The 115,540-nt window shown below is 31.5% G+C and overlaps 3 protein-coding genes across 3 annotated transcripts; all 3 read right to left on the bottom strand.

Moving 5' to 3' along the window:
• Window positions 1-23,106: 23,106 nt before the first annotated feature.
• Window positions 23,107-31,020, bottom strand: LOC107453066 (uncharacterized). Its single transcript, XM_043051340.3, has one exon. It carries the CDS (start codon window positions 31,018-31,020, stop codon window positions 24,376-24,378), a length of 6,645 nt encoding a protein of 2,214 aa, XP_042907274.2. The 3' UTR covers window positions 23,107-24,375.
• A 12,865-nt stretch (window positions 31,021-43,885) lies between these two features.
• On the bottom strand, window positions 43,886-85,797 carry LOC107453067 (cysteine-rich venom protein AnHyalC). Its single transcript, XM_071185729.2, has 9 exons — window positions 85,519-85,797; window positions 83,040-83,127; window positions 81,628-81,803; window positions 81,526-81,585; window positions 78,037-78,137; window positions 72,077-72,192; window positions 70,182-70,316; window positions 68,149-68,429; window positions 43,886-44,322 (listed from the first exon to the last, which is right to left on the bottom strand). The coding sequence occupies exons 1-9, from the start codon at window positions 85,795-85,797 to the stop codon at window positions 44,227-44,229; spliced, it is 1,332 nt and encodes a 443-aa protein (XP_071041830.2). The 3' UTR covers window positions 43,886-44,226.
• An 8,185-nt stretch (window positions 85,798-93,982) lies between these two features.
• Window positions 93,983-113,220, bottom strand: LOC107453068 (cysteine-rich venom protein AnHyalC). The gene is made up of 8 exons (XM_043053227.3): window positions 112,902-113,220; window positions 108,704-108,791; window positions 105,654-105,826; window positions 102,741-102,847; window positions 99,826-99,923; window positions 98,982-99,116; window positions 97,270-97,538; window positions 93,983-94,188 (listed from the first exon to the last, which is right to left on the bottom strand). Exons 1-8 carry the CDS (start codon window positions 113,172-113,174, stop codon window positions 94,087-94,089), a joined length of 1,245 nt encoding a protein of 414 aa, XP_042909161.2. The 5' UTR covers window positions 113,175-113,220; the 3' UTR covers window positions 93,983-94,086.
• Between the last annotated feature and the right edge of the window lie 2,320 nt (window positions 113,221-115,540).

The following is a 115,540-nucleotide window of genomic DNA, read 5'->3' on the forward strand; positions in this document are numbered from 1 at the left end:
GTGCCAGGTACACACACCCCAACCTTTGTAGAAGACTGAGTACACTAGTTAGAGAACAGCAACCACACGTTCTCGTTCAGTTCAAAGCATAATGATGATCCAAACATACGATCTTGAGCAGTATAACATGATTTTGTAGAAATGATAATGTATGCAGAGATGCCAACTTGCTCCTCTTTGTAAAATAGTATTTTCTAGTGGTAGTGAAATTTAAGTTATTTTTAGTTTAGTATATTTCATTATAAGTAATTTTTTCGCCACTAAATATCAAAAATTATAAGTATGATATTAAATGCAACGTTAAAGCATCAAACTACTGGTTACTCTATTAAAAAGTAAGCGTAACTATCTTTCTTTAGCGAATTTTACTGTATAATTTGATACCACTTTATTAAAACTGTTCCAGAAAGTGGAGCAATTGGCATCCCTGTGTATGAAACAAAAAGAATTCGACTAATGAAAAAGCATTCTGACAGAGATCCATGAACAAGACGTGCCATCCTGTATAATTGGGTACTAAATATTAATTGAAAATTGTATGAAAACAGTTTTCTTTTTTAAATTAGTGGTAGGAAGAAGTTGAGTAAATTAAATTTATAAAGTTTGGAAGATGGTTTAAATTTTGGATGTATGGATTGTATATGGCTATCATGTAAAAGCTTAAATTTTAGGGTTTAAAAATTTGTTTCTACCGTTTTTAAACATTGAACTACTGTTTTTAAACAAGTGCCTATTTTCTATGAAGAAATCAATCGTGATGATTTATGAATGAGGAAGTTCATTCTGAATGAAAAATGTTAACCAGTATAAGGTTAGATTTTTCGTGTAAGCAAACCATCTAGTAGAAAGTAGGCGTTAATTTTTCTAGCATATAAAGTTTTAAAAATGAGTTCATAAAAAGTGGAAAAAAAATCGTAATTTAAAAACATTTTAGTCATTCAACAACAGATAACAGGCATTGAAAGTACAAAAAAAGAAAAAAATTAAATGTAAAATAATATTATTTTCCCGCTATCGGGTATTTTTATTGTGCTCCAATTTCCAAATTTTATATTAAAATAGCTACCAATATATTTTTAAAGAATTAAAGTATATATAAATATAAAAACAATGAACATCATAAAATACCTTTCATGAGATACTAGCACTCGGGGAGTTCTACTTCAGTGTAGTTTTATTCCCTGGGTAAGAATTTAATATTCAGCAGTGTCAAATTCTAATGTTAGGAGATTTCTCATACACGCATTTCTATATAAAACGTCGGTCCGTTGTTAACGCGACCGAAGAGTAAAATAAGTATTAAACAAATGAACAATTTAAGGTAGAGCAATCCCGAGGTTTTTAAGAACTATTATTTTGAATTTCAGACAATGTGTAATAGTTGCATTTTTTGATAAACTTGATTTTTTTTCCTTTTTTTTAATACAAAAGTAGGTGTTAAAAATTGAATATTGGGAAAGTTTGAGCTCCTAAAAGAATTCTTTGACTGCAAAAAAGTTCGAGGACAATTTCTTTAAAAATGAAATTTAAGATGTTTAAAGGGGTTTATTTAACACTAGATTTACGAACGTTTCTTATATACCCATCTCTACGAACACGCATCAATTTGACGTATGAACGAATACATATAACAGCACTTACAGAGAAGTCAACTTGCTCCGGGCAGCAACTACAGTGGTGGCCAAAAGTGTGGACATTTTTTGAAAGTTTCATGTTTTTCAACTTTGTGTGCTTGTAGAATGTATTAATTTTCACTTAAATACATATCTCATATTTTCATAATTATTATAACCACATGGACCATGAATCATATTTTTTGAGACAATATCGTGCAAGTCTTTATCAATTTCAATGTCTGGTATTTATGCAAAGATGATTTCATCAATTCTGTTTGGTGCTATCTTTTCCATCATCCGTATTAAAATATGCGCATGTGGTAAACCTCTTTTTTGCCATTCAATGGAATACATCCAACAGCGCGTCTCTCCAAATACATGGTGTTTGACAATAAAATCTATTAAAGATTTTATCTTTTGTTTAAATACACGTGCAGAAATATCGTGACGATCTGATGGCGATTGTCCAGTTAATAGAAGCTCCTTTATTTCATCCCATGCTGGGTTGCATGTAAATGTGATGAAAAAATCTGGACTACCATATGCACGAACATACGTCATTGCATCTTGTGAATATTCAGGCATGTGTCTTGGGCTGCCTGCATATGTGGATGGTAAAATGACAATTTTTCCAAATTCACTGAGATTGCAATAATTTACAACTGCATTACGCAAATGGATGTACTCTTCAGAACGCAATTTGACTTGATTTAGTCGTATGTAGAGGAGTCTTTCACTTTCTATTTTTGCATACATGTCAACAATGTATTGATGAAATAATTGTCTGCATTTCAATATATGATTATCAGCATTCTCACGAATCATCATTCGATATGCATAATAATGCATAGCACTGACCTTTTTGTTAATGTCCACATTAGTTGTAGGATTTCTCATGTTAATATTAAAATGATATCCATCCTCTCCTTGCCAAAATAGAATGGGATATTGTAATGCATCATACGAACGATGCGTTTCTGATACTTTCTGGACGTCACCAATTCTACAGTGAAGAATTATGTCGCGAGAATTAAATTCTTCACCAACTATGACAATTGCTACTTCATCGATCGTTGATGCGTTGAATTGTCTTCGATGTTAACCAAAACCAACAGGTGTTTTATCTGCCTTTATTATTACTTTGTAATCGTCAGATGGCATTTGTTCAATGGCGGTGGTTTTAAATAATTTAATTAATTCATTATGTTGTTCAAACAAATTCTGTGATTCAGCGACAATCTCTCGTTTAGTACTCATATTCAGTTGACACCGTCTGTTGATTTGTTCGTCAGTATTTCCCATAAAATATATCTGAAGATATTTGTGATCAGCATTTGTCAAGTGTAGTAGTGATCCAGCATGGTGATAAATTTGCGCTTGTACTTTAAATGTTGGCATATAATTTGCGCTAACGATATTTGTTGCTCCGAACGATGTCATTTGGAAGCATGAATTGTACTTGCGTATATTTTTCAACAAAATTTTTTTGATTGACTTGTTTCACCTGATACTAAAGTTAATAATGGTGAACGCAAGTCTGGTAACTTTACTTTTCCACCTGCACCGCACATTCCTGGTGTTTCATTTTCAAATTTTAGAGCACCACAATACATACCTTTTTCATCCATTTTTCCAATAATTACACTTAGATGAAGACTGTAATTGTAAAGGGGATTGTAATTGAAACCACATAAATTCAAATCAGTATGTATCGTTCGTATTGTCCGTGTCCCGCGAATTCGATTCCTTTGCTGTCTTGTTTGTCTCTGTTCATTCGTTTCTAATGATCGAGCTAGATCAGTGCGATCTCGATCTCTTTCTTGCCTAGTTTTTCTCTGCTCACTTGTATCTGAAGCTCGTTCTTCTCTTCTCCTTTTTGCTTGATTTGTAGATAGACCAATGGCCCTTCGCTTTGGTGGCATAATTGAGGAGTTAAATAAAACGTATTTCCAAAAAATATTAATAATTTTCACGTATTAATTATTTATTCTCGTATTAATAATTGCAAAAGTTTTTGACATCCTAAAAACAACCTACAAACGTATTACATCCTATAAAAAATAATAGGAGCTGCCATCATCAGTAATTATAAAGTAGGAATAATACAGAATATGATATCACTCGAATAATACAAATTATAACAATAATACAAACAATCTCAGGTGCAGGAATCTAGCAAATATTACATTATGTCATACTGCTAAGTTGAATTTCAAACGTCATTACTAATTAAATGTTATTTTGATATTTTTTGAACGAAATTTGCTTTTGCCTTGATATTTATTAAACAGCTTTCACAATTCGCGATCGCAACGCTCGAGTACGCCCTCTAGCGGGAGACTGAAAATAACGGACATTAGTTCCCACATAACCATTGGCAATGACGGACGCCATTTTCTTAGCAGCAAATAAGAAGCAAAATTTCCCTAAGGAAAAGGTAGAACTTCTTGAAAAAAATAACCAGAACATGCCAAACATTGAAGCAGAACACGCCAATCAGTTGAAGAGCAATTTCTGAATAAATTTTACCTTTCTATTACCAACATCATAACTTCCAATTTCATGATCACTTGCTGTTACAGATGGATGTATTACGGTAAAATAATTTTTTCTGTCTTCAATTCATTACAAATTAAATTGAAGTCAACATTGCTTTCGTCATACCAATGAATAAAGTGAATTCAGAACTTACAGAATTGTAATAGTTATAGAATATTCTTCTTCTTTATAGAATAGTATATATTTCTGCATCTATATAATTCGGAAAACAACATTAAAGAATCATCCGAACTACTTGAAATGGTTTCATATGTGCTGAATATTAATAATTTTTTATCGTTTTCTTGGTAAGTATTTTTTAGTTTTGAAAGAATAATTTCAACCAGAATTCAGCTATTCTGTTTTAAAGCTACATATACAAATTCATATCGAGATCCTACAATTATAAAATTGTGTGTGGTATTATATCTAAAAGTAATTAAGGGATAATCTATGCATATATTATTTGAAAATAAAATTTTCAAACGAAGAACATTTCATTTGGAATTCTGCGGATTTCTAAAACAGGTGAGTGTTATGAATTTTATAATAAAAAATTTTCTTGCAAATATTTTTTTTCGTATTTGATGATAGTTCTCTACAGAATGGATTTTTACGTCTGATTAAGAACTATAAGAATTAAAAAAAAAAGAAGCAACATGAAAGTTTTTATTTCAATATAAAGAATTTTTAAAATCGTTTTTTATCCTAAGAATTCTTTATTTAACGTCTTTTAGTTTATAATTTTTTGATAAAAATTGTTGTCAAAATACTTTTATTGAAAAATTAAATGGTATAACATTATGTGTTTATGTATACTTCTTGTATATTCTAATGTTTGAAGTAATATGTTTCAGAAAAGTATGGAATAAAAATTCGGTACTTACGTATTAACGCCACCGCCACTACAGATTTGGCGGTTTTTAAGTGCCGCCAATCTACACTTAAAATTTTTGCGACAAATCATAAAATAAAACACTTTATTTCAAATCAAAGTAGTCAATCGGATTTCGGTGGAAAACGGACCGATATAGAGTTTAGTATAGATTCAAAACAATAATATCGCCGTATGAACTCTGAAAAATAAGATTCCAAATGAAATAACATTTTCAAACGTGCGTTTACCAAGATAAAGTTTCATGTCGTGGGAATTGGTACATTTTCAATTTTTGAAAATTGAAAAAGTAAAATTGCGTCTTGTTTTGTTTTCGGCAAATCCCAAAGATGAATTTTCGTAGCACTAAAAAATGGCGACAAAAAAGAATTGTTTTTTTTTGTTGTTTTTTTTTGTTTCGTCAGCATTCTTTCTTTTACATTTTTTAGTTTCTAAATAATGATTTTTATTGAAACTTGAAATTTTTTGATAAAAATTGTTGTCAAAAAACTTTTTTTACGAAATTAAATTTCATAAAATTATGAGGCTTATGTATACTTTTTGTTCATTTAAATTTTTGAAGTAATACGATTCTTAAAACTATGTAATGTAAAGTTTAAATAGGCTTTTCACGTTATATCATTAAATTTAGTAAAACTATTTCTCGGGCATTAGGTTTTAACTCTAATAAGAAGAAACATATATTTTTTCTGTTTATTTACAAATATTTTTCCGATGTGGTTTAGATGTTCTTTCTCTAAAAAAAAAAAGATACCATTTTGTTTTCGTTTGCATAAGAAAGAATATCAAACATTTTTCTTTTTTAAATTTAATTAGCCACACTAAAGAAGGAACGTTGCAATGCTGCAAGCTACATTAAAGACGTCTTTAGAGTAACTGAATGACTGTTCATATGGAAATCGCAGGTATTCGTCTCATACAACAACGCCCCCTATAGTTCGTTGCGATCGCGAATACTAAATCCGTCATACGACCAATAATTAAGAAATCTATTCTCGTTGATTTTACTTGCCTGTGCTCACCTGACATATGCTCGAATTATAATTAAATATTAAAGTACTATAAGTAATTTACTTTTCTAAATGAATTGAGCTATAAGATAGAAAATATCACTGTTGTTATTTTCAATATATTTGAAAACTGAATAGTTTATAGCAAAATTTAAAACAATGGCTAACTTTTGACCAATCAGAAAATTCCATTTCGATTTTCGCTCATGCCGCTGGAACGGCTTTTCGCAGAATGTTCTAATATCGACAGTGACCTTCCTCGTGCTTTGAACTATCTCTATGCCAAGTTTCATAGCATTTGGACGGTTGGTTTAGGAGTCTATAAAAGACAGACAGACACACATTCATTTTTATATATATAGATTTAAACAAACAGTTTAAACCTTTAAACGATACATAACTTAAAAAAAAAATTTAATGAACCCAGGATGAAAAAGCTAACTTTCTGCTATATTAGTAAAACAAAGTGAAATACAATTAGAAGTAGGTAAATATTTATTTTTATCAAAAGAAAAGGAAATACTTAAAAGTGAATACAAAACTTGACGATTTTGAGTTAAGTTTGGCGAATATTTATTTAGCCAACCTCATACCTTTATTTATTGGGTTTTATACCGCACAAACACTCAAAATTGTTAAATAAATTATTAAATGCTATTTAAAGGTCATGTTTTAAATAAATAAATACAGTTTGCATTGAAAATTCTTATATTTGATACATAGTTAGAACTGAACAATTCAAGTAACCCAGAAAAATCATTCACTCATTCATTTTTAAAGAAACAGAAAAAAAAACTTTCAGGAACAAATTATAACAGCTCAAGGTCATATATCCATTGCGTATATAAGTACATAAATTCAATAAGGTATAAATTAAAGAGTATTTTCCTCATGTAATCGAGCTCCACGTCCAGGTTCACATTTACGTTTTCTGCAGTTTATTACCCGTTTCTTCTTTCTTTTGAGATCTGATTGAAATCTTAACAATAGAAAGCCCTTTTTTTAAACTGTTTGTTCAATATATCGCTAGACAATTACCCATACCACCAATTTAAGTATCTATATGGGCTTCAAACACAAACCCCAATGTTAACACTATGTAAACATGTTTGTTCCATAATGGCGGACAGTTTCGTTCCCACTATAGAGGAGCCTTAGATCTAGGTACCTGTCTTTCGACACCTACCTCTTTATTCACGTTTGTTACCATAAAGAAATGGAAAAATGATATTGAATGAGTTGATATCAGGACAGTGGCGTAGGTTTAAGGATGAAACCCTCTCCGAAATGAAACATTACTTGATTAATGTACGCAAAAAATCTGCAGAAATAAATTAAATAATTATTTTTTTTCTAAATAATATCAAATGATTTATTAGAAAATTTGCTAGCATTTAAACACAGCCATTTAAAACATCGAAATTCTAAATTCAGATTTTTAATCAATGTCTTCAAAAACCTTTTAATGAGAATTTAAGAAAATCTATATGAAGTATGAAATTTTAGCCAGTTTTCTTTCCTGAAATACGACCACCGCACAGAGGTTCTGTGTCTTTTAACTAGCAGGATTGACATCAGTATAGCCCAGCCATCTGGAGTGGACCTTAAAAAATATTCAATCAGAATGGCTTTTCATCAATTAGAAGATTATAGAGATCTAATCTTCTGATAGAGAAATGTATAAAGAATAGATTCTGAAGAAATGACCCCTCTTTTAATTTGCAAAATTGAGTTAATTTGTGTAAAATTGAGATTATAGATTGATTTTGTTTGTTGAAATTTATAGGTGATTTGTCAAAACTTAGGCAATAAATATAATTGATAACCAGAGAATGGCACACAAAAAAGTTTTGACCTGAAATTTGCTTATAGTCACGGGAAAATGTTAAATATAATGTTTCCTAAAAGATAGTTACAAATCAAGCCTTTTAAGCAAGGCAAAGTCAGTAGCATTTCAATGCAGCTATAAACAGGGGCTATAAACAGAAGGGGAGGAGCAACTGATGAAGTTGCAGTTATAGATCTCTTAGCCGTCTAAACGTTTCCGGGGTACACCACGAGGAGGTGGATCTATAATCGTACCCCTTGTTTTTTTTTTGTTTTTTTTTTATTTATAAGTTTATATCATAATATTTAAGTATAATATTTTTATTGTTTTTTAGTTAATTGTTAAATTTTTTTTTTTACGTAATGAAACTATTTTTTTATTGTATTACCAGTAATGCAGTTTTTTATAATTTAAGTTCTCTCAATCTTATTTTTTTTATTATTTTTTTTTTTTGCAAAAATATCTATTTGATTCATACAGTTTTTCTTTCTACATTTTTGTTGTTCTTAATCTTTAATATCCATTCAGCAGAATCATATCTATCTAACCATTTCGTTGACATAATTTTTTTTAAGCACAGGACTGTTCTTTTTTCTGGAATAAAGTTTTCTTCTCTGTCATTCAAGCATCTCACAATCTTTATCATCCTTACAGAAAAATGACTTAATATAATTTTCTTTCATGACAGGAACAAAATAGCTTTTTCAAAGAAGAGTAAAACCTTTTCTCTTTTTCTTTTCTTATTTTAGTCAATTGCCTTTCATTGAGTTAATTTTTTTAAGTACAATTTTTTTAAAAAATTCATTTAGTTGATTTTTTTTTTTTTGCAATATAGTTTTTTTCTTTTTCATTTAAGTATCTCACAAATCTTTATCCTCTCTCAGCAACAACTGTACATACATTTCGTTTCAATCAAATCTATTTTCTCCCGCAACAGGAACAAAATAGATTATTTAAAGAAGACCAAAACCCTTTCTTTTTTCTTTTCTTTTCTGTAATGCCGCCTCCTCCTTTACCATTCAAATTGGTCTCCTTTCTGTAAAAATAATTTCTTATAATTAATGTTATATCTAGTCATTTTGATAAATCACCAAGTCATATCAGAATAGAAATAATGTTTTTTTGAAATCAAAAAATTTTTATCAATTAATTATTGCAAAATTAAGCTTCCGAAAATGAACAACATAAAGTTTCTTTGATATCAAAATAAGTTTTTATAATTTATATTACAAAAATATTTATGAATTTAAAAATATTAGATATATTGCTATTTTGATGTAATAGTTGAGTATACTAGCATGATAGTGAGATATTTCATCGATGAATTCTATTAACTCCTTGGAGACGGGTGATTCATAAAAGCATTTGTACAAAATCAGAATCAGGATGTAAATAAATAAAAAACGGCAGCTTAAATGTAGTCGTTGCTAATTTGATAGACTTACTTTGCTTTTACTTTAATTATTGTTAGTTCAATCATATATATAATCAATGTTAGTTCAATGTATAACTAAATTATTTTATTTTGAACTAAAGTAATGGTGAATTAAACAAATCAAACAGTTATAACCCCACCCACAAATAAACTGCTAAAGAACTACTGTAGTTACCAGTTTTATCTTTTTACCCTGATTGATACTGTTTTGAGCTGGCACGTATTTGTGACAGTCGGCGCGAAAGGGTTAAAGGGAAAACAAATACATATATATATATGCGTGTTTTAAACGCATGCAGGGAATAGTTATACCAATTTTTTTTTTTAAATAATAGATTTCTTCGTAGGACGTGTAAGATGCATACATGTCCTGATTTTAAACTTTCATTTAGCAAAGAGCGTTTATCAATTCATAAAACTTTTTAAATTTAATTGAAGTACTCTTAAATTAAATTTAAAAAAATGAATTTCAGTTCAAAATATTTGCAATTAACTTATTGAAGTTAAATGTTCTAGGAGAAAAGTTTTTCATACACTACTGTTTAGGCAGTTGTCTGAAAAAATTGTCTTAACTAAAAAGATGAAGAATTTTTTGCGTGCGTCTGTGTGTCTCTCTTCTAACTCAAGAATTTTAAAGTTCTGAAATTTGAGCAGTTGATGCAAAGGGCAACTTTAGCCCCAAATCCCCAAAATTTTTCAAAAAGTGTATCTAGTTCTATTTTGCAGAGACGTTGAAAAATGATTTCTAATAGATTTAGCATTGGGTACTGTTACAATTACAGACACTTTGTCGTTCAAACTATTTAAAAAGTTATATCAGTGATGTTTGCTTGATTACAGCTCTGTATAATATGTGAAGATGTGCTTTTTTATATTGCTTTAACGTTATCTTATAAAAAGTTTCATGAATTTATAAATCGAATATATTTTACATTCTCATCGTAACAGAATTAACAAATTAAAATTATAATATTCCTAACATATGCTGCATACAGTTTTCATAATCTCACTTTTATATAGCTGTATGTAGTTCAGTTGCTAAGGTTATCAATTAGCATTAAATATTTTATACTTAAGTTCAAGTTTTATTCAGTTTAAGTTTATTTTTAGATAAAAAGGGTTTAATTTCAGTGAATGGAATTATTTAATTCTTTAATTAATACATAAACATTTAAACTCATGTTTCAATAATATTTTTCGAACAATTTACATGATTTTGACAAGACAGCAACTCCTCTTTTTTTAGTTATTAAAAAGATGAACTAAAAAAGTATTGGTTACAGTGGTATGTAATTACAAAATCATAACTTGGATCATTAAATAAAAAATAATTTTTTTTATTTAAGGAATATTTTCTAATTTATTTTTATCTTACAAATTCGTTTTCTAATTATGTCTAAGAATGTTATGAGTATTACCAGGGAAATAATTTGAAACTGTAAGCAATGAGATATGATTATTTTAAATTTTTAAAAGTACTTTTCATATTAGAAACATAAGTTATTATTTTTTTTGGCACATTTAAAGTAAAAATAAAACACTATTCTTTATCAGTGGCTATGAAATCAAAATAGTACTAATTTTTTAATTAAAAGAATATTTTATGATCTATTTTAAACATAAAAATTCGTTTTCTAATTATGTACAAGAACGTTATGAGTATTATGAGGGAAATAATTTGAAAGTACAAGCAATAAGGTTTGATTATATTAAATTTTGTAAAGTATATCTTATATTCATAAGCTATTATTTTTTGGCACATTTAAAGTAAAAATAAAACTCTATTTTTTAATAGTGGCTGTGAAATCAGGAAAGTACTATGTTGCAGGTGGAGTTTTGAAATCATAATTCTTTTTATTCCGCTATTTTTTTCCATATGTTTTTAATATATTTGTTTTTCGAAATTTATATTTTAAAGCTACAGAAAACGGCTGAATATGGTCCTTTTTTATTCAAGATTTATTCACGGGCCGTGCATAAATGCTTCGTTGTTTACTTTTTGCCTCCAGGACATATGTTATTCATTTTTTTAAGAAATGATGTTGTTATAAAAGTCAAAAAAGAGGAAATATTGTAAGCGCTCTGCTTAAACAAAAGCGCTTAAAATAGCAAAACAAAAAAAAGATAACAAATTAAGATTACTAAGATAACTCAAATTAAGTACTGATTAACATACCTTTTGTTTTGAAAATCCTGAATACTATGTTTCTCATCAGAAACATTTTCAACACTTTCAGGTTCTCCAGAACCTCCGAATTCATTTGTCACTCTAAAATTATAAGCGAACATAATGGATTTAAATATAATTTTCAATGCATAAATTTTAGAAATATAATAAATTTTCTTTATTTTATGTAATTTAAAAGTGCTTAGTTATTTAGAGTTAATTTAAAACGCATTCAGAAATTAAATATAGATTTTTCTTCTGGGAATAATATTTTGGTTTTAATTAATACTAGGAGGCTCCGCCCCTGCTCGCTAACGCTCGCCAACCCCCGAGAATTGCTACGCAATCCTATGTGGTTCACGCCGTGAACCATGGCTCGCTGCGCTCGCTCGCCAATGAACACAATGTTCTAGCACAAAGACATAATATATTATCATCAAAGACATAGTATTGTACTTATGTAGAAGAATTCTATCAATGCTCTTATTGGCTTTTAAAAAAAGTATATTAGCTATTTAGATTGTACATGGTGAAAAAATCAAAACATTAGCTAAATAAGAAACATATTAGCAAAATAAATGATCAAATATTGCTTCACTAATATTCTGCATTTTAAAGCGTGAAAATTCAATGCATAAATAAACGCGAAATATAAAAAAAATTCAATGCATTCAATACAAACACTTAAACGTTTTTTAGACGTTTAGGTAGCTCCCAGTGGAAAAATATCAATTCAACAGCGGCCTTTTAAAGCATTCTCACTTCAGTTAATTAATTAATTCCTAATTGAATTTAAATTAAATATTGTCATGTTTTTAGTGCATGAATCTGAATTGAACAACCTGATAATGCTCACTCTGGTTATTGTTATCTGGTTGCTCACTACGTGCTCTTGCGCGCCGAATCCAATCAATTAAAAATGAAAAGTGTTGCCAGCGCGAGAAAAGAAATATCATCGGTTTTATTGATACATACATACGTACGTATTAGCGTTTTATATAATATAGAAGATACCTGTGGGTAAAGTTTTAACGTGTGTGTGAGTAACTATAGCGCAAGTTTATAAATTTTTTTTTAACAAAACGTGAAAATCGAATCTGTTAAAGTATTTCAGCCTGGCATTCTAAATGAAACTAGTTAATGCTCTAAAAATACACATTATTTTACAATGTTAGTGTTATTTTAAATTCGAGAAAAAATTTTAATAAATTTTTTAACTTTTGTTTTAATGAATTTTACTTTTCTTAGCATTCAGTGTATGAACTTCTAAACCATCATTATCGCAAATAACTGCTTAAGCAAGCAAACAGGCAAGGTCACAAAATATTTTTACTTAAATACTAAAAATATTTAAATTGAAAACAAGTTAGCATACCTAATATTTTCACAACTCTCAAGAGTCAGATTTTGACCAACAAAATCCCCAATACATTCAGATTCTACAAAGAATCCGTAATCATCACATTTCACAATTTGGTCACCACTAAAATTATAAAAGGTCATTTTTGAAGTATTAGCAGGATTTACAATACACGTAGTTAATGATTTATAAAGTAAAAAAATCCCAGTGAAAATGGAATTTTCTTACATAAAATAATATTTATGCAGGACCTTATAAAATTAGAACAATAAAATAATGAAGTTTTATTTAATTACTAACGTAAATTTTTTTAAATCTTTTTTAATTAAAAATAAAGTTAGTGTTAACTTATCATCGTTGAGTATAATCGTTGATATTTTAAGAACTATTTAAGAGTAGAGTTATTTAAAACATTTGAAATTGTATTAATGTTTAAAAACATGTGCTGTTGCGATTATTATGATGTTTTTAAAGAATTCAAACTGCTAAACATTTATTTTGAAAAATAAGTTATTTTTTGAAGACCTTTATGTAATTCTACTACAGACATATATTAGTATGATAAAAATACTAATTAAATTCAATTTAAAAATAAATTTGCGTACCCAATATTTTCATCATTCTCATAAGATGGACTTTTCTCAACTAAACCTTCTTTAACATTAGACTCAACATAAAATCCGTATTCATTTTCTTTCTCAATTAGAACAACACTGAAATTATAATAGGCCATGATTCACTATTTTAGCACGATTTATAATAATCATATGTATTTAGTTTAAATTTTCTTACTTTTCAAAAACAATAATTTGTTTTTTATTTAAAATGTATAGAAGTTAATTAACATTTATTTAAAAATGTATATAAGATTGTTCTATTATGAATATTTCCTCCCTGTGTGCTTAAAATAAAGAGCTATCTTTCAAGAATAAAATCTTGTAGCCTATTAAAAATGAGATATTTTGCCCAGAACAATCTTCATATATTTTAGTTACATTTGCCGAAATCAACTAGTTAAAATAAGAAAGGGAAAACTTGAAAAGATCTTCATGTATTGTGTATGTAACATAATATGTAATGTTACATTGACAAATAATATTCAGAAAAAAATTAATGAAATGCTAATGAAACCAAACTTTAATACAATTAAAGATGCCTTCTATTTTCCTCATTCTCACTCGTTTGAGCCTGAGTAATAAAACCATCCTTACAATCGGCCTCAAAATAATATCCATATTCATCACATTTCACATCAAGTTCAACACTAAAATAATATGTCATTGTTTACTATTTCGGCAAGACTTACTATATTACATAGATGTATACATTTTGATGTATAATACTTATAAGAAGTGGTGAATTTATTTCTTGCAAAATATTTAAGTGCAAATAATAAAAAAAACTAACTAAACTAATAAAAAACTAAAATATTACTTAAGGTGTAATATTTTGCATGCAATGCTTTAAATTTGAGTCAAATAACCGAAATAAAATTCACTAACATTCCCAGAATTCTGCTTAATATTAAATAAATTAAAACTTTATCGGTAAATTAAAACTTTATCATGTTATTTTTTAAAAAAAAGTTAATTTTTTGCTATTTAAAAATTTTTTAATTTTATCTGTTTATTTCTTTTTTTATATTTTATCCTGTTTAACGTTATAATGTTAAAATGAGAATAAATTAATTTATCGGATGAATTTTATATTTACATCGTAACTGAATACACTTAAGATAAAATATTTATTACTGTTGGATTTATTACTAGTATTTAGTTGCTCACATAGAGGTCTTGAAGTTCGTTCAAGGATTTAATTAGTTTTTTTTTAATAAATGTATAAACAGTTAATAATTTACATGGGCCAATCTCCCGCAATACTGTATTTCCTGTGGTAGAGCCTCTTCTATATCTTTAGTTATCAAAAATATGTAGCATAAGTGAAATTTTTAGTGCTGTATATTTGTGAAATCGCAACCTGCATACTTAAAAAATATCTTAAAATAAGAAGAAAATTAAAAGTTTCATCATAAAAGTTTAAATTTCGTTGATGAATATTTATAAAATCATAATTTGGATGTAATCTTTATAATCATTAACATTTTAATTTTAAAGACTGAGATTTTGTATAATTGCAACTATGAGTTTCAGTAGTTTTCTATGTAATTGTAAGCATTTGGAATAGCAGAAAGCAAACAATATACCAAAAATACTAACTAAAATTTGAAGAAAATTCAATTTGAAGAAAAATTAGCGTACCTGATGTTTTCAAGAACCTCATCACCTAAAGTTTGGGCCGATATGTTTTCAACAATTCTTGGTTCCTCAGAACCTTCACAATCAATCGCCACAATTCTAAAAAACAGCATAAAATGAACCTCGATAAATTTCAGTGTTTGTATATTTTTACATAAATTAAACTATGCTTGTTTTTTTACTTTAAGAAAAAAATGGATTATCAATTTTAAAAAATCATCATTTTACAAAATATATATATCAATATTTTTCTCAGGGAATAGCATTTTAGTTAAAATACGCATTTTATTCCTAAATGCAAGTTTAGAACATCTTAAAATTCTTTGAACTTCATCACTATTCAACTTCTTTCTGAATTTTCCTGCAATCAAGCAGGTTTTACAATTTTTTTGATCGGCTTTTCTCAACAGTGATTCAATTGATGTAAGTAATGTTTTGTTTTGTTCTAATTTAAAAATTTATTTTAAACCCTCAATGTTATTCATATTATTATACATTTTTGTTTAGGGTTGTGAAAATATAAATTGTGTTACAATGACCCCGCTGATCATTACAACACAAAATGAGCATGAATAGAAATATATGTTCAACCCATAAGTTTGCTAAAACACCGAGAAAAATATTCTTGTTAAGTTACCGTTCTGTGCGGTATTGACATTTCTGGTAAAAAAAAAAAAAGAACAGCACAATTCTGATAACAAAAATCAAAATATACGATATTGAAACCATTCGTTTGGTACATTTTCTGTTCATATGGTAATGTGTTAAAGGAATTTGTAGTTTATAAAAAAAATTGTTCTTATATAATCACATTTAGTAAAAACAAAAGAAAATGCGAAGTTAATTTAACCGGATAAATGATTTTTCAATCATGGTGTCATGATAAAATTACTGAATGTTATCTCATCTGTCAAATTTAATCACATATTGTTAATTTTACCAAAATCTTTAACAAAGAGTGTGTTTCATTTAAACTACCAAGATTTTTTGCGTCCCCATAGGGTCAGAAATACGGTAAATTTCTCCATATTCTGGTAGATTTGACAATAATTTTTTTCTCTCTGCCAGTTTATTTTCTTCTTTTTTCTTTTCGTGTCTATGTTTTTATACTCTTAGCTTGTGTTCATTCCTAGGCAATTCAGAGTATTTATGATTATTTCCTGTTTAGCGACTCAAAATTATTTACTTACTCATTGATTGTTTCATCTTCACTTTCGAAATCATCGTAATCATCCTCATCAGCTACATAAAATTTCACAGTTAGTAAAAATCAAGTTTTCAAATTTTAAAAAATTATAATATAATCTACAGTTATAGATTTTGTATTATTTTAACTTTATAGCACTTTAAAAATTGCAACTGTTACTTATTACAAATATGAAAATTATAAAAATGTCTTCAACATGCATGTTTGTCATAATTTTATTTCAAATTTGATGATTATTTACTTATAGTTATAGGTTTTACTATGGAGGCAAGTTTCAATGAAACAAATATTTTTTATTACCTATTGTATATTTTTATACAACAAAGATGAGATTTTTTTATTGTTTAACTGTGTAAATTTTTTTTTAAATTTTTTAAAAAATCTGTAGAATCCTTTATAATATATAAGTCTTATTTTATATGTCAATAACATATAAAATAAAGCTCTATAAATAAAATAAAATGAAATAAGTTGCCTGAAATTTCAAGAAAGAATTAATCAAAAAGATTTAAAAGAATAAATTATAGTGTTTTTCCCAAAATTTTGATTTTGGAACTTTGTATGTATCTGAAGGATTTATTTTCTCCATAATATTGACTTACAGCTCAAACATTTTTATGTGGCTTATTCACAAAATTAAAATGAAGAAGTAATAATTAAATACTGTCTTAAACAGTTTTATTTATCTTAGAAATATTTTTTTTGTATAATTACTGTCACATTTTTGGATCGTCTCCTAACTTGTTATCGGGACCATGGACTTTAACAACCTGATATCTAAGATTAAAATTCTAAATCCGTATAACATGTAAGTTTATTTAAAATACTAGTGCTCTTGCTCGATAAAGCTTATTAAGTTATCATCTACATACATAAAATTATAATTTTTACCACATAAGTGTACCTATGATTTCTCAAAATAAAATTAATTTGTTGCAATTTTCAGTTTAAAAACCTTGTTCTGTGTTCATTTTTAAAAATTCATGAGTGAGTCTAAACTTTTGACCGGTATTGAATACATATATATATATATATATATATATATATATATATATATATATATATATATATATATATATATATATATATATATATATATATATATATATATATATATATATATATATATATATATATATATATATATATATATATATACTGACGAAGTTAGGTACGTTGGAGTTGTATGGCATAATTGACTGATTGAAGACTGTGATGAAGATAAGATAATGAAAATGACGATTGAAAACGAAAACTGAAACATAATTATAATAAAGCTTTTATTTAGTATTTTTAGAGCTCGGAGCTACAAAATTATATTTTATCCATAATTAGACTTTCTAAGTTCAGTAAATTTTGCATAATAATATTAATAAGGACAGACCTTGGGAGATAAATACTCTATGACCAGCCTAAACAAAAGCAAAATTGAAAAGTGAGTGAATTGTTCCCGACAGAGAGATAGGAGCATGGGAAGAGATCCAAGGTTGGTGATTAATCGAAAAATAACATAGCCAAAAATAAAGCCATACCCCATAATCAATATAAATTTGAAAATAATTTGGCGAAAGCGAATTGCCAAAAAGACTGTGAGAATCTGTACTACCATGTAACTGAAAAACATATTTGTGGTGAGAAATAAAGAATTATAAATAGATTTTTATTTTTGGTTTAGTGAATTAATGCGTCCTACATAAGTGTTAAATAAAAAGTTAGCCATTAGATTGATAGTTATGAAAAGAATAAAATATTTCTTTATATTCTCTCTTTATAAATTTTAATAATAATTGAATGAATGATTTTATTTCATTAAAATTCGGCCAAGAAAGAATAAAAATAATAAGTTTAAGATATTAATGAAATACTAACAGCAAGGAAATATGCAATGCATATTGTGGCACCACAATACACATTTAGTGCCAGTAACATTAGTTGCAAATTTTTATTGTCATGCTACAAACGTTTGAAATTTCTTTTCTTTGAAAGAGTGTAATTCTCTTCTTCTAGTATTATCAACAAAACATTCCATGAATTGCATGACTGCTAATATTCGAATAAAATAAAAAGTATGGTCTTACGCAAAGGCCGAGGATACTTCATCATCTGGTCTAACCAGTGATTAATTATCGCCTGTTTATACAAAGGAAATTTCTTCCTATGCATTCGCCAGAAATGCGTAAAAGTTGGTGATACGAATCACTCATAATCGCACTTTTTTAAAGCTTCTCAAAATCGCCGTCAAATTTGAGAACATACACTGAGTATAGCTCAAAAAAGAATGACAAACAAATTGTTTTTAATTGTTCCTGTTCTCAACAATTAAATTTTTTCGAAACAATGTTTAAACAATAAAAGTTTATATACATTTCTCAGCTATTTCAATCTAAGTATTGTTATAAATATACTTCAGTAATACTATTTTTGTATTTGATTATTTAAATGAAATGTGAAAAAATTACATTGTTAAAAAAAAGAAACTAAACTATTACATTAATCTTTCCAATATTGGTTTCTCAGTGAACTGAAATTTATTTAAAAAAATAATTACAAACTTTGAAAGATCGCATAGATGAATTTATAACATAAAAAATAGGTAAAATATTCAGAAGCTAGACACGCACCTTTTTTCTAAAATAATTTTTTATAATTTACTCTTGAGCAAAAGATACAAATATCTGGAAGGAATAAGACTACTGGCGCTAATTCTGTACACCATACATTTTTATCGATAGCTTAATTTTCTTTTGCATTGAAAGTACATTTCGTACCACGAAATTCAATTTTTTTAAAAACACATTCAAAAAATGGTTATATTTAATTTAGTTACCTAAGTAATTATAGAAAATACAGAACTTTATTTCCAATCCAATCAAAACTAGTTTACTCGGCAGGGTAGAGAACAAAATTTTTTTGGCTATTTAAATGATATGGTTTACTAATACATCCGAATACCAAACGTTTTTTGAGATTAAAAAGCGAAGTCTATCAGCATAAGTTTGATGAGTTTCCGTCCATTATATTGCAGAAAAAATGTCTACGCTTTAAATGTACTATGTATTTTTTTTACATTGCATTATTAGTTAGCACAAATGCAAAAATGGATTTTTTTTGACAGCAAAATCTAACTTTTTGATGAAAATATTAAAATTTTAAACTTTATAAATGTAAGCAGATGTTAGAAATTTTCCTTTTGTGAAAAATATTTTTACAATTTGAAATTAAGGTTAAATTTTTCTCGTTTTTGAAAATTTGCCTCATTAAGACTCTTTAAATTTTACGTAACTACATCTAGATTTATGGATCATAGTTTCAAAGGTCATTTCGTGAAAATGACACATGCTTTGTGGTAGTGTTACTTTAAATTAATTTAACTGCTCTTGATTGCCAAAAAATATTTTAAATTTAAGCTAAATTTAATACACAGGAATGTTCGAAATTCATATTTTCAAAATATGTGACAGAAAAGATTTCGCTAATATGAAACGGTGCAGGAAATAACTTAATACAAAATGTGGCTGCACAAAAATAATTTAATTCAGTTTCATGAAAGAGTGCAAAATTATAATTCTTATTTAATTTCATGAAAAATCTCCGAGCAACAGTTTTTCAAGTATTTAAGTGGAAAGTGTTTCCGATGCAAGTTTTTTAAAATGATTTATTTTTAACACGAGACAGAAAACAGGAATCACTTCTTAAAAATTTCGAAATTTTAACATAACATGGAAATACTATTTATAAATACAGTTCCTTCATGTTCACGCTAAACTCTAAAGCAAGAGCAAACGTACAAGTTAAACTCTTTGAATTTAAGAAGAAAAAAAAAAGGATAGGAACGAGAAATTGTATTGTTAAATCTATCTCAGAGAAACAGATTTTTAGTATTTTTCCTAATTGCTTCCTAGTAAACACATCCGGGCATAAACTCGCTGGGCTCTAAAGCTTTTCAGTGGATGCATAATCAAATGAATCACTATTTGTTATATTCTAATAAAAAATTAAATAATGATAATGAATAAGAAAGATATAAAAAAATGTAGATTAGTGGAATCAGCTTTATTATTAAGATTATATAAACACCGAAGAGCCATTACATTATGACCACCCTGCTAATAACATGTAGGACCACCGTTAGCCCTCAAAACTGCACCCGCCGTGGCATTGATTCCACAAGGTACTGATAGGTAGTCTGAGGTATCTGGTACCAAGCGCTCAACAACTGGTCATGCAATTCCCTCACATAGCGAGTAGGTAGTGTGGCAGCACGAATTTGGTTTTTCAAGTAGGACCACAAAAGCTCTATTGGATTAAGGTCAGGTGAATTTGGGGGCCAAGACATGACTTAAAAGTCACTGGAATGATCCTCGAACCAATCCATGACGATACGACCCTTATGACATGGTGCATTATCCTGTTGGTAAACACCATCCTCCGCAGGAAAAACTGTTGCCATGAATGGGTGAACCTGGTCGGAAACTATGTTCAAGTAGCTTACAGACGTCAGGGATTGTTCTATGAGGATTTATAGGGTTCTAATGTGCCCCATGAAAACATTGTTCCTGGGCCGAACCATGAAAACCTGGAAGAGCCCATTGTTATAGATGGAGGGTATATATATATATATATATATATATATATATATATATATATAGAGAGAGAGAGAGAGAGAGAGAGAGAGAGAGAGATACGAGGGCCGTTCGAAAATTAAAACCAAATGAAAGAAAATTTTTATGAAGAAAATTTATTCTTTGATTCTACATACGTTTCTATTCTTTTCAAAATCGTTGTCAAATTTGCTTAAGCACTTATCATACCTTACAAATAGATTTGAAATAACCTTTTCATAGTAACTTGCCGCCTGCTCCAATATCCAAGAGGTTACGGCTATTTTCACGTCTTCGTAATCGTTGCACTGGTTGCCGGCAAAACGATGTTTAGAACATCAGAAAAAATTAAAATCACTTAGCGCAAGATCTGGGCTGATGAGGGGTGATCCAAAATTTCCCCGTTGAAAGAGCCAATAAAGCTCGGAACTGAGCTATGGAGAGAGTCATTGTCATGGAGTAGAGAAATTTCATATAATTATAATATAATATTATATTATAATTATATGAAATTAATAATATAATTTTAATAATATATAAGTGCACAAATATTTAGCGAATAATTGCAATCTTAAAAGGGGCTGTGTCCCTTCATTTTTAAAATGTGAGGTTCCGCGGTCCTTACAATAAGTCAGGTTTTCTTAGGGGGGGGGGTGTCTATGTAAAATGTGTAGGTTTCATGGGTGAAGTAATCATGAGTACGAGAGTCTTTATCAGTTCGTGCAATTCTTTTCAGTTTTGAGGCATACTTTAAATCATCAAATAATGTTTTTGCATTGAAATCTCCACCGGTGAAGGTTTAAATATTTTTTATCAGTAGTATTTTTAGAAGGCCCGTTGTAATAATATGTTTTGGTTTCTTTATATAGAACAGACAGTACGAAAAAGTCCTAATCATTCTTGTGAACAGTAATCGAGGTCTCCTCGAAATCTTTGCTGTATAGAATGATACAGAGATTTTTTTTTTGACGAAGATCACTGTGCAGCCAGAACTGTTTTCTAAGTTTTTTTTAAAATTTCTTATCTCATTTATTTATGTTATTGTTCGCAAGATTAATCTTGTTCGGTCGGAGATGTATAAGTTTTCGTGAAGAATGCCACATCTATGTCATGTTCAAATATGAATCTTCACTGCACAATTTAGAGGGGATGCCTTCCCAAACAAATCGGGGTTTGTTTACACATTGATGCTCTGGAGAATTATCCCCGATAAGCACAGGATCTTTCACGTACACTAGTTAGGGAACAGCAACCACACGTTCCTCTTCTTCAAAGCATAATGATGATCCAAACGTATGATCTTGTGGCTACCAATGAGCTGTTGACTCAATGACCATGAGAATATCCTGGGTCGAAAATGAACACTGATATCACATAAGCCCCGTGATTCAAATTGACGGTCCTGACTAACTAACTAATACAGTTGCATCGGAGTACCTATCCGAGGGGAATATCTACTCCGTCATCGAAAATAAAATTTAGATGGAGGATGGTAGTTTAACGAAAGTTAAATCTCAAATTGAAGCACATAATTAAAAAATTTAAAGTTTGTGTTATGTATGTATAAACATGTTAAATCGCAAATTGATACATAAAATTAATACGAATTCAAAATAAGAGATAAAACGATGAAAAAGAAAAATATTTACAAATATATACAAGAGGGGAAGACTCCCTATACACTCCTTCGCCTCCCCCCGGTGCAGAGTGCATAGTTCGTCTAAGGTGTTGGCGATAATATTAAATTATCGGTAATGTTTTGATAGCACGCAATCGCTAAGAAAGAAAGCGGTTATCGGGCTAAATTCAACATTTATTAATAATATCTAAGTCCAGTAATTTATTAAAATCACAAGTATAACTCCTCCAAATTTAGCTTCTTTAAAAAAAGGAAGCATTTAGTTTAAAAAGATATTCCTCGATTTTTCTATTTTTAAATCGTTATAAAGGGTGTTATTATGAACAAACCAGGGTGCCCCGGTGATTCTCCTGAGAACTTTATGCTCAAAGACCCTTAGTCTTTTCCTTTGAATGTTTGTTAGAGTCCCCCAGGCCGGCGATGCATAGCATAGAGTATACACATTAAATATATGTCTTTTTCTATGTAAAGCCATTTTGCTCTCACTTTTTAGCAGTGGTTTTAAAGCTTGGAAAGCAGCTTCAGCTTTTTTAAGAATATCAGATCTATGTAATTTTCTGTTAAGGAAACAACTAATGGTGATTCCTAAGTATTTAGCTTTTAAGACCTAATATATTTCTACACTATCCATCTTAAACCATGATGACTTGGCGAGATGAAACTCCTCTTGAAGAAAAAGAGACAACAGAAGAAGTAAGTTGAAATGTTCTAAAGAATTTCATTGTTATTTTTATTTTATTCATAAAAAACTAGATATTTATAACCCGAGATCAATTTGTGAAAATAAATTATATATATACTAGCTGAATGCCCGTTCTTAGCACGGGGTGACAGAATTAAAGAACTAAGTGGAAGAACCGGGTTAGTAACACTTTTAGGAAAATTAATGAATTAAAGAAAATAAGATAAAAAGGTTACATCAATATGGAATGCAACAGAACTGTTTTTGCCTTCACTTTAATCGAAACATAACTAATACGCATTACGTTTTAGTATGATTTTTATTTCAAATTATGCAGTCGTAAATAGAATAAGGCAAAGAATTATAAACTCTTATAAAATGGTTATATAATAGTTTGTAATACAAGTTTTTTTCGTTCTGAAAATGTCACTTACCCTTGTTTTTTTCCACTAAGTTCAACGAAGGTTAATAAAATATGAACTCAGATAATGCAACATTAGAGTAAGTTTTTAAATATTAAAAAAATTGGATCATAAACACCTTTCATTCTCTAAAAACTGTCGACATTTTGCGCCATTTTGTAATGAAATAGAGTAAACTGGCTAAAGCTAGACTAAACTTGACTTATTAGTCATGAACAGCTGTTGATAGCATTAATGGTCATGAGCCATCATGTTACAACCCTCAGCAGTTATGAAAATAGAATATTATTCGTATTTCATGCGACATCAGTGTCTTTTGAAAAACAGATTTTTAACACTTTGGATTTCCATGTTCTCATTATCTGCTTTTTTCTGACCTTTTATAGATCAGGAACATCAGGATTTTTCTCCTAGTATTATAGACTGTATTGTCACAGTGTCTAAGCATGCCTTTAACTCAAAACACATTTGAGTAAAATTTGAATAATTCAACAGTTTTCTTTATTGTTCGAACTTAAAACAACCCATTTATAATGAAGCAGAGAAGCTAAAACGTTAAAATTCAAAAATTAAATGTATTACGATAGTTTTAAACTGGATTTAGAACTGGATTTATAAATTAAATTCAGCACCACTTATTTAATGTTTTTTAATGAACCTACTTAAACGCATGCAAGAATATTTCAAATATTTCATAGATTTTTTTAAAAATAATTAACGTTAAAAAGTTTCTAAAAACTCAACTCCATATTTAATTTTGTCTATAAATTCTTCCGTTTCTAATACTGTTGAATTTTTATTTCCCAAGACTGTCTTTAACTTCTTAACATTTTCTTTTAAAATTTTAACACTTGCCATGAATTTGCCTCTCTTCATTAAAAACTTTCCTAAATTATTCTCCGTCCTTAAAGTACCTACATGCATCGGACCTAAGACGTTCTCCTGAATATATAAAATCTTCTGATAATCTTCGATAGTTTTATCAGACAAATCTTGAAGGCATGATACATGTTTGATATTATGAAGCACAGTTACAGTTTTCTTATGATTTACCCCTAATTCTTTAATGAAATAATCATAAGCAGAATTATAAGACGAAAGAGCTTCGTCATATCTGCCCAAGAGAGTAAAAGAGTTTCCCATATTATTCTTAGCTATCACAGTAAGATAATTGTTTGAACCATAGATTTCAAGATGCTTTTCATAAACAGTGTTATTTATATTCAGTGCTTCTTCATGCCAGCCAAGGTCGTCCAGTACGATCGCCAAATCACTGAATGTTTTTAAAGTATCAGAATTACCCAATCCAAAAAGTTTCTTTTGTAATGTGGAAACTTCACGCAAAATCTCTACTGCTTCTAAACTTTTCCCTAATCTGTGCAGAATGGAAGCTATTAATGATTGCGTGATTAGAGTGCGACTGTTTCGTTCTCTAAATATCTCTCTCCATTTTTCGGACAAACTTTGAGCTTTGGAAAGTGCCTCGTTGTATTTCTGTTGCTGGTAAAGTATCGATACAGAATCTAATTCAATATCCAACGTAATGGGATTATCTGAACCAAACATTTGTGATGCTTTTTTCTGAAAATTGTTCAGCATGCTTAGAGCTTCATCAAAATGTCCTGCGGCAGCTAACTGCTTGAACATATGACTGGTGGCTTTATGAGGGTCGAAAAAGAATGACTTCAGGTGTTTGAATTTGGGAAAATTATTGAGAATGGCGCAAACCATTAGAGTTTTCCCTTCTTTATTTTTTGAACACGCTAAAGATTTTAAAAATTCAGAATATTCACATTTTTCTAGAATGCTCAAAATCTGAATATTTGAATTCTGCACACTCTTGTAAGAATTATCTATTAAGTTTAATAAATCAAAAACTCGTTTATCTGAAGCTAGATCAAGAGGAGTTTTCCTACCGTCTGTCATTACGTTATACATTGCACCATTTTCTAGCAGAATTTTTACTACTTCCACTTTGCTATATGCAGAAGCATAATGTAGTGGTGTAGCGTTATTTTTGCCAAATACGTTAGGATTTGCATTGTTTTCCAACAGAATTTGAACGATTTCACTGTAACCTTTCCAAGCAGCATAATGCAGAAGTGTAGCATTTTTCGATTCCTTTGCATGGATGCATGCTCCTTTATCAACAAGAGATTTTACGTTTAAAATGTTGTTATTTTTAACAAAGCTAAAAAGTTTTTCAATCATCAGTAATGTTTTTTTAACAGTTATCTTGTCAGTAAGAAGCAATGGGGTTTTGTGAGAGGTACCATCAACGCAGTCATAAAAAGCACCATTGTTCAGCAGTACTTTGAGCACTTCTTCATGACCTAATATTGAAGCTAAATGAATTGGCCTCACTCCCTCATCGCCAGGTTCATTGACATCCATTCCTTTTTCAATTAAATATTTAACAATGTCTGTCTGGCCTGCTTCAACTGCATGGTGCAGAAGAGTCTCATTTGCACATCCACGTTCTGTTAATAGTTTAACGTCGCATTGAATAAAGTATTTTACAATCTGTAAATGTCCTTCTCGAACTGCTATGTGTATTGCTTTATAACCGAGATCGTCAACCATATTAATTGCAGCACCTTCATTTATAATGAATTTTACCATGTCTAGATACCCACATTGTGCAGCGATATGTAAAAAAGCAAAACCATTTTTTCCTTTGGAATTTACATCTGTGGTTTTATTCTGGAAAAATGTTTTTATTGAATCCACATGACCATGCAGTATTGCCAGTTCAATGGGTCTTAGACCTCTTGAATTTAGTTTAGTAAAATCGGCTCCTTTATCTAACAGTTCTTTAATGATTTTCGAATGGCCTAAAGAAGATGCTAGATGTAAAGGGGTTTCATTATTTTCATTAATCTTATTCACATCAGCTCCACGATTTAACAAGATAGTTGCTATGTCTTCAAAATCACTCTGAATGGCCAAAAAGAAAGAATGATTTATGTCAACTGACCCTGAAAATTTCCTTTTACCTAAAAAATAAGAAACTACTCGCTTCAAACCTTTGAGTATTGCAATATTTAGAAAAGTTTCACCTTTATCATTAAATTGTTTCTCGATATCTATTGATTTACTTTGGAGAAGAATAATGCATACGTCCTGATGTCCCCGCGAGAGAGCTTTATAGAGAGGATCACCGTCATTTACATCAGCTCCACTTACGATTAACGCCTGAATTATTTCTGAATGATCTTCTTTTGAGGCCAAACACAATGGAGTATCACCTCCAAGTGTCATAGAGTTTAAAGAACCCTTTCCACTCAATAACAGCACATTAACAATCTCAAGATGATTGCACTCAACGGCGTGATGTAAGGGCGTGTATCCTTGTTTGTCATAGACGTTAATGTCAGTTAATTTTGTGATGAAATATTGTACGATTTCAGTATTACCTGAGATGCAAGCTACGTGCAAAGGCGTCTGGCCATCATCACTTTTTATTTTAAAATCAAGCCCTTCTTTAACAAGTGTTTTAAATATGTTAAGTACTTTCGTGTTAGACATGACTTCATCATAATTTTCATTCGCCATAGTCACTGCTCGATTTCCTTCCCAATGTATCAGATTTTTCGAAACTGAGGAACAGATATGCAATAAAGTTTGCCCTCTTTCATTAACTGAATAAATATCAACCTTCTTCTCCGATAAAATCTTTTCAGCTATATCATAGTAACCTAGCACGATGGAAAGGCACAAAGGTGTCAAACCTTTTTTATCTTTAGCATTAATGTCGGCTCCGCATTCAATTAATCGCAGCGCAATATCTATTGAACCCCTTTGTATGCATAGATTAAGAGGAGTGTTGCCATTAACGTTTCTATAGTTAATAGATATTTTATTATCAATTAAGCAATTAATGAGGTCCAAATTTTTATGAGAAATTGCATACTCGAGTATGGATTTACCCTTCAGTGTAACATCTTTAATACTTTCTCCTGGTTTCATGAGAGTTTTTATTAAGCTAATACTTCCATGCATAATAGCGTAATGCAAAGGTAAATATCCTACGCTATTCGAAGCCATTAAATTCGCCCCATGTTTTAACAAAACCTCAGCAGTCGATGCGTGTCCATTCACTGCAGCGTAATGAAGGGGAGTGTCTTTATCTGAATTTATCGCATTAACGTTTGCTCCTTTTGAAATCAACAATGCGACAATCTCTGTATGACCAGCGTAAGCAGATTGGTGCAATGCTGTGACCATTGTATTGGAAACACAATTAATTTCAGCTCCTTTAAGCAGTAAGCAATTGACCATTTCCAAGAGACCCCGCTCAGCTGCAAAATGTAATAAAGTAAACTCATCTAAAAGTGTCCGAGATCGAGTACCACAACTTGTTGTAAGGATCGAGTTAATATTTACAACATTTTGAAGGAATAAGTTAACGATTTCAACTTTATTGTCCTTTACAGCAATATGTATAGGCGTCCAATCGTAGCTGTTTTTAATATATATTGAAGCTTTATGATTAAGTAAAATCATTACGATGTCTACATGACCATTTTCTGCCGCAATGTGCAGTGCTGTCTGCCTTCCTTCGCACTCTTCATCCACAGCTATTTTTAGATCTTCTATAATATAACAAACTATATCTTTACATCCTGACGCAGCTGCTATATGGAGGAGATTTCGATTATAAATATCCTTGAGTTTGGGGTTCAAGCCACGTTTAATTAAGAGCTTCATAATGTTAATGTTAGAAGATTTTGCAGCAAAATGCAAAGCTGTCAGCAAATTACTGTCTCTTCCATAGACATCAGCCCCTTCTTTTATCCAGTGTATCACCTTATCTAAGGAATTACTAGACAGAGCGTAGAACAGTCTTTCTTGGTTTTCAACTTTATATTCAGTATTAGACCTATTGTTTATGCGACTGATCGTGAAATATCCTTTTCGATTAATATCGTGTCTGATAATCTTCAGGGCAAATAGAAATATTGACAGACGGGAATCCATTACAATGTCCACTAGAGGATTTCCATGAGCTAGATAATTTCTAAGACTTCTGCCAAACAATAAAAAATTATCCTCCTCCATAAATTGCAGCCTCGTTATCAAATAAAGATCAGAATGCTCTAAGCTGGCTAAAATGGACAGGATGAGCATTTCAATTTCAATTTGCATTTCCAAATTATTCTTAAACGTAAGAAATGATTTAATGTCATTTTCAGATAAATTATGTTCACATATAATTTTCCTTAAAGATGTAATGTCTTCCGATATGATATCTTGATAACACCCAGATGGTGACATTTTAATGATGTCAACTTTCTTTTTAGTTACTTTGGCAGCTTTTTCGTAAGTTTTCCTGAGTTTCTGAAGGTATTTAACTTCGTGTTCTTGGCATTCAGTTATGTAAAAAATCTTGAAAAGTACCGTAAAAAATTTCGAATAATCCTGCCCATCTACTTTAGAAATAACTTTCTTGTAAATTGCTTGTATTGATGAGCCGATATTCGCTACGCCTCGAGATTTCAGTTGAGAATTTATGCATTTCAGTCCGTCACCGATACATTTTTTTCTCTCAGCAAAATATGAACTATCCATTTTGCACCCAGGACCGCGTGCTGCAGATAAAAATACGGCCAGGCCTATTTCAAATTTGTCTTTGGAAATTTTTAAAAAAGTCTTTTCAAAATTAATAATATCTGCTATTTTTGAAAAAGTATCCTCGACAAAATTCGTTTTTACTTTTATTATATCCCTTAAGTCAGATATGAGTTTGTCTAATTCAATTATATCAGTGTTTACTGGCAAAAGCTTAACACCATCATTTAACTTTAGCATTGGAAACATACGAAACATGTCTTTGAATGCATCATCGTCATCACACTTATAACATTTTTCCATCAAAATCGCCAGAGTTTTAGATTTTATTTTCTGAAGAACTGAAGTGATTCCGTGATTTAAACTTTTGATGTCTTTCTGAACAAGTGTGTAAAAATCATAGCCAAAGATTTTTTCTATTTCTTGACACACTGATAAAGGAAAACCATGCGAAAAGGAATTTCGCAAAGTTTTTAAAATGCTGTTTGTTTGAGGAGGTAAAGCCGACATCAAATAATCGTTCGTTGCGGTAGAAAGTTTAGGCGATTCTAATGTATTTTTTATGTTCTCGCCTATCACTTGTAATGCCCTGACGATGATAGTTTTTCCACTTTTTTCAAGCGGGTTTACTCTAGTCGCTATGTCAACGTATTTTTTTATAATAATAAGAGACTCATAGTCTCGAATAAATTCATAATTTCGATAAAATTCTTTAAAAATTGGATATTTATCAATTATGCACTTTACCATATCGTCACGATTGATATCAGGAAATGTACCTAATTGATCCAAGTCCGTATTTTTGATATCGCATAATTCCGCCACTAAATGAGAGAAGTTACACAGATATTTCACAAAATCAGTCTCTGTTACAAAGCAGTTGATGTAGCTCCCTTGGTTATTCAGATGCCGGATAAAAGAGATTAAGTGAAATTCCATTTCTTCCCAAGGGATTCTGTCATACGTTGATTTCAGCCATTTTTTCAGAGTGAAAATATTTTGAGCGATTTGTTTCGCTAAGAAAATAATGAGGTCGTTAGATTCCCTGTTTCTGTATTTTGTTTTAATTGAATCACTGTAGTCCAATAGAAGCGATATTCTCTCTTGGATATCATCTTGTGTATAATCATCTGCATCAGACGGAGGATTTTCTTCGAAACAGTAGTCAAATAGAAAACTTTGTACAAATATCTTCATTTCGACTGATACATCTACATTTTTCAACGATAGCTCATCCAAGCTCTTTGATAGGAGAGAACACAATTCTTCAGTGTGTGCAGAAAAATAATCCAATGGCCACTTCTTCATTAAAACTTCAAGAAGCTGCGTATTCCCTGAGCGCACAGCGTAATAAAAAGCATTGTGGGCTTCGTCGTCCTCATCGGTGGGCAAAGGAAATGTCCTGCCAACTTTAATGGAAAGATCACTAATAATCGATGACGTATCACTAAATGCATGGTTCAAGATTTCTAATCGATTGTGTTCGCAAGCCAGTATAACCACATTAGACATTCTAAAAGGATTCTCATGGCAATTAAAGCAAGAAATTAAGTTCGGAAAAATGTCCACGTCACTCACTATCGCCAAGGCACACGATAATTCTTTAAATTTCTGCGCATCGTCGGTTTTTATTGCATTTTTTATTGCTACTAATGCATTTATGTAAATGTGGCTTTGGTATATGTCATCGTACTGCAGAAATTGGGCGATTGCTGCACACTGAGATTTCGCTAACAACAATTTCAGTAAACTTTTCCCTTCAGCATCAACCGTCACGTTCATTTTATCCATCATAAATATCCACACTGTCAAAAAGAAAGAAAAAAATCATTTTAAGATTGTTGTAAAGCTCACAAATTTAAATTTAAACTGAGAATGGGTTTAGAAAATAAAAGTAGTGGTTGACGTTTTTAATGAAGCAATTTAATAATTGCTTTTATCGAAAATTTACTTTAGCAGTTGGAATATAAGTCAGATTTTAGTACCAGTAGAATATAAACCAGAAGAAGAATATAACCCGTAGAAGAATCATGCCTATGATTATATTTCGGTTTGAACTCCCCCCTCCCCAAAAAAACAATGCCTGCTTATTTTTTTTTACAAAAATAAGCACCCATTGATTTGAAGTTCATGTCGCCTGCCAAGGTTTCAAATGCAAAAATTTTATTAAATACTGCTTTAAGGATCTTTCAAAAACTTTGCAATTTGATGTTCTAAATCAGAGGTCGCCAAAGTGGTCTATATAGACCCCCAGGGGTCTATTTAACAAAAGCGGGGGTCGATCTGATACAGAGGGGCGAATGGGGGTCGATCCGAATCGGAAGGGTCGATTGTGGGTCGAAAAAAAAACAGTTCTCAATACGCAAATCACACATACCTAATCAAGTATGTAAAATTTGTGAATTTTTTTTATAATTGACTCAATATCAGTTTCTTTATAAAACATAAATTAATAAACGTATATTTAATGGGGTGAAACAAGTATTTACGTACCACTGCGCAGTGGCACGAACTCAGCGTAGTTTATAAGTCATATGAATATGTGCGCTTGTCCAAATGTCACGTGTGACGAGCATTGACGTTACAAATGCAAATATCATACGCAGTTTCAGCTATCTTTGCAAACTGTGTTGAATATTTGCAGTGTCATTATTAAAACTTTTATAGTTTTGGATAATTAGCTATTGTTTCGATAAAACCATTCGTTTAGTTTAGATATCAATTTCAATTATCAATGCACAAAAAAGAAGGTAAGCATTAATAATATGGATTAGTACAGCCCGCAACAAAACTATAGCACACTTTGTATTTTTTTACGAAAATTACAAAATTGACCAATTTTGAACCCAATATAGCGAACCTTGTAAAAAAGCACCAGGCACACCCATCTCATTGATCAAGAAGCAGTAAATCTTTAGTTACTTTACTTATTATATCTACTTATGCATAGTTACTTATTATTTAATAATAAGGTATTTAAATTTCAATATTAATATATTTTTCATAAAACTATTGTTACACAATGTACTATTACTTTAATAAATGTTTAAAATCATAAAATAAATGTACAAACACACTATCTAATAGAGTTTTATTTTACTTAACAGAAATTTGCTTTTGTGGGGGTCGATGGAGATTTTGAAAAATTATAATATAGGGGTCGATGATCAAAAAAGTTTGGCGATCCTTGTTCTAAATAATCAATGTAGAGATCGCGATGGCAGGAACCTTTACAAGCAATTAAAAATATAAAAAAAGTGGTGTTTAAAAAAAAAAGCAAAAATCTATTAAAAGACATTAAACCTAGCAACTTTCCACCCGTATATTTCTTTCAACTTACTAATCAAGGTAAACTTTACTTTACTTTATTTAAAAACAGCTGGGCACCTGGGCCGCGCAGCGGCCCCTATCCCATTCATCATGAAAGTACAAAAATGAGTTAAAAACATTTTGAATATAAGCAGTCGTTGTGGTAGCTTTACAATAATATTACCATGATTAGAGAAAATACAAACTTGAACAGAGATATTTACAGTAATTGCCATGAAAAAATGTACAGAAAATATAACCTTGACTAGAAAACATTACAACTTGAACAGAGATATTTACATTAATTGCCATAAATATGTACAGAAAATTGAATATGAGCATGAATAAATGATGATTATATATATACAAAAGTCGTGATTCATAGGCATGAAGGTTTTACATAAATTTTGTCAAGCCTTAGTGGCGCCATCTAGTATGATCAACTTCAATTTGAAAGGGCAGTATGCAGTATTTATTTTAATAATCTGTATGGAAAATTAGAGTTCTGAATAATAATAAGAGTTCAAATAGAAGTTCAAATCAAGTAAAAAAAGACGTTACTGTGCAAGAGTGGCTTCCCCCATAATCTTCTGAAGCAGTTGAAGCACTTCTTGATTTTTTAAAAGTTCTTGCAATTCTTTAATTATTGTAACCAACCTTTGAGCAAGTCCTGTTGTTGGTGGTGGTATGGCACGTGTTCCCCTCCTGCGGGGACGGGCTCTGCACCCCGTGTAGTTGGCTGTATGAGAGTCTCCGCAGTTACTGCACTTAGGTGGTGTATTTTCATCTTTTTGGCACTCGTATGATCGGTGTTTGGCGGCGCACTTAACACATCTTGATGGTGAATTACATGATCTTTGACTGTGTCCAAATTCTTGGCAGTTGTAACACTGGATTGGATTTTGCCCGCCTCGGAACCTTTCACTACTGACCGAGATACTTTGTATATTGGTGATAGAAAAAATTTGTCGATTAACATCTGTTTCTGTGAGAATTGTGAGAAAAAGTGGGAGGAGCCTGTAGGTCCCGCCCACTTTTCTCTTAAACTGAATTATCTTTTGCGTTATGATGTCTGACTTTGCCAGTTCCTGGGAGATATGATCAGTATAGAATCCAACTGGAAGACCACGAATAAGAACTTTTATATGCTTAATTGGTTGAACTTTTGCTGGAGTTGTGGGTGGATCTACAGTTGAACTGGAATCCTCCTTGGGTGGAGCTAAGTCAGTATCAGATATAGATTCAGATGGTTGTAAGGAGGTGGCGGTATCTATCGGTGAAAAATGTTTACTATTTGTGGTCATGATTAGATTTGCTTCAGCTTTTTTGACATTATTTTTCTTTTTCTTCTTCTTCAAAGGGGGTTCTGCAATATTTTTGGTTGAGCTTTCTGAATCTCTGTTTGACTCCAGGACTAAAGAGAATAGAAGGGCTGGTTCACTCCTTTGAAGTATCTCTCGCACCGCCGATCCTCTGACGTCACTCTAGAGACGTCACTTTGGCGCAAAGCTCGCACTTTTACTTCAAGAACGGAGCGTTTGGCCTTACTAGCTCTAACTAATATTGGATTATTTCTTTTTGCGAGATATTCTAAGACATTTGTTATTTTCTATAATGACCTTCCTCAGTTTTTGCAGTGAATTTACAAGAATTTAAAACTATTATCGAAATGCCAGTTTGCGCGATTGCAACTTGCAAAAATTTTGATACAAAAACAAAAGGAAAAAGTATAATTTTTCGCGTGTTCCCTAAAGTAAATGAACAACTATGTAAAGAATGGATTCCGAAATGACACAGTTTATATAAAACAGCAATACGTTTATTCTGTCGTAAAGAACTTTTATAAAAATTCATTATCTAAATAGAAACCGCCTCGTTACTTCATAAAGAAAGGCAGGTGAAAAGAATTAAAAAATGGATAAAGTCAAAGAAAATTAAAATGTAAGTAAAAAGTATAAATAAAATATATAGTATATAGTTGAAATTCTCCTAATTTCATAACATATTTTTTAATGTAGTTATTCTAAATATTTATGATTTTTTTTAAAAATTATATTCTCTCCAATTTAAATATCTATAAATTATATAATCGTAAATTTAAATGTCTATAAACAATTGTAAAATTTCTAATGTCATTATGAATCTAAATTATTATTTTGTTTTAGTAATTAGCGTTTAAGGTTGATGTTTCCTAATGATTAAGTATGAACAAATTGCTATTAACGACATATTTTAAAATCAGGGATTCTAAATTTAACTTAACTTATCGTTATAAAAGAATATGTAGATAAAAAAAGTGTCAATATATGCCTTCATTTTTTTTAATAGTTAAAGTTGAAACTGAACTTTTTAAAATTAAGTATTTATCGTGTCATTTTCACCTACTAGCAAAACATTTTTATAAGTTTAAAATGTATTTTTTTTAATATAATAACCAAGAAAGTTTTTTTTGAATTATGTTTATGAACGGAAATAATGTGTTAATTACGTAAAGTTTGAAGGCTAATAACCAGAAAAAGTCTAACTTATTTTTACAAAGAGAAAGATGCAAAGTTATCATATCTTTGCTCGCGATCTCCGAGATCTGTGGACACAGTGACGTCACGAGGAGGGAAATCGTAGCTTCAGCTCTAAGAGCGGAGTGAACTAGCCCTTGTATTCTCTTTAGCCCTGGGTTGACTCATTCCCCGTCTGCTCCAAAAGTTGGCCGCCTTCATAAGTTTCCATATCAATGACATCAATTGGTGTTGTCGGTATTTCGGGCCTATTTGGCACAGGCATGAGAGATGATTTAGTTTCTCAAGTAGTTCTTTATTTTTCCTTTCATCTTCTTTAATTCTCCTTCCCATGTCTGCTAACTTTTCAGCCATTTTGGTTTCAAAATCCGAGCATTCCTCATCCGTCGTTGAACCATGTGCACGTCTTTCGGTCAGCCGCTTTCCGCCACGTCCGTGTTGGTGATACGTAGCCATTGTTGCGTGATTGCGAATATTAACTTCAGCAGTGATGTTAACGTAAATTGAAAGCTACTATATCGGGCAGAATCATTTAACTTAACTTGCATCTACTCATACTCTTAAGTCAATTCGGAATTAGAAAAACATACATGATTGCAAGTGTATGAAATAGGTATTACTCACTCAAAAGACACCAATGATAATCCGAAAGTCGCAGTTTTTCAAACCAACATCTGGATCAAGAAAACGCCGGTCGGGATCGCATCCAATGATCTAAGGACTGAAATTTTTCAGAAAGTCATGTCAACTTCATGACATCGCATGACCCCACTACCTAAATAGCGGATTGGCATCGGTAGCTCACGGTAAACGCAAAGAATTATTTTGATTTAAATATGAATAATTTGCAATTACATCCTGGTAGTAGTTACGAATAAATAATTAAATAAATAAAAAATTGAGTTTTTACCACTTCTTACATTTTTGCCGTCTGTTGTATCTCTGCTATAACTTTCTGTACATAGCTTTCATTTTTCTTTGTTTATAGTCTTCGTTAGAGTTTTTTTTTACCATTTTTTTATTTCGATTTATCTCTAACTTTTTATTCCATTGTACCGTACACCGATTTATCCATACTGACGCATACTCGCACGACACCTGAGGTGTAGTCTTACTGACCTTTGGGATTGTGCTTGAGTACGTCCTCCCCCTCTCTTTCCTTCTCATTTCCATCTCAATTAATCATTTAATATTGCAATCTTCGTAAATCGTGAAAGTAGAGTAAAAGTAAGCGTTTGAGTCTGAGTTACATTTCTGGCATTGCGTTTGATGACATATAGCCTTGGATATAATCAAGAAAATATATGATCATTAACAGTGGTTATTTTTACTTTTTTATTACAATTTTTAGCGATCATTTTTCTAATTAGGAAATAGATTGATATGATTATTTGTCAACAGTGGTTGCAAAATAAGAAAATCAGCTTTACTGAATAAATAAAGGATTTTAATAATTTCTTTTGTTTAGGTTCGTTACATAATTCCTAAATTTGCTGAAAGATTACAAATAAAAGAATTATAATCCATTAATTAATTGATGAGTAATTCGTTATATATTTTTAACTAGCATTGTTTTTGTTTGTTATAATTCATGAGCAGAAAAGCATTAATTATCAACTACTAACTAATTATCAAATTCTTTTAGAAAAAGTACATACAAGTATAAAAGAATTTAATAATTAGTTAGCATACTTTTTTCTGTTCACATTACTTTAACGTAAAAGGTGCGTTGTAAAGAAAGATACATATTCAAAAATTTGATTCCTATCATAAGAGACTGAAAAAATATTTATTCATAATAATAACAATAAATAAATAAAACATTTTTATAAGCATAAGCAATTTTGCTATCCAATAAGCTTTCACAATAACAATTTATTATAGTATAATACGCTGAGCAAAAAAAAAAGTGAAAAAAAAAAAGATTCCTGCAAATAGTTTCGTGTTAACTCTCAACGAATTAAAATATTGTGAGTGAAGGAACATAAAAGTTGACGACAACAAATATTCAGCTTAGGAAAATTCAAATAATTTTTAATAAAAATAATGTCAAATTTTTTTTCTTACTTTACATAATTTTAACTAGTGTCAAAATCTATCCTTGCATTAATAACCACGTTAAATGGAGAAGAAAATCTAAGCTTTAAATGATAAATATTTCAATGTCTGATTAAAAAAGGGTACAGGTAATAAAATCGCCATATGTATCTTATCTTGCAGGTGATTATGACATCATAATAAACCTTTTAACACTTTCATATTATGTTTTTTCCTCAGTGCACTTACTTCTCCGATTTGTTTACAGTTATTTATTTATTCTATTTATTTACATTTTTGGAAGAGAAGGTAAGGGTCAGAAACATATTAAATAAGTTCTTAATTTATAATTTAAGTATATTTTTAATAGAGATATGAAATAAGAGTTTATAAGTGGAATTTTTACTAAAAGCTATGCCTCAGTTTATAAAAAAATAAAATAAAATGAGACAAAACATGTTTGTTTTCATAAGTTTTAACTTTTATTTTTGAGTTTTTGAATCTGGACACATTTCCGAAATCCATGTTTACCAAACTAGATACCGCTCAAAATGCATGTTTACGAAAGTAGACACAACTCAAAATGCATGTTTACGAGAGTAGACACAGCTCAAGATGCATGTTTACGAAAGTAGACACAGCTCAAAATGCATGTTTACGAGAGTATACACAGCTCAAAATGCATGTTTACGAAAGTAGACACAGCTCAAAATGCATGTTCACGAGAGTAGACGCAGCTCAAAATGCATGTTCACGAAACTTGACACAGCTCGAAACGCATGCTTACGAGAATGGACAGAGCTCGAAATGCTCGTTACGAAAATATGCAGAGCTCGAAATGCAGGTTTGTGAAAATAGATCAGCTCGAAATGCATGTATACAAAAATGAACACACCTCGAAATGCTTATTAAACTATTGATTTTAAATAAATTTGTAATGTGATATCGTTGTTGTTGTTTTCGTATGCCTGTTAAGGCAGAGGGATGCGATTGCCCTTGTTTTCCAGTGGCGCCATCTATGGCCAAGAATTCGACTTCTGCCACACCCATACGTCTCACCCGTTTATAGGGCGGACCCATTCATACATCCATTCATTCATCCACAGATCGTAATTTTGACCTGAATCAGAGAACGATCAATCTCCAATTCAGTACCTCCAGAGGTATTGATTTTTTATGGGAACATGGAGGACTTTGCGACTAGACAGATTTAACGTGCATCAGTCACCATTTTACTACACGGGGTGTCTCCGGCCGGCGGGGTTCGAACCCACGAACTCTCGGACATGGGCCCAGCGCCCTACCGACCTGCAGGCTATCCCGGCCCATGTGATATCGTTCATTTGCATGAATAACTTGGTAAATGTATTAAATTAATTTGATAAATTTATTAATTTTTTTATGCGACTTCAAAGTAAACAGTAGTTCTTAAATTTGTCATAATTGCTATAAATTCATGATAGAGGTAGCAAATTCTCGTTGCAAGAACTATTTTTCAACTTTAATTAATAGCTTAGAGTTCTGAAAACAAAGACATCGCCTGAAAAGTTATATGTGTAATATACTTAGCCTCCTCGATCCCTAAGTACCGCACCTTTCTGACTTCATTCGCAAAAGGCCAATGATAGGCGAGTTTGGTTTGTATAAGTGCCAATAGAAACAACAACAATTTTTACTTGTATTTTTAATTCTCAACTTTTCAAAATTAGAACTATTTTACTTTTAACTCCTTAATTTTGATTTGAGTGCTTAAAATTTTTCTCGGTCTCTTTAAATATCGTTCCCGTGTATGTAAAGTATCTATAACAACAGATTATTTTCTAGAAATAAAAAACCGTGTGATGTCAAAAACCCTCCTTCGCGCTATACCTAATAAGTTAATTGGTATGGTATGACATTAAAACTACGCCTAATAAAGAGAAGTAAAGACTTAAGAAAATATCAATTTATGCTGTTGATTCATGTTGCAGAAAGTGTTATAAGTTATTCAAAGTGAAAGAATCTTTGTGAGAGTGTATTTTTAAACTTTTTGTGGCTTAAACAATGACTAATGTAATGTATTGTGTTTGTAAATCACTTGAACTTTATAAATGCAGATAAGACATTAGATAAGCAAAATACAAATCTCTTTTTTTTTTACTTTCACTTTAGAAAATTCTTTTATTTATATATGAATGTCATACTCTCCAATATTTTTCTGACAGTAAAAAAATTTCTCTTCCTTAAAAAAAATTTAACTTAAAATTTGCTCTTAAAAATGTATTAATTATAATTACGAATTCATACTTTATTAAAGAATAATTTTCATTAAATTTAAGCTCAAATTATTATTTAGAAAATAAATTTCACAGTGCTCACTAAATTGAGACTATTTTTGTTACGATCACTTCCAGGGAAACTCAGGCCAATTAGGGCTCTTCCAAGGAAAAGTCAAAAAGTGGTGACAAATAATTCGAATGTTAGAAATTCCAAAGTAATTTCACTTTAAGAAACTTGAGAGAGCCGCGGTGGCTCAGGGGATAGAGCTCTTGCCCTCCAATGAGATGACCCAGCTCTGAATCCCAGCGATGGCTGGCTGATATGAATTCCGAACCCAGTTCGCTCCGATCACAGTGATGACGTAAAATATCCTTAGTGGTAGACGGATCATGGGTTAGAATCCCATTGCCGTCAGTCTAATCGTGGGGTATTTTCGTGGTTTTTCTTTCCATGGCGGTTAATTCCAATAAAATGACCCCACTAAACGGAATTTCTCCCAATGCTTGATCCGGGAGCTCCCTTGTTTTCTGGATTGGGTTCCAAAATTACAAGGCTACGGAGTTGAACGTTGGTAGTCATAAAAATCAATATTAGGTTTGCTGTTCAAAGTTACATCTAGCATCCTGTTCTCTTATTATTAAAAAGAAGATCTTCTAGAATATCTCCTATTTACTAAAAAGAAGGAAGTAGTCTCGCAAGTGTTAGGCTTGATTTTGTAGAAACAGTAAAGTGTTGTTTACCATAAGTTGTTAACTTAATAAACACTTATTTTTTTTACTTGAAGACAAATCACAGCACTTATTTAAGTAGTACTACGGCCCTTAAAAATGTTAAAAAGTGGCATTAGTAGTGGTATAAGGAAATTAAAACATTCTTCTTACTAGCTTTTACTTTAAAATTAAAAATGAGAATTCTCAAATTTTATCACTAGATGAATTCATTTGGAAATATTAAACGTTGTAGTGAGACAGAATTTATGAAATTTCATCTTTTTTTCTCCTTATCTTTTCAGCCAAAACCTTTTTTAGACCTGGTAAAAACCAGGCATTTTTAGACTTTTGTCTTGCTCTCTCGATGGAAAAGGTTTTGCTTTTATGACTTCCGGAGCTGGTGCCCCCTGATGACGTCAGCTTTGACTGTCATATTTATCCAATTTTTTTCATTGTCTCATTTGTTTCAATTCCTTTTGGATTCACTGCTGCTAAGCGCGTTTTTCCATTGGAAGTATTATTATTTTTAATTGCTATAAAATTTTGATTTCTTTACTTAATATTTGCTCTTCAACGTTTCATCTTTCCTAAAAAAATGGAACCCCTCCTTCAAAAGGATTATTGACACACATTAGTTTAACGTGCAACCATGTGATCTTCGTGCATTTATATGTTTATTTTATTTATATGTTTATTTTATTTGTATGTAATCATTCTCAAAACCATCTCTATAAAAAAGTATTATCCAATTGCTTAATTAAAAAGAATACATTTTGATCTGACTTTCAAATTTAAAATGTAACGAAATATTTATAAAAGTTGTCAATTAAAATGCCCAAAAGTATTTTGGAACTTTTTATTTAAATGCTTTACGTATAGTTGTTGTCAAACAATTTAACATTTACTTAATTTTTGCGAATATGAAGAATTAAAACAGTGATATAATTAAATTGTAATAAATTTAATATAATAAAAAAAAATCATCTTACCTCATATAATAGTAGTTATTATAGTCATGAACAAACCGTATCGGTTTCTGTGCGGAATTAAATTAAATAATTCCTTTTGAAGAGTTTTCGTGGAAGTGATATCTTAAACTGATAAATAACCTTTCCGTTGCAGATAATAAACGAATAAAAATTTAACGCATTGATAAAAAAATATCAATATGCATATCATACATTTTGGCTAGTGTATATGACAGTTATAAATCCGACTGAAATAATGATTTTATTCCCTTCTAAATGAATTGCTCAGTACAACAAACTTATATGGCTGTTTGTACTCTGGAAAGGAGAAAAAAACTGGTAATAAAGTCAGTTAATGTGTAATTAGAATTTTCATTCTAAAATCATGGTAAAATAACCAGCAGCAGTTTGTCCACCCGGTTAACCGTAAAATTTACAGTAAAAAGCATTTTTTACTTTTACGGTTTTGAAACCGTTTACAACTAGTGTGGTTACAAAACCATGAACACAAAATCATACATGTTTTTTTAACCATTTACATCTAGCATGGTTTCAAAACGGTAAAAAAGACATTTAAGTGAGCCTTGTAGAAGCTTTGCACTTCGTTAGGTAATGCAGTTTACAGCTTGAGGGTAATTTTAAGATGAACACTGCATCAAAACATTTAGATCCAACAATGTAGACTTGGTGGTACAATTTATGGAAAATTAATTTTTAAAATGGTCCTTGTAAAGTTAAAACTCTTTTTTTTTAAAGTTATATAGTTTTTGAGTAACTTTCTTGGACAATTTTCAATTTGAATGAAAAACGGTATGAAATCAATTTCAAGATGGTCAGTAAATGAATACGTTTATGTCCAACTAATCTGGCCAAGGTATGGTGAAGCGATTTAAAGGAAAATAATTTTTAAAATGTTCACCGTGAAGTTCATAATTAAAAATAACTTTATTTCTGTTTTTTTTTCTTAATTTATGTAATATGTTTCGCTCAGTAAAGTGCCAAAATTATTTTCTACTTACTCTTTGGCAAGGTTAATAAGTTCGATGTATTTTTTTTTTTTATCCAATCGAACAGCTTACGAAATTTAAGGAATTAATTAACTGAATTAAGAAATTAATTAACTAAAACATTCGCATTGACTGAAACTATACACTGAATGAAACATTCTGACTGAGGCAATTTTGAAAGTCATTACAAAAACTACACATTGACTAAAACATTCCGACAGAGGCAATTTTGGAAGTCATCACAAAAACTACACATTGACTAAAACATTCCGACTGAGGCAATTTTGGAAGTCATCACAAAAACTACACATTGACTAAAACATTCTGACTGAGACAATTTTGAAAGTCATCACAAAAACTACATATTAAGCGAAATATCTCAGAATCCTCCATGCCTTAAATTATTAATTTTTTTAATTTAAACTTAGATAAAAGAGAAGATAACTCGCCGCTGTAAGTACTCTGTTAGCGCTGCATTAGTCAGTCAGTAATTCCCTTTGCAAACTATAAACTGAAAAAAAAAGCTTCCTTTGTCCGTCTTATGGGGATTGTTTACACCGCCATCATGAATCTCGCACATCACTTGAATTCAAAGATATTTATCGTTTAATATCTATATATATATTTCCCTTACATGGCGACAAAAAAAGCCCCATTACAACTCCCAGAATAGCAACGCTAGAAAATCGACCAATGATTGCCGCTAAAAATGTCACATGCCAAATCAAGATGAGGTGGCTCAGCATATAGCGCTTTTAAAAACGGAAACTGAAAGAACCAGAGAGAGCATTCTCACCAAATGTGATCTCCTCCGAAATTCACCCTATCAGCTGCGGCAATGTCATACTATTAAGCTAGGCAGAAGTGAGTAGTCTTTGTCGATAGATCTCTATTTTAGTACTTTGTCAAAAGCGCTTTTTTTCACGAATTTACATATTACGAATTTATTTGACGATTTTTGATTTATATCACGAATTTATTTGTTTTAATATTGTTATTAGTTATTCATTGAAAAATGATTCTCAGTCGTGCTGTTACGCTTTAAGATTTTATACTATAACACATACGTCAACAACAACAAAAAGCATATTAATTTCTAAGAAAATAAAAACAGTCCAAAATGGAATATTTGAACTAGGGATGAATGAAAATCGTCCGAAATGGAATAGACTAACAATGAATGAAAACAGTCCATAATAGCAATTAAAAAGCAGATTAAATATTACTTCTTCACATAAAAACTTTATTTTTTAATTTGCTTCTTAATAAAGGTTTATCCTCCAAATAGTGAAATTACAAATCTTCGTAATTAACTCAGAAACTTGTAGGAAATTTCGATTGATGAATGGCATAAATATTTCATTTGTCAGCACAAATGTGATTTTCACGTAATTCTATTCATTTATTTTAAAATTAGTTTTAATAAGAATTTAAAATTAGTCTTAATAATTTTGTTGTAAAATTAACTGTATTTTAAATTTTAAAAAAAGTCATTTTTTGATTAAAAGAATTTTTTTTAAACGATATCTTTGGAAAGAGCATTGTAGCTTTCCGGCACAAGCAATAGCATTGGAAATAATATCCATGGTATACCCTTACTTGTTGAGATTCTTAAGTTCATTTTTGATCCAGAGAGAAAAAATAATTCAAAAGAGAAGATGAAAGGCCATTTTTTTACTAATTAAATTTTTATTTAAAATCTTTCAAGACATCATTGTAGTTTTCGACGCAAGTGTTAGCATAATTATGCATTCCAACTTGAGAAATCATAATACATAAATATTTTAAACATGCGCATTAAATATGACTTCAATTATTTTTGAAAAACATTTGCTCAATAAATACTTACAATATCACCTAATACAATTTTTTACAAAAGGAAATGTTTAATTACATTCAATTAGAAAATGAAATTTAGAGCAGTTTTTCAATATCACAGCAGCAGCATTTTTTTAGCAAATATTAGATCGATAATTCATACATCTTCTTCGAATTCCATCAGACAAACATTTTTGAATAACATTTCACAAATTATTTACATCCGTTTACAAAGAGAAAACAAAGAAGCAAATTTTTAGCAAAAATCACAGCAGTGTTCTTGAAAAATATTTGCAAATTCAAATTTTGCAAGCATAATTTATTTTATATTTCAGTTGAAGATATGAGTTAGTATCACGTATATAGAACAGAATCTTTAGCCGTACTGGCAAGGGATATCATTCACCATCATTTCTTTTATTTCAATAAATAGAGGAAGGCCGTCTGATCGAGGAGTCATCAACAGTTCAATCTGAAATCAATCAATCAATCAATGAAAATCAATTTAATGCGGATTCGCATCAAAGAGCGGCACCACTGCACTTTGAAAACCGTACATAAAATTTAAATGAGCTCGCTTTCTTCTATGATGCTGCAATCTAGTGACAAAGATGAAAATTAAAGTTTTTTATTATTCCTTTAAAGAATGAAATGTACAAAACTCGCTGTTTTGGTATTCACGAGTCATTAAAATTGTGTTTACCTTTTTTAATGGCAAAAGAGAGAAAAGGGAGCCCACTTTATAAAAAAGAAAACTTATAGTATAATAAATCGATATCTTTGATTTAAATGCGCTAAAAACTTTATAGAAATATTAACTATAGAAACTGGTGCCGCCATCTAGTGACGCTTATAAAAAGTAAATGTTTATGATTTACTTTCATAACAAAAAATACTTTTTATGTTTAGAAAATGCTTACGTTTGAAAATATACATATAAGAGTATTCAGCTCAAATATTACTTACTTATATTTCAAATGAAGAAATTAAGCAGTACGAGTATTCAATTGCTGTGATAAAAATGGGAGAAATCGCAAAAACTGGCGTGACATGGCGCTAGTAGTAGAAGAAGGCGTAATAGAAAAGGCCCAGATGTATAGCAATGCCTCATCGGTTTCTTTTAAAAGGTATTTTGGTTGGAGTTGTTTATCTTCTATATTATGATTTACTATATATTATGATTATGGTTCTGATTCTCATAAATTCAACAACCTGTCCCAGGAACTTTCCCAAAGAAGAATCTTCCATTAAGTGACGCTCGCCAAAGTGCGCCAGAGAAAAAGGGTGGAAAATTAAAGTTTATAATTAACAAAAAGATTTCTTTTTTTGAATGTTTTTGTTAATATCTTTTCATTTTTCAAAAGATACAATAAATTCATCTACTAATTTTCTTCATTCTTTCTGTGAAATGGAAGCCCTTTGACGTGGTGTATGTCATGTGAAACAATATATATATATATATATATATATATATATATATATATATATATATATATATATATATATATATATATATATATATATATATATATATATATATATATATATATATATATATATATATATATATATATATATATATATATATATATAGTCGTTATGGCCAAACATCAATCATCTGTCATCCTCGAAACCACCTACTTTCTCATTGAAAGGCGCCTGATTGTCCAGAAGGGAAAAGTACCAGATTACATGGAGGCACAGAGTCCAGACGGGAGAAGTCCCGAATATTAATTACTAACTGACTCTTTTATATAGAACAATATAATTTAGCAGTCAGTATTTATCCTACAGCGCTGCGTGTAGGTAGTTCTCACCGTTCATGATACCGCTGTCAAACTTATTTCCTTTTTTCTATTGAAACTGTTAAGTTTCATTACTGATTGTAAAGAAAGTTGATTGTCTGTTAAGTTTCATTATTGTCTTTTTTCCCTCCCTTGCTCCACAAATCACTTTAGATAATGGGGTTCGTGTCCGTGATGCGAAAATAGTGAGTTATAAATTTTGAACTTTTAAAAATCTGTGATGGGGATATGGACCAAATTTGTGAGGCTGAATAACTTTTGAAATCCCGTGAATGGGATACTGACCATATTTGTGGAGCTAAAAAGATTGAAATTCTCCTCTCGTGTAGGAGTAGTAGATTAATAGATTATTCAAGCGAATGTTGTTTCAAAGATAACTGTATTAAATTCCATCTTGAATTTGCCGAGAAGGGCAGCAGTGATTCTTGAATTTGCCAAAGAGGACAGCAGTGATCCCTGAATTTGCCGAAGAGGTTAGCAGTGATCCCTGAATTTGCCGAGAAGGGCAGCAGTGATCCTTGAATTTGCCGAGAAGGGCAGCAGTGATCCTTGAATTTGCCAAAGAGGACAGCAGTGATCCCTGAATTTGCCGAAGAGGACAGCAGTGATCCCTGAATTTGCCGAGAAGGGCAGCAGTGATCCCTGAATTAGCCGAGAAGGGCAGCAGTAAACCTTGAATTTGCTGAGAAGGGCTGCGTGATCAGCATCATCTGGCTTGAGTCAACGAGGATTTCATCAAAACATTGCATTACCGATATTGGAACTCACCGCAATCAAGGAACTTTTCATTTTTGAAATGTATAAAAACTCAAAGAAAGAAGACCTAGTATTAGAGGAAATAGAAGGGATTGCAGACAGCAGCGACAATATTGTTAAATTAAAGGAGAAAATCGAATCTACCGAGGTATTTAAAAATGATTCAGAATTTGTCTAAAACTTAATAACTAGCCGTAGAAGAAAGGGTACCGGCAGCGGGCTGGGAATTTAAACAAAACGAAATTTAAGTACAATTTGAGAAACTAAAAGTAGAAAGACTCGAAAAAGAAATGCTTTTACTGGAGGCGAAAAACGAAGCATTTGAAATTAACCCTCCCAAAACAATAAATGATACACATGAAACAAGGATCGAAAATCTAATTCATAGTATTAAAACTCTTATCTCTTCCAGTTCCATCCAAACTTGAAAATTTGAATTAATTTTTTTTCATCGTTGGAACGAGCTTTTGCTACGAAAAGCATAAAAGAGGGGCTTAAAGCCGAAATCTTAATTAATATGCTAGGTAATAAAGCAAATTGTGTCTTGCTATACATTGAAGAGGATGATCTAAAAAAACTATCAAAAATTAAAAGCTTTCATATTCAACAAACTCCCCAAGAATGTTTAAACAACTTTTAAAATGCATCAAAATTTAAGGAAGAAACATATATTCAATTTGCTACTCTCCTAAATTCGCATTTCGAGTATTATTGCAAATTTCGTGAAGTTGAAATATTTAAATCTTTACGTAACTTAATCATATCTGATAAGATAATCGAGACATTAAATAAAGAGAATCATATTCTAATCCGTCAGGGAGAAAATTGGCTTAACCCTGTCGAGTTAGACATTTACATTGCGTCTAAAAATATGCCACACAGAGAAGTTTTCCCTCCCCATTAATATGAATATCGATGGAAATTGAAAAGGAACCTTTTAAACTAAGTTTAAATAAACTTAGCTTAAAAAGTTCCTTTTCAATATCCATCTTCCTTTCATTTCATTTATATTGATTTTTATATTGAACTAGGTGGCGAAGCCCCCTGTTCGCTGCCGCTCATCAACCCCGATGATTGCTTCACAATAATTGTTTTTTCTTGGTAGAGAACAGTTTTTGTACTCAAGATAAAATTATTCATATATGTACTAAATGGACTTCTGTTTGCTTACGCTTGCGCCTATACTGCCCACCATACATGGCAGTACTTTTACTTTCGTTACTTGTACCACCGGTACAAGTAAAAAGTACGTACTTTTACTTGTACTTCGTTACTTTTTAAATTTAGTACTTTTACTTGTACTTTCGTTACTTTTTTAGGGAAAAAGTAAAAGTATTCGTAACGGAAATATCGAATGCAATCGTTACTTTTTTCTAAAACTCGGTAAGCTTTCTTTAAAGAAAAAAAAAAAAGATGTGATTGCAATATATATGCATTCACAGCTAACTTCGTGTTTAAATACCTTCTGTTTCAACTTATACTGCACATTCAATTATTTTTTATTAGCTCAAAGATCACAAAGCTATCTGAAATCCCACCCCGTGTTTGCTTTGTTTATGTTTGTGTTTTTAAAACGCGTTTCTAAAGAGTAAAACTATTTTGAATCAATGGTAATTTAAATAAATAAAAATAATAAACTAAAAATTAAAATCAATAGATAAAATTTCTTTTTCGTGCAAATCCATAAAAAGTTCAATATTAAAATTATATTTTATTTTAAAATTATATTATACGATTATATTATAAAATTATACTATAATACTCTTCCGAATTTAAAAATAAATTAATGTCCATAACTTTCAAAATTAAAAATAATTAAATAAATAACAACAATTTTGCAAAAACATTAAAGAACATAAAAATATTATTTAATAAAATTTTAGGTTACTTTGAGTTTTCGATTTCCTAGAAATGTACTTTAAAATCGTTACTTTTTTTTGTTTAGTACTTGTACTTTTACTTGTACTTTTTACTCGTTACTTTTTAAAATAAGAACTTTTTACTTTTTACTCGTTACTTTTTTTAAAAATACTTGTACTTTTACTCGTTACTTTTTAAAAGTAACGTTGCCATATATGCTGCCCACGTTCAAATATTACTATCTATTAGTATTATAAACATTTAGATATCTTGGTGAACAGAAGTGATTTTTCGAAGTAATAATTTTTTTTAAATAACGTTTATATTCTTATAACATTATAATGCTCAAACAAATTTGATGAATTCGCATCCATAATTTAAAATTTTCGCTAATAATAGCAGTTCTGGAAAATAACTTTAAATGAGGGATACAAAAATATTTAAAGGAAAACAATTCGCGATCGCAACGCTCGAGTACGCCGTCTAGCGGGAGCCTGTAAATATCGGACATTAATTTATCACGTTTTCATTTAGTTCCATCAAAGTCATTGACTGAATCAGACGCCATTTTTAGCAGCAAATAAGAAACAAAATTTCCCTAAGGAAAAGGCCGAAGAACTTGAAAAAAATCTCCAGAATATTAGTAAATCTTTCAGGAACAGAACACGCCAAACATTTGAAGAAAAATTCCTCAATAATTTTTAATTTCTATTATCAACAAACTTGCAACTGATGACTTCCGATTTCGGATACTGTTACAGATGTGTGTATTAAGGTAAAATGCATTTCTTCTGTCTTCAATTCATTACGAATTAAAGTGAAGTCAACATTGCTTTCGTCATTCCAGTGAATAAATATGAATTCAGAACATACAGAATTGTAATAGTTATAGCATATTCTTCTTCGTTATAGAATAGTATATATTTCTGTATCCATATAATTCGGAAAACAACAATAAAAAATTATCCAAGTTACTTGAAATAGTGCCATTTGTGCTGATTCTTAATTAATTTAAATCGTTTTCTTGGTAAGTTTTTTTTTAATTTTGAAAGAATAAGTTCAACTAGAATTCAGCTATTCTGTTTTTAGCTACATATTCAAATTCATATCAATTATAAAATTTTGCTGTGTAGTATGTTATCTAAAAGAAATGAAGGTATAAACTATGTATCTATTATTTGAGAATAAAGTTTTCAAACAAGGAAATTATCATTTTGGAATTCTCCGGGAATCATAAATCAGGTAAGTGCAATGATTTTTACAATAAATAATTTGCTTGTAAATATTTTTTTTTCATTTGATGATGGTTCTCTACAGAATGGTTTTTTGCGTCTGATTAAGAACTATAAGAATAATAAAAAAAGAAACAATATGAAAGTTTTTATTTCAATGTTAAGAATTCTTAAAATCGTTTTTTTTATCCTAAGAATTCTTTATTTTCCGTTTTTTAGTTTATAATTTTTTGATAAAAATTGTTCTCAAAATACTTTTTTTGAAAAATTAAATGGTATAACATTATGTGTTTATGTATACTTCTTGTATATTCCAATGTTTGAAATAATATGATTCAGAAAAGTATGGAATAAAAATTCGGTACTTACGTATTAACGCCACCGCCGCTACAGATTTGGCGGTTTTTAAGTGACGCCAATCTACATTAAAAAATTTTGCGACAGTTCATAAAATAAAACACTTTATTTAAAATCAAAATAGTTAATCGGATTTCGGTGGTAAATGAGCCGATATAGAGTTTAGCATAGATTCAAAACAATCATATCGCCATATGAACTCTGCTGAATAAGATTCCAAATGAAATAACATTTCCAAAACGTACGTTTACCAAGATAAAGTTTTATGTTGTGGGAATTGGTACATTTTCGTTTTTTCGGTAAAATATTTCCCTCCTGAAAAAATAAAATTGCATCTTGTTTTGTTTTTGGCAAATCCCAAAGACGAATATTCGTAGCACTAAAAATGGCGACAAAAAAGAATTGTTTTTTTTTTTGTTTTTGTTTCGTCAGCATTCTGTATTTTACGTTTCTTAGTTTCTAAATAATGATTTTTATTGAAACTTGAAATTTTTTGATAAAAATTGTTGTCAAAAAACGTTGTTTACAAAATTAAATTTCATAAAATTATGAGGCTTATGTATACTTTTTGTTCATTTTAATGTTTGAAGTAATATGATTTTTAAAACTATAGAATGTAAAGTTTAAATGGGCCTTTCATGTTATGTCATTAAATTTAGTAATACTATTTCTCGGGCATTAGGTTTTAACTCTTATAAGAATATACATATTTTTTTCTGTTAATGTACAAATATTTTTCCGATGTGTTTTGGATGTTCCTTCTCTAATAAAAAGAGATACCATTTTGTTTTCGGTTGTACAAGAGAGAAGATAAAGCATTTTTCTTTTTTAAATTTAATAAGCCACATTAAAGAAGGAACGTTGCAATGCTACACGCTACATTAACGACGTCTCCAGAGTAACTGAATGACGGTTCATATAGAAATCGCAGGTATGCGTCTCATACAACAACGCCCCCTATAGTTCGTTGCGATTGCGAATACCTTTACGACTTTTGTTAATTTTATGCTGATGACAACCAAAAAAAATTAGAAATGAATGAGGAAGAACCATGTGATTTTCCGACCAATAAAAATGCATTGACAACAATGAAAAACTGTGTTAGACCATTATGTTTTTATGTTATATAGAGATATTGTATTTAATAGAATCACTTCTTTTATACAACGAAAGCACATAGTTACCAATTTTCGTACTCACACAAAAGATATTCCTCTGCAGTAGTAGCGTATATGAATTTTGTCTATGAGGGAAAAACGTTATATTTTTTTACCATAATGTATAAACATTATTACATATCCATCAGATTATGTGTGAGCTTTATAATTTGAATATCCTGAGGTTTAAGTCCTTTTAAAACATATTTATAATCACAGAATAAAAAAATAAAAATTTCCCTCTGAGGGAAACATCCTTTTTGTGAAATTTTTTTTCAACGGAAATTAACGACATTGAAGAGTTCCCATTGAAATCTGAATCCCTGTCACAAATGATTCTTAGAAGACAGATAATGCTTGTCATTCAACGCCTATAGCAAAAGTCATTGAGTTTTCAAAAAAGCCGTTTTCTCCCCTTCATGAAATAACGATCAGGATCAGAACGTAATTAAATAAAAAAAACGGTAGCTTAAATGTAGGCGTTGCTAATTTGGCAGACTTACTTTGCTTTTACTTTAATTATTGTTAGTTTAATCATATATATAATCAATGTTAGTTCAAGGTATAACTAAATAGTTTTATTTTGAACAAAGTAATGGTGAATTAAATAAATCAAACAATTATAACTCCGCCCACAAATAAAGTGCTAAAGAAATATTTTGATTACCAGTTTTATCTTTTTACCCTGGTCGATACGGTTTTACGCAGGCACGTAATTGTGATAGTCGACGCGAAAGGGTTAAAGATATTTGGAGGAAGTAGCTAGCTGTTAAAGAATATTTTTTTTTTATTTTTAATGGCGGGCACTTGGAGCTATTGTCCATTGGCCACAGAAAGTGCCAGAACTGCTAATTCTCTTTTCGTTACCCAGTGGGCACCTGTGGCGAAGCCACGGCGGTGGAACAGCGTCGCCCACGTCACACTACTACAACCCGCTGTTAAAGAATATATAATACATTAAATTTTAAAAAAAATTTAAATTTTCGAAAAAATGACGATTTCCTCCGACATTCTCGTTACAAACACTTGTAGTATTTCCCGAAAAATCAATCAAAAGTACAAAATTTAGAAAGTAGCACAGTTCAAGTACGTATTTTTTATTTTTTCTTTCCCTACAGCTAACGAAAGTGAAAGCATTTCTACGCATGCCTTTTCTAGCTTCAATTCGAAAAATTTAAGAAGTAACTAATGTTTCATCAGACTTTAATTATATTTGAATTATTATTATAATTTACTCGCTGTGGGAAAGCTCCGAGCAAAAAGTAGGCGTTACTTTCCCAAGCAGATTTTATTCAGATTCTACTCGACTAATATTATTCGATGATTCGGTAGCAGCCGAAAAGTGGAATCGAATGCAATCATCCACCGCTATTAAAAGTTTTTAACTCCAAAACGACGCTGCGCTTCAGAATCTTTTTTAAAAACATTATTCACAGATTTTCGTTTTTCGACTCCTGCTCTGCTCAACTCTACAATTTAGAAAAATAAAATGAAATTAATATACATATAAATATTTAGCTATTCATGGTAGTTTGAATTGAAATATATTTTCTTTAAGTTACTTATATCATAAAATCAAACACAATTTTTGAATAAGACATGATGTTTGTATTTATTAAGTTGCCAGAAACAAACAGCATACATTTGTTTATCTTGGAGGCTTTGATATAAACTAAATTTTTTTAGGACTTACAAAGTGATTGTTGCCAATCTGAATGGTAAATCACAAGTTTTATATCGTTTAATAATATAATAAAAAATATATTTAGTGACATAATTAGTATTATAATTAATAAAATTATAATAAATAACTAGTGAACTATCTATTACTAGGAATTTATGTATCAATTATTATTAAGTATAAACGTAAACGTTTCCGTGTATGGAAATGAAAGTTCCGAGTAAAGAAGTGGGAGTTACTTTTCAATTCGTACCTGGGTACTTAGAGCTTGTCTACCTTAACTTGTGCTCTCGAATTAATTCGAGCGCGTTAAACAAGGCAAACTGTGCACACTCGAGATAATTCGAGCGGCGTTGTATTTTATGCTGCCTAATTTCTCACACTCGAATATAATCGAGAATTGAAAATAACAATGTGAAAGCTAGGAAAGAGATTTAAATTTTACAGAGTTGCCAACTTGCTCCGCACAACAAATATATATTTTAAAGTGGTAGTTTATCAATTGTGATTCTCGGTTTAATAAATTTAATTTAGTAGATTTTTATCCACCAATATTTCTAAATAATTATTAGGTTTATAACATTTACCACTTTATAGAACTTAAGATACAAAAGGAGCAAGGTCAACTTGACAGCTTCATTGATTCGGTCAGTGAGCTGAAACTGACGGCTGTTCGAAGGTAACGGTGTGATGTTGATGACATGATCCTGTTGGACGATTCCGGTCAGCCCATTTGATGTTCCTGACGAGGAAAAAATTTTGATGTTTTGAGTTATTGATGTTTAATTCTTTTGGTGAGTAGTTCTTAATTCTCTCGAAATTATGTCTGGACGTGGCAAAGTTTGAAGCTCGTAGTTTAAAGTAAAGTACAAAAATTAAGTTTATTCAATTCAATTTTTAAAGTACTGCAAAATGAGTCTTCGACGTTGCGGACGTGGTGGAAAGACAAGCACGCCTACCGGGCGTCAAAACCTCAGTGACTCTACGACGGATGAGGAATCCACAGAATTCGACAACAAAATCAAATCACGCAATATGGCTACATATCAAAATCATCCACGTGGCGGAAAATGGCAAACCGAAAAGACTTCACGAGAACCAACGGTAAATGTGGAAAGCATGAGCCCAGGTGAACGAAAGTTATATGAAGAATGGATGGAAATGATAAGGATGACCAACAAAGAAATTGAAACAACAGCGAAAGAGCTCCAGGATTGCTCGCAACTCAAAACTCAACTTATGGAAACTCAAGATGCAGGCCAAAATTTAGAACAGAAAAGCGAAACGACAACCGATACAGAAAATACAGCTAAAAATAATGCAGAGCCTCCTACAAAAAAGCGAAAAAGGAAGAAGAAAAAGCCAAACAAAGCCAAAAATATTGAGGATACACAAATCATGATTACAGAAAGCACCTCTTCTTCACCAATAGATGCCGCCACCTCCTTGCTACTATCTGAAACAATCGTCAACTCCGACATAGCTCCACCCATGGAAGTTCCCAATGAAGAAACAGGCACACCCATAACCTCTGCACAAGCACATCCAACCATACATATTAAAGTATTACTCCGTGGACTATCAACAGAATACAAAACAGATGAGATCTCCCATCAACTGGCAAAAACAGGCATTACAACTCATAAAGTCATACAGTTTAAGAGAAAAGTGGGCGAGGCCTATAGGCTCCTCCCACTTTTTCTCATAATTCTTAAAAATACAGTGCAAAATCATCAAATTAACTCCATCACCACTATTCAAAGTATTCCAGTCAGAATAGAGAGATTTAGGGGGGGTCGTGGACCAATTCAATGTTTTAATTGTCAAGCATTCCACCACACTCAAAGATCATGCAACGCTGCCTCAAGATGTGTGAAATGCGCTGGCAATCATCGCTCCCATGAATGCAGAAAGGACAGACACACTCCACCAAAATGTTGCAACTGTAGTGAATCCCACACCGCAAACTACACTGAGTGCATAGCCCGTCCCACTAGGAAGGGCTCTCGCCCGATTCCCACAACAACAGCCGGTATGGCTCGCAGACTTGTCATAATAATAAAAGAACTGCAAGAACTCATAAAGAATGAAGAGGTACTCCAATTACTGCAAAAAATCATTAGAGATAATGCTCCATAATGTCATAGTCATGCCCAATTCCGGACTATTCATTCTGAACTCTTGCATTAGTGTAATATGTAGATTACTTCTGTAAATTTATCATATATCATGTTATATTTGTTTTACTACTTAAAATTACACAATTCTAACTTTATTCAATGCTAAATTGTCAATCGCATTTGCATATATTCTAATTTTACACATAATTTATCACAACTTATGAATGAATCAAATTTAAATTCCATTCAATGCTAAAATATCAATTGTAATTGTTTATATATTAATTTAATTCATATTTTAATCACAACCTATGATTGCATCAAATTTAATACCAATCAATGCTTAAATATCAATTGTGCTTTTTATATTCACGAAAATTTCTGATTATTGCATAAATCATGACTTATATTAAATATCAAATCATGTTTAATTTATCAAGCAAACATGCTTGATCTTCTGTAATGCTACCTAAATGCTGCATAATTCAAAATGTTTTTTAATTCAACTTGTAAATACTTCATGATGAATGGGTTAGGGGCCGCTGCGCGGCCCAGGCACCCAATTTTAGTTAAATAAAGAGAAGAGAAAGAGAACTTAAGATACCTTAGATACAACTTAGATAGAACTTCTGCCCGTTTAAAAAAAGAGCAGAAATAAATTTACTTGTAGTTATTTGCCGGCAATTTTAATTATTTTGGTGTGTCGGGTAGTGCAGTATATCAAAATTGTCCTCCAAAAAAAAGGACAATGTTTTAAAGTACGCTTTTTTACATAAAAAATTGATTCTTTTGGTCGGGTGTTTTTCAAAAAATCTGTGAGTCTAGGAGTTAAAGCAACTGCAACTGGTTTTGTTAACTTAAACCTATTCTGACGATTTTAATCACGCTCTCAACTTAGTAGCTTCTCTTTAAAGTCTCAATTCTAATGCTATTTTTTTTCTCTTCTTTAATAGCCGCCATTGAACAGCCTACCCAATTTTTGGTTTGCGGGTACTAATGTTCAACTCCGTATCCTTGTAATTTTGAACCCAATCTAGAAGGCAAGGAAACTCCTGGATCAGTACCCAAAGACGTATTGATTTGTAATGGGAACTTGGAGGACTTTGCGACTCGACAGATTTATCGTGTACCAGTCACACGGGGAGTCTTCAGCAGGCGGAGATTGAACCCACGAACTCTTAGACATGGGTCCAGTGCCCTACCAACCAGGCTATCCCGGCCCTTAATTCTAATACTACTGTAAAATTTCGTCCCAGAGTTTTTATTTACGGACGATTAACTGGAAAGAGTCTTATGCTTACGTATTATAGAAATCTGTGTATCAGCCCTTTGCTGGATTATTCACATTCAACAGATCGGAGTTTGAATAAATTTTCCAAAGCAACAAAAAAATATAAGGGGGGAGTCCCTATGTTCTGGGGACCTGCTTCGCTCGCGGCTTCCACAGGTTGCTCCCCATTAACAATCCTGATTAATTTAAGAATAATAAATAAAAAAAAAATGAGGGATTAAAGATATATACAGAATACGAATTAAAATGAAGATAAATTTAAAATATTTACATGAACTTTTTTGAGAGGACCCCGTCTGACAGGAAGAACGCAGTAATAACTTCAGCTTTCTTGAAGGAAGTGAGATTTGAATAAAATTGGTAACCATTTGTTAGTTTAAAAAAAACGCATAAAAATTATAAAATACGTAATTCTTTTTGAAGTTTGTAGCATTTAGGGAATTTATTTTATAAATAAAGAAAAATAAAAGTCAATAAGTTCCTAATAGGTCGTGTTAAATATATTTACCACCAAAAAATAAAAAAAATGCCTTTTTATAAACTAAAGGGGTTTCATCTTTCTTTTATCAATTACTATTCTTAAAACAATTTCAATTAAAACATTACTTTAATTTTCCTTTATTAGAAATAAATGGCCCATAAAAGGATTAAACCGTATTGAGCCTTTAAAAATGCCAACAACATTAATAAAAAATCAACAAATTTTAGTTTTAAGTTCTCTGCTGTTTTCTGAAATATTCTGTCTTCCAAGAAGCAGTTGACATCTCCGGTTTTAGCGTGATCAAGATGCCCATTAGACATCGAGAAATAGTCTAATACGTTGTAATTTTTTTAAGAAAAAAAATTAATCTTAACTTTTTCTAAATCTAATTCTAAGTCATAATAAGCAAAGAAGAGAAGTGTTGGTTATATTCAAGTTCTTTTAGCGGAATTTACTCAATTATATAGAAACATAAAAGAAATATCTACCAGTAACTGAATATAGTGCTTAAAATATTTATCAAAAGTAAGGGGGGATAAATATTTTTCTTAATTAATAGCAGAAACGTGAATTTTAAATTGTTTTATTAAAATAAACAATACAAAATAATTTGTTAGACATGAAAAGAATAAAATGAAGAAGAATAAATTTTAGATGGTTTAATTTTCTTTTAATCGGAACTTAAATGTAAGCAATGAAATATCATAATATTTACTATGACTTAAAATATAAAAGAAACACACAATTCTTCTTATTCCCCTTATAATAAGCGTTTTATTACTAACTTCTTAAAAAATAGAGAGGTGAAAATAGTGTAATAGTATTAAATAGGACAAGATTTCTTTTAATTAACCAATCACACACAATCAATTAGTAAGAGGGGAATATGAGTTAGAATTCGGCGTATGACAGATTAGGTTATTACAATTTCCCCTTTTTTTTCTAAAGGTATTTTAAAATTTTCTTAATTTTAAAGATTTTTGAATAATCACTAAACATTAATTAAAATTATTTCTATTCTTTAAGAACTAATTTAAAATTAATACATTATAAATTTTATACGAAACTATATATTTATTTCTAATTTTGAACTCTGATTAATATACTAAATATTTTGTTTTTAAATTGTCCTTTTATTAAAGAATTCCCCTAAGCTCAAAATTTCTAATTTAGAAATATCATTTTAAATTTCAGCTTACATTTATGTTTTAAACAATTCAAATTTATAAAATTTTAACTTAAATTCAGTAGTAGCCTTTTGAAATAATTAAATAAACAAAACATTATTCAGTGAAAATTATATGTTGGGTACAATTTTAGGTATAACAGAAGAAAGTAGCATGTCTAATGTTATTAGCCGTCTAATAAAAAAAAGAATATCTCAATTAACTTTCTCACGTATTTTACTTTTTATCTAATAACTTCTTTTAGTGACCCTAAGTATCCTCATCAAATATTTTTTTTTGGTATAACGTAGTTAATTAGTTGCAGCAAGAAACTAGTGGTATTGCTAAAAATTGCGTGAAATTTTTTCCGCAAAGTGCATTTTCACTCATCTTTGAAGTAGGCGTTACTTTAATCTGCTCCCGGAAAATCATAGTTCGTTTTGTAACCTTTCCATCACTGATATTTAAGCCTTGACTCCAGATCTTCAGTGACACTGAGTTCCAGAGTCTTTATTTATAGTAAACGAGTTAACTGTAACTGTAATTCAAAGCATTGCGTTGAAAAAATATGATGTTTCAAATATTTAACTTATTGTGGTAGATACAAAGCAAATTTTTTTTAGATTGTTTTATTGTCAAACTCACATTTTTCTTAATGATACATTAAATAAATAGCGATTGCATTAAGTGAATTCTTTAAAGAAAGGCATATTACATTAATTTAATAATGTTTTTAACATCAATCACACACTTTCATGTCTTTGGAAGTGTTTGTCGCCGATGTGAATTGTAAATCACAACCAAACAAATATTATCACTGAAGTAACAATAATTGGAGATTAATTTTATCAACAAACAATTTGTGTCTTAAAATTTTGAATTCGTTTTATTTTGGTAGCATTTTGAATTCTAAAGAGTCAGAAATTGAAAAGAAACAGCAGCTAGCAGAAAACTACTTGAATTTGTTTTAAAAAAAGTAAAATTATTGTGGTTGCATTATGCGTGGTTAAAGCTCTCCAGCTAAACATTTTACGAAGAAATTTCGATCCAGTATTTCTTTTTCATTTTATTTTATCTAAGTTTTAAATGCACAAAAATTGGTGAGAAACAGTTTTTCAACAAGTTTATTTATTTCAAATTATAATATTAACTTAACATTTATTTATAGTAATCAAGTCGAAAATCAATAAATTATGTATTTTAAACTCTTATTGCTAAAATAAGACTGGTTATATTCTTTCTTACATATCCGTATGGCATCATGGTGAATTTGTTATTAAAATAATTCGTACAATATATGCAAATTAAAAAAAAAACTAATTATCTCAATAGAGCAGTAAATTTTGTAAATGAAAGAATAATTTTTTTTTAATCAATGCACTATTTCCTTTTTATGACATTATAGTGCAACAATAAGAACAAATTCCCTGATCTCTACAACCTAAGATAGCTTTTGCTAAATTTTTAAAAAGGAACATATGATTTATCATAACGGCTTTGCTATTATCAAACGTCTATATATGATTATTATTATTATATACTAGTGGGCTGTGCCCCCTGCTCGCTAACGCTCGCCAACCCCCGAAAATTGTTACGCAATCTTATATGGTTCGCTTCGCTCGCCACTAACTTAGGTACATTGCAAATGCACAAAATTTTAAGAATTCAAAACAATCATTCAAATCCATATAACAACTTTTTTTTTTAAAAAATTTACATCTTTTTAGTAAATACTAAGTCATTAAAATAAATTTGAATTCAAATAAATGACATGTAATTCGTTAAACCTATTAGAAATATGCTATAGTATAAAATCTTAAGATATAAATTTCTAAAACTGATATCTCTTTAAAAAGGTTAAAATTTTGGCTATAATTAAGTCTGTTAAAAATTTAAATAAGAGAAATTGCAATGGAAAAACCCTGCATAAACAAAACATTGAATTTCGGAAGAAATCTCGTTTGGTGAGAAAGTCAAAAAATACAAAATAAACTGACCTCAAATAAAACTCCAAGGACTTCGAATCAAATAATTAAGGAAACTACTATCACGTTTAATATAAAGGGAAGATTTATTAACTAAACAATAAAATTACAGCATTGCAGTTCCAAAAAATAAATCTCACACTCACTCAAAAAAACAATTTACCTTCTAATTAGTCACCATAGCAACCACAAAACTCTTCTCGTTACCATCTATAAACTGATATATAATAAATAAATTATTTAACAAAAAATACGATGCGCATAAGCACATAATATTTTACACTCTGGTTATTTCAGTTTCCGTTTTTAGAAGCGCTATATGTTGAGCCACCCAACCTAGATTTGGCATGTGACATTTTTATTGGCAATTATTGGTTGATTTTCTAGCGTTGCCATTCGGAGAATCGTAATGAGGCTTTTTTTTTTATCGCCGTGTAAGAGTAATATATATATAGATTACATGCCGGAAGAAACTAGTCCGAATAAAAAAAGGGCTGCCTTTTTAAACATACCCCAAGTAATAATAATCGATGCGAAAATTTGATTTTGCTGTTAATATTCTAACTCCAGAACTGTAATAATAAAAATGCGTCCCAGTGCCTTTTTTTTTCCCCAGTGCAGAATAACTTTCGCAGTGCGGCGTTAACAAATTGGATTTTCTTTTGAACATTTTCTTTTTAATCAGACATTAGAAAAAATGATATTTTGTAAATTGTCTGAGATAAACAGAATACGTTCGTTAATATCTGTATCTTTATCATCAACGACACGTCTTAGGAAGTAATTGTCGCTGATATTGAGCCTCGACTCAAAGTAATAATTAGCAATTTATTATCTTTCAATAAATAATAGAATAGCATAAGATGCCACGTATCATAAAGAAAGTGTTGAGTAAAAAAGTGGGCGTTACCTTTAAACTTGTACCTGGGGAAATACAATTTGTCTTGGTTACAGTATGATAGAAAATCTATTTCGAGTTTCGGGATGCGATATTCCACTATGACTAACTCTGGGGCACTTCTTCGCCAAACTCCGCGATAACTGCTTAATTGTTATGCGCGCATATCTACGAAAGAGTCTGTGGCAACCCTTCACTGTAAACAAGGAACATCGTCTTTTTAAACTTGATTATCGTTTTTATTTTTACTATCGTATTTATTTTTATTTAATTTTCCCCTTCTATTTGAGCTTAGTGTTGATAAAAGATGCAAAGAATAATTGTTTGGTTGAATACCTGATACATGCAAAAAAGATGCAGGCAAATATTTGGTAACCAATTGCGACTCGTAAATTCTATTTCGGCCAAAATACTATACATTGATTATAGTTTAAACAGCTTTTTAAATTAAAGCATTCTATTTGCAAGTTTCCAAAAGATATTAAGTATAATTACCACTTTATTATAAATGTTAAATTTTAATAACGTAAGAGAATATACCTCTTAGAAACAATTTTTTACCATGCTATTTCTTTTTCCATTTTTGCACATTTTTTCCCACAATATATAAATATTTATTATAACATTCGGAAAAGGGAATCAGATGGTTATCAAATTTATAACTATATTTAAAATTTAATTAATTTAATATGCTTTTATATTCAAAAATTAATAAACACTAAAAATTTATTATGCATAAATACAACTGTAAGATTACCCACCACTAGATGGCGCTACGAGATATGAACAAAACTTAAGAATTAATTAAAAAAGAATCTCTCTCGTTTTAGCGTGGTGTAGAAAGGATTAGAATGTTTTGGGAAGGAGAGAAGCGTTTTTGACGATGTCATTTACAATTATTTTTATATACTTAATTTTATGTTTGTGATGTAGCATAATTAGGTGTTTAAATAAATTTGTTTTATGCCAAGAAAGGTTTAGCGTGAAAATTATTTCACACTATGAAAATTGGAAAAGAATCTGCAAGTTTTACTACAACCCATGGATTTTGTTGCTTAAAATACATCAATTGATATCGAAATGTATTTATGTTCGACCAAATCGAATATATTTGGTTTTTGAGGCAAATAAGCAAAATAATTTTTGCATTATTACTATTAATTCTAATTTACCTTATCTTTTTCACTTCATAAATTTTAAAAAAATTGTAGTTTCTCAGAACATAATCAAAGACAAATGATTTCTATTGTGTTTTATAATTAAAAATTCAAGGTAATCTAAATAAATGAAAAAAATTAAAAAAGCACTTTTAAAAGAAATGCATGTGCATGAAAGAAAAGAATTCTCATTTCATTTAAATTTTAGTACATAATCATTAAAATAAAATGTACTCATTGAATTGCAGCATATTTAGTATTTCTCTCAACATTTTGTGGTTGTCTAAATGCTACACCATATAATTAAGCAATATATTTTATTTGTGAATCAAGTTCTGCTTAAAAATTTTTACTCTTTAAACAAAATTAAACGTGATCGCACCCTAATTAGTGTATAATTACAATATTTTATGTTTCACCTAAAGATTTAAAAAATGTGACTGACCCAGTTTGAACATTGTAGGCTGTAGTGCCGCGTTGCGGGGTCCAAAATGTCGGACTCTACACTGCCCTACAAGACCCTACCAAAGACTTAAGTTCTCAGTTGCGCTTCCGCTCTAATCAGTGGCCAAAGTGGCCAAAGAACCATACTGCCCAAAACAGAAAATATTAGTTATTAAGCAAATTCACTTAGGAAAAAATGCTTAGTGACTGTTTACAGGATATTAACTTTCTACTGGAATGAAATGTTGATAATTTCATATTAAAACGGTGAGACTATACTAAGAATCGTTGGGTTTTCTTTTCGAGGAGAACCATTGTTTCTTGCTGGTAAAAAAAGTTTGTCGAAATTAAAATAAAAACTAGGCAAAATTTAAGACACTGAAAGCAACCATAGCGAAATAATTCGTTATTTTTCTGCATTGAGTTTTAAATTAAATTAAAATAAAAATTATTACTAAATGTATTAGTTTATCCTTATTCACCATTACAGTAAATTGGATTGCATTTAACTCATTTTGAAGACATTTTTTATTCAGATTTTAATTACTTTTTATTATTAATATGACTAGTAACTAATAAGTAAATATTTAAATACTTGGCATAGATAAAATTGTTCGTATTAATTCAGGTCTTATTTTTGATATTGATGAGTTATTTTTTAAATTGCAAAGAAGAAATCAAGAATAATTTTCAACAACTGATTGAAATAAGAATATATTAGCCGTAATTTTTTATAAAAGGTATAGTAATTGTTGTTTAGGTTTAGTGCTAAACTTCTTGATATTAATTATTTTTGTAGCAAATTTATAAAAAAAAAAATCAGCATTTAGTTCTAAACGGAAATATGATTCTATAGATGAAATCATAAATGGTAGAAATGTTTATTTATAAATATAATGAAATTGCGTCGCTCCACGTAAATACAAACATATAGTTGTATAATTAATTACTGCTCCATTTTTACGTTACTTGAATTAAAAAAGAAGTTGCGTTATATGAAACAATTAACGTGAAACTAAAACATACGAAAAATACAATTTATATATCTTAAGTAATTTTATTGTTCATTTAAATTAACAAATTTTTGTACAAACGAGTTCCACCGATCATTACATAAACAAACTCTACTTGCACTCATATAAAAAAAATAAATTAATAGCGGTTGAAGTTTAATCTCGTACGATTCGAGAAAGCGTGAGATTCATTGATTTGGCGGGTTAAGAATTCGCACGCCAAACAGTGCCAATTGGAGTGCCCCAGAGTTAGTCAAAGTGGAATATCGCTTTCGGGATATGCGTATATCTCTACCATTTGATGCCCTGGTCAGTAAGAAAACAATCAATATGTGCTTTTATATTTATTAACAAACGTAACAATGAAAAATTAATAATTAGACTGAAAACAAAACAACAAAATATGAGAAATAGGAGCTTTCAAGAAGTGCTCATTCGGGCATGAGTGTATCGAGAACAACTAACATAAAATATAATTTGATTGGCGACGAATTGACGCCGCCAAAAAGAATTAATTCGTAGCACAGTAACCACCAACTGATGTTCTTAACTTCATCTTACGTTTGCATTTTCGATCGCAACTCGCCTATTTTAAAGTCTTAGTCTTAAGTGGCTCAATAATATAGATCTACAGCAAAACTGTTACCCAGACCCTTTACGATTCGGAAAGGATTAACTGGAAAAAGCCTATGCTATTTCGCTTTTTATGATAGATTGATTTTAAATAAATTTTCCTTAAATTATTTCAATTTTTAATCATACGCAATTTTTAATAAAACATTTAAAATAATTGCATTTGTATAAAGTAAATCGTCTAAAAAAACCGATTTCATTAATTTATCGTAGTTTTTTAAATTTCTAAATTTTTAATTTTTAAACTTTTTGTTGAAAGTTAATTTTTTTTAAGATAATATTTTTTATTTAAATTACTAAGCTTTAAATTTTTACCATTGATAATTTCTTATTTAAAAATTCAATTTCGGATTTTTGCAGAAGAAGAATTGTATAATTATTGCTATCTTTGTCTATGGAAATAATAACAAAGTTCTCTTGAAGTTGTTTATTTGCTAAGTCAGAAAAATATGTTGAGTTGCTATCGTTATTTAAAATTATAAAAAATGAAGTAAAGTAAATAACTTTTTAAATAATAGAGTTTTTAAAGCAATAAGAAACAGCCAATTTCCATTATGTTAATATACTTAAAAGTAAAGAAAATTTATTTGAGATCTTTAGACAAAAATTTTTGAGATTATTAATAAAGTTCTCTAGAAATTTATAAAATCGTTTCAAAATCGGTAATAAATAATCTAACATTCTAAATAATCAAACATTAGAATAGTTGTTTACGTAAAATTTAATTTCTCGAGAACTATTTGATCGACCTCGTCAAAAGTTTGGATTTTGCCATTTAAAATTACTTTCTTTAAAATTATGTGATAATTTGTAAGCCCCATGATACAAAAACTGTTTCGACTGTTATTAAACAAAATGATAAAATAAAGCTAATTAAAGAAGATTTTTTACAAAGAATAATCTTTGGACTAATAATTTGGAGCTTTATAACTGTGTGGTAAAATATTCCGATTTGCTTATAATGTTCTGGTGATATTGTAAAATACGAAAAAATTAAAAACAATATAAAGGGATTTTAAATTTCATCTGCTCAAATTTTGACCACTCCTTATGTTTTGAAGGTCAAGAATTCAAATCCGTTTATAAGAGTGATATCGTAGAGTGAAAAGTCTGTTCAACTGACTTCACATATCAGGTGACGGGTGAGTTGCCGAGACTTGTTTAGCTTCTAATGGGTCTTTGAAATATTTACAGATGTGGAAAGTTCTCTCTTCAAAATCTTTGAAGTCCCAAAATTCAAATCCGTTGAGTAAAAGGCACGCTCATTCAGAGAAGGTACGTTTTTGTGTTCGTTTCTGTAACTTAATTAATGATAAGCAATAATAAATTTTCATGTTTGAAGTCCCTATAAGACTATAATCATTAAAATTGGTACTTCGTTTGTGAAAATCTGATCATTGTAACGGAAGTTATTTAAGGTGATATCTTTTTTTAATTTGCGCATTGGAACTCAAACCTTTTAAACTGACCTCTTGGAGAATTTTTTTTCCGCATTAATATCATATAAAAAATGCATATAAAATGTTTGAATCTTTAAGGTTGAATATATTTTTATTTTATTTTTTATAACTGTCGTTGAACAGCCGACTCAAATTTGAGTTTACGACTACCAATGTTCAACACCTTAGCCTTGTAATTTTGAACCCAGGCCTAACTCACGGAATCCAGTTACAACGCGTCTAAGAGTATTCGATTGAAATAATTCGGAAAGGAGAAACATCCCGAAAGCAGTTTCCGTGAAGGAAGCCTTTTTGAAAGGCACATAATAATGTTTAGTGGTAACTATGTGATACTGACGTCACGCGTCACGTGATGAGCTAGTTGCTTTTATTTCGAGGACCACCTAATTAATTCCATGTGCTGGCTACATGTTACACCAGTAAAAAAGCAGGTGATAATTATGTCGAATTTTCAAAAACATCTCTCCCGCACCGTTTCTAGACGTCTCCCGAGAATTAATAAGCAGAAATGGGATTAAATGGTGGCAAGAAATGAAAACAAATACATTTTGGATTTCATTTAAATGAAAAGTATAGTTAATTCGGTGACGAATCTCTGGATTACGAAATAATACGAACATCCAAGGGATTTTATTAAAAGAGGATTTTATCTTAATTATTTAAAAAATTTTTAATTTAATTCTTATATGAACTATTCAATATTTTTGTTTTTAAATATAAGTTTTACTATGTCTTATAATCAAATCGAACAGATAAAAAAATTAATTAATAAGTAACTTAAGAATCGAAAAAGAGTAAAATTCTCCAGAACTCTATGGAAAACCAGAATATCACAACATATAGTATCACGCATTAACAATATCAAATGAACAGGTATCAGGTGTCAGCAAGTTATATTAAAAGCAGAAATTTTCCAGTGAGGGGTATGACTCACAGGACCCAACTTAGCCTAATTGGAGTCTGGTGCAAAAACTTTTCTTGGGGCCCTCCTCTGCTTCACTACTTTAATAATGAGAAACCAAACTTTATGGAGGTATTTAAATTTTCTCCTCATTATAGATATATAACTAGAAAATTGACTGAAACCTAAAATAGCTATCAAGCACTCTCCTCTTCAATGGTCAGTCGAATATCGTTCTGTCCCTTTTTTATTTTCTAACAATTCTATGTCAGAAATCCATTAAAGTCAGAAGTCCATCAAAGGAAGTAGCACATCTGAAGAGTCAAAATTTGACAAAAATGCTCTTTAAATTTATAATTAGAAGATGTAAAGAAATATTATTTTAGCTAAGTTATTATTTCTTCAAATTAACTGAATTAAAGAAGTCAACAATAGGATAACTGATTGTTAACTTTTGTCATCTACCTTTGAAAATTCGTATCCTTGCTGACATTAAGGCGGAATTCATCTAAATTTTTTCAAATTCGATGACTCAATTAAGCCCGTATTCTTATAACAACATCGCATTTTGCGATATGTAAAAATACAGGCTCTTGGTTGACCAAATTTATCCATCGTAATTGCGAAAATTTAGCAGAATTTCGCCCTAGAAACCCATGGATTTACAAAAAAAATATTTGCTTTCATACGGTAGATTAATGAAGAAGCTAACATAAAACGGATTTTACACTGTGCTGATACTTTACTTAAAAAAAGTTCATTAAAGAAGGAGACGAAAAATAAACTTTCTATTCGATTTTGGGGATCCCTCTGATGCGAGGGCCTGGAGCAACTGCCCCTGCTTTCGTCAGGTTCTGATGACTTCCACTAGTACAAAATACATACGGTCCGAAGTACTGCACTCCTTCACATTATATGCACTTTTAGAGCGCTTTTTCTTCATGCCAAACGATGCCGATCAAATCGGATAACGATATGACCAAACAATTATATCGTTGCCTGATGGTTAGGAAAACACTTATTCATTTTCCCGACATCGTTTGCTGGAGTTCGGGAAAACGAAAGTGCTCTTTACCGTAACGAATTGTGATTTCTTGAAACAAATTTTTTTATTAAAACCATATATAAAAGAATTTAAAGAAGTGAAAAAAAAAATTTTCATGATGATTTTTCAAAACAAACTTTTGAATCTATGTTATTTTGGTGACAGTACAAACTGCAGTAGTCGTGCCATCTACTTTTCTAAAAAATGAGAATAATCATTAACGCGTTTTTACAACAATTTTGAACTTATCAAAAATTTAATGCACTATTTTGCTCATATTCGATAATAAAATTATTAGAATGTTTGTAATTATATTATTTATTTTTTTAAAGAGTGGATAGTAAGTTCAGAAAAGAACAAATACGTGTTAATTTCAACTGGTACTGATTTCTTACTAAAATATAAAACAAAAGAGTAAAAGAAAAGAAAAAAATATCGGTACGATTCGATGGGATACGTGTGCTCTCATTCAACACGTTGTTTCCATAAATGAATTCTTTTTGTTGGAGCCGACATAAACGCTATCGTATCAGTGCGTGGAAAAACGCGCATGCTTCTGCAATGTATTTTACTAGACCCTGTATCGTCAGACGACAAACGGGTTCGTCTTGTATCGGTCGGTATCGTGCCGGTATGGGTCGGTATCATGTCCTGTAAATTTTTTCTCAATACATTACGAAAATGTTCCAGATTTTAATTGGATGTTGCTTACCGTAAAGAATCTGTCGAATATTCCAGTTTTAAATTGGATGTTGCTTACAGTAAAGAATCTGTCGACTATTCCAGCTTTTAATTGGATGCTACTTACAGTAAAGAATCAGTCGAATATTCCAGTATTTAATTGGATGTTGCTTACCGTAAAGAATCTGTCGAATGTGAGTGGGACATGATGAGTCATGAACACCCAGCTGTTCTGCAAATGAAGCACAATGATCTGAGGATAGGTTCTGTCAGCTTCATGTATGTGAAGGATCACTTGCAACTTGCTCTTCTCTCTCTGCTGCACTCCCAAATCAGCGCTCTGAGCATTCCGCTCAACAATCACCAAGCACGCTCCACTCTTGCCTATAATGGTCCTCGGAAACCATGCACTCGCAGGTGGAGTTCCCATTCCCATTTCTGTCAGCAATAGATTTCCTGCAAAAGGAGTAATATTCATTACAGATTCTGAAAAATAAGTTTAGTGGCAAATTTCGGTAATCTACTAATCGCCGGATACTTTGCCTGATGCATGGATGGCCAAACATGAATGCCCCAGTGCGGTAAGTACCCAATAATTTATAAACAATTTTGAAAATAAACAAAAGTAACGACTACTTCAGGAACATTGTCGAAAATCGGTATAACTTTATTCATTTGCCATGGAAAATCATCATCAGCATTGGCACGACAGCCCTTTGTGAGCCTGGGTCTTCCTCAGAGGTTTTTCCCATTCTGCCCTTTTCCCAGCAATTGTTTTCCAGTTCTTTACTTTTAGGATGGCAAAATCCTCATCCACACAGTCCTTCCATCTCTTTTTGGGCCCTCCTCTTGGTCTTTTATTGGAGGGGGTTGCATTAAAGACTCTCAATGCTGTTCGTTCTGGGCTCATTCTGACTGCAAGCCCGGCTCATCTCATTCTACTTAGTTTAATAGATTTAATGATAGCTATGAAAAATAACAACGTCAAATAGCGGAAATGCTTGACCACATTCTCGAAAAATAAAAACTAATTGGAAATGATCAGAAAATCAAAGTGCTTCCCTAATTACTATCGGTCTAAAATGTTACAAACATTGAGTATCTGTGCTACCACAGGCCATTCAGAATCCTGAAATTAATGTGAAATCATTTTGTGAAATTAAGATAATCTTCAAAACCACTTGTCAAGACTTTTAAATTTTTCTAGATTCTGAACACATTGCTAATATCTGGACCAGATAGCTTATGCGAGGTCATGAAATGTGCTCAACAATTTGTGTTGTCTGCCTTTTTCCAAATATTTTATAATCATGTCGTTGCTCCAAACGAAATTATACGTACCTAATATACACATATTTTTTTAGTGACTTGGAGAACTATCTAAATAAGATTGAATTTGTTGTAAAAAGACTCATTAATGATAATTAGTTTCATTAAGTACTGATAATTTCATAATTATTTAGAACTAAATTTTTCAAATTACTCATTATTATTTTTTACATAACGTAACTCATTAAGACTTGTGAAATGTTTATTAACAATAAACGAAAATTCTATCTGCGTAAATGCGCATTATCAGATTATAAATAATAATTTTTCCATAGTATGCTGTAGACCCACAGTAGACTGATCGTAAGACACGATTACCAGTAAACCACTTAATACAAGCATCAATGGCAGACGTCAGTGAGTTGGTAGGGGCTCAAAGGGTTTGCATGCGGTACTGGTCTTTTTTAAGCTGCTTTACCCTAAATTATTCCACTTCACGAGCGGGTCATTTGGTTACCAAAGCGGGGTAGCTATCCTCCGCGCAGAGCATCAAAATTGTGATGCTATATCTTCGGAAAATCCTCAGGGATGCATTCCGAATTGTCTCCAATAGCTCATTCTGTGTTGCCACTGCCACTAGAGTGATGAAAATCCTAGTCCTAGTGTTCTGATTTTATTGGGCACCTGGGCCGCGAAGCGACCCCTATCCCAATCATCTGGAATTTTATCACTATTTTGGTTGAGCATTGAGGTAACCAGGCAGTGGAGTTGCTTTTATGATGATGAAAATAATCTACTACTGCTACAATAGTATGCCGGCAAATATTGAACTCGCTGGTATTCTATTTTTTAATTCCAAAAATTACCCAGAAAAATTACCAGTAATTACCCAGAATTGTTGATCTACTCTTATTAATGCACAAATAAAAGAATGCATACCTCCAGGAATTTTGATCAACTTGTATGGTGTTTGACCTCTGTTCTTAAAATTGCAATTCGGATCCTCATCAATGAAAGAGCAGTAGAATCTTAATGGAGCCATCGGAAGATATATAGCTGGAGCAAAATATAAGCCTAATAAAAAAATATCAAAGAAAAATAAAAACAAATAATATTAATTATAAAATTATAAAGAATACTACATTTCTGTAACCTCGATATTAGGCACAAAGAAGTGCTCAGGCTGAGAGTACTGCTTTTCCTCTAGAACCAAGTGCAAAATTTTCCCTATTGTGTTCAACGTAACTCAAAAAGCTTCTACTATTTTTTGAAACTCTTCAACCCCTTTTGGCACAATGCTGCCAGTCTGGCATCAGTTATTTTTAAAATATTTCAAATCACTAAAAATATAAGACCATTCGCTTCTAAATGTAAACTATTTTTTACCAGCCACTACTTTTCAAATAATATAGAGTTCAGATATGTCTGTTTACTAGAAACTTACCTACGATGACTTATCTACTGTGACTGTTAAATTTTTACCAGTCAAAATTTTGTTGAGGCCAAAAAGGAGAAAATGGGGTCGTTGCGCCTTCGTTTCTTTGATAATTGAAAACAGAAAAGATTATCGTGAAAACTATGACTAAGAGATTGGGTAGTTTGGAAATTAATTTTTTTTTATGAAAATGTTTTTTTTATGAAAATACAAATGTTCTAATGAATCATATATTACCTATTCTGACTCACTACTTTCTTTGGTAGTAACATGATTTGAAGCTTACAGGAGGTTTTGCTCTCAAAAAGTTAATCCAGCTGATTTTTGACCTCCTCACTAGGAGTGTTTTATCGTCAAATAAAATTTTGCAGAGAAAAGAACATTGTTATAGACTACCAATTTCTCATTCTGAATGATGATTCGCTTTGAAAATGGATCATTTTCTATGACATTTAAAAATCAAATCACAGACAGAGCCGCGGTTTGTGTCAATTGATGTGCTTAACTGGCGTCATGCATCACCGTACATATTAAGGCTGTTTTACGAAGGTTCTATTGTGATGTGAAATTATGCTTTTCTGTAAATAACATGCTATTTTTATAACTGCTGTGAATTTGCAACTGTTACTCATGACTGTGATTCCAAGTTACCTGTCTAAAGCCAGCGTTTTTTTAGGAATATGGCTCAAAACGTCAATATGGGAAAAAGCCACAGTTTAGTGACAATGAAAGCGTTTGTGGTTTTATTTTTTAATATTTAAAAAACTAGGCCAATGCTGCATTACATGGGCTCGGCTCATAAAAATTTGCGAAAACAGAGAATGAAGCAGTGATTTTGATAATTTTCATTTAGGTGGAAAAATGTCGCCTAATTATCGATTTTTAAAAAATGTTTAATGACTTAAGAAATATTTAAGTTATTTGTCTGTTATAAAGTTCAGATAATTCTTCTCGACAAAATTATATAGACGGTTTAAAAACATCGCATTGCTTGAAGTGCAAGGCATTTAAGCTATTGCTTTTTTATTTTCCTTGGCGACAGATATTCGAAAAATAGTATTAATAGAAATTTTGAAAACTGGTTTTGACATTGGTGGGCTACAAATACCTGTTCTCCACACACACCGGATAATTTGTTTTGAACAGAGGTTTTACCTTTTTGATAGAGAAAATGTAAAATATACCGGAATTTCCACTTTTTACTTTCCAAATTCGAAAGGCCCCAACCAAAAACTGCTGCAAAGAAACAACGGAACTTTTTCTCAAACAAGCCTTGCTATATCAGCTGTCAAAATATATAATGATTCTGCTGCATAAGTATAAGGTTGGGTGTAAAAGAATATAATTAAATCTGAACAACCTGATCTATAATGCAAAGAATATGTCTAAAAATATTTACGGCAGAGTCCAGCATATGTTCCCGGTTCGGTTGGATCAGTATCACAGCATGAGTTGACTGGACATTCAGTGCAGGGTGTTCCAGGCTTGTATAACCTCGGATATAAATGTTCAGGTCTAAAAAGAAAATGTTTTTTTTTTTTTTAGTTTGGCGAAATTGTCATAGGGCATACAGCTTGTTATAAGTGCACACCAGGAAAGATGTACTTATGGCTATATCACACGAGAGAAAATAAGTGCAACTGTAAGTGTAATTTCTCCAAAAATTGCTCGAAAAATCCTCGTGTGATATAGAAATCACGGTTGCACGAAATATCTGCAACCGTTCAGGCAATTTCTTACGTAAACCGATCAGATCGTTTGTTTTTTATGACGTTTCAATTTTATGTGATGACATATACAAATGTAAATAAAAATGGCGGCGACGTTAGGAAGAGGATGATCGGATGAAATTTTTTTATAGATGAGACGGAACAGTTTTTTAGTTTAATAATAGCATTTCCTTTAAAATAAAAGCATTAAAAATACTTTCGCACTATGAGATGACCATCTCAATGCAGTTGATGTACTACCATAACAAGAGCCTGCACACGATTTTAGTATCGGTGAGTATAGTACACTATTTTCTAGATAAATTTTCTTTTAAAATATTTATTTATTTTAAGCTAATAAAATTAAAACTTATTATAATTTGTTCCGATTACTGTTTAATTGTTCCGATTAATGTTTTAATTACTTTAAATAGAAATAATTTCTATTTTTATATGTGTAAAGATTTATACTGGCGAAAAGCTTTACTTTGAAATATTCGCCAAGCAACTCGCCAAACTTTGTTGCATTATTATAACATAACATATAATAATGATTACATTTCATTATTTTTAAATTTAATCTTTATTTCTGTTGATTGTAAAAGCATGTGTCCGATTATTTGAAATTTTTTTATTATTATAATTATTTGTGAAATCATTATTTTATTCTTCCCTAAGAATTCTTTTAATTTTTCAAAATCTTATTTCAAAACAGGTTAGAAAATATGTGTGGTAAATATTTACCTTGTCTTTCACAAAATTATCCAATTTTTCAGTAATTATTGAAAAGTATTAAAAAAAGGTAGTATATAAAGAAGTAATTATTAAAAATGCAAATTTCCAATCTCCTTGTCTGTTTCTACATTCATCCCCTCTATTTTTTTTGTGTATGATGATTTGCATAATATTTTGTTTATAATTATTCAAAGTTAACTAATGATACTTTACTTTTTATTTATACTACGCATTTATCTTTTGGTCCTTAACTTTTCTACAATGACAGTAAGTATGTAAGTGTACCTTACTAATTTTTTAATATACTTAAATTTTAAATAGTCTTCGTTTATAAATACAATTTATTTTTCTTAAAACAAATTTCAATCCAAACATAAGGACTACAAAACCAAATATACCTGCCATCTTTCATTAGTGTATAGAATAATCTTAGAACTAGAATCAAAATATCTGTCAAACTTAAAATAAGTTTAAAAGGGATACCTAAGGACTTCATGATTTCAAATTAATGGTATTTAATCTCCCTTATTCTAATAATTTGTTGGTAAAATTTTACCATGAAAATGATTTCTTTCTTTTATTTCAGATATTTCGTATAATCCTGTAAGGTTTGTCTGGGGAAGAAGGAAAGAGATGTAATACTGTTTTTATGAAAGAAATTAAAAAATAAGAAATAAAAATGAATAATGTTCTAAATGTTTCACTTGATATTAAATGTTTCATTTTTTAAATTGATTCTTGTATTATTTAAAATGCCAAACAAAGCACGTAAAAGGCTATAACAAAATACATAATATGATATATAAAAAGCATGTTCTTAATAAAATATTGTTTTTTTCTTAGTTATTAATACATTTTAATTTATATATTGTATATTACAATAAATTTGTCCTAAAATAAATCCTATAATTTTTAATTAAATTATCTTATACCAATAATAAATGTTTTGAATTTTACAATAATAAATTGTAAGTATGACATTGAAAACCCTGTTATATTTAAAAAACAATTTTACTAAGAAATTGGAAAAAATAATTTTCATAAAAGTGATATTTCTGATATGCAATGCGTAAATGAATAAAATTGATGATCCCTTAATGCAATGTAAATTAATTTGATGACAATAAAATTCTGAGACATTGTAGTATAGACAAGTCTGACATTATTTATTATGTATTTTTTAGACTAAATTAAAAAAATAGAATTGATTTGATAGATCTAATAGTTTTGATGTTATAAATATTTTATGAGTAAAAGGTAAGTCAAAAATTGTATATTTCATACATTAAACCCTCATTTCTTCTAAAGAATTATTTCAAAGGAATTTTAAAAATGCTACGCACCACGTTTTATACCTTAGTCACTCACATCAAGATAAAAAAAATCGTCAAAATTCTAGATAGTATTTAAGTCCATCCCCCTTTCACCCCCTTATCCTTTCAGGATCGCAACACGAAATTCTTTGATATCTTGTTGTTGTTAGCATGATGGGCTATTGGCGGCGGTCTGGGAAGCATCCCAGAGGATAATCCGAAGACATGCCATCACAATTTTGATCCTCTGCAGAGGTGAGGGCAAACCCGCTTCGGTAGCCCAACGACCTGCACGCGAAGTAGAGCACTTTACGATAGAACAGTTTAACGAGGATCAATACCGCACACCCTCGATCCCTACGCAGACTGATCCAAGTGGTCACCCACCTGCACACTGACCGTAGCCAGTGATGCTTGACTGCGGTGATCTGCTGGAAACCGTGTCTTAACGATCAGTCCACTGCGGGACCATTGATATCTTAATATCATCTTATATTATTAGATAGAGATCATAATCCTTTTAATACTGTGCTACCTCACTTAGAAAGCACTTTTCAAAAAAGCTAAGCAATTTTTAAAAACGCTACGCACCATGTTTATACATTAGTCACTCAAATCAACGTAAAAAAATCGTCAAAATTCTAGATAGTATTTAAGTCCATCTCCCTTTCACCCCTTATCCTTTTAGGGACGCAGCATGAAATTCAATGATATCTTAATATCATCTCATATTATGGGGTAGAAATCATAATCCTTTTTATACTATGCTACTTCACTAATGGGGAAATAAAGTTTTTAGAATTTTTATTTGCTGCCAAAAAAAAGATTTAACACAAATACAAATGTAAAAAATTAAATCAAAATCAATCAATATTCTACAGCGTCTGTGATTTCTTTTTCCTCCCTTTACAAACGTCGTTGAGAAACTATGATATAATAGAATGATATGAAAAAAATGAAATAAGAGCCAAAAGTAAAGATAAATAACAAAATATGGTAACCCAAATACATGCAACCGTTCAGGCAATTAAGCAACCCTATCGGCAACTCCGAACGGAGGAATTGCGTTTAGAGTTGCACTTACACTTGCAGTTACACTTACGGTTGCACTTATTTTTCTCTCGTGTGATGGAGGCATTAGGTTTTTACTACTTGTTCTTGCCGCCAAATTTCCAACGATTGTTCAAAATGACCTACCAAATTTGTTAATACTACTGAAAATTTTGGATTTTTTTCTCTTTCAATTTTTCAACTTTCAATTTGTACACTATGATCTTTTTGCATAAGTCTGTAGCTTCTTACGCATTTATAAAACGTGAAAAAAAGAATAAGGGAAAAAAATTAAGCCCTTACAAAAAAACCTTTATTGAAAATAATTTAGCATGTTATTTAAGATACTCGCCAAAGAAATTTGATAAATTTTAAATAACTATACAATTTCTTTTATAATCAGAATTGTTTGGTCTAACTTGCTTTATTTATCGAGATCAAATTTGATATAATCCATTAAGGAATAATGCATTTTAAAATGTTTCACGGAAGTTTCCATTAAATGTCTTTAACCATGCATTTTACCACAGTTTTTTAAGTAGCACTACAACAAACAGCATATAAAGCAGAGTATGAATCAGAAAAAAACAGACTACTTACGAATAAAATCTATATATATATATTTCTCTTACACGGCGACAAAAAAAGCCTCATTACAACTCCCCGAATGGCAACGCTAGAAAATCGACCAATGATTGCCGTTAAAAAATGTCACATGCCATATCTAGCTGAGTCGATAGATCTCTATTTTAGTATTTTGTCGAAAGCGCTTTTTTTTCACGAATTTATATATTACGAATTTATTTGACGATTTTTGATTTATATCACGAATTTATTTGTTTTACTAGAATTTATTTGTTTATGCAGGTTTTACCATTGCAATTAACTTATTTCAATTTTTAATAGACTTAATTATAATCAAAATTTTAACCTTTTTAAAAAGATATCAGTTTTAGAAATGTTATCTTACGATTTTATACTATAGCACATTTCTAATAGGCTTAACGAATTACATGTCATTTATTTGAATTCAAATTTATTTTAATGACTTAGTATTTACTAAAAATATGTACTTTTTTTTTTTAAAAAAAAAGTTGTTCTATGGATTTGAATGAATGTTTTGAATTCTTGGAATTTTGTGCATTTGCAATGTACCTGAGTTAGTAGCGAGCGAAGCGAGCTTGGTTTGCGATATAAGATTGCGTAGCAATTTTCAGGGGTTGGCGAGCGTTAGCGAGCAGGAGGCACAGCCCACTAGTACAAATAAATTGAGCATTAAAGAAATATATTTTAACCATTTATTTCTTATAAAAATTTGCATTCCCGGTGCAAAAAGTAAATTAATATAAAAATAAATAAAAGTAAATATTGAATGATGGTAAGTGACGTTAAGAGAGTTAATCGCGTTATTTGTTTATGTCGACAACCATGCTTGACATCGCTTGCAAGTATCCAATTAAATCTGATCCGAAAATTGATTCAGATGAATTACAACCCTAGCCTAACAGCTATAACATTAAGAGGACACCATACCTCGGGAGAAACTTTTTATCGCAGATTCTCGCGCTTTCTTCAAAGAAACCTAGAGTAAGCAAAATTTAATTGTTGGAAAAAAATTTCAAAATATCAAAATGCAAGCAAATTATAGGAAAAGAACTTCTCCGTACCGTAATCTTAAGATGTCTTCTCGTAACTTATTTTCATTTAGATATTTTAAAAATTTCTCTTTAGTATTTGAAATTTCATGGCTTGCTCGTTATGGAGGTAAAAGACTAGTTGAATCAATTGGTAAGGCGTTCCCATAAGACTCCATACATAACCGTGTGATTTTATTTCAGCAGTCTTCTTCTCGAGTTGCAAGTCTTTCTTTCTTTATTTAAAACTAATTGGATGCCTAACCCACACATCATGAAAATAGTATACAGTGCATGAAAACATTTTGTATTATGCATCATCATGGTGGCATCGAGTTGCAAATGCCAAATTGTAGTTTAGTAGATGTATTTTGTTTTATTAAGTTTTTGGGAACCAAACTTGATGCCAATGAATGCGATTTAACGCTCAGCAAAGAGCAGTTGGCGAGATTTCCATAATAGAAAACAAGTTTTATAGATTAATATCTTCATAATTGAGTCAAAGTAAACGACACAAATAATTATGTGATGATATTAAGTATATATTTAAAAATTGCTATGTATGTTTGAATTTGGGCTTCCCTCCATGTTGGATTCCAATAAACATTTATGTAGCTGAAGAAAAATATTTTCAAAATGTTTTAACGTAATTTCCTAATATTTCCCCTTTTTTAATTCAAATCAGCGGCAACTTTCGCAGCGTCATTTATTTACAAAATTGAATGCTTACATAAATAAATAGTTTCCATTGGAAAGTTCTGCCTCTAGAAATTCGTTTTCAGCAGGATTTTTCTTAAAAATACATACTTTATTTTCGTTATTTCGTTTGAAAAAGTATCAAATTGTTTTATGGAGTAGTCTATACACACACTAATTCGAAAACCATTTAATATTTCTTTTTGATCTTATAATACTTACGCTGGCGAATAGTTGCACACATATATCTGTTGCGATATTCCCTGAGCTGGCCTAAATGAAACATATCCACATCCCACCTTATATGTGTGCGCCCATGCCATCTGAAACAGAAAGTCAAAAATACTTTTTTCTTTCGAGGCTTTTAATTCAAGAACAAGAAAGAAATTCACGAAGAAGGTAGTAACTAACTACCTAGCTAACTATAACTAGCAAACAGAACTCATAGTTTTTAAAAAAAGCGTTAGTTTATATTTGTTAAATTAAATATTTAAATTTACGTTTTAATTAGTAGCATCTTATTTCATAAATAAAAATCGGAATTGAATTGGAATGATTTTATTTTGAACCCAATCCAGAAGACAAAGAAACTCCTGGATCAAATATTAGGAGAAATTTGTCTTCGTGGAGGACTTTTGATGGAACTAACCCTCATTTGAGTTACATGGAGTGGAAGACTACGAGAACCTCTCACCGTTAGCCTGACGGCAAGGGGACTCTAACTCTTGATCCATCTACCACTGAGGATATTTCTCGTCAGCACTACCGTCGGTACAAGCCGGATGCGGAATTCTTATCAATAAACCATTGCTGGGATTCGAAACCGGTTCACCTCATTAGAAGGCGAACGCTCTATCCCCTGAGCCATCATGACTCAATTGGAATGAGTGGAATAACATGGGTGAAAATTCATCCTGTCCCATGTCATTACAGAAAAAAGGCTTTAACTTAAAAAAATGAACATTAAATTTGAAGCAACTGGTGTGTTAGTGGTGTAATGCAAAACTTTCAAATGAAACTGAATCTAATGTAGGCGCAACACTCATTCATATTAGGCTATAATTAATTTTAAAAAAAACAGTCTCCACCGTCTGCAGGGTTTCTAAGGATAGCAAAATGGCAATTGAAAAATTGTCTGCCAGTCGCCATCTGATCATCACTTTTTCATCATTCTATTCTTTTCTTTTTTTTTTAATAATTAAGCAAATAATATGAATATGCTATATTTTTCTGAAAATTATTTTATTTCTCACTTGTTTATTAAAATTCATCATCGTGTTTTGATAAAAGCTTCATAAGATGTGTCTTTAATTATTAATTTGAAATATTATAATAAATTAAAATATTATAATAATTTAAAATTTTAAATTTTTAAAAAAGGGACCACAGTTAAAAGTGCTACTACAGACCACTGGCTAATAGAAAAATTTTTGAATTTCGCCCAGTACTATGATTGTGCATAGCTGCTATAAATCAAATAATCTCTCTACCTACGGTTGAATTCGCTAACACGTGCTTCGAACGTGTTTTTTAAACAAAAAAGAATGCATATTGAACATATGCTGTGATTTAATAAAGTTTTGTGTCTTCAGTTTATGTTTTTCGCTGCATTTTCCAATTTTTTTTTCCCAAATGGTGGTTGAAATTTGCGAATTAGTTTTTTTCCCCATGTTCCATATTACATAACTATAAGGTTTCCCTGATTGGTTTTGTTCTAAGCAGGGACAATTTAAATATCACCTCCTTGTTTAAAAAGTGGATAATTATAAGAAAGCATATACTTTATGAGTGGATATTGTTTTAAATTTTGTACTCATGGGAATTTCCAATAATCGAATATACAACTGAAATCGAAAATGTAAAAATTTGAGTATTTTTATTATCATGGGTAACTTTAACACAATTCCAATGAAGTTCGTAATTAAATATTTCTAAAATTCTCATAGAGGAAATAATTTTACCTTTCCCCAATCTATATGAAGTATTTATTTCCTCAAATTGCTACTAAGATTCTGTATCCAAGACAGTTACAGTTATTGCAATGCTTCACTTGAAGAAAGTGCTATGATAACATTTTATAAAGTGATGATTTTTTGCAAAAGTTTATTTCGTTTCTTACTTTTTACGCAACTACAGCGATATGTTTTTGCTTATTTCTTAAGGCGACAAAGAACTTTCAAAGAAACAAAAATTTGTCAAAAAATCGATATTTTGCATTTTATATTTTTGAAATCTAGGCATTTAACTGAACATTTAAAAAAAAAATTCTGGAATAAGAGCAAAATTTATGAAGTTATGGCCATTTCAGTTTTGACCACACCCCTTTGTTTACCTTTTTTTGCCTGCTTAAAATTAGTTAAAATTAGTTTAGTTTAAAATTAGTTGAATATTTTGTTAATTTTTTTAAAAAAATTTAAAGTATATAATTATTAAACTAGCTCATTAGACAATATTTATAGATATTTATATCAAAAACAAGAAATATTTGTTCAGAAGTAAAATTTGCAATGAAAAAGTAGTAAAAGTCATTTTTCTCAAAATGTCTTTTTTGACAAATTTACAAATTTCAAACTGTTCCAGCGTAATGAATTTTCATTCTATTGACCTGAGAATTTAATGCTATATATTTATGAATATTATTAACATTTTGTTGGAAAAGTTTTTTGAATTAAGAGAATAGATTTTTTTTTATACATGATATTTTATAGAGGAATGATGATTTTTTCCTAAAAATGTAGGTTTTTTACTGTTTTTTTAATGTTATTCGTTTCTATAATAAAAAATAGAAAAAGTACTCCCAACAATTTTTTCAATATTATCTAATATGTAATATTTTAAAAGAATTTTGTCATTTTGACAAAATTTCAGACGCGAGGAGTAATATAAAAAAAACATAAAAAATTCAAAAATTTAAATTTTTTAATTTCTTAAAATTTGAAATATTTTTTTTGAAATTTTGTATAACAGTTGTTTTTAACAATATAAATGTATTCTGAAAATTTCAAGCAAATCCCTTGATAATTCCAAAAAAAAAATTTGAAAGTCCCTTGTCGCCAAGGAGTAATCTTAAAGAATATGTAACGAAAAGAAGGAGAAAAAATATATATAAAACATAAAAATCTTTGTATAAAATGTAAGAATTGACATGTGGAATATAAATACTAATCTATATATATCAAAATTAATTTATACATCCTTCAGGACTGGCCAAGGAAAAAAGAATCGCTTCACAAGGTACGCACGCTCCTAGAGTAGAAGTACTTAGTGGTACGTATAACGAAATAGTACGAGATATAATATGAAAACTCCGCATTGAGATCATACTCGTACGATTATGGGCCGCTATACCCTTTGGACCAGGCTTCTGGTATACTGGAAATGTAAATTTAATTCATATTAACTTAATTAATAATTACCAGTATCCCAGAAATTTTGTTTCATTTGATGAAGACGCTAATACTTTCTAAAGGGAATTTAGTGAAGCTATAAGGCATAATCTAAATGAAGGGAATATTGGGAATATCTTAAGCTATAGAGCATATTCCAAATGAAAGGAATATCTTGAAATTATAAAAATTCTCCGACAGAAGAGCCAAAAATCAAAAGAGTTCGTTCATTTTTGATATCATGGCCCTCGAAATGAGAACCACGGAATCACGTATATGTGATCATATTCTTGAAAGGGTTAAATATACGTATTTCCATACAAACCAATGCATTTTCATCTTCCAGTGAAAGAAGTATGATAGATGTCACTTCTTGTGGAACCATCTAACAATAAGAAAGAGAAACGAATTTGCACATGAAACTTACGTGTGAAAATTGTAAGTTGCTCGGGTCAAGCCTCATTCTTTCTAAAAGAGCCTTCTGGAATTGGTCAATTTCCGCATACCACTGAGATATCACTGCTGTCCATTCGTGTGGAAGTTCGCAATTGCCAACACAGGAATATTCTCTCAGAGCCATATTCTGAGCTACGGGGTAGCTTCCTGAAACAAATTTGGTCTCATGATAATTTGCTAATCATGTTACGGAGATTCAACTCTTTTTGTACCTCTTTTATCTAATGTTACGATTTTTTAAACGGATTTTGCTCTCACGTAGAGATAATCAAAACCATGTATCAAAATTCTGCCCAAAATCTGTAAGGAACCTAGATGTTTCCCATATATATATATATATATATATATATATATATATATATATATATATATATATATATATATATATATATATATATATATATATATGGTGGTGAAAAACGAAGCAGCATAACCATACAACTATTATCGGCGGAGGTGTAAAATGCAATGGTGAGTGATTCTCCAAGAATTGTTGACCTTCAACTGACGTCACTTAACAGGATGCGTATGCGCGATGCAAAATCGGTTCTTCAAAAATGACAATCGCAAACAACTCATAAAATATCTTCTAGAAGTCTTTTTTTTCCACTGGGGGAATAAATACTTGGATGGAATAAAATATTAATTCGCTTTGTTGATCGTAATTTAGAAGACTGATACTGTACCGAATTAATAACTAACATTTTACGAGTAAACAATTTATAAATTCTGCCCTGGGAACAAATATCCATAAAAAATGTAACAAACAATCCTATAGCTAATCCTCAGCAATTTGAATTTTTACAGTGACTTCCTAGTTTTTTTAAAAAAACAATGTAAGGCCAAGCAGAAATATTCTTCCAAACATCTTTATTAGTTTTTGAATGTGGATGCGAAGTTTCTCACCCACTTATGACTTGTGGTGACACATGAGTAAAAATTCCAAAGAAGACGTTTGTTTATAGAAATTGCAGTAAATTAATGGAAGACATGCGACCAACTAAAACATACAAGCTACTTTCTCTTTTCACGGTATGAGTTCGATCACTTTATCATTTCCTACCGAGTTTATTTGTAGTTATGGAAGCATAATTTATAAATTTGGGTATTTATAAACACAGAAATTCACGTTGATAGACGACTCTTTACTGAAAGTATAATTATAAAATTCCCATACAATATATGATCGAAAAAATGATATTAATTTAAAATCTAATGCCAAATACATTTCTTTTAGCAAATCATGTATACATATACAGATATATACATCAAATAGAAAGTTTAATATATTTTATTTAATCCTTGTTGGTTAATTCTTCAGGAATTGACGAACCGAATTAAAGGGAAGAGATCAGTGAAAAAAAGTTAGAGAAGTTTACTGACTTGTCGCTCGACATATTTCGCAGTCATGCTCATATCTGCATTGCCACGCCCACTTTTGCGCTATATCTGCTAACTCCTTATCCCAAGTCTGAAATCAAACAAAAACAAATATATTTACGACTGATTTAATTAAGGCGTTTCACCAATTAAACTTATTACAATTTTGGGAAACATTTGGTAGGAAAATAGAGATTTGACAAAATTATGAGTCATTTGTAACGGAAAGAATTAGTTCAAAAGAATGACAAGGCATGAAATAGACACTTCTAAAATATAATTTGAAGAGTAATTTATAATTATTACTATATTCTTTATTTTTCAGATAAATTCCTTATTCTAACTATTCCCACTTTTCACAACAATTACAGCAATAAATAAATAAAAAAAAATAAGTATTGTGTTTCTTCAATGAAATTAAATTTTTTTCTATGATTGTGCTGATTAAAAAGGTGACCTAGTTCTACTTTCATAAACATTCTTCAAACAATAAAATTCCTAAGACAATATCAAATAATAACAATAACATTGCTAAAACAATAATAAATGATAACAATAACATTCCTTAACCCCTTGACGTAGATTTGATCTTCTTTGATTGCACTGTAAACAACAACAACTATATATATATATAAACTGCTGTTTGTAGAAAATGCAACACCATGAAAGAATCATCAGAATCAAATGAAATTTAATGCAGAAACGACTTGTACTGATACAAATAAATGATGAAATTTTCAAAACAAAAGAAACAAATTAAGCGTCCGAAATCAGTATTTGGTGCAGCCACCACGCGCTGCAATAAGTGCTGCTATACTACGTGGCATGGAGTCAAACAGATGTTGAATATCTGCTTGAGGAAGAGAATTCCATATCGCTTGTATGCGCAACCAAAGTTCGTCTTTGGAAACTGCAGGACGCGGATCACGAGTGAGACGCCGACCAACCATATCCCACACGTGCTCAATAGGCGACATATCCGGCGAATAAGCAGGCCAAGGAAGAAGTTGCATGCGTTGTGCTGAACAGAAGTCTCTAACAGTCCGCGCAACATGTGGGCGTGCATTATCCTGCTGAAAGATAGCTCCAGGGATGCCTTGAAGGAAAGGAACGACTTCGGGCTGTAGCACTTCACGGACGTATCTGTTGCTATTGAGATTACCCTCAATTCGTATCAAATTGGATCGTCCATGATACGAAATCGCACCCCAGACCATAACTCCGGGTGTTCGACCACTATGTCGTTCAATAATACACTCAGGAAGGCAGCGTTGACCGGCATAACGTCTAACACGAACACGGCCATCATGGGTCCACAAATTGAAGCGTGATTCATCTGAAAAGACAACTTGGTGCCAATCAGCTCGCCAGTCTCTGTGCTCAAGAGCCCACTGCCGACGCAGCCGTCGATGATCCGCCGTGAGGGGAATCCTGTATAATGGCACCCTTGCACGCAATCCACGGCGCAGCAGACGACGACGAATTGACGAAGCCGACAATTGTACACCTGTAGCAGTAGACCAATGTGCTGCCAGCTGCCTGGAGGAAGCTGTGCGATCATTCACCGCCATGCGGAGCTGGTGTCGATCATCGCGCTCTGACGTCACCTTCTGTCGTCCAGTGCCTGTTTTTCGAGTTGTTCGGTGCTCGTCGGTCCACTGCTTCCAAACTCGCATCACTGTGGAACTGTTCCGCTGCATACGAGCTGCTATTGCGCGATAGGAAAATCCTCCTTCTCGAAGGCCGATTATCCTCCCTCGTTCAAACTCCGTAAGTTGCTTGAATTTCTTATTCTTCCGTCGTGGAGGCATACTCAGGTCTCACTAAACGTTTGCCACTAACAAATAATCATAGACTATTTTCAACGTCCCGCTACAGCACTTTATTTATACGCTTTCAGCATCAATTCAGAGGGCGCTGCGCGCGTCACGCACGCGCGATGGCTCTGAAACTTTATTAATTTGCATAATATCCTATAATTGACATTTGCTGCGAATTTCATTTGATTCTGATGATTCCTTCATGGTGTTGCATTTTCTACAAACAGCAGTTTATATATATTCTTCGAGAAGCCAAAAAATTATAATACAGCTAATTTTAACTAGATGTTTAATTTTGAAAATTACAAAAAAGATATAAAATTCAGACCAATAGCTTCTCACTTTACATCAGACGCCTCATATTACAATCATCAGAATAAATAAAAGCTTAAACAAATTTCTTAATCATAAATCCACCTGTAACATCAGCTTTAACAACTACAATACTGAAGGTTTTATTAAGCGTTTTCCCACGCTGACTTCAATCAGCATCTCAAACTCAAGTCACACATAGTTTAGAGCAAGCTGATCCGTTTTGTTTTCATTATTATTGTTTATTCAAGTGCTTGAATCTTCCTGACAGTAACCGCATTGCCTGCTAGACAATAGTTAAATACAATTTCAACAAATACATGTTAAATATCTCTATAATTATAATGTACCATTTGCAGCATGTTCGAAGCTGAAGGTAGACCTCCTCCTCTTGTCTCGGATCCCATGGCGATGGTGCTTCTAAACTGATTGTGAACGTTGACTATTTCATCCATTTCGGCCTGCTTATCTGTCATGGCGTACTCAATGTAAGAGCACTGAAGATTGTAGGACAAACAGGCAGAATGATCCTTAGAGAAGGATTTGTAGTTATCATCACATTCCTGTGTCACAACAATCAGAGAGCGAATGCAAAGAATTACAAGCGTGGTGATTGTTTTCTTCAGCATCGTATAGGAAGGATCTAAAAAAAAAAATCCAACCTGAGAAAACTTGCTCTTCGTTGAAATTGTCAGCATGATTTGTCTTAGATCTTTCCTTCGCTGGAGAAAATGTTCTGTTTTAGTTGAATGTATTTAAATTTTTGTTTGGGAGTTTTTCCGTTTGATGGCAGGACTAAATTATTGTTAAATTGCAAATTCCAGTTTTTAAACAAATATCGCATTAGCAACTCCAACTGCTGGCATTACACTCTAAATAAATAAAATATTTTTCAACTATGCAGTGCTTAAAAATTTAAAAAATCCTAACTGCTACGGATTTTCGGTAGTTTCAGAAGAAAAAAATTTCTTAGTGGTAGCAAGGGTGATTATTTTAATTAATTAGAATTAAAGGAATTTTGTTCACCATTGAATAGAAGTCATTTAAACAGATAGATATGAAGAAATATTGATTAAAGCTTAAGTTCACCCCCACTGCTTGCTAATTCAACGATCAACCTCAAACTGTGTAACATTTTATGATGATTTGGTTAGGGCCTTTTCCCTGCTCAGGTGCCCAGCTAAAACAACATACAAAAGCTTAAATTCCAATATTTTTTTCTTTTAGTTTGCTTAAAAAAATTCTGCTTCTGCTAAAATATTAATTTTCAACTGCCTCAAATAGTTTGAGTTTCTGTAATAATGATTTCTGAAAAAGAATGGAACGCTTTGAAGCAAATAGCTTTGCACACGCGCACAATTCCAGTGAATTCGAATATTTTTTAAATTAGTGGTACAAGACATAGCATGAATCGTTGGGGAAGGTTAGAACCTCTATATTATCTTTCTCATTTTAGTTCCTTATTTTTAATTAAAAGAATAATAATTTGCTGCTTTTTACAAAGTAAATTTGTTAAGGGAAGTGATTAATGAATGTTTGAGATATAAAAGACACAAAAGCAACTTGAACAAAGCACAGAAAAAGATACATAAATAAGCATCTTATATTGTTTCGATAAAAACATCCTACAAAAACAAGAATATTTTCATTTTATGAAACAAGACTTTCAAACAAGACAACAAGACAAACAAGAATATTTTCTTTGAAAGAGGAAAATTATAACATAATAATAATGCTAATAACATTAACACTTGGGAACTATTATTTTTATTACAGAGATTGAGAGGACTATATATCAGTAATCAGTTTTGTTCATAAAGTTACAAATTGCATTTAAAAGGACATTTTTAGTCTATTTTTTGTTTAATTGTTTAAATTTGAAAACATTTTGTGTAACAGGGATCCAAACAAATGTTGCGGCAAACTTCTAGGTAAGTTTATTGCACATTGTCAAGATTAAAATTACGTAAGACGTAAAATTGCACTGGCGTACGTGTGTAGGGCTCTTTTCTTATTCAGAAGAATACACAAGGACACAGCATTCGACAAAAATGCAGAAAATGCTGACTGATGAAATTTAAAATTTTATTTAAAAAAATTTTAATTACTGACTTCTCATTACTTTTTTTTAATTTGCTATTGGAAGTTGTTTTAAATATGAATAATTTGAAAGTAGAATTTATGATTGAATAATTAAGGAGAAAATAAATAAAAGTTATTTCAGCTTTTACCAAGTTTTTCATTTTTAGTCACCTGTGGAATCCCTGCACATGAAGAAATAGTTCATGGCAAGAAAGCGCCCCACCCGGGTTATCAAGCGATATTAATCTTGATGATGTGCCCTAACTGCCCTGGAAATTTGTAGTAACATTCATACCACCTTCAGCCGCATATTACGTTTCTAAATTAGTGCATTTCTAAATTAGTATGAAAAAGAGACGTTTCTAAATTAGTACCAAAAAAAAAACTAAGAAATTGTGTCTTAAAAAACTATCTTAGAGAGAGCATATTTGAAATCAGCGATATTAAAATATCAAAGTTCTGTAAAAGAAATCCCATTAAACAGAAAGCAAAAAGGAAAAAAAAATGCCATCCAGTGTCATATATACCATCTTGAAACTTGGCTACGAATTACGTGACCAAGGTCCAAAATCTATGAAAATATTTTTCAGATTATGATTATTAATTTATGATTATTAGTAATGATTATTAGTTATTATTATAAATTTATTAGTTTTTGGCTGCCATTAAAATTTTGTCTACACTTATTTTACTGAAAATTAATGTCGTTAAAAACGCAATAAAGACTATCAAAATTAATCTCTGCTAAATTGCTGAATACCTTATACCATATTTATGTGTGAAATGAAAGAAAAATTAGTCGAAACATTAGTATTGTGAGACATTAACTGTAAAAAAGTTGACTAAATATTACCTTTATTGGTTAAATGCAAAATTCTGAGCACAATATAAACAAATACAATAAAAGTTGAGGTTATCTTTTTAATGCGTGATCTACTTTGCACATTATTCTGCTTGCTATAACCAAAATAATGGAACTACCAGTAAGTAAATCATTTTTATTTTCATTCTTCCTTAATAGAATGCGCTCACATTTTCGAAAACATTCACTGTTACTTTTCAATGAGAACATTTTTACTTCGAAGGTTGCTGACGTACAGTTACTTTAACTTTGACTCCTTTTTATTGAAAAAAAAGTCAATGGAGATGTCTTAGCAGCCGTTACTTAACTTACCTGTCCAATGGAAAAACATCAATCAAGAATGCATTACAGATAGCAACCAATAGGAACACGTTTATAATATTATGTGATGTGAGTATGAATCGTCCAAAAGAAATGGTGCAAACGATAATTGATTCATTTATTCCGCTCAGTGATATAGTTCAGCCTCTGATTTGTAAGCTCCATTACGTAAAGATGAAACTCGGAGTTTTAAACAGTTTTAAAATACAGAGAAATACATAAACATATACATAACCTCCACCATTTGATATTTCATTTGAGATTCCAACGGTAGTTTACAATGCACCAAAAAATTATCACCCTGAATATGATCTAATGATGGTGTTTCGATTGGCAAGTTTTTGAATTAATATCAAAATTAGCTCACCTGAGATTTCTTGCTGCTATAAAAAATAATGTTAATTATCTGAAAAATAGGAATTCGATTTATATACCAAGAAATGGGACAATAACGTATGCTATTTTCATTTGATTTATTTTGATTTTTAAAAATGATTCCCATTACAGGAATAACATCGCTAGCCTCGATTTCAATGGCAAGCCAAACATAAACAGAATACTTTTTTAATGTTATTAATAAAAGTTAAAGTTTTTCATTGAAATTGAAAACAGCGCCATCTATCTACGAAATGTTTTATGAACTAAACAGATGGTATTTCCGCGTTGTAAAATTTGTTGTACACTTCAAAGAACTTGATTTTTTTAAATTCAGGTGTGTTAAAACTAGTCTTTTTGGGAAAGCCGCAGAATTTTTTTTAAAATATTCCTTTTTAGTTTAGTTTTTGTCTGAATGTATATGTTTCCCAAGAACGAATAGATTTGCACACATCAGGGAGTAATATAGGGGATAAGGACTTCCCACTTTTCCAGTGGGGGGGGGGTTGAAAAGCACACGCTATTGACAAACCGGATTCAAGCACAAAAAGTATATTATTTTCTGACATTCCAGCCGTATCTAGACATTGAGAGTAATCTGTGATCATTAAAAAGCAGTTTAATTAAAATTCTAAAATATTTTTATTTCTGAAAAACCATTATATCATTTTGTATATTGCTTAAAGATATCTATGAATCACTTGTAATTTACTTATTTGCTTATTTAAGTCTTAAACTTAAGTTTCGTTTTTATTAAGTTTTTGATTTCAGAACTTTAATTAATTACAATGCAACAGAAGGAGAGATATTTGCGTATTCAACCAAAGTTACTAGTTTGAAGTGTCTTAGAAACACGTTTTGAGACAAATATTATAAACAAAAAAGCGCGTTGTATCAGACAACTTCAAAAGTATAAATTAATGATGTAGATCACGCGTGGTACCAAGTAATGTTGTTCACTTTACTTATCTGATACAGCGAATATAAAATAATTCAAGCGAAGACAAAATAATTAAATACTAGGAGGCTTCGCCCCCTGCTCGCTAACGCTCACCAACCCCCGGAACTGCTTTCGCAGTTCATTTCGGATTGCTTCGCAATCCAATGCTCGCTTTGCTCGCTCATTGGATACGCTCTGAACGTCTAGCTTTTGTATACCTTTTTGAATACTGAAGTTCCGAAAACTTTTCACTGTAGAAAATTCTAAACCTGTACATTTCAATATTAATTTGAAATTGCAAACAGTTCACATATTTTTCTTAAGGCCTGGTTTTTTAGGACAGGACGCCGTCAGCTGGAAATCAGCGTTAACCTCTGATTGGTCCATTTGTGAGTTTGATACTATACGTCATCGAACGCTCATCTTGAACTACACTTGCCGTCCAACTCAACTGCAGTTGGATTACAGCGTGACGTTAACCACAGAAGCAATGGCGGACAACATCCAACAGCACATTGAAATCAGCCAAGATTTTGATTTTGACATTAAACATAGGTTCTTCATTAAACATAGCATTCTTCATTTAGCTCAGCTATAATGTGTTTTTTCTTGGACAAAGTCATTATTTGTTCTCTAAAACACTGGTCGACAGTAACAAAATCAATACAAATTCAAAATAAATATTTGTTTACGTTATCAAGGCATGCGCAATGAGAGATAATGTCTGCGTTGGACCGACTGCTCACGCTGAGCTAACAAAAAAGTATTTTTTTGGCATCAGCTCTACGTCAACTTTCCGCTGACGCCCAGATAAGGCGCTAGTTCTAAGAAACCAAGCCTTGAGCTAACAAACCAGTATTATGTTGGCGTCAGCGGGACGTTGACGTCCTGCTGACGCCCAGATAAGGCGCTTGTCCTAAGAAACCAGACCTTTAATGGTTCGAGGGGATGACTTCAAATATGCTACTTAATTAGTGCAGACGATATTTCAAGTAACGAAATCAGACACAAAAACGTACTTTCTCTGAATAGACATACCTCTTTTTGACGGATTAGGATTTCTGCGGCCGCATTGCCGCAATCTGGTAAATATGGTCCAAAAAGTTTGGTCTGGAGAGTGATCTAAACTTTAGATCTCTTAGCTATTTTTAATTTTTGCGCATTTCACCGCATCTCGAGCAGCTGTTTAAGCAAATATTAGAAAATTTTCATGCAGTTATAAAATTCGTATGTCCAAAGATAAATCTATGCAAAAAAAAAATTTAGAAATATTTATTATTTTATTTAATAACTAGCCGCTTAAGGCGGCCAGCTGTCCGCCACACTAAAAGTTTTCGCAAATAAAGATTTTTAAAACATAGCAGGAAATCTGAAGATTAGTGGACAATTAAAGTGTTCCTGTCCTGCAATTTTGTCTTCAATATTAAAATCTAAGTGCTTATCTGCTGAAACTTTCTGAAAATAACTAATTACATTTGATAAAAACTGTTAAAATAAAGAATAGAAAAACCAAAGAGATCCAAGGTAAGAGTGATCGTTAATTAAAAAACAATTAAATTCCTATTTTATATAGCTACAACGCTTAAGAAAAAAAAAACTAAAATGCTAAATACATGAAAAGAACACGAAAACGAATTAATTTTTTATGGTATCAACTTCTATTTCCATATAATTTTTTATGGTATCAATTTCTATTTCTATATGGCGACAAAAATTATCGTCTTCGCTTAAGAAAAAAAAAAATAGAGCGTGGAAAGAAGAAAAACTTATCACAATTATGAACAACAACAAATATATCAAAGCGAAGCGTTCTATTTACGTATCGAATATGTTGCCACATTTTTAATACAAAAGTTAAACTTTTCTCCACTTTGATAAATGTAAACTAATGCGAACCTTACAATTAAATTATTAATTCATTCATACATTATTGGTTTAAGTTGTCGAAAATTAATATTTCAATTGTAAGGTTAGCATTAGCATACATTTATAAGAGTGGAGAAAAGTATATGCATTTTTCAATAGTTTTTTGAATATGGCTCTTTAAAGACGAAAAAGCATAGATTTTCTTGCAAAATTACTGATAACTAAAAAACTAATCCAAATTTTTGAAAAAGAAAAAAAATACTTCTTCATTATGTTAAAACACAATTATGTGCCGAGTTTTGTGCCTGGGCGAGGCTTCTGGGGAGATATATTGTGATTACAGACACACACACACACACACACACAGCCGCGTTTATTATTATGTATAGATATTCGAGAAGAGTTCGAATTTCAAGGTTAACAATTTTTTACATCATTTAAAGTACGTAATTTTGCAGAGCGAAATCGGTTAAATCGTTTCTGAGAAATCTAATTTTAAATATAAGACTTTTTTCACATAAAAAAGTTCCTACAATTTGTACCTATATTAGTATATTAGGTACTTTAAATAAATAATCTCAAGAAACAGAAACGGTAAGATATTACTTGATTAAAAACTTTATTTGCTTCCAAAATGAACAAATTGAAAATAACAGTGGACTTGTTTTGAGCGTTGGAAAAAAAATGACCCCATTTTTTAGACCCGAATGGCGTGAATGAGTTTTTTTTACCCTATTTATAAATAACACTGGAGAACAAGTTTTTACTACTGTTACATGAGATTTTTCAAATGGATCTTTGATACTTTCGTATTGTGAATTTTAAATGTGCAGTTGTTTTTTCTATCTAAGCAGTTTGTTTTAAAAGTGATATTTTTAGTCTAATTTCGTCGAAAAGTACAAGTTTATAAACGTTAGGTATTATAAGGGAATACGTCAAGATTGCACCAAACATCCAAGTGAGTTAAGGTACATCATCATGGTTAAAATAGTATAAGAACCCATGACCGAAAATAGAATCATACGCAGATAGGAGAGCTTCCTTAGAACTGTTTCTTCGTGTACTTCTGAATGAAACATTACAGGAAAGCCCCCCTAGAACGATGATGACGTTCTAGGGGAGCGACGTACGATGACATTTTCGGACTCGGGTTCCTATGCTATTTTATTTCTAATGATGTGCCCTTGTACATTTCGACAAAAATTGACTAAATTGAACAACACCCGCAGCTTTAGGATCAAAACTGATTTCAAATTTAAAATTCTCACTCCCGAATAAAGCAAGATTTGTATAAATATTACAAAATATTTATTCCCCGGTGTAATTAAACTAAAGTATATCATGGAAGATTGTTAAAAAAAACTGTGTTGTATAAATTTAATTCAACAATATTTGATTCACAGTTCATTATTGACATGAATCAGAAGAAAAAACTCAACTTTAGAACTATAAATGTAATTGCAGCATTAAAAAAAAATTAACAGAAGCTAAGAAGACTACGACAGAGCCAAAAAATCGTAAATAATACCCTTAAAATTTACAGCGTAAACCAACTGCTTTATTTTATTGCTAATCGAGGGATCTGTTGCAAGTAAGATTATAAGAAACTTTCAAGAAAACGTTATTATGACTTCGCTAGAATGTCGTAATGTATTATTCATTCGTGGTCTTAAGTATACGTTAATATTTAACGTTACCTAGTTGTTTCAAATGGCATAATAGCCTGCAAGTGACAAAGTGTGGGTTTCTCGATCCTGATTGGTTGTTGAAATGTGTCATTTGCTTATGTTACCAATTGTTTTTTTCCATTTTATTATGAGTAAATCAAGCCAGTCAAGTGTCAATTCTCTTAAGTGGCGCATTCTTTATTCTTTCACAAGGCTCTTTCACAATTCTTCATCCATAGCATTCTTACTTAACACAAATGTAGATCATAAACGAACTAACCATTCTGCGAAGTTTACAGGTACACGAAACCAAAATATATCACTATTACCATAAACTACACAAACAAGTAAAAATCTAAGTTAAGTAAACGACGTAGCAGAGAAAGAATTAAAATTTAGCATAATCGATGTGCGATACGGCGTTGTATTTAACTAACTTCACGTTAACTAGTATTTTAATTGTTGTGAAAAAAATTAAATCAACTTTAACACTGCATCTTGTTTATAAACGATCAACTGACACTAAGGACATAGGCCACGTGACTGTGTATCAGTCATAGTCTTCTTCTCGAGTTTTTGTACCAAATTATTTCCAATTTATGGGAATTTATTCATTCATTTATTTTTAATGTATAGGAGCTTTGTTAAAAATTTTAAAAAAATACACTGACTAACTGTTGTGCTAAAGAAAATAATTTATTTTTAATTACTTGAATAAATGAGACTAAAACAATTTTTTTAAATTCAAACCACATAAAGTTTTTTAATGATCAATATGAATTAATTCAAAAAATCCTGACATAGGTCAATCATCTGAAATCCTGCATGAGTCCAAGATACGTACCTCTCTAATTTCCCAATAAAGGGGTTCAGGGTAAGGAGGTTGCGAACTCAGTCTGAACCCAAGCTGTTAAAAGAAAGAAAATTATGTTAAAAGATGGATGTTGCGCTAGACTAATATTAGCTGTGGCTTTACAATAGATATTCTCTAGTAAAGCTTTTTACATGATGAGAAGCCCAAACGTGTTTTTATAATACACTGGTTATCATAAATTAAGGAAAATTCACAAAAATCGCGATAACTCAAGAAATTACACATGGAATTTTATGAAACTTACCCACAATATACAACACATAGTAAGGTATTAAACAACATAAAAAGAAATTATCAGACATTAATAGTAGTATAGAAATTAGCACATGTATAAAATAAACAAATTGGAAGTATCGGTTTGCAATAGAAAAAGTACCTTTAATATGGAATATGATTGCCTCTAGAAGCAATACAGCACAAACAGCGATGTGTGATGCTTTCAATTATGCGGTCTATCAGTTCAATACGAAGTGAGAGCCATTGCTCTTGTAAAGCAGTTGCAAGCGTGGCAAGGGTCTGAGGGGGCGGATTGATGGCAGATACACGCCTCCCTAGAGCATCCCAAACGTGCTCGATAGGATTCAAGTCCGGGGATCGAGCTGGCCACTCCATGCGAGTAATTGTTTCCTGTTGAAGATAATCATCAACAATGCGAGCTCTGTGTGGTCTTGCATTATCGTCCTGTAACAGGAAGCAATCACCAATTGCCCCGGCATATGGGCGCACATAAGCATCAAGGATGTTGTCTCGATAAACCTGAGCATTCACGGTTCCCCTTGGAAAGACATGGAGGTATGTGCGCCCTCCTAAGGATATGCCTCCCCAAACACAGACACTGCCTCTTCCGTATGCATCTCTTTCACGGATGTTTGATGGATGATAACGGGTCCCAGGTTCTCTCCATATCAAATAACGTCTACTGTCACTTTCTAGACTAAACCTGGACTCATCCGTAAAGAGAACAGGCCTCCATTGATCTGACGTCCAGTGGACATGTTGTCGGGCCCACTGCAAACGGTCTCTCCTATGGCGTGATGTGAGCGGCACGCAAATGGCTGGTCGTCTCGCATACAGACCACCTTCGTGGAGCCTTCTGCGCACAGTTGACGTTGACACCAACCTTCCGGTGGCTGCAGCAAGAGAGGATCTAAGATGTGTCGGAGTAGCGGTTCTATTCCTGCGTGCACTTAATGTCAAATATCGGTCATCGGCACTGGTCGTAACAGTTGGCCGTCCTTGACTGAACCTCCTAGATGCCGAATCTGTGGTTTGAAATTGCCTCCAAAGTCTATGAACCACAGATGGACTCACATTTAGCCATCTGGCCACTTCTGATTGACTCTGCCCTGCCTCTAGTCTCCCGATGGCTCTCCATCGTAGTTCTTCCGGCAAATGATGCCTAGAGGTCATTATTACGAATTGGCTATCTCAGATTTTCAATGTCGCAATCACAGTAAAATTTGTGTGCTTTCTCTCAAACTTGGACTTTTATGCTCCAGGCAGATGACGTAAGCCGAGTGCAGCGCCACTAATTTGCATATTGCAATTTTACTCAGCTACTCTTAGTGGACAACATATGCAAATTTTGCACGGTTTGGCTTACTTTTGAAAGAGTTATCGCTATTTTTGTGATTTTTCCTTAATTTATGATAACCAGTGTATATAATAATAACATACAACGTGTATAAGCTAAATATATCTTGTTTTTTAACGAATTGCTTTTATTAGTTAATTTAAAACAATTTAATTAATTAATTAATTTAAAACATTGATATAAATAATTGATAAAAATTTTTAAAAAAAACAGTTAGAGATTGATTGTATTGGTTTACGTCATTGGATCTGAATTGGAGATTGATCGTTCTCTGGTTCAGGTCAAAAATTACTATCTGTGGAGGAATGAATGGATGTGACGTATGTGGGACGCAGAAGTCTAATTCTCGGCAATAGATGGCGCCACTGGAAACCAAGAACAACCACACCCCTTCTTCCTTAATGGCCGACGACAACAACAATGGCAAACACAAACAATTTGCCGTAGAAAACTACTAATTTTACTTTCTTTTAAGAGAAGTTAGAATTTTTTAAGTCAGCACTTTTTGCATTTATAGTCCCCCGTAGCAACCCTGAAAGCGTAGACATTCTTCTATATATGTATTTTTAAATCTGTAATAATTGCTCACTCTTTAATACTATTTCTGTGAAACAAAGATGTTTGCTTTACCACACAATATATCAATGCACTTATTGCCAAAAAAAACTACCCTAGCACCCAGAAAAAGTTTTAAGAATGAAACGAGTTTTCACATACGTACGTACAACGTCAATATAAGTAACTGATCAAAAACTCAAAGCAAAATTATCATTCATTACATTGTCACATCTATGACGAATTCAGGAAGCTCTACGTTCGGGCACTGAAGCATGAAGGTTCCTTATGATGTTCTGTGGCATTTCATTTCACAGTTGCTATAAAAACACCTCAAAATTGGCTAAACTCGAATGCTGTTCAACTTGCCGTCGTCAATTGTCCCAATGGGAATTTGGCGGAGGTATTGAAGTTACACCCTTGCTAAGTGTGACGGAGCATTACTACGTTGCAAAAATGAATTCTAGGAACCCTGATATGAATAGCAACACGAGTGACTACACAATGAAATAGGAAAACAAGTGGCATGTCACATACGAATCGCTGGGCAGTCATTTCACCGGGGGTCTAAATAAGGGGTAATCGTGTCTAGAAATGCGACTGCATTTCATACCACCCTATTAGCACTGTCTGTAGAAGCGGTGTCTTGGTGTACAGTGTAAGCAGGATTGTCCCCAACCGTTGCCTCCGTTCGGAATAGTGTCACTATCTCGACAGGATTGAACTGGAACCAAACGAAATCAGGTTGTCTTTACTGACGAAACTGTATTTAATTTTGGAAGTGATGACCCTCATGTCCGAGTGTGGTGACTTCGTATTAAACACCTCAATCCTGACTAGGCTGTAGAGCAGTACACCGCTTCAAAAACTGGAATTTTTCTGAATGCCTTACTTTTAAACTATTTACCACTGTATCGAATATTTTGCAAAAATCGTAGTATTCGGTAGCCCTGCCTTTAACTCACCCTTGTGTGGGCGTCAATCTCTAATGGAAGGTACATCCTTACAAACTCCAATGAATTCCTGACAGCCTGATCAAACTGAATGTAGTTCTTGACTCGAAAGATGTCTAAAATTGCTTCTAGGGATCCTAAGAATTTCGCCTGAGAAAACTTCGTATATCCGACCCTGTGAAGGACAACGAGGCAGGAACCTTTCCTGGAAATTATCCAACCAAGGAAGATGAAACTCGCCGCATATTCTTGCCTGGACAGTACAGTGGCGAAATAATTACCTGGAATACAACACATAAACACTTTAAGAGAAAGCCTTGCTCTTATTTTATAAAGTAAATGATAATAATAATAATTTGATTTTTTTTTTAATAATTTCGAAGAATATAAACTGGATACAGTCTTTTTCATCATTAACACATCAAGGTCAGGGGGGAAATGGGGCCGAACGCACCACTACGAGGTTCCGATACTTTTTTCAAGTCGCAACGTCATTTTGAGAATTTAATTTGTACATATTTTTATCAGTAAAGAAAAAGCGGAATACGTATTATTAAGGATACTTATTATTAGGGAAATTATTAGGGATCCTAAATAAAAAGGGTTATGGATGGTTGCCAGCTAATTACGGCTCTCCAACACAGAGGGTATTTGGTGGTTGCCGGCTAATTACGGCTCTCCTACACAGAGGGTATTTAGTGGTTGCCGGCTAATTACGGCTCTCCTACACAGAGGGTATTTGGTGGTTGTCGGCTAACTACGGCTCTCCAACACAGAGGGTATTTGGTGGTTGCCGGCTAATTACGGCTCTCCAACACAGAGGGTATTTGGTGGTTCTCGGCTAACTACGGCTCTCCTACACAGAGGGTATTTGGTGGTTGTCGGCTAACTACGCCTCTCCTACGCAGAGGGTATTTGGTGGTTGTTGGCTAACTACGGCTCTCCTACGCAGAGGGTATTTGGTGGTTGTCGGCTAACTACGACTCTCCTACACAGAGGGTATTTGGTGGTTGTCGGCTAACTACGGCCCTCCAACACATCGGGTATTTGGAGGTTGTCGGCTATACTCGGTTTTATAATTAACCTTATTAATTAGCACTGACACGTTTAAGTAAATCCGTGTACTGTTGTAATTTTTGTCTTAAATGTGTAAAGTATAAATACTGTTCACATATTTAAAACATTCGTGTACCCGCATACATGAAAATTCCTATTGACTAATCCTACTTCGCGGTTTTTCAGTTTTCGCGGAAGGTTCTGGTCCCCATTAACCCCGAAAAACGAGGAATCACAAGACAAACCAATCATATTCATAAAATTAAAAAAAATTCTTGACCAAACCGTGTAGTGACCTTCAGTTATTAGAGACGATTTCAGGGGTAATTTACTAACCAGAGAAAATAACATACAGGGATCACATGAGCACGCTGGTATTTTAGAATTGTTTTTGTTTTCATTTCAATTTTGACATAACTAATCCACACCAGTTTTGAGTGTGTTTGCATAATTTTTATTTCAAATTTGGTAATGGAAAATAAAATAAGGCAACGCAATGCTACCCTTACCAAAAAAGAAAAAAATATATATCACTTACCCGCTTCATCCATTCAGCGCTTGAAATTAATATTTTATTTTGAAAGTAATTTAATGGAACTTTAAAATAAACTGCACCATCGTCATAAAATTGAATAAGTAAATCCGAAAAATAAAGTAGAATTTCTCACCACCGTAGGCAGGTATGATTCTCCATTTATCAGGATTGGTGACCGCATAATTGCAGTTGGAATCATAACTTTCAAAGCTGCAGAAAAATCGATGACTCTGTTTTGGCAGATATACTGGCGCGTAGCTTTTCAAACCTTAAAATAAGAAGACATAATAAAATCCAAGTGTAAAAATTCAGAAGTGGTCAATCAATAACCATGAGGAAATTTTTTTTGTCCTCTAATTCCAGACATTTTTAACGCGTTGAATTTTACATAGCTTTCCCGTCTGGCCAAACGATAAATAACTACAAATTAAATTTGCTAATATTCGACAGATTTTGCTAGTTTTTTAAAGGGATTAGCATGACTTATAAAAAATAGTGATGAATTATGTAGACATATGAATTGCTTAGAAATAGTGGTGGAAACAAATCTACTCAATTGAATTTATTAAACCAAGAATCACAATTAATAAACTACCACTTGAAAATATTTATTCGCTGTCCGGAGAAAGTTGGCATCTCTGCGTATATAAATAAAACTATTTTTGTGTGTTCTATATTGCATTCATTTCTTCAAACCATTTTAGTAACGATAATATTATAAAAAAATAAAAAAATTTACTCCAATAATGCGTTTTTAATATTCTTGGCTTCGACGATCAACGGTGACCTTCGTGGCGCTGCGAACAAACTCAGTGCCTGTCACCGGTGACACCCATGGCATTCAACGTGTTAAAGAAACGCCAAGCAGATTCTCTTCACCAGTTACAGTTTTTGTAGTCCAAACCATGATTTTTTGAAATTCACTAGAGCGAGTACTAAAGTATCCTGGATGAGGAGTGAGAAAGCTAGCTACTTACGACAAAGTCCTGCCACACACTCTGAATAAAGAGGACACTGAGAACAAGGTGACCCTATAGCGTACAAGTGAGGAGGATCATGGGGATTCAAGTTGTCTCTGAAATCAATAAACAAAACATAGACGTGGTTAAACATTTCATCACCAACTAAATCAAGTGAAGAAAAAACAATCTCAATCTATCTGCATATGCTTAACCGTATAATCATAGCTTAAAATGTGTCATTAAGAAAATGGACATAGATAAAAATGCGTGATAAAGAAATCGGACATAGTTCAAAATGCGCATTTAAGAAAAAGGACACAGTCTTAAATGTTTCAGGAAAATGATATAGCTTAAAATTTGCAGATAATAAGAATAACATGGCCTAAAAAGTGAGATTAAGATAATAACAAACATAATAATAAAAAATTAAGGAGTAGAAATAAATTCGTGTCATAATGCTATCCATTAGCATAAATTTATATTTATTTATTTTCTTAAGTTGCTATTTTTTTAAAGCATGCAGCTGTTTTTACAGATTAGCACTCGTATTGTAAATTTATATTAGTCATTGTAAACATAAGCAGAGATGCCAACTGCTCCGGAAACGCCAAAATAATTAAAATAGCTGTAAATAACTACAAAGAAAATTTTGCAAATACTTGACTATTCTTGCTTGTTTTTTAAAAGTCTAGCATGACATAAGACCGACGACGATCTGTAATTTGTAAGATGCCTACACGCGTGAGCGGGCACCAGACCTTTTAGTCTATATTATGCCCAAGGGCGACTGGTACTAATGGCATAAGGGAAGAAAGATAAATGGAGGAGTTCAAGGCAGTTGGCGGCTCGAAATATTTGCATGGGCAGCTCAAGTCATGAATGACATAAGACCTAAAAGTACAAATTATTTAGAAATAGTGGTGGAAAAAAATTTGCTAAATTGAATTTATTGAACCAAGAATTACAATTGATAAACTACCAGTTTAAAATATATATTTGCTGTCCGGAACAAGTTGGCATCTATGCATAAGTTAATACTTTTTTTAACTTTGTTTTTCAAATACCACTTTATCGTTTAAAGCAGTGTTTCCCAAACTTATGATTTTGTGTACCCTTTCTAAATTTTTCGCAACACTGTATACCACTAATAAAAAAATGAATGTATTTTTTACAATAAAAAATTACACGAAAGTTAAAAATCACAACTGGCTGATGATATTACTAATTATTAACTGTTAACTCTCGTAATGTAATCGTAAATTTTCATGGCTAGCTTTATTTTTAAATAAAATGTTTCGAAATTTTCGTTTGTTGCTTGACATTTTGCATAAGAACGCGTCCCCTCGCTAAACTGTTCCCGTACCCTTGGGGGTACGCGTACCACACTTTAGGATGCACTGGTTTAGAGATCTAAATACGAAGAGGTTATCTTAAAAGTCACTTTCGTAATATACTCAACCACCCTGATTCTTCAATCCAAAATAATTGAGCTCCGTAATAATTGAGAATATTTTCCCCGTAGTAATTTACTCTGTGATAATGACGCTTGTTTAAGAGTTCAAAAAACTTGGAAAAACCCCTACGTCATTTCTTAAAATTTGGGTTTTTATATCGAAAGGTGCATTTTCTGCAATTTTTTGACCATTTATATTTTTTATATACGCATTTCAATTTTATGTTTATCTTGAATACATTTTTTGAGCTATTCCCATTTATTTAAATACGCTTTCAATCTGAGTTCAATTGTATTAAATAAGTATTTTATGCTGCGTCTATTTTATTAAATACGCATTTCGATCTATTCAATTTTCCCGTTTTCTTAAACACGCATTGAAAGCTGTGTTCATTTTCTTTAATTAAGTATTTTGAGATGTATCCCTATGGCTCTGTGGCCTGGAACCTAACTCAAGCTGGTGAAAATAAAATTGCCATTTTTGAGAGAAAAGTTTTGAGGGCCATCCTTGGTGGGATACAAATAAATAATTCCTGGAGAAGACGATATAATACTGAACTGTATAAAATCTACAGAGAGCCAGATATTGTGAAATTCATAAAAATAAATCGAATGAACTGGGCAGCTCACATTTTCAGAAGGAATGATGACTCAAATTTAAAGAAAATTCTATTACACAAACCCCTAACGAACAGGAAAAGAGGTAGACCCAGGCTGAGATGGCTAGATTTAGTTGAGACTGATTTCCTTACTGTAAAGGAGAAAAACTGGCGAACAAGTGTCAAAAGTAGAGAGAAGTGGATTCGAATTCAAAGGAAGGCACTGGCCCTCCCTGGGCCAGTGCCTTCCTTTGAATATCCCTTTAATTTGATATTTAATTTGATATCCCTTTAATCTGATTTCCCTTTGATATATCCCTTTAATTAAATACGTTTTTTGATTTGCGTTAATTTTTTTAAAAACACTTCTTTCAGAAATTCTAATACCTTAAATTCGCTGTTTGAGCAATTTCCATATCTTAAAAGCTTTTTTAAAGCAGCGGCCATTTTGTTAAATACTCATTTTTGCTATGTCAATGTTACTGTCATGCCTCCATGTTGTGATGGAGCTGCGATCAAGTGTAGATGTAGTGTAAAAAGATATATAAGAGTTAGCACGAAGTGGCTGTGAGGTAAAGACATTTTTTTGGAGCAGACTGGGACTCTGAGATATCATTGTTTGGACAGTGCGATATCACAGTTACTAAATAAGCCTTTTGAGCTTTATTCATTATTGTAAGACTAATAGTAACCGACCTACCCCCGAAAGAGTTTTCGGATAAGGGTCATTATTTTGAATGGGCATATAAATATGAAATGCACCGGCGATTTCTCAAGTTAGGGCTTGAATTTCCAAGCACATTTAAAAGAACTTATCTGTCCGGAAACATAAACAGGGATTGTCGATCCATTCAGAATTAAATTAAAGCAATAGTTACCCAGGTCCATAGTTACAGACATATTTGAATTCATTAACAGCTGGATTCGTTAAACTTCTGTATGCCGCATAGCCACAACCAACTTTATGGATTCCTGCCCACACAAGCTGAAATTTTCACGATCAAATCAATAAACTAAAAACGATTACAATGTCAATATCTAGCATCAAGTTCTTTATAATAAATCTGGTTTAGATACAAAAATGATAGAATCTCTAACACATACCTGCCAACTTTCACTCTTTCTGAAAATGGATTTTCAGAGTGGTTGTCAAACAATCTGACTCAAAAATATATTTATATTTTGACCCCGTTGAAATTCGCTTGCGCAAGGATTATTCTGCTTTTATATATTTATTGTAATTCTTTATATGTAGTGGTGGTCAAATTCATTTATAATTATCATTATAATTCAAAAAGTTAATAGGAATAACCTGAGTATTGCTACCACTTTAAAAATGAAAATAAAATCTTCCGGAAAATCCGGAAGAGTTGGCAGGTAAGCTAACACTATTTTGCATGTTCAAATTTACATATTGCTCCTTACGTAAATAAGATATAGAAATTTCATATGACATTGCTTTAAACACACAAAAATATAAAATTACGAAAGTGGTTGATAACAGATATAATTTCGAAAGGAAAACGCGTGTTAATTTTAACAAATAAAAATTGTCCTATCAGTCCACGTCAAGTTTCAATTCTGTAGTTGCATTTCTGTAGAACGTGAAGTATACTCCACGTTTGACAGCATAGTTTATGTACAAATGATGAACTTTTAAATTTTTATATTCCATCGTATTACCTTCTACGCATCTTCTTAATTTTCAGTTTCCATGTCATGGCGCGACAAAACTAAATGCAACGTAAAGTAATATAAAGCAAAAAAGGTGAGTAAATGAATTTATATTCCTATATAAACTTCAACTCCAAAAATATTTTAATTTGCTTTTACTAGATATAAGTAGCTCATTAAAGGGCTAAATTATTTTCTTATGCTTTTTACGAAATATTTTTACAACAAACTGCCATTTTTTTATTCATAAAAAAGCAAATAATCCAAATGCTACAATCGAATGTTGCTTAACTATTAGTAGACTAGAAGATTAGCTATGAATAGAACTATTGCTCTAAGCTAATGAAAGAGGTAAGTATTAAGCTATTCCTATAAGTTTTGAAACTGTTAGTTTTATAAAATTGTGTGTAATTTCATTGAATTCCGAGTGAAAATGATATCGGAAACATTCTATCTAAACACCCCCTTTTTTCGCTCCCCTTATTAATTTTCAGATAAGGAATATAGCTGGCATCAAGGAAGGGTAACTTCTGACATTCTCATAATCATATTAAGCCGAAATCATATTTTTTTTAGAACAAGTTACAGCTGTCTCTTAATTATTTCTGTACCCAACTCACACCAGTTGTTAAGTTGATCATCCTTCACAGCAGCAGCGTTTGCTTAGGATTATTCAATATAGCGAGAAATAATATTTTTTTCAGTCAGAAATGACATACTTATTAACACTTTTGAAGGCTGTGGTAAGTATACTTACCACCACGTTTCACCACTTTTAATTTAGGTTTCCATTTTTCAATAGCTTCAACTTTCTTGAAGTGAGTTTGAATAAAACTGGTAACCATTTGCCACTTTTAAAAAACGTATAAAAGTTATAAAATACATAATTCCTTTTGAAGTTTGTAGCATTTAAGGAATTTGTTTTATAAATAAGGAAAAATAAAAGTCAGCAAGTTCCTAATAGGTCATGTTAAATATATTTACCACAAAAAATGGCATTTTTATAAACTAAATGAGTTGTTTTTTTTATATCAATTACTGTTCTTAAAACAATTTCAATTCCAAAAATACTTTAATTTACCTTTACTAGAAATAAAGGGCCCATTAAAGGGTTAACTAGTTTCGATTATCAACACTTTCTATGACATTTCGTCATCCACAACGTAAAAAAAAACATTTCAAAAAATTATACAAACAGCACTTTGTTCTAATTACCTCGTTATATTTTTATAATACATTTAAAATTTACTTATACAACAGATTTTAGTTTTCATTTGGTAACACTGTTACTTTAACAAGGTTTCTCGGAGCTCAGTCGCTAAGGAAAAGAAAAATGCCTCCGTTTAAGAACTTTACACCTTGAAGCAAAGTGAGTATTTTAAACTACATATATCATCTTACTGTGACGAATTATCTGCTCTTTAGAACGGACCAATAACTTAAATATTAAACTTTTTTAAAATTGCTGGTTTGACGAAATTTTTTCCACCCAGATTAAAATTAACTACCTTATTCCAAATTTCCATTACTATTTTTCAAATTTTTATGAGACCAGATAATGCAGTATTGGAGTATGTTTTTTAATATTAAAAAATTAGACCACGTTAATTAAACACTTAGTAGTTAATGAAATTGTCCCTTTACTGCATATTGACGTTTTGCGCCAGTTTCGCAATAAGCATTCCAGATAGCGCTGGCTTTAGATTTGCTTAACTTGTCGAGTGTTGATTAGCAGGCCAAAAAATAGACATTGTCTATTATTTGGCCATAATAGACATTGTCTATTATTTGACATTGACAAATGTCAAATAATAGACATTTTTGAAATGTTTTATGGAGTGGTAGTCATTTAAAATAGCTTTCAGAATTTTTAGTAATTTGGGCAACATTTTAAAAGCCTTATCGCGAAAACTAAGACTTGATATGTATTGTGGCAGAGTCAAACGAATAAAAAATACGACATTATAACACAAAATTAGTTACCAGTAGAATAATTTTTTGCAAAAGGCATCGAAAGTTGCAGTCCCGCATTGCAACTCTTTCGGACAAGTTGTCATACTGATGTTCCGAAAAACAACCTTAAGATTTAAAAAACTTTTGTCTTGTTTGTTACATACTTGAACAAACGGGTGATATCTGGGATCGTATCTCATGGCTGAAATGAGACGTGCATCAAATTGTTCGACGGTTTTGTACCAATATTCCACCTGTTGCTTCCAGTCTGGACGGTAATTGGTCACATCCCATCTGTTGGTTAACTTCAACGTATTTTGACCAACAGTAAAATTTCCTAAACCAGGAAATAAAAGTTCATTTGAAAAATTTGAGTATCAAAAACTTTAACTGGAGTAAAAAATGAAAACAAATATGCTACAGTAAAAGTCCAGAATAATAACAGACCTGCCGATTCCTTATGTTATTTGACGGAGGATTTTCGAAACAAACATACTAACTGCTTAAGATTCCACAACTTATTTTACAGAAATGGTTGAGAACCGTAAACTTAACTTTGCAAATCTCTAGGACAGGGGTGGCGAACCTTTATGCTCCAACGTGCCAATTTTTCTAAAAGAAATTGTTTAATAAGGTCATAGACGTGCCGTTGTCTCAGTTATACGCGTAATTCAACTTAAAGTAACATCAGTGTGACTTCTGTTGTTGCAGATTAGATGAAAAATAACTTATATTAGGATGTAAGATGTTAGTTTGAGCAGGACTGTTAAATTTTTTGAAGTTATACTTCTTATGCGACTTCCAACAAGGTTGCGTTAAACGTTTAACGCTACATTTTTATTGGCCGGGAAATCACGTGGTAGGATCCAGTTTTCCCTCATTCATTTCCTTATTGTTTTGGTTCACACTAGCATAAAAATAATAAAAGTCATAAAAGTATTGTTTTTCTATAAATATTTTTTTAGTTTGTTTTGATACACATATGATTTAATAGGGTAGTATTTTTTATTTTCAAATTTAGTGGATAACAATTGTAAAAAATGAATGAAAACAATCCAACGGACAATGCGACGGATTTAAGGTTATGTCAAGGTACGTCTCTTGTGAATATCAATTGATTGTTAGGTTTTCTCTTCTGAAATTACATTATGACGCATTCACATACATTATTAATACAAATACATTTTCCATGGCGAGACGATGAGGCAACCACAAGCACTTCCACTGGTTCAAGAGGTCCACGAGGGAAAAATGCTCAATATTACCGTGATTACAAAGCAAGGAAGCGAGCGGAGCAGGAAAAAGAGTCGTTGAGTAGAGCTAATGATCCTTCTACGACTACTGATTCTTCTACAATTGACGTCACAGGTTGCGAAGTTTAACTTCTTCCGCGCGGAGGGCCTCCACGCACTATTTTTTTTGCTAGTTATTTATTGTTAGCTTGTTTTTTATGATTATTAATTGGTTTTTTGTGACATACTCTGTTAATTTTTTTGTTAATAATTGTTTTTTGCGAATTCTAATTTAATTGTTAATATGCTTCATGGTGAACTTTGTGATCGGTGGCGTGCACAAAATATTGTGTCGCGTGCCATTGGTTCGCCATCCCTGCTCTAGGACATGGGTGAAATCAAAGACGGAAAAGAAAAAAAAGAACTGGCAATAAAACCATTTCAGTTTTGACTTGTTTTCGAAAGGATTGAATCAATTCTCTTCTCTTAACAGCTCAATAATTGATGTTCCCAGAAAAAATCATGGCTGAAATACGTTATATAGCTAGACGGAAAAGAGAAAAAACTGGTACGAAAGACATTTAATTTTTTTTTCGGGAAAAATAAAATGTCTGTAACTACCAAGATGAAGTAGATATTGTTGAATAGTTTGAAAAAAAAATGAATAAGTAAACTCCTCCAGAAAACTAGCTATAACTGAAATGGTTACTACCAGTCTTTCCGCTTTTGCGTTTCTTTCCCATCTCTTTCCGTCTTTTTCTTATAAGCTTGCACATGTATTTGTAACAATAAATAAGTAAAGATGATGTGATGCAACATCAACCAAGTATATTTGCATTGCAGCACCGCTAAGCTTTAACACATGAATCTATAGCTGGAATAATTTTAAAAAATTACTTCCCCAATTAGCAGTTCACTCACACCGTCGATCTTCTAGTGTACAAAATCTTCCGAGTTGACACATTTGTAATGGCAATGGCAAAATATTATCAATACGAGAATGTGACAAGTACTATTTGATTTGCAGGATACCGTCAATTAACCAGCATTAAATTTACTAAAAATTATATACCAGCAACGAGTTTACCCTTTGCGGCCCAGTGTTGCCAGTATGTCAACACTGCGTCGTAATCAAAAAATTTTACAAATCACTGAAAATGTAAAACTATTATATGTATTAAATGTTCACCCGTTTTTTAAATACATATGTTTTTTGTAAAAGCCAGATGGTTCATGAAAAACGACGCAATACACCATGACCTCAAAATAGATGCCATAGACAAACATATGGTTAAATTAAATATTAAGTTCTTAGAAAAAGCCACTTCTTCCCTGCAGAAAATTTCAATGAAATATTCCTGTATGAAAATTTAACTGGCCACAAGAACGCCACACTAATAGTAACATACTATTGAATAGATGCTTCATATTCCCGATATCAATAGCATATACATAACCTCATTTTCACCATACCAGCTTAGCTCACGTTATAACTCATGTTTTTACATAATGCTCTCATCTGTATATAACTGCACAGTCACATCTCATTGAATAGTCCTTTACTTCATTTGCATTCCACCACTTCATCGAAACACCACAAAAGTTCAAGTTAAAGATGAATGGGAAAAGGGCCGCAAGTGGCCTCATTTGCCTAGATGTTTAATGCAGTTCAGTTCAGTAGCTATATTTTTTACGCATTTGAGAGCTAAAGTGTATCTCTTTAATACGTATACATTGTCTGAGGTAGCAGTTATTAACAAGTTGCGCCAATCTAGAACTTACAACTGGAATTTGCTGTTCCACAAAAGGTTTAAAAAATGGCGGCTTTTTCGAAATAAATCTGATCATAAACAAGCGCCGGAAGTCGAACATGTATCCTACCGGACCTAAAACTACTACTAGTTCGTGGTTGTTTATGTAGAAAAAAAGAACGTGACAAATGAATCAAAGAAGTATAAAGACAGCGTGAGAAAGCAAATTACCTGTCCATTTGCAAACTAAGCATTCAATCTCATCCGTGCACTGGTCGACCCAGCTTTGGGCTAAAAATGCCAATTCTGGATCCCAACTCTAAATTAGATAGAATGAAAAAAAATGCTTAGAAATAAATAATTATTAATAAACTGATATTTATTTTTGTTTCATAATGACTAAAGAAAACATAGAGAACGGGATCAACAGTTTCACTAAAAGAATTACGACGAAAATGCGTAAATCAGAATTTTCGAATTTTGTTTTCGAGAAACTTATGTATAGTATACTCTCGATGTCTCCAAATTGAAGGGACGCTAAAAAAAATTTGAGATAGCGAGTTTTGGAGGTTACAAGTTTCGAATAAATATATTCTAAAAAAATAGAAAAATATAATCTGAAAAATATTATCCTAAAAAGTAGAGGCGTGAAAAATAAGAATTACTATAAATATGCACATGTAATGATAGTTGACTATAAGTCTAAATACAACAATGATATAATCTAATTTTTAAAAGTAAGACAAAAATAATAATGCATTAAGTAGAAAGGAATTAATTTACAATAAACTTGCATCGTGATTTTTTGGAAAAAAATTAAATTTCTATTTCGAAAAAAATTCGACATAGGAATTCAAATTAATATTAGTGGATATAGGGTAAACTAACCAGAGAAGGAACACTTAAGATTCGCTTGCCTTTTAAAAAAATCATATTAATTTCAAAATTCGTAATTTTAGTTAAATGACAGTGTCAACATATTTGTTACTAATTGCAAATTATGTAAAAAAATTGTAGAGAACTTACATAATATTGTTTTGGAGGTTCAAATAACAAGTAGTAAGAAGACCAAGTGAAGGAACAGCTCTTACCAGTGAATGAACACCCAGTAAAGGAACACTTAATTTTGGTTATTTTTTAATGCTCTTTATGAATTTATAAGCCATACAAATATTTAAAAACAAGCCTATTCTTGAAATTATAACATATAAATACTTGAAAAATGCTAACTTTTTTTTGTAATCATGAATTGAAAATTAAAGTGTCAACATATTAACACATACTGTTCATTCACTGGGAAATCTATATCCAGTAAAGGAACATGCCTGTTCCCTCACTGGTTAAAAGTTGTTTTTAGTATTTTTAACATACTTTTGATGCGGAAAATCACGAAAGGTACAAGAAAATTAAAGTTTATCTTTTATTTTCATTAACTTAGAAAAAAAACAGTAAAGGAGCACTTGTTCTTTCACTGGTTTTTCATCGTTTGGTGATCCAGTGAATAGACATCCCCTTATCTCAGTACTTTATTATGCTGTGATGCTCAACAAAAAAAACGTAACTTCAATAACTATATTTTGAATTCTCTTTTTCACAGAGAGAAAAATAAAACTATTACATGCAATTAATTCCACTTTAAACATATAAATACAAACACCCACCTTATAATTTTTTCAACGAAACAAGATGTTGCAGAGATAATAACAAATTCAAAATTTTTTCCAGAGAAGTCTATTTGACCAGATAATCCAAAACATTGCTAGATGACTTCCTATTGTTTGGCAGTAAGCTATCGTTACTAATCAATCTGAAAAAAACACTTTCAAATTCTTATTTTTAATCAATATATATGAAATGTTCCTTCGCTGGTTGGTTTACCCTATAATGCCGAAGGGAAAAATATTTTTTTGACATAACAAGGTTTTCAAGATATCGAGAGTATACTGTAAGCTCTCCGGTGGTGTAGTCAGTCAGTTATGGGGGGTGTCGCTCACATCAGAGAGATAGCTGTTGTGAGTTAGATCCTGGCTGTTGTGACTTAGATCCAAAACCATCTACGTGTGCGTGCGACGTCTATCCTGCCTTACGTCAGAAAAATCCGCGTAAGCTACAGAAAATTCAAATTGAGATTAATGTATGTTTTGCAATTTGGAATGATAAGTTACCCATTGCAAGAAAAGAAAAAAATCAATTAATTTTGCCGTATCAGTTTTTAAAACTCTATTATAGTGTTCATGTCATTAGCAATAGAAGGAAAATAATTATCTAGCCATTTTTCTCAAATGCGAAGCACTTAACCTTTTTTTTCAATCGCACTGCAGTATGCACGTCAAGTAAGCAGCGGTTGAAAGTGCTGTAAAATTTAAGGGAGAGGGGTACCCTCTCGCTACTGTCCATGTCTGACGAAGGTCAAAATAATGCAGTAGACAGACCATAAATGTTTAAAAATAAAGCTCTGTAAAACTCGAGAGTTTGACATCTTCTACATCAAGATTCACATTCTTTTAACATTGTATTAAAGAGGATCTATAATATTTGATACATGCAAGTAAATAGCAACACACCCGTCAATTGCTATGGAATTTCTGTATCTCTAAATTCCGGATATTTTGTTTCAGTACAGCATTCATAGTCTTTAAATATTTTATGTTGCTGGTATAATAGATTCGATGAAAAACCATTAATATTACAAAGATTGCACCAATATATTAAAAATAACAACAATCAACTCATGGAAATAAACTGCTGTTTGTAGAAAATGCAACACCATGAAAGAATCATCAGAATCAAATGAAATTTAATGCAGAAACGACTTGTACTGATACAAATAAATGATGAAATTTTCAAAACAAAAGAAACAAATTAAGCGTCCGAAATCAGTATTTGGTGCAGCCACCACGCGCTGCAATAAGTGCTGCTATACGACGTGGCATGGAGTCAAACAGATGTTGAATATCTGCTTGAGGAAGAGAATTCCATATCGCTTGTATGCGCAACCAAAGTTCGTCTTTGGAAACTGCAGGACGCGGATCACGAGTGAGACGCCGACCAACCATATCCCACACGTGCTCAATAGGCGACATATCCGGCGAATAAGCAGGCCAAGGAAGAAGTTGCATGCGTTGTGCTGAACAGAAGTCTCTAACAGTTCGCGCAACATGTGGGCGTGCATTATCCTGCTGAAAGATAGCTCCAGGGATGCCTTGAAGGAAAGGAACGACTTCGGGCTGTAGCACTTCACGGACGTATCTGTTGCTATTGAGATTACCCTCAATTCGTATCAAATTGGATCGTCCATGATACGAAATCGCACCCCAGACCATAACTCCGGGTGTTCGACCACTATGTCGTTCAATAATACACTCAGGAAGGCAGCGTTGACCGGCATAACGTCTAACACGAACACGGCCATCATGGGTCCACAAATTGAAGCGTGATTCATCTGAAAAGACAACTTGGTGCCAATCAGCTCGCCAGTCTCTGTGCTCAAGAGCCCACTGCCAACGCAGCCGTCGATGATCCGCCGTGAGGGGAATCCTGTATAATGGCACCCTTGCACGCAATCCACGGCGCAGCAGACGACGACGAATTGACGAAGCCGACAATTGTACACCTGTAGCAGTAGACCAATGTGCTGCCAGCTGCCTGGAGGAAGCTGTGCGATCATTCACCGCCATGCGGAGCAGGTGTCGATCATCGCGCTCTGACGTCACCTTCTGTCGTCCAGTGCCTGTTTTTCGAGTTGTTCGGTGCTCGTCGGTCCACTGCTTCCAAACTCGCATCACTGTGGAACTGTTCCGCTGCATACGAGCTGCTATTGCGCGATAGGAAAATCCTCCTTCTCGAAGGCCGATTATCCTCCCTCGTTCAAACTCCGTAAGTTGCTTGAATTTCTTATTCTTCCGTCGTGGAGGCATACTCAGGTCTCACTAAACGTTTGCCACTAACAAATAATCATAGACTATTTTCAACGTCCCGCTACAGCACTTTATTTATACGCTTTCAGCATCAATTCAGAGGGCGCTGCGCGCGCCACGCACGCGCGATGGCTCTGAAACTTTATTAATTTGCATAATATCCTATAATTGACATTTGCTGCGAATTTCATTTGATTCTGATGATTCCTTCATGGTGTTGCATTTTCTACAAACAGCAGTTTAAATGCAATGCTATGCAATAAAACTGATACAATAATTTGGTGAACGATGTAAATTGAACATGTCTCCTGTTGCAGAAAACATTATTCTTACATATTGTGCTTGCGAAGGCGTTGCAGAATAGCTTGGAAGTATAAAAGACGAAAGATGATTATAGCATCAACTGTACTCAAGCAATATACGTAAAAATGATTATACCATCAGTTGTACATGAGAAATCTTCGTAAGAACTTTAATATTTGTTATAAACAAAGAGAAAATAAGAAGCTTACTAGTTCCATCATATTTGCAGCTTGTGGGAGTCCACCTGCTCGTGTTTCTTGACCATAGGCAACTCTTCTTCTGACCTCGTTATGGGCAGTCAAGATGGACATTTCGTAATTCGCTACGCCTGCCTGGAATTCGCTACACCTGGGATTGCGATCAATACAGCCCGAGTGTTGCGGATGGAATCTTTTGTACATGTCAGGACAAGCCCTCGGATAAGCGCTAAGGCTCAGTGCTTGATGGCACGTTGCTGTAATGACGATTAGGGCAATGATCATTTCGAATGTACCTGTTAAAATATTATTGTACCTTATTTTGTCATCATGGTCATTTTGTTAAGAAAATGAGCAAAACAAAATATTTACTAAATTTGTTAACATCTTGGGGTTTGTTTATTTGCGATTTGCAAATAAACGAATTTGTGGATGGTTGAACGTAAAAAGCTAAACACAGGTAATGAGCAAAGGGTTTAAAATTCACTGTAAGACTTACGAGTTACTACTTCCGATTGATTTTTAGGCATAAGCTTGGAAAAGCGTGCCATGCAGTATTTTTATACTTGTAGTGTTCATAATATTACGCGTTCTTTCAATTTAACTTTCTGTGAGACAAATAAAAAATGAGTTTTGAAGATCTCGCAAGCATGCTACGATGCTACCCAAAAAATTATGATTGGCGATATTTTATACAATTAGAACCAAATATGGGATAACACTCAATACGTGGCAAACGTCATACTTTAATTATGCTGTGATATTAATTTTCCTAAATATTTTTTCTGTTCATGACGTGTTGGGATTTATAAGTTTTAGAAGACTCATATAAATGGTAAAATTTCATGCAAATTTAATAAAAAATCACAATGAAGAAACTTCCTAGAATATCAAGTCTCTGAAAACATCACCTCGTAAACATAACATAAGAGGAGGGGTACTTCAGAAGTTTTCTAAATTTCTTCCGGTCTTAGAAAATTTGTTACTGTTTACATTTAGTCAACCATCCATAAGTAAATAAACAAAGATCCGCAAAGTGTATCATGGTAGCCAGAAATGTGATTTCAGAAAAACTGAACTAAAATTTCTGCCAAACCATGATTCTACACTAAACCTTTGTTTTTTTATCGAATCATATGATTTCCGTTTGATTACTTTTGATACCTTTTGAATAAATATTTATTTTAGCCGCTTTCTAAAACGAATTAAAATTCATATTCAAATAATGAAAGAAAAATAAATATCTAAACATTATCTGTTTGTTTCACAACAAAATAAAAAAATCTCACCCAAGTTTTACACCTTTAATTTGTTTAAAAAATAAATTTATTAAATGCTTATTAATGACTGCGAACCTCAATGATATGGTGTTTTAAGAATTGGGTTATTTTTTTCAATAAAATATGAGGAATAAATATTATTTTTATTTGAATCAATTTCTTATTACTTGAAATGTTTTTCTTTATCCAACTACAATTTTACCCGTGTCAATAATAAGTTTTGTGCAAAACTTTCAGGTCTATATTTTTGAGAGTTTGCAGTAGAATTTAAGAAAAAATTGGGTACTGGCGCGTAAGAAGAAGAAGACCATGATACCCAAACATATGAACTATGACGTCAGCTCCAGTTGATCGTTTATTAACAAACTGGCGTGTTAAAGTTGGGCTAAGTTTCTCCGTGCAAGTTAGAATGTTAATTAACGAAGTGAATTAAATACAGTGCACACATTTATTACTTGTTTATGTATTTTATCGTAACCGTGATATATTTTTGTTTTGGGTACCAGGAAATTTTGATGCAAAATTAGTTTGTTTATGCTCTGCGTGTCATTCATATACTTTATTGGCATTTCTTATCTCAGACAAGTTATCTGATATTTTATCAGCATATTAATGTAGTTTAAAAATCGGGAATAGTATAAAATGTTTTTACAAATCAATTTTAGCTAGTTTGAAAGAAACTGTATGGCGAAATGTCTTTTTACAATTTACAAGCGTACAAGATTTTTATTCTTACGTTCATAATCTCAATATGATTCTTAAAAATATTCCTAACATTAGCTTATACAAAATTATCAACTAATTTGAAATTAAAATTATGATGAGAGTGTATTAAACAAAAACTTCAAAGGTATTGATACAAGGCTTAAAATTATTTAACCAAAATTTATTTTAGATCCTCTCGGAATAAGGATATCACTTTTATTAAAAGAGTTAATGTTGTTATTTTTTACATAAGTTTGTTAATCTTTATTCAATTATTTATTTAAAAAAATGAGTTCATTTCACGTTCCTTAATATTTAACTATTTTTTATTTGTCATGTCAGATAATTTAACGATCAACGTGAAAGTAGTAGCATTCGAGGACTACGTCACCAAATTTGTATTCCTAATGTAATCCGAAAACACCTGCTTATTTTGTTAACAGTTACGCTTTTGAAACAATGTTTTAGCAAACGATAATTAATGTAATAATAATTGAATTAAAAATAAGAACAAGTTAAGAACTAAAACCCAACATTAATGATGAAATGTACTTATTCTTTTGGGAAAAAGTAAAAAACTCATACCATTTTTGACGCTAAAAGACCTTAACTAAATTTTGTAATAGGTACTACAGATATATTAAAATTAGGTGCTGTTTAAACACT

Source organism: Parasteatoda tepidariorum, chromosome 5, assembly GCF_982258835.1.
Source record: "Parasteatoda tepidariorum strain Cologne lab strain chromosome 5, Ptep-v5.0, whole genome shotgun sequence".
NCBI classification, from domain to species: Eukaryota; Metazoa; Arthropoda; class Arachnida; order Araneae; family Theridiidae; genus Parasteatoda; species Parasteatoda tepidariorum.

What these genes read in the sequence shown, in the direction of transcription:
- LOC107453068 (XM_043053227.3), bottom strand. Translation starts at nt 113,174, where the DNA reads ATGATCATTGCCCTAATCGTCATTACAGCAACGTGCCATCAAGCACTG. An exon ending in CTGCAAATATGATGGAACTA is followed by an intron (nt 108,792 to 112,901) that starts GTAAGCTTCTTA and finishes TATCTAATTTAG; the next exon opens with AGTTGGGATCCAGAATTGGC. An exon ending in AATCATACCTGCCTACGGTG is followed by an intron (nt 97,539 to 98,981) that starts GTGAGAAATTCT and finishes GTTGTATTCCAG; the next exon opens with GTAATTATTTCGCCACTGTA.
- LOC107453067 (XM_071185729.2), bottom strand. Translation starts at nt 85,797, where the DNA reads ATGCTGAAGAAAACAATCACCACGCTTGTAATTCTTTGCATTCGCTCT. An exon ending in GTTGATCAAAATTCCTGGAG is followed by an intron (nt 68,430 to 70,181) that starts GTATGCATTCTT and finishes CTCCTTTTGCAG; the next exon opens with GAAATCTATTGCTGACAGAA. An exon ending in CATTCGACAGATTCTTTACG is followed by an intron (nt 44,323 to 68,148) that starts GTAAGCAACATC and finishes GATTGATTTCAG; the next exon opens with ATTGAACTGTTGATGACTCC.
- LOC107453066 (XM_043051340.3), bottom strand. Translation starts at nt 31,020, where the DNA reads ATGATGGATAAAATGAACGTGACGGTTGATGCTGAAGGGAAAAGTTTA.